At 40.1% G+C, this 126882-nt stretch overlaps 1 protein-coding gene across 1 annotated transcript; it reads right to left on the bottom strand.

Moving 5' to 3' along the window:
• Positions 1-18919: 18919 nt before the first annotated feature.
• On the bottom strand, positions 18920-99395 carry LOC108712220 (BMP-2-inducible protein kinase-like). The gene is given in 15 exon segments (XM_018254202.2): positions 18920-19541; positions 22771-22928; positions 23414-23509; positions 24153-24322; positions 25567-25721; positions 28371-28450; positions 28862-28878; positions 28881-28964; positions 38721-38853; positions 43603-43684; positions 44920-45041; positions 46528-46670; positions 47489-47594; positions 56024-56142; positions 98709-99395. Coding segments are annotated over 15 exon segments (1830 nt in total). The 5' UTR covers positions 98875-99395; the 3' UTR covers positions 18920-19342.
• Positions 99396-126882: the final 27487 nt, after the last annotated feature.

Below are 126882 nucleotides of genomic sequence, written 5' to 3'. Positions count from 1 at the left end.
ACATTGTCATACTAAAAATGTCTTAAATTCTGCATTAAAAGAGGATGTGGTATGAAATGATATATACCGAACAATGGAATAATAAAGTAAAAACGTATACAAGACAAAAATGCAAGTGAAAATGCAGCCAAAGTTGCCATCTGTTAGCAATGTGGAGCTTAGATTTCTCCACTTATAATTATGTCAAGGACAATTGCTCATCCCGTAACCACCAGTCAGTGGAACATCTTTAATCATCCAAGATCATCCCAATCTTCAAGGAAATGTTATGTTTTGATGTTCTTTTTTCCAACATCCGATTAAAGCTGATTAATGCCTCGCAACTAGTAATTACATGCCTTCTGCTGCATCGTCAGTTGGGGGTGGGCGCAACAAGCTTCAAGCAGCCTTTCAATTGGTAACATACTGACACCATCATTTCACAGCAATTTGACACATGTCAGGCCCAAGGATTACTGAGACGTTTCTCCTAAATCTCCACTATTTCTTTGAGGACAGCCAAAGAAGCAGCTGCTCAGAATTGCTAGAGATTTATTGCTCTTATGTTGTTTTCAAAGCACACAAAAATGGAAAATTAAAAATTGTCTCAGAGGTTTATGTCTTCAAAAACAAGTCTTTAATATAGGTCAGCAATGGGGAAATAATAACACTCAATCCTGTCAACATAGTTATTCATTTGGCTTAAGTACAACAATAAAAATAATTTGACTTATTTTATTTTTTTTCCTCTCTCTTTTTCTGTATATATGTGTTATTATATAAAACATGTATAAATAAACCAAAATTCAATTTCAATTTACCACCTGGGTGCATGGTTAAATCTCATACAGCATTTCAAAAAGACCAGCAACTCCAGGATTTTAGTGCAAAAAATCTTGTCTTTATGTGAGTATATATATATATATATATATATATATATATATATATATATATATATATATATATATATATATATATATATATATTTATATTTGCAGGGTTCCCTATGTGCATATTTGTTTGGATTTGAGCAGGAGTTCTGTATTCAGTCGTCTAAAAATTATGCATATGGTGCATCTCTAATAATGCTAGCCCTATGGTAAGCTTAATAAATACAATACACTCAATACAGAGTGAATGGCCTACAACAGTTTACCCTGAGAAAAGGTAATATTTTAATGTATTCACAGAAATGATACATCGTCCTTCAACAAAGGCAGTTTTTGCCATTTTGTTTGCCCCAGTTGGTGTGATGCTTGCCTAGAAGGTGACACACCTTGTCCATCAAAATTCTTTCACTGCTTAAAGGAAATGTATTGTTATTAGAGCCCCATAAACAGTGAATGAGCTGCACAAATGTGCAAGCATGTTTGGCTTTATTGGAGCCCCAAGTACTAGTACTTTGCTACTAGCTGTGAGGCAGGGCTGGAAAAAGGGGTAGGCAGAAGAGGCCTAGAGCGCAGCGGCAAGGAGGTGCCTCTTCTGCTTCTAACTCCGGCCCTGCTTTTAGCTTTGGATCATGAAGGGAACAGAGAAAGTGGAAGAATAAAGGCAGTTAGTGGTGAACAGTGAGCAGGATGGAAAGGGTGACACTGGGGGCTTGTCTAGGGCATCCTTGCACATTGGCCTGACTCTGGTTGTGGGGCTCTTGGTAGTTTCTATACTAAAAAGTTTTGGAAGCTCCAATTAAATACATGGAATGCATGTTTGCTGCAGCTGTCTTTATCATTGCAGTGGTATTTGAGTTGCTTTCTTTATTTACTCTTGAAAATTCCTTAAATACACATTGAAAACAGTTGTGCAAAAACCTGCATAACTGCAGCAATAGGAACAATTAGTGGACAGTTTTCATAATAAGCCCCATCTTAAAAAAAAGTAATGTGTTTGTGTACAAAAGAGAGAGTGCTGAGTTTCTAAAACACAAAAAGTTTTATTTTTTAAAACCTTTCCTCAAGCAAATGTAATAAAAGCTCTAAGTTGTCCTTTTTATCACATACTCAACAGTATTTTAACATTAATCTAGAGAAGCTGCTAGAGGAATATTTTACATTAAACTTCTTTTATAGTTGCAATTTCTCAAACAATCCATTGGTTATTGATTAAAACACTGTGTAGAACTTGCCTGATCCAGAAATAAAAGGCACAGAACCAAACGCATCTTGTGTAAACTGGTCATGTGGAGCAATGACAGGCCCTGTACTGATGCCTGTAGAAGACCTACACTCCTCAAGTTTATCTGTAAAATAATAAATAAAGCACAACAAAAGAATAAAATGAAAATGGTGGCATGCATGCTAGTCTACCAGCTTGTCAACATATTGCAAAACCAATGGTGGGAAGCAAGCAAATAATATACAGCAAAATTAAGCTCATGACCAATACTCTCATTTTAATGAATTGCAAATTCAACATTAAAATATCGTTGTCTGTGCTAGTTTTATATGTGGAAAAAAAAATCTTAAGTTAAAAAAAAAAAACTCAAATATTCTTTTAAAGAGATACATTAGAAATTATTTTTTTCCCATTTATCATAACATTGTCTTTGCATGTTATTTATAATTCTGCCATAAAAGTATCTGCTCAATGCTTTTACCTAGCTGATTCCCCCATGTTTCTCTATGAGGGGGGCTGCCATATTTGTGCAGCAGTAGTCCGTTAGCATTAGAAACTCTAACTGACAGTTTGAGAAGGGACAGTCAGGTTGGCAAAAGTCAGGATTAGGAACTTCTTAAAAGTAATTGTAAGTAACAATTACTTACAAAAACAGACCTATCATCAAAAAACTAGCTTACTCTAAAGTTAGTTATTCCTCGCTTTGGTTATGGTCCAGATATAAAAGACTTTCAAAAGCTCAGAGGGTACTATACATACAGTAATACATTTCCATGTCCCAGTATTCAAAAATTGAAGTACATTACAGCATTTTTCTTGCAACATGTTGCAAGTAAACTACAATATAGTAAATGTTGCCTTTTTTATGCTTAGAAAATTTAAATATCGAATTTGTAATGCTAACAGCTTAAAGGAGAAGCAAACGTAAAGTTATAAAAACCTCTACCCCCTACCCTACATAGACCCCCCTCCCTCTTTCCCCCCCAGCCTAGCTGCTACACAGGGCAAATGCCCTTAAGTCTTTACTTACCATTCGGTGCAGATTCTGTCCAGTGGAGTTCACGGGTGACATCTTCAGCCGCTTTGGTAATCTTTGGGTCTTCTCCTGGCACTTTGCCAATTTCCGTGAGTTTTGGCGCATGCGCAGTTGTCGTGAAACAGAAAATTGCTCCGACTGCGCATGCGCCAATACGGCACTGACTTCCCCAAGATTACCAAAGAGAAGAAGATGTCGCCCGTGAACTCCGCTGGACAGAATCTGCACAGAGGGGTAAGTAAAGACATAGGGGCATTTGCCCGGGGTAGCAGCTAGGCTGGAGGGAAGGAGGGAGGGGGTCTATGTATTGTAGGGTTTGTTTTTCCTTTAATATATATAAATCATAGTCATCCAAATTTATTGCATTTGCAAGTCTATAAGAAAATAATTAAAAAATTTAATAAACCCAATAAGTTAGTTCTGCTTCCAATAAGGATTGATTATATCTTAGTTGGGATCAAGTAAAAGGTTATGTTTTATTATTACAGAGAAAAAGGAATAATTTTTAAAAATTCGGATTATTTGATTATAAATGGAATCTATAGGAGACAGCCTTTCTGTAATTTGGAGCTTTCTGGATAACTGGTTTCTGGATAACAGATCCTATACCTATATAAACTTTATGATTGTTTTGTGTGTTTTTTTCAATAGGCTTTTGTTTATGTTTCTTTCCTTTGATAAAGTCTTTGTTTTATAAAAAAAGGTTTTCTTCAAATAAATTAAAGGGATAAATTAAAGGAATATTCTTCTTGTAAAATTAAACAAAATGTTGCGTTAACAGTATGATTTTACTGACTTTAGAAATACAAGATGCAAATAACATCACCAGCTTGCCTTTGCCAAACTGCTGCAGGATGATTTAGGCTTTCTGCCTTTATTACTTTACATTAGGTTTCTACACATTGTACTGGGCCTTCAACTAATACAAACTTTAGGAGAAAATTGGTTCAGTGATGGTTTTTTTACCTATGCTTTTGTTAAAAATATGCCTAGTTGGTATATCATTTAATATTGAAATGTATGTTTGTTCAAACACTCCAGCATATTAAATGCTCAGTCAGAAAAACTAATTATAATGCTTTCTGAAAAGCGAGGCAATAAACAGTGCCTTGTTTTTTACTATATGTTGTTTACATTTTGTCTTTACTTCACTGTATTACTGCAGGTGCCATTTTGCTTAAATATTCTATTCTATTGTTGTTTTTTCCTTCCTACCTAACTTATTTATTAAAAATAAAAAATGGGGAAAAAAACCCGAACATTTTGGAGACTGTCTACTAAAAAAAACAAATTTAGAATTTACATTTTTATCTATTATGAAAACTATATACAACCATGTTTCTAAGTTTAACCAACTATGGACTGGGAAGATGTTGCAGACATTTTTCTCAGCAATGTTCTAAAACACAATGCAGTAATACAAGTTAATGATCTTATTTCATAATCACTCAGATTTTTTTAATGGAGAGAATTGACAGGGTCACCTGCTTGAGGTCCTAAACCTTAAAAACAACATACATGGTTACATTCTGTGCCAATGTAATCAGATTCATGGCAGAAATCTTGACCTGCTACAAGTATGCTCATGTCTTATTTTGAATATCCAGACCAAAGCCATCATAACAGAGATCTGTAGGACTATAGGGTAACCTATCAGAGCAGAGGAGTTACTGTATTTTTAAAAAAATCTCCCTCAAAGTATGTAGTTTCATAATTAAACCTCCTATGCATTAATCTTCTATATATAGCTAGAGGCATTTTATTGCCAATAGATTAGCTGTAATAGTGCAAGCTAGAATGCTATATTTATTCTGTAGAATGTTTTACCATACCTGAGTAAAAAGCTCTAGAACAGTGATCCCCAACCAGTAGCTCGCGAGCAACATGTTGCTTACCAACCCCTTGGCTGTTTCTCTCAGTGGCCTCAAAGCAGGTGCTTATTTTTGAATTCCAGACTTGAAGACACGTTTTGGTTGCATAAAAACCAGATGTACTGCCAAACAGTTTGTTGGTTAGGCTCAGCCGTTACTTATTTTGTGTATATTTTTATCCTGTTACAGATATACTTACTAGTGAGGGTAGGGGCACACAGGCAGATTCGGGGAGGATAGTCGCCTTCCCGCCAGCTATAATGAAAAATCACCAGTGGGATGGCACTGGCGGCACTTCGTTTTCCAAAGTTGCCCGAAGTTTCCACGTGAGACAACGGAAGGTAGGGGAAGGCAGTTTGGGGAGATTGTCTCCCCAAAAAAGAGGCGATTTGTCACGGAGGCGACTAATCTCCCTGAATCTGCCCGTGTGCCCTTACCCTGATGGTGGGAAAGATATCATCTATGGTGTGTCCTTTTGCTGTTAATTATTAAAGACTTGCAGTACACGTTTTAAGATATGTCTGGTGACTGCCCAGTGTCTTCTTTAAATAACCAGCAAACGAAGGCGCAGTTATTGTCATTATCTGTTCCTGTATCTAAGTACAAAATTAAGGCATTCAAATATATTTTTGGAATATTGGAATATTATTGGAATAAAATTCAAACTTTCAAATATAGAATAGTGTCTCTATTAACTTGCCATTGCAGTATATTTGTTTCTAACTAATGTTCCGGCAGTGTTTTGCTGATATAATTAAATTAATAATAATAAATTAAATCTGTTTTAAAATCCATTGTTTTATAATGAATAATGTTTATTACTGAATTGCATTGTGTTCTGGTAATGTAACACAAATTAGTTTTGCGATGTCAATGATGTATTCAAATTCTTTTATCTGGGAAAATATAACTGTGGTACAAAGCATGGAACCTACGCAGTCTAAAAGCTCTTCAGAATAGAAGGAAACAACAGTCCATTAAAAATTCATGTATTTACATTTACAAATGTAACAAAAGAATTTACAGTTGAACGCTGACACCTAGGGGAAATGTTTGTTAGCAGCAAGAGTAACACTGACATTTGATTTTCAACTGGTTAAATAATAAAGTATACATGTAGAGGGTTATTTATTAAAGTAGTGTTTTCCCCAAATTTTTCAAGGTTAGTCTCAGAAAAAAAAAAAACCCAGATTTTTCGAGATTTATTTTGCCCCAAAGCTGCTAATAGCCTGTATCTGAAAATACTCCAGCTAAAATATGGCAAGGTCATATAGAAGTCAATGACAGAAGCCTCTTGAACCATTTGAAGATGTTTTTTGCCTTCATGATTTTCAGGTTTTTTGAAGTGGTTTGCACTAAAAAATTCGAAAAATTCAAGTTATTCAAGGTTTTTTAGCCTATAACTCTATAAAAATCGAGGTATTTAAGTTTTTTCCCTCGATTGCGTTCAATTGAGTTAATTTAAATTTTCATGAACAAGCAAACATTCGACTTTTGACCAATAAACCCCATAAAGTTCCAGAATGTTAAGCAGTGGGTTTAGTAACAAAAACAATTCTGCTTCATTAACTAATTACAGACAAAATCTGTATTATGTTTCGCAGCATTATCATTTCTTTAATATGAAAAAATATAAAAAAATTAAAAGAGTCGCTAAATTTTAGGTCAATGGCACACTTTGTGATATTCAGTCTGAAAAGAGCCAGTTACCACATTCCATGGAAAGATCTAGGGCCCAAAACTGAACTGTAACTTAAAGAAACAGTAACACCAAAAAGTGAAAATTTTTAAAGTAAATAAAATATAATGTAGTATTCCTTTAGAAACACTGCTATAATTATATAGTAGTATATAAATAAGCTGATGTATAGCCTTGGCAGCAACCATTCAAAGGCTCAGGTTACATAGCAGATAGCAGACAAGCTCTGTGGAATATAATGATGTGTTACAGAGTTTATCTTTTATTGATTATTTAATCTGTGCCATTTAGTTTTATTTTGATTGCCTCCATTGCTACACAGCAGCTTGTTCATATAAACTATAGTAGTGTTTCTAAAGCAAACACCAGTTTTACCAGTGCAGGGAAACAGTACATTATATTTTATTTAATTTAAAAATTTTCAGTAGCCCTGTTACTGTTCCTTTAAGCTGAGAGGTCTTACCAGGGATCTGTAAACAAACATATTTATGTTATCATTCTTCAAGTCAATGCTTTTTTTTTTGTAGAAGAGTGTACTTTATTAGTGGGATGTTTATACAAATGGCCTGCGGGTGTCACTGTGCATACACAGGACTTTCTATACAGCTTAAAAGTGAAAGTTACTGCATAATGCATAATGCCTGCATGACTCTGCTAATAAAGCACTGTTATACTCTACTCATACTCGGCTACCCTAAACATAACAAATGGCGACAAGGATGGCTCTTCTACCTCTGCAGCAGCCTGCACCTTTTCTTCCAAACCCTGGTGAGCCTACAATACCTTTTACTGCTTGGATCCGTATGTTTGAAAACTACATCATTACTGCTGACCAAGGGGAGATTTCTGCTGCTAGAAAGCGTGCTTTACTTATTCACTGCCTGGGAGCAGAGGGACAGCGTATATTCTATACATTACCATTAGCTGATGATACTTATGAAACTGCTCTTACTGCTATAAAGAACTTTTTCGTACCATGAGTAAATGTGGTTGCTGAAAGATATAAATTCCGCCAACGTGGACAACGTAATGGCAAATCCACAGAACAATTTGTAGCAGCTTTGAGAGATCTGGTTGTTACCTGTAAGTTTGGGAATCTAACAGATGAAATGCTAAGAGACCAAATAGTGGAAAAAAAAAAACTCACCTCGCATTAGAGAGAGACTGCTCCTACAGCAGGATTTAACCCTTGCAAAGGCTATTACAGTTGCTAGCCAAATTGAAACAGCAGTAGCAGAGGCTAAAACTCTCAGTCAGGGAACTGCTGGGGATGTACAGATTGTGAATTCAACACTGTGGCCTTATAATGCACAGTCACAGGTAAAATACAGTGTTAAGGAAAGGGGTTCACCTACACTGCAAAACCATACAGCAAATACAAATAGAAAATATTGCTTTCGCTGTGGTTCAACACAACACACTGCAAATCATGCTACATGTCCTGCAAAAGCTAAACGGTGCCGCAACTGCACAAAAGTAGGACATTTTGCTAAGATCTGACGTAGTTCTGCTAAAGATGTTCATAAAGTCACTACTACAAATGTCACAGTATTAAGTGTGGATAAAGCTGGTACATTTATTCCAGACAAGTTTATATGCACTGTCAATGTCAGTACTGCTTCGTCTGACAAAGGGCACTCCATTAACCTGATGCTTGATACAGGTTCAGTTGTTTTTATACTACCAAAGGATATTTTCTTGAAATACTTTGCAAAAAGATCTGCTTGTTGCACCTGCCCTGAAACTGGTCAGTTACTTAAAGGATCCAATCCCTGTGCTTGGTCGCTTGCCAGTGACTGTACAATTTGAATCAAATACTGCAAAATGTGACATTTACATTGTGAATAAGGGTATTGCTGTACTTTGAAGGGATCTCTTTGCTGCATTAAACCTCCAATTAGTTGATGGTCTCATTACTACAGCACCAGTGCCTGCCACACAGCCAGTGTCTACAATTTAACCACAAAGCAACACTTCACTGGGCTGTGCAAAGAACTTTGTACATAAAGTTAAGTTGAGACTGATTCAGCATGGGAAAAACTTGCTATTGATATTGTCGGTCTTTTGCATATGCTCCTATGGACTGCAGATTTGCTATAACCTTGATAGACTATTGCAGTAAATGGACAGAAATTGCATTTGTTTCTCATATTATATCAGCTACAGTGATAAAATTTCTGTCTACAGTTTTCAGCAGAGAAGGTAATCCAAAGGACTTAATATCCGAAATATCCTTTCTGAGAGAGAGGAATATTGTGCATAGGAAATCTTCAGTGTATTACCCACAAGCAAATGGAGAAATCGAGCGATTCAACAGAAGTGTGAAAGAAGCACTACAGACAGAAAATCTTACTGGAAAATCTTGGAAAGTATTTACAACAGAGTTCTTACATAACTACAGAGCAACGCGCCATGCAACAACCCAATCATCTCCAGCTGAATTATTACATGGCAGACAGATGCGCACTAAGTAACATGTTGCAGACATCAAACTTCCACAAAATACTGTGCCTACAAAATCATCTACTGCTGACATTGTGAAACGTCAACAAGCCAAATGCAAGGCTTATACTGACAGAAAACGTGGTGCCAGAGAAGAACACTTTCAGCCTGGATCTTTAGTCAGAATTAAGAAACCAGGAATACTGAAACAAGGACAATCTAAATTTACTACACCACTTGAACTGAGACGCCAGAGGGGACCATACACATATGAACTGTCTGATGGACGCATATGGAATGCAAGTCGTCTTGCTCCTGTTAGATATGACTTTGGAGAAGCTCCATTTGATGAAGGACATTTTCCTACTCCTGATGTCAACTGCAATAGGCCTGAAGAAAGTGAACCTATAAGGCGTACTGAGAGAAACAGAAAACTACCTGCATGGACCAAGGACTTTGTGATGTGAAGAATGTATAATATTGCTTTAATATGTATACTGTTCTTATTGCTGTTATTATAGTTGTCCAAATGCTTTCCTACTATAGGGGGGATAATTGGTGTTTATAAAAATGGCCTGCGGGTGTCACTGTGCATACACAGGACTTTCTGTACAGCTTAAAACTGAAAGTTACTGTTGTATAATGCCTGCATGACTCTGCTAATAAAGCACTGGTATACTCTACTCATCCTCGGCTACCCAAAACATAACAATTAGCTTTCGTAGCACTAACTGACACTGCCTAACATTGCAGATAGAATTGTTATCTACATCGACACCCAAATCCTTCTAAAATAAAGTTTGTTTAGAACTTGTGTCATGTTATTTTTAACTATGTGCGTAGTACATAGTTAATCATTTCATCTACATTAAACCTCATTTGACAGCTTACTGCCAAATTCTCATTTTTTGTATTGTTCTGCAAAGTTGAAACATCCTGCTGAAGTTTCTGCTGTATTTTTGCTGATATTATCATAAACACCACACACAGTATTTACAATGCTGACCGGTAATTTAAAAATAATGTAAAAAATAACCTACCAAGGACAGACAACACCTCTTTGTAATCTATAATTCAGACAAAATAAATAGTACTGCATGTTCCAATAAATATTCCTTAATTCCTAATTTAATCAGTAACACTCTGTGTGTTACTGTATTAAACGTTTTATTGCTGTCTTAGTTATGGGAGCTGTTTAAAGCCTTAAAAGACATGTAAAGCCTACATTTTCCTACCATGTATATAAGTTGGGCATATCTTCCCCACCCTAGCCACATCATTTCTACTGCATATACCCCTACATTTGCCAGCGCAATCACATTTTCACCCAGGGGTGTCAGTAACATTCACATCTGCAAACAGGACATATATGCTGTAAAGTTCATGCAATACAGAATGCAGGTTTACACAGGCACAACTCACTTAGATAAATGTTCTGCTGGAAATGAGCACTGTAATTTGTAATGTAAGTGATTAAGAGGATGCTGCAGCTTTACTGTTAACCTTTTAACAACCAGAGTGGCAGGTATCTAAAGATTTTAAAGAGGCTGTTTAATGATTACATTTTTGTGGGGGGGTACTTGTCCTTTAAAAAACAAGGAAAGCTAAAGTCACTTAAGATTCAAAATTGTTAGCCACCCTCTTGTGACTCTAATCACTTGAAAAACGCACTGGCAGCAGGATAGTTTTCAGCATTGCAGACTACTGATAACTTCCTCTATCTTCCTATGCATTCCTTGCACTGAACAGTTCTTTAAAGGAAAACTATACCCCCCAAACAATGTAGGTCTCTATAAAAAGATATTGCATAAAACAGCTCATATGTAAAATCCTGCTTCATGTAAATAAACCATTTTCATAATAATATACTTTTCTAGTAGTATGTGCCATTGGGTAATCATAAATAGAAAATTGCCATTTTAAAAAATAAGGGCCGCCCCCTGGGATCGTAGGATTCACTGTACTCATAAACATACCAACAAACCATACATGTTAGGTCACATGAGCCAATTAACAGACAGAGTTGTGTCTTTTGCTTCCACATTTCTTCCTGTTACAGTTAGTGTTGTAGTATTTCTGGTCAGGTGATCTCTGAGGCAGCACAGAGACCATCACGAAATGGTGGCTCAAGGCAAGAGATGTAAAAGGGCAATATTTACTTAAGTATATATTCCAGTTTGGTAAGATTCTTTAATATGACACTTAATATGATATTGAACTATCTGTTGCTTAAGTGTTCATTTTGGGGGTATAGTTTTCCTTTAATGAATATGTGCCAAGTCTAGAGGTGCAGGGGATGTCTGGATAGCAAGGGAATTGAAGGAAGCTTGTCCGGGTGAAAAATACAAACCTGGGCCATGGATTAAGAGATAAGCAAATTAAATTCTTTAAAAAACTGGCACCCACTAGTGACATTAGCATTGCTTGTTTTTAAACAAGTCTGTGTAAAGTCAAAGTCTATAGTAACATGTCAAATCAACTGGACTTGATGTATTGTCTAAAGCAGATGTCCCCAACCTTTTTTACCTGTGAGCTACAAATGTAAAAGAGTTGGGGAGCAACACAAGCATGAAAATAGTCCCAGAGGAGGCCAAATAATGGCTATGATTTGCTTGGTAGCCCCTATGTGAACTGACAGCCTATTGGAGGCTCTGTATGGCAGTTTTTAGGCAACTTGCCTCTTAGTCTGGAATTCAAAAATAAGCACCTGTATTGAGGCCACTGGGTGCAATATCCAAGGTGTTAGTGAGCAACATATTGCTCACGAGCCACTGGGGATCACAGGTCTAAAGGGTCAAACACTTTAATATAAGCAAATGACTCTGCTTCATTAATCCCCATTAAAATCAGTGTCTCAAAAACAATTACGCAAACCAGCTGGTACTACTACCCCAACAATATTTTGCTTTATTTTTTTTAAGAATTATGATATTCCCCAAAATATTTCCTTAGCCTTAAAATTCTTCACATCACTCTCTAATCTATTGCATCTAATACAGATATTCTTTCATTTATTATATATAGGATGATAATAGTAAATAGCATTAATTAGCATCTTATAACCCTGTTTTAACACCAAGACAGTACTGTGAAAATTGCTAAATAACCCGGGGGCGTGGCTTGCCGAGGAGACGCATGGCTGCTTGAGAGCAGAGCTCTGCGATCAGACTCACCGTTCCAGACGTTTGCACGGTCGGATCATGGGCAAAATACAGAAAATGAAAGCGGATAGGGAGAGGACACCAGCCAAAAAGTCCTCCGCCGGTTCCAGCGATATTGCACCACTTTTTTTGAAAAGGAAAACGGAGCGCTCCCATTCCAAGATGGCGCCCGCAGCTGCAGACTGTGAGGAAGAAGCTGACTCCTATGCTGAACCTTCAGAGCAAGGCAGCGATATTGAAGGTGAGGCAGACCTACGCTCTTATATTGCACATTTACCCTCCAAAAACGATATTAAAGAGATGTTAAGGGAGGTTACCTCTAATATTAAAGAGGAGTTGCAGGACATTAAAAGAGATATATCTGCCTTAGCCTCACGAACGGAGGATATTGAAGCTAATGTCTGTAAACAATCCTCTAATCAGAAAGCAATTTTCTCACACATTGAGCTCCAGCGACAACTTGAAGATCAAGAAAATAGGAGCAGGAGGAACAATATTAGAGTGAGAGGGATCCCTGAGGAAGTGCAGTCAGAGGGAATTCGCCATGCTTTAATACAGATTTTCAATGGCATCTTAGACAGAGACGCCGTCACTGACACAAAAATTGAGCGAGCCCACAGAGTGCAAAAACCCAAGGCCGCCCCACTTAATGCTCCGAGAGACATTCTCTGCTGCCTCCACAGCTTCTATATTAAAGAAGAAATTTTGGCAAAGGCAAGGGAGAGTAACAATCTCACCTATGAGGACAAAAGCATTAAATTGTTTCAAGACCTCTCCAGAACAACCCTGTTTAAGCGGAAATCACTTAAACCCCTCACCGACATGCTCCGAGAGAGAAATATCCCTTACAGATGGGGTTACCCCTTCTCACTCACCGCTAGCAAAGATGGGAATATGGCCTCCATTCGATACCCAGTTGATATCGACCTGTTTTTCAAAAAGTTCCATTTGCCTACGGTGGATTTACCTGGATGGTTTCCTGATCCTGTTCACATCCCCGAACTGGACTTCAACTTACAAGGGGAATGGTCGGAAACTGCGAATCCTAAGAGAACGCCAAGAACACCGAGAACCCCTAAAGAGAGAAGAAGATTTACTCAGGATTGAGAGCTGCACTTCTGTTCAGGCAATGGCCGAAGAACACAGCTAAGTTCTGCACTACCAGCTGGGCACTACACTGCTATCCTTTTTGGACTCATTCCTGGACTGTTTCCTGGACTGAATTACCCTTTGCTAAGTATGAAACACTTTTTTCAAATTTGGGTTACCACTAAGTACCCTATTTATTGCTCAAGGATATAGATTTCCTGATCTGTATAAAGTCCCAAATGTTCTAGGTTTACTATGTTCCACTTATGTTTGTGTGAATTATATATCTCCTTTTGTCTACATTTCCCTCCTCTCCCCACTCTCTTCACTCATCAGATATTTCTATCGTAAAAGATTAAGGTTCGAACCTGTTCCACCATATCTTATAACTTACCTTTTCTTTTAGCTGGATCGGCAAAAACGGAGTCGGTCACCTATAGGGTACTATCTTTTGCCGTTATGGTTCTCCACCCCAGGCCAACTACCCCCCAGATACAGGTGTCTTACACCCTAGCCGCTCTGATTCCAACCCAGCATCGGGGCCTCTACCCCTTTAAGTCTGCGGCGGCTTATTCTTCCCCCCACAAATATTTGTACTTCCCCAGTTCTACCTACAACTACTCCCCCCACTTTGTCCCCAAACCCCCTGTTGTTTCCCCATGCAAGCTGACAACGAGTGTAAACATTTTATCACTGGACTTACTATCTGTACTACAAAATGTCTATGCAAGATAGTTTAAATATAGAATGTACTGTATTATCATTTAATGTTAACGGTATGAACGAACCGGTGAAGAGGGCACAAGTTCTTAGGGAATGTAAACGAAGCAATGCCAGAATTGTTATGTTGCAAGAATCTCACTTTAAGGAAGGCCATCTTCCTAAATTAAACATTAGCTTATACCCTCATATATATCTTAGTAATAATCCAATCAAAAAAGCACTTGGAGTGATTACTCTAATCCACAAAGACTTGCCTTTTCAATATATTGACTCTGTGGTGGATAATGAAGGTAGATATATTATCCTAAAATGCAAACTAGCTAGTCAGACCTGTACCCTAGCCAACGTATATGTTCCCAATTCAGGTCAGGCCCAATACATTAGAAGTTTTTTGAAGGTATTAGAGGATTTCAGTGATGGCATGATTATCTTGGGAGGTGATTTCAATCTGACTCTCAATCCTCACACTGACTCATCATCTAAAAAGAGTAATGCTTCACATGTATGCCTTAAAGAAGTGAAGCAACAACTAAGGGATTTGTCCCTCATTGATATTTGGAAAGTATTGAACCCTTCAAAAAGAGACTTCACTCATTTCTCTAAAACACATAATGTTTATTCAAGAATAGACTATATTTTTATTTCACATCATTGGATTCAGTTTTTTACCCATGCATATATCAGTACAGCTTTATTATCCGATCATGCACCAGTTATCACAAAATTCTTTATTCCACACACCGTAAAACGAGAGTTTAATTGGAAATTTAATGACTCGATCATTCACAACGCAGATAGGAAGGAAGTTGTTAGCGGTTGGATCAAAGAGATAACCGGTCTGAACAAATCCTCTGAGTCAAACCCATCCTTAGTCTGGGAAACCTTGAAGTGCGTTCTCCGGGGTAGGCTTATTTCCTTCGGGAGTAAACTAAAAAAAGAAAGAAATAGGGAGATTAATAGCCTAATTCAAGAAATAACGGATCTAGAACAGCAGCATAAAGCTACAGTAGAGATAGAAACCCTAGATAACTTAGACAGAAAAAGGTTGCAACTCAAAACTTTACTGGATTCGAGAGTGAATAAGGCCTACTTATGCTGTAAACAAAAGTTTCACGAGTTTAATGATAAATGCAATAAGCACTTTGCAGGAATACTTAAAAAATTACAACCTCAGTCCCATATTTTTTCGATAAAAGACAAGAATAATACTATTCTGCACAGCACAGAAAGTATTGCGGAAGCGTTCCAACATTATTACCAATCCCTTTACAAATTAAAGAACCTTCCCCCATCTGAGGCTCTTATGGAGAAAATGGATCAATTTATATCACAAGCAAAACTGCCAACTTTATCACAAGAGCAGGCCACCTCCCTAGACGGCCCGTTCACTATTAAAGAAATTGAAGATGGCATTATGTCCTTAAAGAATGGGAAGAGCCCGGGGCCGGATGGCTTCACCGCCCTTTATTATAAAGCCTTTAAAGAGGACCTAGCCCCTCTACACTTAGAATATTATAATTACATTTCTAATGAGAATTTGTTTTACCCTCAGGCACAAGAAGCCCACATTACTGTAATCCAAAAACCAGGGAAGGACCCCCAACAATGTTCTAGTTACAGACCCATCTCATTGATCAACATTGATATGAAAATATATGCTAAAATACTGGGTAATAGAATTAAAAAGTATTTACCAAACTTGATACATCCAGACCAAGCGGGGTTTGTGCCTGGGAGAGAGGGGAAGGACAATACGGCCAAAATTGTTTCCATAGTTAAACATGTACAAGATAAAGGCATTCCTAGCTTACTACTCACTACAGACGCTGAGAAAGACTTCGATAGAGTGTCTTGGAACTTCTTAGATAAGACCTTGGAGGGGTTTGGATTCGGGGAAAAAATAAGGTATAGAATCATGGCACTTTACAACTGTCCTTCTGCCAGAATAAAGATTAATGGAACCCTCTCTCCTAAGGTACAAATCCTTAATGGTACACGACAGGGCTGCCCACTTTCCCCGATTCTGTTTGTATTGGTTATGGAGACTCTTTTGGCACACATAAGACTATGCCCAGATATATCAGGCCCGTTGATTTCTGGGACTGAATATAAATGTGTGGCATTCGCTGACGATTTGCTTCTATGTGTGACTAAACCTACCATATCTCTTCCTAACATCCTTAGCCTAATGAACAATTTTGGTGAACTTTCAAACTTTAAAGTTAACCTTAATAAGTCGGAGATTCTTAACATAAATATTAGAACCCACTTAATCAAAGGACTAAAGGACAGTTTTCCTTTTAAGTGGGCCAATCCTTATATTAATTACCTCGGTGTGAATATTCAAGCCAATTTAGACAAAGCATATGAGGATAACTATTTACCTTTGATGAGATCTCTCAAGACTTTGCTGGATAATTGGGGTAAGCTTCAACTTTCAATGTTGGGAAGGATACAGGCCGTAAAAATGATTTTCCTCCCTAAACTTCTTTACCTATTCCAGGTACTCCCTATACACCTCCCTAGATCCTTCTTCACCTCACTCAAATCATTGATCATAAAATTTGTATGGAAAGGGAAAAATCCAAGGCTCAAATATAATCTACTTCTTTTACCCAAAGATAAAGGTGGACTGAATTTACCAGACCCTTATCTTTATTACTTAGCAACACACCTAACTCGTATATATTCTTGGACCAGGGATAAGAGCAAGAAGGCCTGGTGCACTTTGGAACAATCCACGACCCCTATCCCCCTAGTAAATCTCCTCTGGTTAGCTGATAGGGAAGCTCCTAGAGATGTCCTCAATCATCCCTTGATTTCAGCCACCCTTAAAACGTGGCACAGGAATAGGGAGAAATATTGCTTAATTGCATCTCCCTATCTGTTGGCCCCTCTACAAAACAACCCTATGTTTACCCCTGGGATGGAAAAAGGCGCTTTTAGCAGGTGGGGTCATAAAGATGGCAGGGAAACAAGGTTAAGTGACTTCATCAAAAGGAACAAATTAATTTCGCTGGCTGACATACAAAAGTGCTGGGGATCCCACCCTAGGGATATATGGAACTATAATCAACTGTATGGGTTCATGAAACCTTTACTCTCGGGGGACTGGACTAGACAGTTTACTCCCTGGGAAAAGGTACTTACAACCAATTTGGATAAACCTAGAATGATCTCCCTAACTTATAAGCTTTTACTTAATGCATTCCCTAGGACTGCCCAAGCCTTCCACTCTGGCTGGGAAAGAGAATTACAGGTGAAAATTTCAGAACACCAATGGACTCAAATTTTTAATACCGTACATAATTCGTCAAGAGCCTCAAAAGCCACCGAAGCTTTGTACAAATTGATAACTCGGTGGCATTATACACCAGTACGTCTTAAAAAAATGTTTCCATCAAGTTCAGATTTGTGCTGGAGATGTAACTCCGAAGTAGGGTCACACTCTCACATTTGGCTATCTTGCCCAATTTTGAAAAGGTTCTGGAAGGCTATACTGGAAGCTGTTAATAGAGTAACAGGAGAGGAAATTTTACTGGAAAATCGCTCACTGATCCTCCTGAATCTACCAGAGAATCAGGCGGCTAAACCTCTCAGCCCCCTAACATTGCACCTTCTTCAAGCGGCAAAAGCCCTCATACCAGTGAAATGGAAGGACGCCACTCCCCCCACTTTTAAAGAATGGGTCTCTAGGGTTGAGGAGATTAGGAAGTTAGAGGAACTGACATATATTATACAGAATAATAGCTCTAAATATTGGAAAGTCTGGTCATCCTGGATAATAGATCTCAACCAACTAGCCAAATCAAGTTAGTTCCACTTTCCCTTTCCTCTGTAACCTTGCATTTACAGTCTGGTTCCCTTTCTATTGCTAAACTCTACTAGACAAGGCTCCTGATCTTGGTTCACGGTTCACGGTTTACGAACTCTCACATCCATGATGAAGGAATGACCATGCCTTTATTCCTGTTCCATAGACAACTCACGTAACGGGTATTATTGTTCTAGATATGACTCGTTTTCTATGCTTGCTTGATGATTCTGTATGTGACATGACCATATATGCTTGCATTTCCCTCCTCCCCTCCCCTCTTCTTTCTGTACCCCTACCTTCCTCCCCTTTGTTTGAAAATCAATAAACAGAGAATTTACAAAAAAAAAAAATTGCTAAATAACCCACCCTCAAAAATGTCTAAATTTATTGTTCATAAAGAGTGCAAATTAACCAATTCTTAGTAGCCTTGCTTTTATTTGGTATTACATCATTTTAAAGCATACAGCATACACATGTGGGATCTATTATCCAATGTGCATGGGACCAGAGATTTTGCTATTATTATGGAATTATGCTAGATTTGTCAACAATAAGTACAAGATAAGTCTTAATATTAGAAAAAAAAATATGAAAATATAGACTTGTTTGTTTAAACAGGACACATTTCAGTGCTTTCAAGAGAATAGGATCCTGGATAACAGATACCATAACCTGCACCTCTGTTTAGGTAACTAAGTTTCAGCACAAGTTGATTTATTTTTCAAGGCATGTTATGTGTTAATATAGAGAGTGTTTTCAGTATGTTAATCTGGACAAAGTGCAAATTACAGCAACTGGTTTTACAACAATTAAAGCAATTCTGCAAAAATGTATTGTAGCTGGGTTCAATGGAAGTATTGATTTTACTAGTTACGGCATGGCAATCTCTGGAAAAACTAAATATGTTGTGCTGTTATTATTTATTATAATTACTAAATCTAAGCATTATGAGGCTCCCCATCAGGTTCAATCAAAACAAACAAAAGAGGATAGGATAAATGGTTTATTCAGCTATCACTGTGTTAGAGGACAAGAAAGTGACTCTTACAGGCAGCAGCTTCTCAGATGAACATTACAAACATTAACATAATGTGAAAAGGACCAACTCTTCTTTCAAGCACTGTCAAAGGGCATCACTGGTTAGACACAATGCACAAAATGAAATGAAGCAGAGAGGATATATAGAGTTTTCTTGTGCTTGCAGCAGAAGTTCAGTATAACAGTGTATGAATAGGGGATTGCTTCATAGCGGAGTATTTTGTTTGTAGCTCGAGTATATAATGTGTTCCTGATGAACACAGAACTCAGTGTTGCCCTAAGACACTTAGAAAGAGAAGTTTTGTTTATTTTTTTTTATGCAAAGTTTGTGGTCCATGTGCCAGTGCAGTCTCTGGCCGTTAACGATTGGTCCACTTATTGTGATGCAAAATAGGCCTTCAATCGCCCCTTACTTGATCTCAGAAGGTCAAATTCTCTGTCCAGTAATTCTTCTTCTGTTAACTTAGAGAAATTGTCATCTCCAAACGGGTTCCACCCAGACATATCCGGTGGGTTGCTGCTGTTGTGTTTTGGAACACTAGAACCAGTTTGCATCCCTGAAATGGTCGCAGATCTTAAAAAGAGTATACATACACAAATACATTAGTTTCCGGTTATAAACCATATTCACTAGTATCTGTCTCAAATTAAATTGATGTCTTTTAAAGACTGAGAGGTTTAGGTGTTCATTGACATCAGTAGAAGCAAACATTTTCTAGATAAACTGGTACAATTTAGCACCCATGTTACTAAAACTATCCCTGAGCTCAAACTCTTAGGATATGTAGGAAGAAACTGTAACTTTACAATCTGTATTTCTGAGCTATTTGTCTTTCTATTCTGTCTCTCTACCCTAGAACTCTGCAAACTTAGACTTTAAGCTTGCACTAGGGATTTCTGAGAAAAGAAAAATGGTGGAGCATCATTCCGCCACTTTTTTTAAAATTTTTTTAGGCAGTCCACTTTTGTCCTTGTGCAACCTGCCCTGGGGAAAAAACCTTGCCATTAAATTCACTGGGGAATTTCCTTGTCCTAGGCATGCCCTAGGCATGAAAGTGTCCATGACCAGGGCAAACTGGAAAGCAAATTTCAATTATATATTTTCTTAAAAATCATAAAAAATATTCTATAATTGAATTCAGAACACATTGTTTCTAAATTATGCACTACAGGTACAGGAACCGTTATCCAGAATGCTTTGGACTGGAGATTTTCTAGATAACAGATCTTTCCTTACGTCTACTAGAAAATCATGTAAACATTAAATAAACCCAATAGGGTACTTTTGCTTCTAATAAAGATCAATTTTATCTTAGATTGTATCAAGTACAAGTTACTGCTTTATTGTTAGAGAGAAAAAGTAAATTGTTTTTAAAAATTTGGATTATTTGAATAAACCGGAGTCTATGGGAGACGGCCTTTCCATAATTCAGAGCAATCTGGATAACTGGTTTCCAGATAATGGAACCTATACCTGTACTTGCAATCTGTATCATGAATGGGTATGGGGGACGAAAGTAAATTGGGCACTCTATTGGAACCTATGAGATTTTATGATGTAAGCTGAATTTGCTTCATAGTAGCAGCTGTGGTGAGCCTAGCAAACTAGCAGACAAAGTTTTATGGGTAAATAGGTTTTCTAACACACCTGTTTCTAAAGTGGTTCCAATTAAGGTACAAATTGTTAGCCTGAATGCAGCATCTAATGAAGAAACTTTTATATACCTGCGGCCAGCATTTATGCCACCCCCAACATTTTTGGCATGGATTTTTGACCAGTGATGTTTTAACTATACATAAAGGTTACATATATATTTTTTTGTAATCCTAATGGAGGAGGACTTAGGGGTACCTTAGGGGTGCCTTTAGCAAGCAATGCCAGTCAGCAGCTGCAATTACAAACAAGGTATTACATGGGTATAGATTTGGGAACAGATCTATAGAAAGTCTCAGTTATAAAAGTGTGTCCAAGTTGGGGTTGTCTATGCTGGAGAGGAAATATTAAAGGGGAGATCTTTATATGCTATTAATAAATATATAAGGGAACTGTATTATAAACTGTCTGATGCTTTATTTACAAGAGCATCTACTCCGATTAGAGGAAAGAAAGTTCCATCTTAATATTCAAAAAGGGGTTGTAAATTTGTGGAATTCTCTCACTGAAGTGGTTGTACTGGCAGGTGCATTAGCCAACTTCAAGAAGGGGTTGGGTGGCTTTATAGCAAGTGAGAAAATACAAGGTTACTGAAATGAGCTCTTAGAACAAAGTTGGTCCAGGGACTGGTCCGAGGTCAAGAAGAATTTTTTTTCCGATGGGTTTTTGTAATAGCTACTCACCCTGGTGGTCTAACGGTTCGGTGGGGACGCCCACCGCGCCATCAGCGGGGACGCCTGCCACACTGTGCTTCATCTTCCTGTGCGCCGGTTCCTTAGGAAGCGAGCGGCACGCATCCTCTTGATTTATAGGCGCAATGGCGTGAAGTCCAAAGATATTTAAAGGGGCCTTTTGTATTTTTTTTCATTGCCCGTTATAGGTTCTTCTCTAAGAGTTTCTGAGTGCTTTACCTGTTTGTATCTTGAATCCGATTCCTGGTTTGACCCTGCCTGCCTGATTAATCTGTCTTCTGTGATTCTAACCCATGCCTTATAATTGACTATTCTGAAATCTGTATTCTGACCCGAGCCTGTCTGACTCTTCTTGATTGATACCCTGGTTTTGACCCTTGCCTGTCTGACTTAGATTGTATTCCGCCTGCACTGACCCGGCCTGGTTTTGACTACACTTTCTGCCTGCTCCTTGAACGGAAAAGTTGGACTTGATGGAAATGTGCCATTTTCAGTCTAAATTCCTATGTTACTATGTATTTAACTAACCTTTTAATAACTGTGATAAAATTTGAACAGCTATGAATCCCATGTTCTAATATCTTTAAATGGCTTGTTTGTGTTATTATTCTGCCTGTAAATTACCAAAAGACTGTGAGGCTTCATCTGTATTGTTATTAATCATTCTTATTGCTTATATTTCTAATCTGGCTTTCTTCTATTCATCTCTAATTTACACTTAGAGGCACACTAAGAGCCTGCTGTTTGAAAGAGCAACTGGGAAGCATTGAAATTCCAAGTCTGTAAGCTGTAGAACAATCACATGTAAATAACAAGAAGACTATAACATGAAGCCCATTTGCAAACTGTTTTAGAATACTGCTATCTACACTAACTAAAGGTCAAATGTAAAGTGAGATAGCCCTTTAAACACTCCATAACTAAGTCGCCATCATATATCTACCTGTACAGTTAAGGTGGCCATACAAGGATGAATAACGTACAATGAGCCATATATGTGCATTGCTATTTTACTATTGTTCCGTTTGTTGGGGTCCACCTCCCCAACAATCACAACAACAGGATGTTAAAAGGAAACACAGAGATGCAGCTCCTCCCTTTCTTTTACCTCAAACAAGGCAAACTTTCCATCAGAGTTGATAATTCTGGATCTATCTGGATCACAGCATCATTGGTCTGAGGGTCCCCATGATTGGCCATACATGTATAACTGGTCAGATATTATGGTGAAAATCAGCTAAACTGCCTAAGCAAATCTGTATGGTCAGCTTTACATTCATGCTATTGCATTTCTTATCCTACTACCCTAAGATTTAAACAGCCATAAGTCTAAGGCTCCTCACTGTCTACTATTTTAGTTGTCTCTACATCAAAATTGCTGTTCATCGTGAAAATACCTAGCTTTCTTGAGTTTTTCTGTACCCTAGGTGGTTTTACTATACCACATTTCTGCTTACTTGGTACTGGATGAGTTTCCTGGTCCTCCCACTTGTTCAGGTAGTGATGAAACATATGAAACTGGTGTAAGCTCTTGTGGGGATCTTAGGTGCTGAACATGCGGCTGATGCTGAACAAGGACTTGTGGTTGAATATGTGTCTGTTGATATTGATGAACCTTTGAAAACATGATATCAAATTTACGTAAAAAGAATTGTACTGTTGTTGCCAGTGGCATAAATAATGTAGGACTCATGCCCCTCACTCTGCACATGCATAAAATGTCCCCTGCCATCCCGTCTGTGATTTACCCAGGTTCTATCGTACCCCCTTCACCTTATGCCAGTGATTGTTGCACAGCCAATTTCAATTTCAAGTAGACCATTTGGTATAATTACATAACATGTTAAGGCTCTGCTAATCCCACAAAAAGCACATACGAATTATGTGAGAAAATTTGATATAGCACACTATCTATTAACATAGGCTTTGCCACCAATATCAAGCCAAAGACTGCTACACCGATTTAGTTTTTTTTGATGAGAAACTTTCTAACATCCACAGGATAAAACTGAAAACGACTACTCTAAGCAGTAAACTAGTCTCTAAAGAACAGACACGATCTGTTTTTAGCAACTCGGCTCCTTAGTGTTTTTTATTTACCATGGTTGGAAATGTAAGTGGAGGTTGTTGCTGCTGGTAAAAGGAATGCATCAGGAATTGCTGCTGCAGAATCTGCTGTTGAAGAGCTTGCTGATACTATTAAAAAAAATACAGGCTTAATTACTGCTTTTTTTCCCTTAGCCCTATGGCTAAACCAAACGTGCTAAAATTTAGTTCAGAAGTTTTTTTTATTATTTAACCACGCATCTTTCTTGCCAGATGGAAAATATAAATACATAATAAATTTGTATGAAAATGTTTTCTAATCCTTTCTTTTACTTTTTCAGTTCCTCCACACGGTGAATTGTGCCCTACTTTGCATCTTGACTTCGTAAATTTCTGACATATCTTGAATACAAGAATACACTATAATTATGAATGCCATGGAAAATGTGTATTTCCCAAACTATATGGCACAGAGACCCATAATATGAACAATACACATGAATATTCACAAAATGGAACAGCCCCTTTTATGGAATAGAACAGCTTGTGGAAAAACATATGCACCTTGAAGTTGTCTCGTGAGTCAACTTAGGGCTACAACAGGCAGCATAGATTATGCATACATTTTGCCACCTGCTATCTACATTAATATCAGAGGAAAGGGAATATCTGATTTTTTGTTGACTGTGCTGGAGGATAGAAGCGTGGGCTACAAAACTTTCTGTGACTTTGCCCTAATACTGAAATGAAGAAGCTAATGTAAATGTGCTTTATGGAAGGAATAGGTTTTTACCTGCTGCATGTAGGCTTCCTGGAGCAGTTGCTGCTGCTTTAACTGATGCTGCTGTTGTAACCTCCAGTCAACCTGTTGCAGCTGCTGCAAAACTCTGTGCTGTTGTGGAGGCTGTTGGTTGCCTCCCTGTGCCAGCATGGTTTCACAACCATTATCAGACCGTACTGCTGCTATTGGTAAAAGGAATGAAATGAATTTAAACATGTACCAGCAACTTCAGTGAAGCGCTTTTAAAACATATCACTGATACAAACAAATTAGTGTATGCACTGGTAAATCATGTTTTTTTATGCCAGTTAAACTATGCAATGTTGGCTGTTTGGCTATCTGGGAACATAGGAGTGTGTATACAAGTCACCTTGCACACATTAAAGGACATGTAAACCCCCTCCACAAAAATTTAATCAGTGAACAGTCTCTTTGAAATCTTTAGATAACTGCCACTCTGGTTGTTAAAAGGTTAACAGTAAGGCTGCAGCATCCTCTTAATCACTTAGAAATCCTTCTCCTCCTCTAACCCGCTTGGCTCCCTCCTTCAGGACTTTGCTTTGGCTGTTGACTTATGAACATGCTCAGATTTTCCATGCTCACATACTAAACACACCCTCCAGTCTAACAGCCAATAAAGAGATAGCAATACTGGTTCACATAGACACTCTGCTCTAGCTGTCTGATCCTATTTTTTTCTCCTAACCACCTCTCCTGAGCTCAGCTTAACCATTTCAGTGCTCAACCCCAGCAGATGTTTTTATCAAAAAATGTTGTGTCTGTGCAAACCTACATTCTGCATTACATGAACTTTACAGCATACATGTCCTGTTTGCAAATGTCAATTTTACTCATGATGCGTCAGAGAGAAAATGGCCACCTGGTGAAAGCTGCTATTTGTTTCAGGAAAATGTGATGGTGCTGGCAAATGGAGGGGGTATATGCAGTACAAATGATGTGGCTTGGGTGTGGAAGATATGCCCAACTTATATACATGGTAGGAAAATGTAGGCTTTACATGTCCTTTAAGGGCCAGATTTATCAGGGTGGAATAGTAAATTCGAATTGTATTTTTGGTCAAAACTCACAAATTAGAATTGGGAATAATCCAAACTCGATTCGAATTTGAGATTTATCAAACCTTGACCCTGAGAACAATTTGAATTGAAGATGTTATTAGCCTTCCTGACATTCGACTTTTTTTTGGAGAAAAAAACGAAATTCAAGTTTAGTCAAATTTCGCTCGGTAATATTCGCTCGAGTTTTAGACATTCAAATTTTTTCTTAAATAACCTCCCATTTGAATTTCGGGTACACTGACATTTATTAGAGTAAAAACAAATTCACATCTTTGATAAATGTGCCTCTAGCAGTGTTTTTTGTTTTTTTCAAAGAGATTCTAAATATGTAATTTAGAGTGCATTACAGTTTGGGCTGTGATGAGCCTGAACACCATGACCAGGCATCTTTGCTGGGGTTGCTGAACTATGAATCGTAAGCACGTTTGTTGAAGCTGCATTGGCCTTAGGTCTCTGTCTCGGCGCAATTGAAGTTTCTGTCGGCCCAAGTGCATCTGTTATTCTGTAAAAAGAAGAAATCTATTTAGTCTCTAATTACACTTTTTGTCTAGTATGCTGCAAAGCAAGGAACTTCAGCTTCCTCAATTGTTGAAAACCTCTTGTGCTCTAATGTTCTAAATTCTCAAGCCATCACTCAGTCATATGTATGTACTGTATATTTTAAAGTATATAGTGTGCACTACATAAAACAATAATAAAACAAACATGAATAAATACAATAGAATATTTTTTTAAGAAAATGCAAAATACATTTACATTTCGGATCAAGTGCCTAGAGGCAGATTTATCAAAATATAATTATAAGTTTCTTTTTAATTAAAAAAACTTGAATGTGCAATTATTTAAGAAAATGGTTGAAAAAATAACCATAATAATGACAATTGAATCACAATCAAATCACATTAATTTTTAATGAGTCTGTCAAATTTTGAACAAATCTCTAAAAAGCATGAATTGAAAAATAATTCGAATTTGGAAACTACAACTCTTTCGGATTTCTACATGAACTTGCCAGATCTTACATGCTGTTTTTTTGTTTTTTCTTGAATGATTATACAGACCTTTGTTAAGAAAGAAAAAGTTTATGTGCACTGTAACTATGGGGCCTATTTACAAACATTTTGATTTCCTTTTTATTTCACAAATTAAAAATTTTTCTCTAAAAATTTGTTTTTTTTAAAAAAAATGTTTTTAAAGTAAAGGTAGGTGAGGTCCCATAGAGGTCAATGGGACCTGCAATGATCCCGCTGGACTTTTTTTAGCCATTCAGACTTCTAGAGGTTTTCTGATTTTTTCCCACTAGAACTTTTAGAGGTTGTAGAGACATTCAAATTATATTCTTCACTTTTTCTGTTCATATTCGGATCTTTTAATAACTTTCATGGCATTCCTGATTTTGTAAAAGTAGAGTTTAATTGTGATATCAAAAAACTCTAATTCCACTAAAATCTAACCTTCAATAATAAATGGGCCTCCACATCATCGAAAAATATATTAAAGGACCAGTAACATAAAAAAAATGGTTAAAAATTTGTTCGTGCACAACGAAAAATAAACACCAAGACAAATGAAACTTTAAAAAAGCTTTAAAAATGGCGAAAAGGCAACCATCCATCCTGCAGCAATCGATTTCTCCTCCCTGGCTATTCATCCTCCCCCCGGTGTTCCAGCAGCAGCAGTGTCACAGGCTCTCCTTCACTGTGCATCGGCTTCCCTCCTCCTCGCTGCTCCCCCCAGCCAGATCCCCTGACCGGAATGATGGATGATCGGCCCACTTCACATTTCACAGCCTCTCTCTCCCAGCTCACTGGGGGCTGTAGCTTCAGAGCAAGACTGCCCAGAATGGTTCATTTATGCGGGGCATGGGTTGGACAAGGGGTGCTGGAATAAGGAGCCTGTGTGGGGAGAATAACAAACAGACTAACTTCTACAGTATAAGGGATTCTAAGCAGGAAAGTGGTTAACTGAGCTGTTGGTTCCTTTACATTATTACATTATTGTTTTACGGAGTGGGGAGTCAAGGAGTGGTTAGGAATATACTGTGAGCCGGGAGATAGAGAGAGAGAGGCTGTGAAATGTGAAGCGGGCCGATCATCCATCATTCTGGTCAGGGGATCTGGCTGGGGGGGAGCAGTGAGGAGGAGGGAAGCCTATGCACAGTGAAGGAGAGCCTGTGACACTGCTGCTGCTGGGAGGAGGATGAAGGCAATGCCTGTCAGTGAATAGTTGCTCCTTCACACGCTGTCAGTAGAGTAGCCAGGAGGAGAAATCGAGCCCAGCAGGATCGATGGTCGCCCTTTCGCCTTTTCTGTACAGGACAGGAAGTGCAGTTTCTGTAAGTTATTTCTTAATAAAGGCTTTGTGATTTTAAAGTATAATTTGTGTTGGTGGTTTTTTTTGATGTGTACTAATGAATTTTTTTTTAAAATTTTTTTATGTTACTGGTCCTTTAAGATTGCATCCACTGTAACTATTGCAATGCCTCTTCATAAAAAACGAGTATATTAATCGGACATAATCTATGTTTAACATAACCTAGCAAACTACTCCATGTGTGAGCTCTATTATCCTGAAATTAAAATAAATTCCATTTATGAAGTCATATATAAACAATTTTTTGTTTTTTTACAGATTCTGTCCTTCACCTAGTTTGTGATATGTATACAGCAGTTTCCTATATCTTTATATGTGCAGGTCCTCTTATATTTTGCTGTGCTAGCTTAGGCTAGTGGGGGGTGATAAGCATTGCTATCCTCACCCATGTGAAAAAAATATGCATGGATTTTACAAGACAGAAATGGAGAAAAAAAACAAAACACAAGTGAATGATCATAAATATGCCCCTGAGACAGCTTACATGATGATGTGACAAAGAAGACCTAGCTGCTGGTTTAAAGACAACCAGAAATCCATTATTTTGGATTTGATCAAATATTGAATCCCCCACAAAACATTCAGCAGTATACTGAACCAAATCTGAACTCCAACTTACATATACAAATATGAGGAACAAGTGGTTACTTCAGTTGTCCAGGGTTTCACAAATACAAGTCTTTAACAATTTGGATTCTGTTCAAAAGGATATTGATTTGGCCAAATCCTGCATATACTGCTGAGATTAAGCTGCATCCCTAACAGAAAATAAACCTACCTTGCTTTTACTTGGAACTTTTTTGAAGCTGCTTGACTAGCTGTCATGGGTTCCGGAAGCACGTGTGGAATTGTAGAGTTCTATAAAATAATACAAAAAATATAGTTGACAGATTCTATATTGTTTAAATGAAACATGTAGGCAGATCAGTATTGCAGAGAATAACAAAGTACAGACAGATGAGATGGTTCAAACCATTTATATTAAATGTATATTGAAAAGTTGTTTAGAATTATTTTTGCTATCATTTGGCAAAAACATTTATTTTCTTCTATGTGGACATTTTCATGAATTTTTTGTAAACATAAAAGTTACAACAACTTTCAGTTCTTAAATCAAAATATTTCAAAGAACATATTTGAGTGTAGGATTTGTTGTTCAGTAACAAACATTTACTAAACATCGCATAAGGGTACTATATATATATATATATATATAAATATATATTTACATACACACGTTTCACAGAAAATAAATGGTAAAATACTAACATATATGTTTGGTAATAGCAATCTCTTTTGGCTAACTTGAAGGCAAAATAAGATACTTGATATATGTCAGGTCTTTTCTCCTGATCAGGTTCCAGCATGTATCCTGGAGAGAAAAAAAAAATAATTATAGTTAATGGCAAACAATTTTAAATCTTGTACACTTTTAAAGAACTGTATTATGAAAATATACAAAGTTGTTTTTAACTTTTAAGTTTGTTTTAACTTGAGACAAGCTGCAAATCACTGGATAGTTAGTAGCTCACTCTTTCAGTAGAGTGCTGGGGATCCAAATTAACAGTGCTCCCTCTTAGTTTTAATCCTCCAACAAGGAAAGTAGCTGCTCTATAACTGAACCTGGTGATTGCTGGTGAATAAAAGACTCTATACACATTCATATTTACATTTTTAATCAAATGGGAGGCTCTATAACCTCAAACAATAGAAGGTATGTAGTTCCACTTGAATACATCTAATGATTTGCTTTGATAAAATGTAGATTTCCTAAATTTTCATAAATCAGCCCATAGTGTAGCCATTTTATTCAAAACTATCTACTAGACCATTAGATATCACCATCAGTGCATTAGTCTGCAGCCTTGTGCCTCATGGATGGGCCAACAAAACAGGCACCCAAGGTAACCACCCCAACACACACACAAGATGGACGGCGGTACTTAACGTCACAAAATAAACTTCCCACTCCACTCGTCAACATGTGGCGTCATACATCAACACTTCCTCAGCAGAAGAGATACATGCCTTACATTTCCCCCCCCCGCCTTTGCACCCCAAACACATGCCTTATTAGCCTACCCCTACTTTCGGCTCTATATATATATTTTTATAACATTATGGAATCGCATTCATTTGTATAACATTAATCCCATTGACAACCAGTAGGATTAATGTTATGTAAATGCATGAGGAGCCAGTGCATGCTGTGTAATGCTACTTGGCAATCTCGCCACTGTGATTTCCTTTTTTACTGCTGTCAATCTCTGCATAAATGCTGTACCCAAGGATTGGATAATGTTTATCTATAATTTCAATAGCAAATAGCATTTTTTTCAACAGCACTGGGAAAAGGTTTTTTTAGCAATCTTGTAGGACTTTGGGGGGAAAAAAAAAAGTGACCAACCCCTTAATTTATTTGATCAACCCACCTTCACACCAAATATCTTCAGGGTCATTTACAAATGCAGACAATAGTGCAGTTGTGCTAAAATGCAAACAAATTGCGGCAAAATGCAAACAAATAATGACAGCATTCCATAAAGGTACCTGAATCCAAATACATTCCTTGCACCTCTGTACAGTTTAGCATCCTGAATGATGAAGTAATCCAGGTCAGGGTCAAAACCGTAACATAGTATACAACATAGAGTTGGGATGCAGAAGAGTGGTAATTAACAGGCAAGGGTCGGTTCAGGCAGCGATACAGAGGTAGTCAATAACAGACAAGGGTCAATGAACAGAGTAACAGACTAGAAAACTTACCCAGGAACTATCAGAAATAGACCTACATTGGGCAATGAGAATAGGGACATGGTGCCTTTAAATATTTGAAATGATGTCAGACTCGGCACACACATCAAAACCCTGAAGTGGCACGAGTCACTACAAACAGACCGCAGAAGAGGACACAGTGAGCCCGCTGCCCCACCAGACCTCCAGGTACTTTCACACTTGTACCAAAAGAAAAACACACTAATGGTTAGGGATGTAGCGAACGTCGGAAAAAAAGTTCGCGAACATATTCGCGAACTTGCGCAAAAATGCGAGCGGTTCGCGAACGGTTCGCGAACCCCATAGACTTCAATGGGAAGGCGAACTTTAACATCTACAAAAGACATTTCTGGCCAGAAAAATGATTTTAAAGTTGTTTAAAGGGTGCAACGACCTGGACAGTGGCATGCCAGAGGGGGATCAAGGGCAAAAATGTATCTGAAAAATCTGCCTGTGTGTGCTTGGAAGAGATAGTGTAGGGGGAGAGCTGTTAGTGATTTCAGGGACAGATGATAGTAAGTTTGCTGGCTAGTAATCTGCTTGATACTGCTCTGTATTGGAGGGACAGAAGTCTGCAGGGATTTGAGGGACATTTTAGCTTAGGTAGCTTTGCTGGCTAGTAATCTACTGTTCTCTTTAAACAACTGCCATACGTTGACCTTGTAGGCATTGTTTGCCCAGTTTTTTTGGACGCAGCCACTGAAGCACAGTTGCCAGAAAAAATATGCCATATAAATGCTGAAAATAGTCATTTTTCGCCATACGTTGACCTTGTAGACATTGTTTGCCCAGTTTTTTTGGACGCAGCCACTGAAGCACAGTTGCCAGAAAAAATATGCCATATAAATGCTGAAAATAGTAATTTTTCGCCATACGTTGACCTTGTAGACATTGTTTGCCCAGTTTTTTTGGTTGCAGCCACTGAAGCACAGTTGCCAGAAAAAATATGTCACGTAAATGCTGAAAATAGTCATTTTTTGCCATATACGTTGAGTCAACGTATGGCAAAAAATGACTATTTTCAGCATTTATATGGCATATTTTTTCTGGCCTCTGTGCTTCAGTGGCTGTGGCCAAAAAAACTGGGCAAACAATGCCTACAAGGTCAACGTCGTTGACCTTGTAGGCATTGTTTGCCCAGTTTTTTTGGCCACAGCCACTGAAGCACAGAGGCCAGAAAAAATATGCCATATAAATGCTGAAAATAGTCATTTTTTTGGTCGCAGCCACTGAAGCACAGTTGCCAGAAAAATTATGCCATATAAATGCTGAAAATATAAATTTTTTTGGTTGCAGCCACTGAAGCACAGAGGCCAGAAAAATTATGCCATATAAATGCAGAAAATATGCATTTTTTTGGTCGCAGCCACTGAAGCACAGTTGACAGAAAAATTATGCCATATAAATGCTGAAAATATAAATTTTTTTGGTTGCAGCCACTGAAGCACAGAGGCCAGAAAAATTATGCCATATAAATGCAGAAAATATGCATTTTTTTGGTTGCAGCCACTGAAGCACAGAGGCCAGAAAAAATTAAACCAGTAGGGTTTGCACCCTAGTTTGTAACGGTGGCGGAGGGAGGAGGAGGACGCTAAAGGACAGCTGTGTGTGGAGTCATGAGGCTTGAAGAGAAGGACAGCTGCATAGAAGTCAGAACAAGTCTTCCGGCGTGCAGTAACCCTCCGAGATCCACCCCTCATTCATTTTAATAAAGGTCAGGTAATCGACACTTTTGTGACCTAGGCGAGTTCTCTTCTCAGTTACAATCCCTCCTGCTGCACTGAAGGTCCTTTCTGAGAGCACACTTGAGGCTGGGCAAGACAAGAGGTTCATGGCAAATTGTGACAGCTCTGGCCACAGATCAAGCCTGCGCACCCAGTAGTCCAGGGGTTCATCGCTCCTCAGAGTGTCGATATCTGCAGTTAATGCCAGGTAGTCCGCTACCTGCCGGTCGAGGCGTTCTTTGAGGGTGGATCCAGAAGGGTTGTGGCGCTGCCTTGGACAGAAAAACATTTGCATGTCTGACGTTACAGACTGGCCAAAGGGCTTTGTCCTTGCAGGTGTGCTCGTGGCAGGATTACTGGCACCTCTGCCCCTGGAATGTTGATGAGTTCCTGAAGTGACATCACCCTTAAAAGCATTGTACAACATGTTTTGCAGGCTGGTTTGTAAATGCCGCATCTTTTCGGACTTGTGGTATGTTGGTAACATTTCTGACACTTTATGCTTGTACCGAGGGTCTAGTAGCGTTGCGACCCAGTACAGGTCCTTCTCCTTAAGCCTCTTGATACGGGGGTCCTTCAACAGGCATGACAGCATGAAAGACCCCATTCTCACAAGGTTGGATGCAGAGCTATCCATCTCCGCTTCCTCATTATCAAGGACTGCATCATCCACGGTCTCCTCCCCCCAGCCACGTACAAGACCAGGGGTCCCCAAAAGGTCACCACTAGCCCCCTGGGAAGCCTGCTCCTGTTGGTCCTCCTCCTCCTCCTCCACAAAGCCACCTTCCTCCTCTGACTCCACTTCTGGCACCTCTCCCTGCGTTGCAGCAGGTGCCTGGGTTCGTTCTGGTGATTCCGACCAGAAATCGTGCGCTTCCAGCTCCTCGTCACGCTGGTCTACAGCCTCATCTGTCACTCGTCGCACGGCACGCTCCAGGAAGAAAGCGAAGGGTATTAGGTCGCTGATGGTGCCTTCGGTGCGACTGACCATATTTGTCACCTCTTCAAAAGGTCGCATGAGCCTGCAGGCATCGCGCATAAGCACCCAGTAACGGGGGAAAAAAATCCCCAGCTGTGCAGATCCAGTCCTACCACCCAGTTCAAAAAGGTACTCGTTGACGGCCCTTTGTTGTTGCAGCAGACGTTCCAACATAAGGAGCGTTGAATTCCAGCGAGTCTGGCTGTCAGAAATCAAACGCCTGACTGGCATGTTGTAGCGCTGCTGAATGTCAGCAAGGCGTGCCATGGCTGTGTAGGAACGTCTGAAATGGGCCGACACCTTTCTGGACTGGGTGAGAACGTCCTGGAATCCTGGGTACTTGGAGACAAAACGTTGGACTATTAAATTTAACACATGTGCCATGCAGGGCACATGTGTTAAATTGCCTAGTCTCAACGCTGCCAACAGATTGCTTCCATTGTCACACACCACTTTTCCGATCTGCAGTTGGTGTGGGGTCAGCCACCGATCGGCCTGTGACTGCAGAGATGACAGGAGTACAGATCCGGTATGGTTTTTGCTTTCCAGGCACGTCATCCCCAAGACAGCGTGACAACGGCGTACCTGGCACGTCGAATAGCCTAGGGGGAGCTGGGGGTGCACAGGTGTGGAGGAGGAGAAGGAGGACCCAGCAGCAGAGTAAGAAGAAGAAGAAGACGAGGTAGAGAGCGATGGAGGAGTAGAGGTGGTGGCAGAACCGCGTGCAATCCGTGGCGGTGACACCAACTCCACTGTTGTTGTTGAGCTACCCATTCCCTGCTTCCCAGCCATTACCAAGTTCACCCAGTGGGCAGTGTAGGTGACATACCTGCCCTGACCATGCTTGGAGGACCATGCGTCAGTAGTCATATGGACCTTTGGCCCAACACTAAGTGACAGAGATGCGGTAACTTGGCTCTGCACATGTTGGTACAGGTGTGGTATTCCCTTTTTAGAAAAAAAATTGCGGCTGGGTACCTTCCACTGCGGTGTCCCAATTGCTACAAATTTGCGGAAGGCCTCAGAGTCCACCAGCTGGTATGGTAAAAGCTGGCGGGCTAAGAGTGCAGACAAGCCAGCTGTCAGACGCCGGGCAAGGGGGTGACAGTCAGACATTGGCTTCTTATGCTCAAACATGGCCTTCACAGAAACTTGGCTGGTGGCAGATGACTGGGAATGGGAACAGGTGGTCAAGGTGGAAGGCGGAGTGGAGGGTGGTTCAGACGGGTCAAGGAGAGCAGAGGTAGAGCAGTAAGATGCTGGACCAGAAGGAGTGTGGCTTTTAGTTTGCCTGTTGCCTTTGAGGTGTTGCTCCCAAAGTGCTTTGTGCTTGCCGCTCATGTGCCTTCGCATAGAAGTTGTACCTATGTGGCTGTTGGGCTTACCAAGGCTCAGTTTCTGACTGCACTCATTGCAAATTACAATGCTTTTGTCAGAGGCACACACATTAAAAAAATCCCACACTGCTGACTTTTTGGAAGTGTGCGATCTGGCGGTAACAGTAGAAGTTGGCGGAGTTGGCGGTATTGGCGGCAATGGCGGGTGCGTTGGCCGGCTGAACACAGGTGCCGATACATGTTGTTGCCCTACTGATCCCTGCGGGCTGTCCTCCCTGCTTCTTCTAAGTCTTATTCTCCTACTGCCTCTCTGACTCTCCGTCTCTCCATCTGAACTACCCTCCTCTTGCTCTCTTCTACTAGGCACCCACAAAACATCAATCTCCTCATCATCATTCTCCTCAGATGCATCAATTTCTTCTGACACATCACAGAAGGAAGCAGCAGCGGGGACCTCCTCCTCATCACTCATTATGTCCATCTCTATCGTGTTCTCTGCCAGAATTAAATCTGGTGTAAGGTCCTCATCTCCTTCATCTTCTTCTGGCAATAATGGTTGCGCATTACTCAGTTCAAGAAACTCATTGGAAAATAACTCCTCTGACCCCAGTGAAGAAGGGGCACCGGTGGTGGAGGAAGTGTTACGTGGGGTGGCCATAGCAGTGGAGGATGAGGAGGATGTTGTGGTAAAGTTAGAAACGTTAGAGGATGGGGTGTGCTGTGTAAGCCAGTCAACTACCTCTTCAGCATTTTGGGAGTTCAGGGTCATTGGCTTTTTAAAACTGGGCAATTTGCTAGGGCCACAGGATTGCATAGCAGCACGGCCCCTAGCACGGCCTCTGCGTGGCGGCCTGCCTTTGCCTGGCATTATTTTTAAAAAAACAACAACAACAACAAAAACTCAGTTGGTTTTTCTGGAAACGATAATACACACAGCTAGATGGCGGGTTGAAGAAAACACTGTGCAAATAATGCCTACAAAGTCAACGTATACACTACTACAGCGGTGGATACGGATTACGTAAAATATATGAATGCTGCTTGAAAAAAAGTAACTCAAGTGGTTTTTCTAGAGACGATAATATTATCAATATTTAGACAAAATGTGAACAAGGTCACACAGCTCGATGGCGGGTTGAAGAAAACAGTGTGCAAATAATGCCTACAAGGTCAACGTATACACTACTACAGCGGTGGATACGGATTACGTAAAATATATGAATGCTGCTTGAAAAAAAGTAACTCAAGTGGTTTTTCTAGAGACGATAATATTATCAATATTTAGACAAAATGTGAACAAGCTCACACAGCTCGATGGCGGGTTGAAGAAAACAGTGTGCAAATAATGCCTACAAGGCCAACGTATACACTACTACAGCGGTGGATACGGATTACGTAAAATATATGAATGCTGCTTGAAAAAAGTGACTCCGGTGTTTTTTTCTGGAGACGGTAATATTATGGATATTTAGACAGAATGGGAACAAGGTCACACAGCTCGATGGCGGGTTGAAGAAAACAGTGTGCAAATAATGCCTACAAGGCCAACGTATACACTACTACAGCGGTGGATACGGATTACGTAAAATATATGAATGCTGCTTGAAAAAAGTGACTCCGGTGTTTTTTCTGGAGACGGTAATATTATGGATATTTAGACAGAATGGGAACAAGGTCACACAGCTCGATGGCGGGTTGAAGAAAACAGTGTGCAAATAATGCCTACAAGGCCAACGTATACACTACTACAGCGGTGGATACGGATTACGTAAAATATATGAATGCTGCTTGAAAAAAGTGACTCCGGTGTTTTTTCTGGAGACGGTAATATTATGGATATTTAGACAGAATGGGAACAAGGTCACACAGCTCGATGGCGGGTTGAAGAAAACAGTGTGCAAATAATGCCTACAAGGCCAACGTATACACTACTACAGCGGTGGATACGGATTACGTAAAATATATGAATGCTGCTTGAAAAAAGTGACTCCGGTGTTTTTTCTGGAGACGGTAATATTATGGATATTTAGACAGAATGGGAACAAGGTCACACAGCTCGATGGCGGGTTGAAGAAAACAGTGTGCAAATAATGCCTACAAGGCCAACGTATACACTACTACAGCGGTGGATACGGATTACGTAAAATATATTATGGCTGCTTGAAAAAAGTGACTCCGGTGTTTTTTCTGGAGACGGTAATATTATGGATATTTAGACAGAATGGGAACAAGGTCACACAGCTCGATGGCGGGTTGAAGAAAACAGTGTGCAAATAATGCCTACAAGGCCAACGTATACACTACTACAGCGGTGGATACGGATTACGTAAAATATATTATGGCTGCTTGAAAAAAGTGACTCCGGTGTTTTTTCTGGAGACGGTAATATTATGGATATTTAGACAGAATGGGAACAAGGTCACACAGCTCGATGGCGGGTTGAAGAAAACAGTGTGCAAATAATGCCTACAAGGCCAACGTATACACTACTACAGCGGTGGATACGGATTACGTAAAATATGTGAATGCTGCTTGAAAAAAGTGACTCCGGTGTTTTTTCTGGAGACGGTAATATTATGGATATTTAGACAGAATGGGAACAAGGTCACACAGCTCGATGGCGGGTTGAAGAAAACAGTGTGCAAATAATGCCTACAAGGCCAACGTATACACTACTACAGCGGTGGATACGGATTACGTAAAATATATGAATGCTGCTTGAAAAAAGTGACTCCGGTGTTTTTTCTGGAGACGGTAATATTATGGATATTTAGACAGAATGGGAACAAGGTCACACAGCTCGATGGCGGGTTGAAGAAAACAGTGTGCAAATAATGCCTACAGGGCAAATAATGCCTAAAAGGTCAACTTATACACTACTACAGCGGTAGTAAAATAAAAAAAAGTAAAATAAAAAAAAAATGAATATTAAAAAAAAAAAATTAAAGTTGGTGCTGCTGAACTACTAGGAGCAGCAGATTAGCACACCAGTCCCACTCCCCAACACTGCTAGACTAATAGCACTGGGCTCTTATAGTAGTAGTAGTAGTAGTAAAACAACAAAAAAATAAATAAAAGCAGTCCTTACAAGGACTACTGTTATTGCAGCAGTCAGCAGATGAGATCAGAAGCAGGACAGCTGCCCACTGCAGCTACATACAGAGCACTGCAGTAGAAGGTAGATTACTAGCCAGCAAAGCTACCTAAGCTAAAATGTCCCTCAAACCCCTGCAGACTTCTGTCCCTCCAATAACAGAGCAGTATCAAAACGATTACTAGCCAGCAAACTTTCAACTGTCCCTGAAATCACTAACAGGCAGCAGCTCTCTCCCTACACTATCTCTTCAGCACACACAGGCAGAGTGAAAAAACGCTGCAGGGCTTCGGTTTTTATAGGGAAGGGGAGTGGTCCAGGGGAGAGCTTCCTGATTGGCTGCCATGTACCTGCTGGTCTGGGGTGAGAGGGCAAAAAAAAGCGCCAACAATGGCGAACCCAAAATGGCGAACGTCGCGCGACGTTCGCGAACTTCCGGCGAGCGCGAACACCCGATGTTCGCGCGAACAAGTTCGCCGGCGAACAGTTCGCGACATCTCTACTAATGGTGTGATGACATATAGTTGTGGTGAAATAAGTGAGTTGGGCAGATAAAGGTGGAGGGACAGAAAAGCAAGCAGGGAAATGGGCGGACTGGATGGGAAAATAGACATGTTAGAGGCAGATCTGGGGTTAGAAGATGAGATCAACAACATAAAGGGAAAGGGAAGAGAGGAGTTCATAGGGCTTGACAGATTTACAGGCAGCTACATTGCTGATAAATTTGTAATACTGGTGCCGGCCTTAGCTGGTGATTTACCAGTTGGGCAAACACCCACCAAGTGGCAACTAAAACTACATTGCATTTGTAAATTACCCTTCTGACTTCATATTGCTTTTATTGTCAGTGAATGACTACAGAATTTGTTGAAGGAGAAGTAAAGGTTTCAGATCACTGCTTGGTACTTTGTGCAAGTCCTGCCTCATGTGTTATCTGAAGAATGCAGCAGCCATCTTTGATTTTATGAATGATTGATTTGGTTTAAGTGCAACTAATGCCTTAGGAATATACTCCAGCTCAGGGTTAATCAGAGTAATTAAAAAGAACCTTTGCACTGACCCATACATGTATGTGTGGTTTTCTTGTCCTTTAAAAGCATAAGGGCCACTAACGACTAATAAAGTCCAGGGCAAAGAAAATAAAATACCAAAAACATTCAAATAAATGTTTAATAAAAGCATACTTTCATAAATACAAAAACTGGACACTAGTACTTACTAATTAAACAGTGCAATTTGTGATTATAGCGTGAATTGTCTGGAACTGTGAAATTTCCATCACAAATTGCAACCTGGCTCTCACCAAAAGGCAAAGTGAAGAAACATAGTTTGTACAGTAAGCAGCCCAGGGCCTAGAAAACAAAATGTATATAACTGGCATACAACAGTCAGACAATATATTTAATACAAAGTCGATTGTGCTTTTATATGTGGAAGTGTTACAATAATTATATATTGCCATAATGAGAGATACAAAAAATAATTCTTTAAAATGAGTCCTCAGCAACATAACATTATATTTATATTATACATATATATTTATATTATACTAATATGAGTAGACATATAAAAAGACTGAAGCTAGTACAGATTGTAATATAGCTTTCAGATTAAATTTCTTCAAAAACCACAATAAAATTATCTCCAGCACCTCCCCTTTCCCTCTCCTAAGATGTCTACCATTGTCAGGAGAGCCACTTGATGTTTCTCATTAACATAATATGTTGAAGACAGTGAGTAATAAGCAGAATTCACTTCCTGTGCCTCTCTACTCCCACAGTCTGAATAAACTGTATCACAGCATTCATGTCAATTAGACAAACTGTAGCTGAAGCTTAACTTCTATTATATTCCATTATCAACTGTTAGATCTCATTCCCAACACTTTCCTTTGTACGTACTTTACAGTGTATAACAATCGCCAACTTGCTCACAGGAAAAAAAAAACATGTAATTGTCCAAGAGTATATATCAGTTGCCCTCCAGCAAGTGGCATAACTATAGAGGCAGCTGCTGCCTCCAGCTATCCCTGAACAACCTCTAGACAAGGGTGCAGGCAGTTCTTCTGCAAAACTGGGAGTCCACATGCTCACATGGAGGAACATATCGAAAACTACCTCCAGCCAACCATGCATTTAGATCTTGTTCTGTAACAGCTGGGAGCCAACCGCTTACAACGAGGAACACAACTATCCAGTACTACATATCAGAAGATAACCCTCTAGCTGTCACTGAATATCTACTTCCAGTCAAGGGTGTAGGAAGCTCTCACAGATGGGTGAAGACTTGCTCACATGGAGGGATATTTTTAGCCATTATCCAATAGCACATATAAAGAGATGGTTTCCCAGCTGTCCCTGAAAAACTACCTACAGGCAAGAGTGCAAGCAGTTCTTGCTGTGGGCCCGATATATATTCTATTGACTTCTATTCAAAGCTGCTGGAGGGCCATCTAGTTACAACAGTACATCAGGTGGTGGCCCTCTAGCTTTGACTGAATTTTCTCAATTTGAGGCTGACTGGAGTTGTTGCTGGCAGCAAGCAGGAACCAGCATAGTATACAAGAGCTACTGCTTTAATTGACACTTAAAATGCTGGGAATTAGATCTTACAGCTGATAATGGGAGATGGCTGCAGCTCTACTATGCACCATGAGAACAATATGATAGCTGGGAACATAGACATGGGGTTGGTCATCAGCTGCTCACTTATAGGTATGACATTTGGGTCCTTTGTGAGAATGAAATTTCACATCCATTTCTCATTTTAGCCTGGACGCTGAGCAAAGAGAGAAATCATACTGTTTTCAACTGAGCTGGATTGTTGAGGGGCAGACTGCGGAATGCATACAAGTGCCCCTCATCCCATTACCAATAGGTGCATGGTACGAAGAAGCCCTGCTCAATAACAAGTGGTAGGTACACATGCTGTGCTCTTTACCTTTAACCAGCAATGCCTCAGAGGCATGGGCAAACACCAGCTTACATGTAGCATTATCCTATCCTACTTATATATTAATTATACAGGTATGGGATCAGTTATATGGAAACCTGTTATGCAGAAAGCTCAGAATTGCGGGAAGGCCATTCTCATACACTGTGTTTTAATGAAAATTAATTTGTAATAATAAAACAGTACCTTGCACTGGATCCCAATACAAATATAACATTAAGTAAACCCAAAAGGATGCCTCTTTACAGGTCCCTGGTAAGGCCTCATCTGGAGTATGCGCTGCAGTTTTGGACTCCAGTCCTTAAGAGGTATATAAATGAGCTGGAGAGAGTGCAGAGACATGCAACTAAACTGGTTAGAGGGATGGAAGACTTCAATTATGAGGGTAGACTGTCAAGGTTGGGGTTGTTTTCTGTGGAAAAAAGACGCTTGCGAGGGGACATGATTACACTTTACAAGTACATTATATAGTGAATAAAGTACCCCCTCTTGTAAAATATAGGGATATTATAAGTTACCGAGGAGTTTCATGACCATATAAAAACACGAGGCCGAAGGCCGAGTGTTTTTATACAGGTCATGGAACTCCGAGGTAACTTCTAATATCCTCATATTTTTCAACTGGGCGTACTTTATTTATTATAATACACAAATTTCAATGAGTCATGTGACAGAAATGACATCAGAACTCACTGTTTATAACTGATGACATCAGTACTCACCGTTTATAAGGATATAATTTACAGGATATTCATGGCTTTTGTGTATTACAGGACATTTTAGACAAATAGCAGGGCACCTTTTTACCCATAAAGAGGATCACCGTACCAGAGGCCACCCCTTCAGACTAGAAGAAAAGAACTTTCATTTGAAGCAACGTAGGGGGTTCTTCACAGTCAGGACAGTGAGGTTGTGCACTGCCGGGTGATGTTGTGATGGATGATTCTGTTAATGCCTTTAAGAGTGGCTTGGATGATTTCTTGGATAGACATAATATCAAAGATTATTGTGATACTAAATTCTATAGTTAGTATAGATATGGGTATATATAATTTATGTGAGAGTAGGGAGGGGTGTGTGTATGGATGCTGGGTTTTCATTTGGAGGGGTTGAACTTGATGAACCCAATTTAACTATGTAACACAGCCAGGGCCAGGTCTACACAATACATCAGTTCCCAACTATGCAGTGGCCCATGGACATCTTGGGTTCAGACCTTTATAGTGCAAAATAAATTAAACCTTTTCGGTACCAGGTGTATTCTTTATTACTTAGCTAATATACCTTCTGGAGTGATTTCACTTAGGAGTTAAAGTTAAGTCCATAAATCTTTGGACAGAGACAACTTTTTTCTAATTTTGGTTCTGTACATTACCACAATGAATTTTAAATAAAACAGCTCAGATGCAGTTGAACTGCCAACTTTCAGCTTTAATTCAGTGGGTTGAACAAAAATATTGCATAATTAAAGCCTTTTTTTTTAACACAATCACTTCATTTCAGGGGCTCAAAAGTAATTGGACAAATTAAAAAACTGAAAATAAAATGTTAATTTCTAATACTTGGTTGAAAACCCGGCAATGACAGCCTGAAGTATTGAACTCATGGACATCACCAGATTCTGGGTTTCCTCCTTTATAATGCTCTACCCTTTACTGCAGTGGCTTTCAGTTGCTGTTTGTTTGTGTGCCTTTCTGTCCGAAGTTAAGTCTTCAACAAGTGAAATGCATGCTTAATTGGGTTCAGATCAGATGACTGACTTGGCTATTCAAGAATATTCCAAAGATTTCTGGACCTATCTGTATATGTCCTACATGGGGCTGGCTTGGTACTAAAACTCACTCATGCAGGTCTAAGAGGGACAAAATGCAGGTCTCTTGTTCAGGGCCAGGAACAGGTCTGCCCATACAGACCTGCAAATTTTTCAACTATTCAACTATGAGACTATGACTATGTTGCCTTTGCAAAACTAGATTTTCAAACCCTGTTAAATATAGTTTCCGACTAAATATCGGTGAGGCAGACCCTCATTTTGTCCCTATACACAGGCAAATGAACTGGCAACTGGCTGTATGTCAGCCTGTGTAGAGCTAGCTTTAATTTGATTATCCCATTACAGTCTTTAATCCCTTTCTATTAAGTGCTCTTCTCACATAATTGCCGATTTTCAAGTGATAGTCTCAGCTCTAAGCACTTTTTCTTTAGGGTCGCTAACCACTCCATTTTTGCTCTTGCCATTTATTTCTCCTTGTTTCCCCCAATTATGGCACAATTGCTGTGAGTCTTTCAGCTGTCAGGAAACTGACCAAACAATTAACTTTGAAACTCCTACCCTGCATTTTGTATGAGCGGTGTTACATTCAGCCAATTGCACCATACACAGTGATAAATGATCCTCAAATATCCTCAATAGCCTAGCAACCTGACTATATGTGTGGCAAGATTTAATTTCTGCATTTTAGACCTTATCTCTTCATCAACATAATTTACCCCCAACATCCGACTCACTATACTGCATTACTTTTTATTTACTTATTTTATTTCTCTTACTCCTTAAGAGATGCAATATATTTAGGTTTCAGAAGAAAATTAGGTATGTAAAAAGGAGCTATGTTGTAGTTGTCAGTCTGTGATTAAAATCATGGTCTTACCATTCCAGGCAAATGGTTAAGTGGCCATTGGGTGTGAACTGATGCATGGTCAAAAGAAGAAGCAACAGCATTAATTACTAAGGCTTACTTTTAGACCTAAAGACTGCATGAAACTCTGCATATATCAAGTATACTTCTCAAAAGCACAATTAAAAAATGGAATGTTGCAGATGATTGGGACTTGCTATATATACACTGTATTATATTACCAGTTAATGGGTCAAGAAGGAACATTTGTCATTCTAGTGTAACTGAAGGTATAAGCGAAAGAAATCTAATTAAATCTAATTGCGATGAATGAAATGGGAGTAACCAGGCACTTTATTAACAATGCTTACCCAGAGCTTTTATGTTCTTCCTTACGTTCAACTACCTCTTCATCCCTTTATTATGCCACAGATTTTTTTTCCTTCAAAATATGCCCTTTGTTGTTGCTAATATTTAGTCTGCAGGCCTCTTCATTTAGATGTTGGAAATGAGCAATAATGCAATTCTTACCCAAATATCAGCCTTTGTGGTAATTGGCTTTCCTCCATAGAGGTTAATCATTTCAGGAGCTCTATAAGAAAGAGTTGTGTACCTGGGAATAGGGAAAAAATATACTGTAAATGAAATAGTTCAGAAAAGGATCCAACATTAAAACAGGTAGAACATTTTGCATCAAAAGGAATATTGACTATGCACTAAATGTTCCCTAGGAATAAAAAGAAAAATTGAACTGGTATTTGCTTTTAATAAGAACTTTTTTCATACTGGCCCAATTAAAAGTGGATATATCCTATATACAGTGTTCAAGTTTAGATTTTTATATGGAGACATCTGAAATTAAAGCCACAACAAATGTGGTCTGTATCATTGAAAACATTCTTAAGTGTTGTATGTGCTTTCCCAGACCATGAAGGAGAACCTGTTTTTTATTCACACACTCTCAGATGGTAAGCTAGTGTTTTAACGCATCTCCTGCTGTGATTAATTGCTTCCACATCAATGTTAATTGACCTGTCCATGTTATAGACTTAAGTTTAAGTCACATCCCTTGAAATGAGGTCTTTCAGATTTTTAAAAAATAACATGGGGAAGGACTATGTTTTAAGAATAAACAGCATATTGTCCTCCTTATTGAAGTTTTGATTAGGCTCCCAGTTTTTCTGTTTACCTGTATCTATGTTGCAGATATAATGTGGAAGCCAATGTATGAGGTACATACGGTACAAATAATTTGTATGTACATTACAAAGACTGCATTCTACTTAAAGTACTTAATTTGTTTTTATATCTTATGCAGCACTAAAGGACTGAATGACATGAAATCTGTATTCGTGACACAGATGTGATAAGGTCAGAATAGGTTATTACATGCAACCACTGCACCATCAAACCTCTGAGAGAAACATTTCCAAAGCAGATATCATTAACAAATATTCCTCTATGGCATGATATCTTAAAGATTATGTTGTCTGATATAAAGAGATGTTGCACTGGTCCATGTAAATTATTCACAGGCCACTAAAAATCTATGAGGAAAATCTGTATTTTAAGGTTTGATCTTATTGAGAACAAACGTAGAATGCTGGACAAACAATATTACTTATGAGAAACCCCATATAATTTAATAATTTGGAAATTATAACATCACTGGTGTGTTCAGGTGAACATTGCATAGCAACAGCTATTGGCAGGTATTTTCATTGCTTTTGGAAATAGATCTGAAGCAAATTGAATAAGATGCATACAGGCTAAATAATAAATATGCAGAATGTGAGTACATATACAGCGCAGTAACTACTTAACAAATCAAATATGTAGAATACATACTTTTTAATTTCTTCTTCCACAATGTTCACACCATCTTTTTGTGGGTGAAGAATTCTGTTTGTAGAGCTTCCGAAGTCACACAAGACGTAATTTCCATTATCATTTAATAAAATATTCTCAACCTTAAAATCAAGCAATAAATAATATATATTTTTTTAGAATTGTTTTTATTGAAAGTCCAGCACATATAAACAATGGATTTCACTTTTGTAAAGGTACAATTATGTTATTGGAAATTGTATATAAGTGCATAACTAATAAAATATTGTTTTACACATATTGAGGTCTTAAATGTTTGTTTTTAAACATATATATTACATGAATATATGCAAAAGAAAAGCACATTAGGTGAAATCTAAAAGTTGTTATGATGTGGTGGAGGTGTTCACACTTCTTTAATTACCACCACACCTACATAGGATAGGTACTGAAGATTCAATTTATATTTTTGAAAAACCTTAAAGGAGAAGGAAACCCCATGGGCGCAAAAATCCCTCCCCTGTGTTGCCCCCCTCCCTCCTCCACCCTGGCCTACCTGTCTCCCCGGGCAAATGCCCCTAACTTGTTACTCACCTCTCTGCGCAGGTCCTGTCCACGGAGCTCACAGGTGCCATCTTCTCCCAAGTGCTCTTCTTCCTGCTTTGACTGGCGTTTTTGGCGCATGCGCAGTAGGAGCATTTACCAGATACGGATCTACTACGCATGCGCCGAATGTCACAAAGTTTTCAGATTTCACTTTGTGACATTCGGCGCATGCGCAGTGAGTAACAAGTTAGGGGCATTTGCCTGGGGGGGCAGGTAGGCCAGGGTGGAGGAGGGAGGGTTTTTGCGCCCAGGGAATTTCCTTCTCCTTTAACAAAAAAATAAACAAGATAGCTGAACTAGAGTCAAACATGCCCATTATTCGTAATAAATAATAGTTTTAACAATATACATATAAGAAGTCACCATTTAAATAGACCTAATTGTTCATCTTAATAATATTAAATTAATCAAAAAAGAAAAATTTATAGACTTGAAGCTATGGCCTAGGCACCAGACACATAAGAAAATAGTGCCCTGTATCAACCCCCTGGCAAATAACTGATCAGTTATTACTTAAATGGTAGAGTTAACTAGTTGAAAGTTACCAAGTCAAAAATTAGGTCCATTAACACTCCGCAACAATTCTACTCAGACTCAATTTTCAGACCCCCAAATTACTACATTTTGCCCTATACGTACATTCAATGGCATGATTTAGAACACTTCCCCCAATATATAATAAAAGGCACAAAGTTTGCCCAGGAGCTGTAACCCATAGAACCAATACAAAGTTTGTTTTTACCAGGTACCCTAGAAATGCTACTTGCTGATTGGTTGTTAAGAAGTGTAAAAAATTTGCACCTTATATGGCGTAATAACTTGGTTAAACAGAAACAGAGTTTGGCAGTAAAAAATAAGCTTTCTCTATTTAAAAGTCCTTATACAGAGAGTATAGGCTTTCTTGTGTATCATGCATTTTTAACAGTAAAGGTCCCAATAAATTTGCAATTCCTTGCATTTACAACTCTTCATTACATTTTGTAAATGAATAGTTTTCCCACTAATATAAAGTTATATTGTTACCTTGAGATCACGGTGCACAATTGGGGTTTTGCACTGGTGAAGTCGCGCTACTGCCTCACAGGTGTCACAGAAAATCCTCAGGTTCTCGTGTTCTGTAAACCCAGACTGAAGTCTCTGATTCATCTGATTCACTACCTGACCAGCTGGCATACAAAACAAAAGCAAGACGTTCTCCATGAAATGATGTAGCACAATCACTTTAAATGAACAAAAATACTTAAAATAATTTAGTCAATAAATAAATATGGAAGTATGGGTTACAGAAGGGTTAGCAGTACATGCTTACAATTTAAAGGGAAGTGAGAATAATCTGCTTCTCAGTACTTCAGTAAGTGTATTACAGTGACCAGAAAGCCACTGGTAGCTGTGCCATATGCACTTGATTGAGCTAAACCATCATTTTGTTTCTAAGCTTCCTGTTGGTACAGCAATACAGTGCACATCTGCATTTTTGAGACTGATTTTTGCATTCAAGGTAGTGTCCCTAGTGATAAGTTTAGCTACCTTACAAGTCATTGCAGCTCTGGTTACACTATTACAGTTTCACTTGCACACCAGTGGGTGTTGATGCCCAACATGTATCTTAAAGGGAACACATACTTACACATACTGATAAAGTCATGCAAAACGTTTTGGTATATGTATGCAGGCTGGAGGATAGAAACGAATATCGATGTATCATGGCTATCGGCTTGCTCTTTGATGGGGCAGACAATGGCAAAATTCATTCTATTTCATCTTAGCATTAATGACAGAATCATGTAATTTTTTTACAGCACATTATTCAATGACAAGGCTACACTAGCAAATGTCTCTTTTCACTATTTAACAAAAGGCCTTATATTAACAGACAATTTAAAATGTTTCACTTAAGCCAGTCACATTCCCCTGCTGTCTTTGTGTTCATATGTGTGGAAGAACCAGCATTTAATTTACACTTGAAGAATAACATATTACTCACCTTTGCAATACTCCATTAGAATAAGGACCTCCCATACATTATTCCCAGCCGAGTTAATGACACAGTCTAAATACCCAACAATGTTCTTATGACCAGATAGTTCTTTCTAAAAAAAGGACATTTAAAAAGCCTTCATTAATTTGAAATCAGAATAAATGTGTTAATAGTATACAATTATTTTAGATATACGTTTAATTAAAAATGGTAAAAATTGCATGGGTATGAGTCACTGCTTGCATACTATTGAAATATTGCTTTTCAAACTATTTCAGTTAAAGCCCGATTTCTGGGCCAACATCTGTTCAGGAACACATTGCTTCATATGGTTGAATATATTGTTATGGGTAAGTGCAGAGGATCTCTTGTCTTTGTCTTAATTACTGTAATTTTGTAACCCTGAATAATGTTTATAATGGTTAGCACAACCTTTCCTATTCTTCACTTCCCCATCAGAAACCTCCCCAATGGCCATACATGCCCAGACATCCAGACAGTATGGTCAAAATTGGACAAACTCTGACAATGTATAGCCAGCTTTAACATTTGTCATTTACAGTAAGCACAGGAGGAGACATCTTAAAATGTTGAATACAGTACTGTGATTGTTGAAAGGAAAATACTTCAATCTAAATTAGAAAAAGCTGAGACCAAATACTTATTTTGTTGGTAATACTGTAGTGTGCAACCGTTAACTAGCCACATTAAGGTTGCCCTAGAAATACATGTTAATAATAATAATAATAATAATAGAAAAGTTAATAGAAGCTCCTATTCCAAAAACTAAGATACATCAACTGCTTTCTTTGGTTTGAAATTTACTATTGTACATTTATACATGGAAGTTGATCAATAGACAGGTAGTCTCAAGAAGAGCATGTCAAGGGGTTTTTAATGCAGTAAAGACAAGTTTGTCATTGCTAGGCTGCAGAAAGAATTTGGGACAGAGCAGACTCCTCCCTGATGGTATTGCATGATAGATAACAAACAAGCTGTACTTCTAAGCAGTGAGTGTGCATCAGTTTTGATAAAATCCCCAATCCATTTGCAGGAATGCATCCCCAAACCTGAAAGGAAATCTCCATTATGCTTCACTGCCATCTACAGACATTCATTCATGTACCATTCTCTAGCCCTTCAAGGGACAATCTGTCTGTTAGAGCCAATTATCTCACATTTTTATTCATCAGTCTAGAGTACCTGCTGCACCCCAGTTCTTGTGCTTTTGTGTTCAGCTAAGTCCTTTGTGCGGCTTTGCTTACAGCTTGGAGGAATAGCTTTTTGCTCGCAACTCATAGATGAACAGTGATCTACATTTCTGACAGTTTTGAGCTGACAGCGGTGCTGGACATTTTCTGATTTCAAATAGTAAGTAAACTTAATGTATTTCTCATCTTCTGTACTGCAAAAGTTCAGTTTGGAACTTTAATACATGAGGTATAATTTATTATGTGTAAGGCAGGATGCAAGGTGTGAAGTGAAAAAAACTCAATTCATAATGTTTTTGGTACTTTGTGTCCTTCATATCTTAAAATTGCATGTGTGTGTATGTCAGCCCACTCCCAATTAAAAAAAATGTATCCAGCACAAGTGCAGCCTAACACCAGACAGAAGTGTGCTTTGATTGAGCACTGACAGGAATGATTTTATGTTACTTACAGCTCTTATAAGAAATACAGAAACATATAATGCCTACCTAAGACAAATATTTTTGTAAATGAAGACATTTGCACTGTACTGTATGCACATGTAAGCAAACAGTTAGCTTCAAGGCCCAAAAATTCTTACACCTTGCAATAATCTGTTGAACACAGACACTATATTGATTCCAAAACACTGGGGGGTCTACTACTATGCTATAATGGGGTAGAAGAAATGGCTTTAGAAATGATTCACAAACAGTCAAACAAATAAGGACTAAAGGGCCATCTGATCCTAATACTTCCATACATACATGCATGGTAAAGTATTGTGTACATTCTGTTGACCCCTGGGCAAACTACTTTCAAAGTAGCATGCCAGTCTGAGGCACTCTACAAAGGTTGAAAGGAGCTACTGCCAACGTATTCAGAACCAAAGGCAAATCCCAGGGAGGTACCCTCAATTGTCTCGCTGGGCACACTCTTTTCAGGGCATTAAATAAGCGTATCACCAGAGGTTCTTCCTGCCCGTCAATGCTGACAGAGCGGACACCTGTCCTCTCAGGGTACTAACAATAAGTTTCCTTTGGTATCCAGCAAATTGAAACTGCTCTACCGCCGTCGCACAAGGACTCCTAGGGTCAAACCCTTGATCTCCTGCAAACTTGGCAAAACATGACCATACACAGTAGTATTGACTCAATGTTGACTTCTTCCTGGATTTCAATAAGAAGTCCACCAACTCCTTCTCAAGACCTACATCTGAAAGCCTCTGCCTCTCAATTTTCATGCCATCAGTGACAGGTGGAAGACATCTTGAAAAAGCACTGGGCCTTGCATCAGAAGATCTTTGACTGCAGGTAGTTTCATTGGAGACTCTACCGCCATTTGTCTCAAGAGAGGAAACCAGGGATGTCTAGGCCAAAATGTAATTATAGCAAACACTCGTGCCCCATCTCTGTCTATCTTTTTCAGCACTCTCCAAATTAAGGGAAAGGGTGGAAAGACATAGCCGAATATCTGACTCCAACTCTGGTTCAGAGCATCCACCCCGCTGGACACTTGTGATTGTGATCCGAGGCCATGAGATCTATCTCTGGACTGTCGTATCTTTGAGTTATGGTATGGAACACAGTGGCATTCAGGCACCACTCTCCTGGGTCTAGTGCATTTCTGCTTAGAAAATCTGCTTGCACATTTAATTTGCCTGGCACATGAAAGGCTACTAAACCCTCTAGGTTTATTTCTGCCTATGCCAAGATTGCCGACAACTCCTCAATCAGCTGCACACTTCTGGTGCCGCCTTGCCTGCGTATGTAAGCCACCGCCGTGGCATTGTCCGGATCTTCACTCATCTGTGGTCTATTTTTTCTGCCATCTTTATGGCTTTCAGCTCCAACACATTGGAAGGAAGAAGAGATAAGTCCCATTGTCCTTGGGCAGACAACTCGTCCAAAATTGCTCCTCAACCTGTTTGTGAAGCATCCGTTGTTATTGTAACATAATCCGGCTCTGTTAACGGCAAAGTTTCTGGAACTAGCCACCAATCTAGATTCAAAATTACCTGCTCCGGAATATGAAGGTGTTTCTTGATATTCAAAGCGTTGGCTGCCCCTGACCTTAGGAAGAAGATTTGGAGAGGCCTCATATTCCACCTCGCCCAACGCACCTGTATGGTTCTGTATGGTGGAAGAGAACAGTCCCAGGAGCGACATGCAATCTCTGACGGGAACACTGGATAACTTCTGGAAGGAATTTACTCGATCTATAATCTGAGATATCTTCCTTTCTGGCAGAGACACTGTCCCCTGAAATACAAATCAAAGATACTTCCTGTGTGGGCTGTACACTAGAACATGGAAGTATGCATCCTTGAGATCCAGGTTTATTAGCCATGCCTGAGGAGGAATTGCTGCAATTATAGAGGCAAGGGACTCCATTTTGAACTTCCTGCAATGAATGAAGCGTTTCAAGGGTCGAAGATCCAGTACTGGTCTGTACATTCCCGAGCCTTTTTTGACTAGGAAAAGCTTGGCGTAGAACCCCTGTCGCTGCCGCACTAGAGGTACGGGTTCTACAGCTCCAATCTCTAACAGCTGATCTACATATTCCTGAAATATTTCATATATTTGAATTCTTGGAAGTGAAGATATCCGAAATACATTGTGTCTTGGGATTCTGGAAAACTCTAAACGATAACCTTCTGTTATAATCTCTAGGGTGTTCCTGGTAATGGGTTTACGGTATAGCTCCGTGTGTACATGATTCCCTTTAACAGTGAAGATTATATCCAAGTATGGGATCGACATTAATTGCAAACAATATTACACCATACATCCAATACGAGGGATTTACAAGTTTTCTATAAGCTCTATCCATTTAGTTTATCGCACATCTCTCATGCTTTTAATTAGCTCACCGTTCAAACGTAGTGGTTCGGGTGCAATGTGCCCCGAACCCTGCTCTTATTGGTGCCCCAAAAGGGGAGAAAAACCTTGTGTCCAAAGTATATTTTTTACATGTAAAATTGTACAGATAGGCTTACCCTTTCAGTAATGTGACCCGGGTGCTGCCGCCCCGAGTCCGTCGCTAAGGAGACAATCCGCCGTGTAGAATCCCAAAGTATGGGGGCGCACTTCCAGGGCCACAGATTGGTCGCTTCAATTTTTCAATAAAATCACTTTTATTTAAACATTGTTTTAAAGACAGACCATAAACTGATGTAATTCTTTTTTAAAACAATGTTTAAATAAAAGTGATTTTATTGAAAAATTTAAGCGACCAATCTGTGGCCCTGGAAGTCCGCCCCCATACTTTGGGATTCGACACGAGGGATCGACATTAAATCCATCTCCATGGTAAAATTGATACCCCAGCCTGTATCGTTACAATAGCTGACAAAGGCCTGCACAGTACTGGGATCTCCATCCTACACCAAGATCAGATCGTCAATATACCTAAAGTATTTGACGATGTGTGTACGAAAGGGATTTTTGACATCATATACATGCATGCGCTCCCATAGGCCCATAAAGAGATTGGCATATGAGGGTGCAAACCGCGCCCCCATAGCCGCACCCCGCTTCTGTAGGTAGGAAATGGAATTGAACATGAAATAGTTGGTGTTTAACAAATATTCCAACACTTGAATCAAAAACTCATTCTGCAAATCGCCATATAGGCGGGATTGTTTAAGCCAGAAAGAGATGGCCGACAACCCCTTATCATGATCAATAGAGGAATATAGTGCGGTTACATCTAAGGTAGCCCAAATATAGGTATTGTGCCAAGTTATCCCCTGGATTTTATTGATACAGTCTATACTATCTCTTAGATAACTAGGTAATGAAGTTACAATAGATAATAGCAAACGGTCCACATATTCAGAGAGGGGTTCATTGAGGGAAGCCGGTTCATCCAGTGCGGATATATACGAAATGCCGTGGTTCCACTCACCATAACCCAAGCGTCCTCGGTGCAATCAGACCAGAAAGTGCGCCGTATGCAAACCAGAAGCAGCGAAAGGAAAATCCTGGGAAAGGGGAGCAGAGATCCTAATGCGGCTAATAGGCAGCCTTTCCACACCGGTCATGTGGTACTCCAAACAACGAATGAAAAGGCACATAAGCAGGCTGCCATAGACACAGGATGCCCCAGCCGAGACAAAAGATTTTTTAAGGTCAAACTCCATGCGTTTTTCCATGGGGATTTTAAATGCTACTGCGTCATCAACCGGTAAAGTAGCCTTCCGAGCCAACCGCACTATGGCTGCATCCACCTTAGGTGGGTTATCCCACAGCTTTGCATTCGCCTCATCCATCGGATATTTCTTTGCGAATTTCCCTTGTATAACAACTCTCTTCTCTGTTTTCTTCCATTCTGAATTAATCAACTCCTTAATAGAGCCATGAACTGGAAAAGTAGACAAACGTTTCCTTACTGACTGAAACTATTTATCAGCCGAAGAACTCTTAGGCAACTCTTCAGTCAAGCTTAGTGTTTTCCTTACTGCTTTAACCAAGTCATCCACAGCTGAAGAATCAAATGTAGACTCCTCCTCAGAAAGAATCTCTCCTTCAGACAGATCAGACTGACCATCCACCGGATCATAGAATTCCTCTTCCGAGATTTCTGATAATGGTTCATAAATCATTTCTCTAGACCTCTTAGGCCTCATGACTGAGAATGATGCTTCCTGCATCCCCTTCAAAACAGCATGCTTTAACAATGACACCAAAGCATCTAGTTGAGGTGAAGGGGGAACTTGAGACTCAGCAGAAGATTGTTCAGTCACTGACTGTTTTCTTGATTGCTGACCTTCCCCTTTCTGCGTTTCTGTAGAGGCAGAGAGGCTATGATGGAAAATAAACACCATAAGCCTTCAATTCTCTCTCCCATATTAGAATAAAAACTCTTCAGCATACCTAGGCTGCACTCCCTTCCCAGAGCCGGACTGATCCATCTTTGTCTGTAACCTATTATTCCAAAATATTAATAATTATAAGCACCGCACTTGAAGAACGAAAATTTCCTCTTATATCCGCTCACCAGCAAAATCCACCGCTCCTCGTTCAAACCTGAGATGCGCGTTATTACGTCAGTGCGACCTTCACATCGTCGCATGTAAATAGGGGGAGCTGAAAGAACATCCTGTTGCTGGAACGCAACGTATGTGTCCGTCTTCTGGCTCTTGGAGGGGAACTACCTGCGACGCACTTCCGGGTATTGAAACGCATCTGCGCCATTATCCCCATGCTGCAGCCCATTCGGAAGCTAGCGGTAAAACTAGGAGCCGCATACTACCACCAACCAACGGCAAGCTTAGCTATGTGCCAAACAGGTGGAATAATCGACCCAGTCTCCTCAGTTATCCACTCCGGGGAGCATTCGGGAGGCATCAGGGAATAGAGGGAGATTACTACTCCTGGAAACTCGGTAAGCCATCCTGCAGTGACCTGGACAGGAAAAAGACAAGGAGGGAGCGGTGGAGGGTGGATGTTATAGGGGGTTGAATTAACCCTTTCCTGTCCAGTGAGGGGCGGGGAATACTCTTGATGGTGAAGCGCTGCCATGGGTGGCTTGGGAAATTACAATATATTTTTCATCTAGACTGGGTAGAAACCCTGACAAATAAAGAAAAAAACACAAAAACATTTTTTGACACCTGGCTAACCTACATAAATACTCTACCACCAACTACTAGACTGTTAACTATACAAACTTTCCAACATGCCACTTGGTACAAACTACTAAGAGGTACCGAACCTGTCCAGGAGGCGGAACAACTACTTATAAGTGCAGAAAATCTACAACATGAACTACAGTGGACCCCTCCAGGAGTCAGGTCCGGACTGAGAATTTAAATAGGCCCTGGCATTTCAGGTACACAGAGGCCCAATCAGCCCACATAGAGGCCCAAACAGCCCCCACCAGCCCACTAAATACTGACTTTCTATGGGACCTTATAGCAGCCCCTCTGGCATTTGCCAGAACCCACAGATTGCCAGTCCGGGCCTGCCAGGAGTCATTACCTCAACAGACTGTTAACAAGTTCTTTATTGTAACTATAAAAACACTAGTAACTAGCTTCACTACCTACATGAAGTAAATCAATAAAGTTGTTTCTATTTTTAAAAGTTAGAGGTACACCTGAACTGTCTAGATGGTCACTTCGGCAAGATCTAGAGATGTTAATCACCAATTCTGTTCTTCAAAACTTGATTAGTACTTGACATTTGTTTTGTTTATTTTACTTTATTTCATTTGTTATATCATTTAATTTGTAAAGCATAAGGAAATAAAAACATTATGGGGGAAAAAAAGTGTGCCCAAAAGAAAGGGGAAACATTGGTGAACAGTATCTAGTATAGGTAAATCTAAAAACAACTGGACTTGCTGAGTAATCAATGAAGACGTTTCACTACTCATCCGAGCAGCTTCTTCAGTTCAACTGACTGGTGTGGGAAGTTCTCCGCATATAAACTCTTCCACTAATCCAATCACAATGGCACATTGTAACTCTTCAAAGAGGTGACATCTGAAGAAATTCACAGAGGTGTAGATTCTGTGTAGTTACTGTGATAGCATTAATGTGTCATGCAACTCCTAGAAAGAGGTGTTACTTGGAGAGTTGCATGAATGGACATGTGAAGTGATTGGATTAGTGGAAGAGTTTATATTCCGAGAACTTCCCACACCAGTCAGTTGAACTGAAGAAGCTGCTCGGATGAGTAGTGAAACGTCTTCAGCAAGTCCAGTTGTTTTTAGATTTACCTAAACTAGATATACCATGACCTGGATGAATGAAAATCTTCATAGTCATATTGGTGAACAGTACAAAAAAATTGCAACGCTAAGGGGAAGATTTATTAAGGTTCTATTTGTGTTTTTCACAAAAAAGTTTTCAAGGTTATTTTGGAGTCAAAAATCGATTTTTCTTTATTAAAAAAAAAACCCTTTTTCAAGATTTATTATACCCCGACCCTGGAAATAGATGCCTTCATGTGGGTAGATTTATCAAAGAGTGAAGTTAGAGATCTCCACAGTTCGCAGAGTGTAATACCGCCTTTCTCCATTCATTTCTATGGCATTTTAAAGGCGTATTTTTAAAGGCATCTTTGATCTTTCCGATGATGTTCGAGTTTTTTTCGGAGGGTTCTGGGCGAAAAATCTATTTGATCGATGCAAGTTTTTTTTTTTTTTTGCTAAAAACTCAATCAATTAGAGGTTTGGGTTGTTGCTGATTCAAGTTTTTTTCCATTCAAGGTTTTTCTTAAATTAGAAACCATTCGAGTTGTGAGTTCATTCAAGGTAAAAAAAAACCTCTAAAACTCGACTAAACAACCCCCTAAGTGTCCTCTAGGGGTCAACTAGCAAGACATATAATATATCTACTTACCATAATTGTTATTTCTCTCTTGCAAATGTTAAGGTCAGGGACATTATTAACATACATTCTCTTCAATGCACAACATATTCCTCCATGAGTTCTCACAAGGAAAACAGTCGAGAAGCCCCCTGGGGGGGAAAAAAAGCAATTGTGTAAAGCAATGTCTTCAAATTTTATAACATAATGATGTTAAAAACGTCTTAGAGCAAACCATCTTAAAATTAAAATTTTACTTAAAGGCAGTACCATTCTAATGTATCTGCAGTTTTTAATATCTATGTAGATTACAAATAAACATAGTAATAATGTATCACATCTTTTTTCTTTTTCATCCTGTCTTTTAAGTTTCCTGTTAGAATCTCCTTATGTAAAATGTATGATTCCTATTCTATAATTGGGTTGTTAGCTGTGTTATCATTGTTACTATTTTAAACTTGTGCTGTTGTACAGATGTAACTCTGCTGCATGCTACAAAAATGTACTTTATGTAATGTATATTGATTTACACACACTAGATATTTTTCTCTAGATGCTCACTATACATATTCTATCAATCATTATAGAGTGTAAAAACCATAAAGACATATTGACAAACCAAACTAAAAATGGGGATGAAAGCAGTTTTCAAAGCAATTTTTCTGCCCCATGCTTCTTAGACAAAGTATTTATTGGTCAAGTAATCGTCATGATGTAAACAAGAAGATGGTATTCACACAATGCCAAAAATAGTTAATATAAATCAGTATATAAACAGTAAAAAGTCATTACATAAACTTTTCTAATCATAAGAATTTTTTTTTATAAACGCAGTCACAATATTTATTAGTATTTATTGTTACAAAATTAATCAGGTAGTGGACATAGATGAGTCCCTTGCCCATGCCAAGACATACCTTTCAATTCATTTAATACTACAATGTGTAATAGTGGGGATAGCCATTATAAATTCAGTGAAAGAAGTGGTGAAGTTATGACAGACTGCCTCTTTTTTGTTTTGTTTTGCAGGGCCAGGGCATACTTGATTCATTTAAAGTGCATAAAAGTGTTATATTTTTAACCAAAAGGAGAACGAAAGCTTGACAAAGAAGTAATATTGCACATTATGGTTTGGGGTTCTTTATCAGCCCAAGACAACTGCAGCCCTCTAGCTGAGAAGATGTGTGCCTCATTTAATTCCCCGTTCACAATACAAGGCCCCTTCCTTTAGGTGCACTAGTTGAATATCCCAAAGGCCAGGCAAGTGTGAACAATGCAGGGGGGGATTACATGTGATGAATTAGCATTAAGTAAAATGTTGTCTGTGTATTCAATATTTTTATGGTAGCCAAAATACATAATAAAAAGAAAACAGCAAAAAAGCTGGTCTTGGCAAGGCAAACTAACAATATACAACTGTGAATACTCCGAAAATGTTTTATCCCAAAATCTCAATTATTTAATATTCTCTGAGATATGATGTAGTAACAGGCAGCCATTTGCAAGGACGGGCAGTTCCGACACAGATAAAGCCTGCAGTAACTGATCTAAACTAGACATACATTTTCCATCTCCTCTCCTGTTCAGACACAGGAAACTTACAATATAGAGCACAAACAGCTTAAGAAAGAGAATACTTTACAGCCCATCATTTATCGAACAGTTTCAGGCTTCCTGTAAAATAAAAAGCATGCTGGCAAACGGACTATAGAAGAAGCAAATTAACACTTGCGTTGGCCTTGTATACACAAAACTAAAAAAAAAAAATATATATTTGAAAGAGGAAACCAGACAGATACTAGGCAAGGATTAATGTAATAAAAGAGGAACACGTAGAAAAATATTAGAAAAGCCTGGGTGAACTAACATAAAGGGAAGTGGGCACAGTGGGTGGATATTGAGCTCACAATCCTCCAGCTATTGGAAATGATAAATTTAAAATAGTGTCTGGCAGAAGAGGGTGCTTATTTAGCTTTGCTATTAATTAGTGTGCTTCACCATGCCGAATGTACTATGTTATACTATTTCTCATCAGTTACATTTCTGTCAACCTCCCATTTTTAAAAGAATAGTTCAATGTGAAAATAAAAACTGGGTAAATAGATAGACTGTGCAAAATAAAAAATGTTTCTAATATAGTTACTTAGCCAAAAATGTAATATATAAAGGCTGGAGTGAACAGATACCTAATAAAACAGCCAGAATCCAACTTCCTGCTTTTCAGCTCTATAACTCTGAGCTAGTCAGCAACTTAAAGGGGGGCCACATGGTACATTTCTGTTCAGTGAGTCTGTAATTGATCCTCAGCATTCAGCTCAGATTCAAAAGCAACAGATATGACCCATGTGGCCCCCCTCAAGTCTCTGACTGGTTACTGCCTGGTAACCAGGGTAACCAGTCACTGTAAACCAAGAGAGCTGAAAAGCAGGAAGTAGTGTTCTGACTGACATGTTATACATCAAATCACTCCAGCCTTTATACATTGCATTTTTGGCTAACAAACTATATTAGAAACATTTTTTATTTTGTACAGCCTATCTATTTATTCAGTTTTTATTTTTACACTGAACAATTCCTTTAAAGCTCAAGCTAACTGTCGTTAGGGATGATAATAGAGAAACAGAAAGGTTTTGTTTTAAAAGATTTGGAAGAAGGTTTAATAATCTCTTCTCTGTATAAAATGCAGCATCTGTTTGCAACACATCTTTACTGTAATCATGATCAGCTCAAATATGGCAGCACTGAGGCTCTGTATTTTATCTCTGGACAAATTCATGGCACAATTGACCGTGAAGCATTAGACACTACTGTTACAAAACTATGAAGTTTTCATTCAAACTAGAAATTTCAAATGCTTCTTTAAAACTATCACAATTCAAAATACTACTGCCAACAGAGCATTCCATTTACAGACATATTGCAGTACTAGTCATTCTGGTTCCCTGAAAACTATCAAAGTCTATGACTTGGGTTTGTCCAGCAGTCTATAGCCCTGGCCCTCTCCTTGGATGTCAAAAAAAGAGCTTTTAATTATGTAAACCTTATTTTCTTAGAAAAACTCCTGATCGTTCCAGTTTCAGCTACCAACCCCCAGCACAACTGAATCACATGCCTATTGTCTAAGCCATTCACTGTAATGACACTGGTTAGGAATAGCCCCTTTCTCCACTATTGTTTCATTTATTAATTGAGATCCTAAAAAATTATAAAATATAACTACAAGATAAGAACCGCAAGTTAAGTTACTGTAACCAAGAAAATTAAGAAGCTTGGAAGATGCCCAATGAATTCATGGCTGGGCTGAATGAAACTTGCTCATAATATTACCACCATACAAGCTAAAAGAACAACAAACTCATCAACCATAATTTTACAATAATTCATTTTGTGATCCAAGAAACCTAGAATGCTGGGAAAATGTACTTAGTGCATAAAAAAAACATGATTGTTTTCACAAGTTAAAGGAAAACTACATCTTCAGAACGAATGCTTAACCAACCAATAAATTATTTCATAATACGGTAACTGAACTATAAAAGAAAATTTCCAAAGTGGCATATACAGTACATATGATTACAGTTGTGTATCAACAACAATGGGCAGTGCTGACACTGGGAGGAATTAACAGCGTATGTGCACAAAGCATCCTCATCCAAGAAGGCCACCACAAGCATGTATATTACAACAAACAAAAGGTGATCCGAATTAATTAAACTAATTAAACACAGTATACAGGTATGGGACCTGTTATCCATAATGCTCTGGACCTGGGTTTTTCCAGATAACTTTCCATAATTTGGATCTCCATCCTTAAATTGACTAAAAACCAATTAAACCCAATAGGCTTATTTTGCATCTGAAATAAATGATAATGGAATTAGCGAGAATTTCATGGTAACACAACATAGAGAGCTAACATACCTTTCGCCTCAACAACCCTCACAAAAAAATTATGAAATTAAACATTACATTAATTGTCATACATCTGCATACCTGTGAAAAATGCAAAAAACAATACGTGGGCCAAACGAGTCGACAGTTAAAAGACAGAATTAGAGAACACATTCTTAACATTAATAATAAGGAATCCCGAACACCAGTTGCTAGACACTGACACTGGAGTTACTGAGAGTAGAAACCAAATGGATATTTTACTTCGGTACAAGGCAGCCTCTTGGTCAAAATTTTTTTTTTAATTCAACTCTGCTTTTATTAAAATAAATAAATTCAGGGTACAAAGTGCAAGAATATTTTCACACCTTACAGGTTATGCATGACAGAATCTTATTTGGTTTAAATTTTGATGTCTCCTGTTATGTAAATTAGTCATTGTCATGGATACGGTACTTTCAGACGCACTTGACTTTAGGTGTGGCTATCAGGGGTCTCTCACACACAGGGTCGGACTGGGGGGCCCGGGGCCCACCGGGACCATTATCCAGGGCCCCCTCCAACCTCCCCGTCCCCTACCGTGACGTGGCACTCTGTGCGCACACTTGTAGGAGCGATCGGCGTGCACGAATGAAGACACACGCAACGCATGCGCAGGCGTCATAGCGTTGAATTTTTTTTTTTTTCGGTGGAATCCCAATTTGGGGAGAGGGGGCCTGGCCCGGCAGGGGCCCACCGGGTTTTTTCCTGGTTTCCCGCCGGGCCAGTCCGACACTGCTCACACACCTTGCACACAGGTTAGACTAGCATAACAGAACCCGAAAATACCAACCAACACCAACAAAACTGATTTGCTGCCCCATCTATCACTAACAGGTGGTAGAAACCTAATGTGACTATTCCCCTGTTCTCTCTAACAAGGTAATAACCTAAACACTCTCTCACTATAGTCAGTTAGTTCCTTCTGATTCAACAAGTACTCCAGTACACCAAGGGTTAATCAGCATACAGACAGACTAGTGTTTCCATTCAGTATGCAGAGGGTTAATGCTCATAGTTACACTATTTCAGGCTAGGTTCGTTAAGAGCAACAAAGACAAACTTATTCAATCATCTTTAATAATATAAAAGTATAACAGTGCAATTAACAAAAAGATGTTACAAAAAGAGACATACATTCAATAATACAAAGTTTATAAAATAAAAGTGAAAACATGGAAAACCTATACTTAGCTTCAAAGGTATAGAATTCCTGGTCCCGGAGGCAAGGAGAAACAAATGGGAGAACTTCCAATCACAATTGGTCCTCCTAAGTAAATCCATTCTTAGTCAGAAGAGCTGACTATTTATCAGTTATTTCATGGCATCAGGTAACTGCACCCCCCCCAGGAATGCAAGGGGGCGGCCTAGCAAGACACAGATTACGTTTTTATGACCTCCTGTGAGTAGGAACTGGACCAAGAATATAATTACCATAACTCCTTATAGGAACATAGGAGAGAGATTATATTCTCTGGTTATTAATTCTCTCATGGATTCCATAGATACTAAACATCAATACTGTGTGACCTGCCCCTGCCCAGATATTCACATGTGATATACACAGTACCAAACCTAGTCATGTTTGGACTCATCTGAAACCTGAAATTACCTTGAACCCATCAACAGTTTTTTATACTGTTGGTACAACATTCCACATGGAATGGCTTTCATCAGTCAGGGCTTGGAGAAAGGCAAAATAGGTTGTGACCCTGTTACAAATGACTCCAGACAGCCTGCTATGTGTCCGATTTATGTACTGGCAGAAATATTTCTCATGATACTTTGGCCTGTTTTATTAACTATTACAGGCCTTTATCATGACAGTCATTCTTTTCTCTTTTTTGATATATTTATTTTGTATTCTTTAATTAAGTCAATCAATGTATTCTGCAGCCTTGGGGGGGGGGGGTGTTTAATGTATTCCATTGGATTCTAATGTCTTTCATTTGATTCTAATGGCTCTTTTCTGATTGGCACACCTGGTATTTCCACTTACTTATTATTATTATTATTATTATTATTATTATTATTATTACATTGGCTTCTTCTCTTTTAACCCTTTCCTTGCCAGCTGTTTTGTCCTAGATGCGAACATCTACTGCCAAGTCGTTTTTAGATATTTTGCACTCTTTCACTTTAAGGGCCTTTCCTGGAGTGGTCTTTTAGTTTACCCAGGAAAACAATATATTGAACTTGAACTTTCAAAATATGCAAGAATTTTGGTGTAATTCTACTTCTGTAAAAAAATATAGGCTTCTAAGTGTCTAATAAAATAAAAAAAAATCATGTTTCACAAAGAACAATCACATATATCAGAAACATCATTTATTTTATGTACGAGAACACAGCCGATTTGGAAAGGTCTATGTCTCCTGAATGCGGCAATACCAAATATATATAGTTTTATGGCGATTTCTCACTTGTATAGCTCAAAATCTACAAGCAGTACACTACCAAATTTCAAAAGCACCACTCCCCAAACGGCATACTTCTGATTTCAAGGCCAAACATTCTGCTAACAGTAGGTTTACGCTAGAAAACTACCCATTATTAGAAAGAACAGATTCTGGTGAATCAAAAATGGGTAAATATATCTTTGTACTCCAAACTACCAAGTTGCAATTGTTTCCTAAAGTTATAATGTTTTATAGAAATTGGTGAATTTTTTGAAAAATGACCTCAAAGCTTCCATTCTACAGCATCATATCTCCCACACATCATTAGGTATCAATGTAAAACACCCCAAATATGAAAGCATTGGGTCCACTGAACAGTTTGATGCCAATATGTATAGGTGTACCTAAGCATGTGGTACAGTATATAGGGGCCCTAAAATATAGACACCTCATTTGAGCTATCAGTTTTTTAATTCCAGATACTGCAAAATCAAAACATTTACATAGTTTGGGGGGTGGGGGCAAAGTTATAAAAAAGTACATTTACCCAAGAAAACCATATATTTTCAGAAAGTACCCATTCCCCCGAATCCAAATTGGGTATGCATGTCTTTCTACTCTAAAACGCTAAGCCGCAAACCCTTCCTAAATTTGGCAATTTTGGTGCCATTTTAAAAAATCACCTCAAAACTTCCAACCTGCAACATCGTATTTCCAACATACTATTATGTATCAATATAAATCACCCCAAATATGAAAGCCTGGGGTCCCCTGAACAGTTTGATGCCCGATATGTATAGGTGTACCCAAGCACGTGGCATATAGGGGCCCCAAAATGAAGACACCCCATATGGTCTGCCATTTCAGGTACTACAAAATCAACACATTTACATTGTTTTGGGAGGCGGCAAAGGTATAAAAAAGTACGTTCACCCCAGAAAACCATATATTTTCGGAAAGTGCACATTCCCCCGAATCCAAATTGGGTATGCATGTCTTTATACTCCAAAGCACCAAGCTGCAAAACGTTTCTAAATTTGGCAATTTTAGTGACATTTCCAAAAATCACCTCAAAGCTTCCACCCTGCCACATTGTATGTCCCACATACTATTGAGTAGCAAGATAAATCACCCCACAAATGAAAGCCTGGGGTCCTCTGAACAGTTTGATGCACAATATGTATAGGTGTACCTAAGCACATGTCATATAGGGGCCCCAAAATGAAGACCCCATATGGTCTGTCATTTCAGGTGCTGCAAAATCAACACATGTACATAGTTTTGGGGGACGGCAAAGGTAGAAAAAATTAAGTTCACCCCAGAAAACCATATATTTTTGTAAAGTACACATTCCCACAAATCTAAATTGGGTATGCATGTCTTTGTACTCCAAAGTACCCAGCCGCAAACCATACCTAAATTTGGTGATTTTGGTGACATTTCCAAAAATCACCTCAAGATTTCCACCCTGCAGCATCTTATTTGCCACATACTTTTAGGTATCAAGATAATTCACCTCAAATATGAAAGCCTAGGGTCCTCTGAACAGTTTGATGCCCAATATGTATCGGTGTACCCAAGCATGTGGCATATAGGGGCCCCAAAAGGAAGACCCCCATATGGTCTGTCATTTCAGGTACTGCAAAATCAATACATTTACATGGTTTTGGGGGGGCAAAAGTAGAAAAAAAGTAAGTTCACCCCAGAAAACCATATATTTTCGGAAAGTACACATTCCCGCAAATCCAAATTGGGTATGCATGTCTTTGTACTCCAAAGTACCAAGTTGCAAGCCTTTCCTAAATTTGGCGATAAAAGCAACAGTTTTTACATTTCAGAAAATTGCTTAAAATATTGCAATTGGCCGCATTTATCTCACCCAATTTCTTACAAATGTAGCGCTATAGTAAACTGACTTGTGCTAGGGCAGTTTTAGCTACTTTCCTTGGTGGGCTAAGACCACCGATGAGCTCTCTTTCTCAGGGGTAAGCCCTCGCAGCGGGGTGGAGGCAAGGGTGTAGTGTGACTGTAAACTGATGCGATAGCACAATGATGGGCGCCAGTAGTTCTTTAACAGTTGAACAAAGAACAGTATTTATTGAACAATAGCACAGAGATCATTTAGCACATTGATCCACAATGGAGTATAGAACATACACAGCAGCATAAAGGAAGCATATACTCACAGTACGTATAGGCTGAATCCCCACAGGCTAGGGAATATACAGCAGAGAGTAAGTTGACAGCATGTGATGGGTATTGCCCAGTTTTCAGGATATCTTCCAATGGCAGACTAGGGGAACTCCTGACATCCCTATCTCAACACTTGGTTCCTTACTCTGGGTCAGTATTACCCTGGGATCTTAATCCCTCTAATCTCCTCAGCGGAGCCTTGAGCTGCTCAACTAATTAACCTCTCTATCACTCCTAGAGCGATCTATAAAACGAGTATAGCTGTCTAATTACTAGGGCCAAGGCGCCTAGGGTCAGCACTACCCATTCCCTTCCAGCCTGCTTGGTTGGGCTAAAGCAATGGACCCAGAGCACATGGTTCCTAAACCTTTTATACTCTGGCACAGTGCCATCTGGTGTACACTGTGTGAACTGCAGGGGTTACATAAGCACCAGGTCCCCATAAGGACCCACTAAGGTGTCCATATTACTAGGGATGTGCCTGTCTGTAAAGTGTAAGGGTGTCTAAGATTTTCACATCCCTACACAAACAATTGTAAAATAACATAAATACTGATGCCAAGGGTCTACTGAACAGTTTGATGTCCAATATGCATTGATATACGAAGGCAGCTGGCATGTGCGGACCTCAAATGAAAATACTGCATATGATTTTTCTCCGCTGCCGATTCGCCTTCTGTGAACATAGACTCTTGACTTCATATTATGTGCCTCAAGACCCTCTTAACAGCAAAGACCCCCCAAAACCATATATTTTTGCAAAGTACACATTCTGACGAATCCAACAAAGATAAAGACATCCTTCTACACCAAACTACCAAACTGCAAAGCTTTTCTAAACGTAGAGGTTTTTACAACATTTCTGAAAATCGCCTAAAATTGTTGCAGTTTGCCGCATTTATCGCACACAATGTTTTACGTAAAAAGAAAAATCACCCTAAATATGGACGTCAGAGGTCTACTGAATAGTTTGATACCCAATATGCATAGATTTACCAAAGTATGTGGCGTGTACGGACCCCAAATGAAAAACATGCATATGAATTTTCATGCTAGCCAACTAAGCTGCAGAAAAGAGAGCCCCAACTGTGCGTTATGTGCCTTAAGACCCCCAAACTGTAAAAAGATCCTCAGAAAATTATATATTTTTGGAAAGCATATATTCTGGCGAATCAAACTAAGTAAAATAAATCTTTCTATACCAAAGCACCAAACAGCAAAACTATACTAAAGATACATAAGGAACAATAATGCAGGGATAAAATTGCAATAAAACCACAAGAATAGCGTAAATCAATGAAATAAAATAATTGATCCGACAGCGTAATCAGTGGCCGAAATCGATTATCCAATAGTCACACTGTCAAAATAACATGTTTTTAAGCAAAACAAACGGTACAATGAGTTTTTGTGTATACATATTTGTGCACATCTAAAAGTTGTCAAAAAGTTGTGTAAATACATGTAAATAAGTGTAAATAAGTGTACAAAAGGGACCAAGGGGGTTATGTAATAAAAGGCACTAAGTTTGCCCAGGTGCAGTAACCCATAGCAACCAATCAGCAGGAAGCATTTACTCGTCACCTGTTCAAAAGCAAACGTCTTATAGGTTGCTTTGGGTTACTGCTCCTGGGCAAGCTTAGTGCCTTTTATTACATGTGGGGGCAAGTGTGCTAAAATAAAAAAAAATACCAATCTTTACTAAAATGTGTGTGTAAGTGTATAAATTTACTGTAAGTATGTGTAAGTGCAGGAAGTGTGTAAAAAAACATGCACTTACCATCTTTGTAGCAGGAGAATCACTGGAAACACTAGAGGCAGCCAGGACAGCATGTCTGCAGAGTCACTGCACAGCAGGAAGTGAGAGGGCGGAAGTGCGACAGAGATCAGGTCACCTCTTCTGATGTTTCATAGACAGCAGAGAACCTTGTTAGCTTTGTATATTGCAATATAAAAGGTGGCTAACTGTGCCAAAAGCCTCCTTGGTCTGGCTATTACAATGTTTATTTACATTTGATCCCTGTGAATTCCCAATAATGGCCCAGAAGGGACATTTATGCTTCTGTACATTATTAAATAATAGACCCAATATAACAGAAATGTGGTTTAGAAGTTTTGTTTTGAACAGAATCTTATATGTACTTGCTGTGCTTGTATTAAACATTACAATTGGATCCATTTTTCTAAAATTACCCTGAAGAAGCTCATCAACATCTATAACTGTATTCAAATAGCAAAAGTTTGTAGCAAACATATAGTGGTTAAGTATTGTCATTATTCATTCTAGAACGGTAACCATAGGTTAACACAAAACGTGATAGAGTGGCTTTTGTGTAGTCACAAAGGTCTGTTCTTAATTACAGGTTTACAGATGCAGAGGAAGCATTGATGCCTGTTGGTCAGAGTGCAACCATTCATTAAGACAGAGCAAAACAGGCATTTTTAATTTCAGTATAAGAGTCTAAACTGCAAGCAAACAAGCAAGCTGTTCACACAGATATATTTGTCAGTGCAGTGTTATTGCAATTTACAGTACAGTACATAATTAAGATTGTAAGCTTCCTGTTTAGATTGTAAACTCTTTGAAACTGGGACCTCCATCCTCTAGTCTCTTTGACACAAAGCTCTTGATTGTACTTTGTATTCATTTGTATTATTGTAATTTGTACTTTTTCGTAATCATTATTGTATTGAACCCGTTTGTTCTATTAATTTATTGTTCTGCCATACAGTGCTGCGAACTCAAGTAGCAATATATAAATAAAAATATATTAACAATTAGAGAGTTATTGCAGTTGAATAGTCATTTACAATGGCAGTGCCAAGTGTCCCTACCAGATTTCTGTAGCTTTTCATGAAACGCATTTACTTCTAATTTAAAGTGGAGCAGTCATTGAGATAAACAGGCAACTATTATTATTTTAAACACATTTTATAAGCATTTTCTTTGTTTTTAATAAACAATTGGCTAATTAATTTATGTTAGCCAATTTATATTAATTAATTAATTTAAGTAAAATGAATAGGTAAATGTATTCATTTACTGTTGATTTTGCCATTATAAAGAATTCATAGATTTGCTCAATGTGTTAACTTAATCACAAAACAAAAGCTAGCAGTTGAGATTACTGCAGCAGGACTATGAAAACCCTATTATAAACATTTCAGTACAAGTAATGACATATGATAAAAATGTGGAAGTAGTACTGAATTACTGTATAAATCACTGAACATTCCTCTCAAACTTAAGGCTCTTTTTCTGTTATAGATGGGAGTCAGCGCTAAGATAAGCTTAGGGAGATAAGTACACAGCACCAAAATGATAATATAGTGTAGTACGTTCTATTTTGCAATGACCCACTATTTCCAATCATCAATTATTGTTGTTTCATTAAATTAATTCATATTTCCACAATCCTGAAACACCACTTGTATTTATTCTCAGTTTTGCGTTTCATCTTATCTTAGCGCTGACTCCCATCTATCAAAAGAAATTTCCATTTGCGTTTACTCGAGGGAGAACGAGTCTGTGAGTCGGAAGAACAAGGGGGACCCCAGGGACATTGGATAATTTATTCAAGTACTTTCTTTTTTTGTTATACTACCAGAGTGATCTTCTAATAAGGTATAAGTCATATTAACCATCTGTTAAATTGTTCAAATTTAAACTTTAATTCTTCAAACCAGTGCATCTATTTGTTTTATTATTCATTTTCCAAAATTCTAACTAGTTTAATTTATATTTATGGAACTTAACCTTACTAAAAACCTTATTTTGGAAATTCAAAGCAGTTGTTTAGGTCTGATTGAGCTTCAGATTATGCATGACAGGGACAAATGCCACTAGCCACTGCACCCACAGAAAGAACCCCACTGAAGGAAGCTGTGTTCATGATGAAGTCTGTTGTAACAGGTATATAGTTGTCTGACAAGAAGTGTATCACCAATAACTCAAATTCATCCCATAACAAATCCATACCAAAAGCAGAACAGTGAACATGTTTTCTAACAATTAAAAATATTTCTGAATCCAATTTTGGCAGTAATATGATTTAAAGGTTCATTAGATACAATATTCAATTGTCAGCTATCAGTTTCATTTTATAATGGACGAACAACAATCTAGGTTAAAAGAAATAGCACTACAAAAAAGAACTTTTCTCAGTGAGATAATTTCCTTTCAAACATGTGTATACTGATATACCACATCCTCAGGAAATAGTTGTCAAGTTAAATGTTTCAGAAAATCTATGGGAAGCACCATCACATCCCCCTAATACCTGACTAGCATGGAAAATATAAACTGAAAAGTATATATTGTAGCTTTATAATGTAGATTTGTTTTATATGTTATAAATGCTAATCATCTGATGGATTAAAGTGCATTTATTACATACAAAAAGCCATGAATTTAAAGGATATCCTTATAAATGTTGCTGTTATAATCTGTGGTTACAGATGTAATTTGTGTCATATGATTTACTGAAATTTATGTATTATAACAAATAATGTACCCCCTGTTCTTAAAGGAGTTGTTCACCTTACAAAACTTTTTTCACCACTTTTTCAGTCACTTTCTATTTGTGATTGTTTTTCTTATATTGATGCTTAAAGTTTCATTTTTAACCTTGTGTATTTCTGAAATCAGTTGGGGGGGTCACCGACTCTGTAAACTATCCTAAATGATACATAAATTGATACATTCTTTATCCTGTGTCCTGCAGAATCCCCGAGTTTAAAGGGGTTTAAATTTAGTATAATGTAGAGAGTTTTTTTTTTTCTGTGGTTTGAATTATTTGGCTTTTTAATCCGCAGCTCTTCAGCTTCAATCAGGTTGCTAGGGTACAAATTATCCTAGCTACCATGCATTGATTTGAATATGAGAATGGAATATTAATTGGAGAGGAATAGAATAGAAAAATGAATAACAAAAAGTAGCAATTACAATACATTTGTAGCCTTAAAGAGCATTTGTTTTTTAGAAAGGGTCAGAGATCTCAATTTGAAAGCTGGAAAGAGGCGAAAAGGCAAAAGCACAAGGAAATAACTTAAAAATTACAAATAATGAAGACCAATTGCTAAGTTGTTTGGAATTATATAACATACTAAAAGTTAACTTAAAGGTGAACCCCTTAAAAGACAGCTGTTATAATTGATAGAATAGTTGCAAATATTCCAGGGGTGCTGCTGAAAAATGTATCAATGTCATGTATCATGTAATGGTTCAGAATGTGCACTTGGATTACTGAGCCGCCGAACTGAAATACCAGAGACAGGAACATTACATTTTAAAAGTCCCCAGAAAAAGTCTTTATTTCTAATGATAATAATCTGAACTGAAAAAGTGTTTGGAAGTTGAACAAGCCCTTTAATACTGTTTATAAGTCACCTCAGAGTTCCATGACCAAGATACTGTATGCCTTTATATGGAACTCCTATGTTTCTGTCAAGAGGACCATCATTTGTTGCCTTGTGAATTTGTGTTGAAATTCTTGGTTTTCAACAACTATACTTAAAGCCACACTAGAACTTCACATGGAGTTCTGTTTTGCCAAGCAAAAAAATATTGGACTGTTGAACCACATAAAAATGCAAGCATCAATATTATCTACTCCTTGTGTTCCACATCAGTTATATGTCGGAGCCTGCTCCAGTCATAGTCCTGTCTAAGGCATTGTCCAGGTGCTGTGTTTGGAAGAAATTAGCAACATGAGAGCCTTTTGCTTTCTATAAAAAACTGTGTAGCATAGTGGAAAGGAGAGTCTGTGACACAATGGAATCCTGCAGGGAGGGACCATATATATATAAATAAATAAATATATATATATATATATATATATATGCTGAAGGCTATTGTTTCCTCATTCTGATTCAGAACACTGTTCATTTGAGATTCAATAAACATGCATAAATCAACTCTACCAGTGAGCTACAACTAGGGAGTTAAGGAACAAAAGGGATTTTCCATACGAGGTCTGTTAATTGTACTTATGTTGCAGCCAGGGGAAGGGGCAATCACACATGTGGCGTTTTGTCTCCCGTATTTTGCTGTGGTGACAAAATCCAGAAAATTCCCTGGCATAGTGGCTGCAAAGAATGGCTGCAGAAAAAACACCCAAATAAAGTAATATGAAAATTCCATTGTACATATTATCATGTGATTTGAGTGTTTTTCCTGCAGCGTTTTATCTATAATCACTATTGAAAAGACTTATCTGGTGTTACTGCTGCAACACAATGTAGGAGACAAAACAACACGTGCCACTTTGCCTTTAAGTGTACATATCTGCATCACCTAACGTTATTTTTATTTTTTTTTCAGTTTATTACATGAAAAGCCGTCTTCTTATACCTAGGGTTGGACAGAGAAAGATAGACATCCACCCAAAAAAATCCTTTTGTTTCTATGCAGCTGCAAAACAGCTGTATATCCCAAATCTGCTTCCTGAAAACGGACTCCTCTGAAAATTCAATTGTGCTAGGATCATGCACAGCAGAAGAAGGGTCACACAAAAATATCTGAGCAGTAAGCTGCCTGATCTAAATAATACAGATTAATATTATTTTTTTAACCATGGCAGAAAGTAAAATGCATAAATAAAAGTTTTAAGCATGCACATACAGGTTTAATACACATATCATTCTGCCTATTGCACATTTAGTATTTGAGTCAAACGGTTAGTGTTTTGCAACATTTTACACAATATGTTTACTTTTAACTTCAACATTTTGTTCAGTTCCTAAACTCAGGTAACGGAGTGGAGCCTAAAGGATGCACTGTGAATCAGCAGAAATGGACACAAGGAGCTAAAGGAATCTTCAACGGCACCCATCAACAACAAGGCAATTGCAGCATTAAGCTGGCACAGAACAGACAGTTCTAAAACCAGCAACTACAAATTTACCATAGGAAGGTCACAAGATTCATATATGTCCCAGGCGCAATGGGCAACTTGCTTTTTTAAACAAATACAACATTTCGACAGTTCAGAATTAGCTTCCTCAGAAGCAGCTCAGTAATCCAGGTGCAGATAGGCAGTAAAACACATTAGATGAGGACATCACTTCCCGGGGCAAGTGGAGCAGGGACACAAAAAAGAGTCTAGCCAATGTGAACAAACATCCGAGTACCCCACTCTTAGGGGCAGATTTACTAAAGGGTGAAGTGGCTGTCACTACCGAAAAAACTTTATATCCTGTATGCTGAAAGGTTATAAAAGTTCTAAAAAATGCTGGAGTTTTTTCATATTTTAAAGCGGGATTGCCTACAAAAGTTGTAATTAGTAAAGTTGTTTGTGTTAACATTTTTTTCATACCATTTGAGGGAAATGCCACAACTTCGCATTTTTTTTTTTTTTTTAAAGGTAATGCTTTATTCGTTTAAACATATAAAACATTTACAAACATTAAACAGTTTTATTACAATCTTGTGTCGATGTCGTTATTGTAGCGTAATTGGTACATATTCGTTCTCTCTTTTGGATCATACCACTGCCTTAATTGTGTCAGAGTCATCAGAGGGCCTTTTATTCCCTTGCATCCCTTGATCGCAAGCCCGGCCCCGACTCCCACCATGGGCTCCATATCTTATCAAGTTTACGGGTTGTGCCTCTAGTTTCATGCGTAAGCTTAATCATGGTAATAGCCTCGTCGACTAATTTTATCCAGGAGTCCACGGTGGGAGGGGTGGGCCCCATCCAATGCATAATAACACATTTTTTAGCATAGTATAACAAAACTCGAAACCTAGTTCTTGCAGGGACAGTAGGTACTAATTGGTCCACTATCCCCAGTAGGCATACCTGAGGTGAGTTCACCTGTGGAAAATCTAGGGTAGTTGCTAGGGCAGTCATTACCAGAGACCAATAGGCTTTTATTATCGGGCAGGCCCAGATCATGTGTAAGAAGTTTGCTGCCATTTCACCACATCTAGGGCAATTGTCGTTATTTCCTTTACCCATAGCCGTAAGTTTCATTGGGGTTGTATATACCTGATGGAATGTTTTGTATTGAATCAGTTTATCTCTCACGGATATTAAGCCGATATATATTGACTCTGTCGCTTCCTCCCAGTCCTCCTGGGTGAGCTCTGGTACAAGTAATTGCCATTTACTTTGTGCCTTGTGGAATGGAGGGGGGATACTTGCTAATAAGTTGTGGTAGAGTTTAGATATCAGTTTGGTGGGTTGCCCTACCGCCAGGGACTCTTCCATTGCCAATGTAGTCAACACCGGGGAAAGAGTTCCAAACTGTGCCCTGAATAGTTGACGGATTTGGAAGTATCTAAACAAGGGAGTGTGAAGTGGAGCACATTTGTCCTGGAGCTCTTGAAACGACAGGAATGTGTTATTTATTAGAAGGTCTCCCAGAAATTTGATACCCCGTTGTGGCCAATATAGAAAGTCGTCTAGATTCCGAAAATGTGGAAGATTGGCATTGCCCCATAATGGGAGGGAGGAAATCAGACGCAAGGGTTGTTTTTTAAGCTGTTTCAGTCCTTGACACCAAGCTTTATGGGGTGTAGTGATAGAGGAGGGTAGGTTGCCCACGTCTGTGAGCTTGCGATACGGTAGATTCTTAAGGCTTTCTAGTGACCCCGCTATGTTGGCTTGCAAAGCCATGTTGGGGTTGTATGGGTCAGGATGAAGCCACCAGTGTAGGTAATAGATTTGGGATGCAAGGTAATATAGGTGGAAGTTGGGCAGGGCCATGCCTCCCCCTTCTTTATCAGCTGTCAACTTTTCCCAGGCCAGTCGTGGTACTTTTTGGTTCCATATAAAGGGGAGAATGAGATGATTGATTTTTTTAAACACCGAGTTGGGAATATGGATTGGAGCGTTGTGTAAATGGTATAGGATTTTGGGGAGGTATACCATTTTGATAAGATTTATTCTCCCCCACATTGTAAGTGGGAGATTTGCCCAGCCTCGAAGGTCGGCCTCTAGTTTTGTAAGTATTGGATTGAGGTTGATCTGTACGAAGGTGGACAGGTCCCTTTGTATATTCAGACCCAGGTACTTAAATTCCTGCGCCCACGTGAGCTCTACATTGGGGGGGAGAAGGGGAGTAGGTTGTTTGTCGATTGGAAAGAGTATGGATTTATTCCAGTTGACTTTAAGGCCCGAAAATACGCCAAACTGCCCTACCAACGTGAGCAGAGCCAAAAGGGAACCTTGGGTGTCGGCGAGATATATTAACATGTCGTCCGCATACAAGGAGATTTTTTCGGTAATTGGGCCGAGGGCTAAGCCAGAAATTTGTTGAGATTCCCGGATGGCAATAGCCAAGGGTTCAATGGCTAAGGCAAATAGAAATGGTGACAGGGGACATCCCTGCCTAGTACCTCGATGCAATTGAAATGGAGCAGATAGAAGACCGTTAACCCTTACCCTTGCCGTTGGCCGATGGTATAGTAGTTGAATCCATTTAATAAATTGATCTCCCAGATTAAATCTGCGTAGCGTTTCCCATAGATAGGGCCATTCAATGGAATCAAATGCTTTGGCCGAATCAAGGGAGGCCACTGCTCTTGTACCCGGCTTATCATGTAAAATCTCAATATTGGTATATAATCTCCTCAGGTTGATGTTAGTGGACCTGCCTGGCATAAACCCTGATTGGTCTGGGTGGATTAGGTCTATGATGTATCTTTGAAGTCTTTTTGCAAGTATTTTTGCAAGGATTTTAGCATCCGTGTTAATGAGAGAGATAGGGCGGTACGAGCTGCAGTGTGACGGGTCTTTGCCAGGTTTGGGGATCACTACAATGAGGGCTTCACTGAATGAGGGGGGTAATGAGCCTGCCACAAAGGAGGACTGTAGAGTACTAAGTAGCTGTGGGGCTAGTTGCTCCTGTAAAGACTTATACCAAGTCGAGGGGAGGCCGTCAGTGCCTGGGGTTTTGCTAGGTGGGAGAGAGGCAATGGCCTCTTTAACCTCTTCTAACTTAATAGGTTCATTTAAAGCCGTCCTGTCATCAGTGCAGAGGGATGGGATGGAAATACTGTCTAAAAAGGGTATGTGAAGGTCGTTGGAGTGGGTTAGTGTTGTATCATATAGGTCCCGATAGTACGAAGCAAACTCCTCTACTAATAGTTTTGGGTCGGTGACTATTACATTACCTGCCCCCTTTATGACCGGTATCGCTGTATAAGGACACATAGTCTTGGCGAAATATGCTAACATTTTACCATTTTTATCACCCATTTCAAAGTACCTTTGTGATTGGTACAGAAGAGCTTTCTTTGTTAACAATGTGTGTTGTCGCTCTAGGGCATTGCGTCTGTCTATCAGAAGTGCGTAAGACTCCGGAGAGGGGTTAGAGATGTGATCTGTCTCTGCCTGCAAGACCTCCGCTTCTGCTAGATCAACACAATGTTTCGCTTGATTTCGTGCTTGCCGTATTGCTCTAGCTAGGACCCCCCGCATTACCGCCTAGGAGGCGTCCCACAGGACCTCCTGGGAGGCCGAGTCAGCATTGGTTTCCCAATAATTGACATAGCCCTCTAAGTTGGCTGTTTGCACTGTCTCATTGTTTAACCAGAGAGGACTCAGTCTCCATATTCTAGAATTTGTTGGGGTTGACCATCTGAGGGATAAAAGAAGCGGGGAGTGATCAGAAAGTATTCTGGGGAGAAATCGCACCTTGTCGATAAGGGGCAGTATATCATTAGTTACTAGTGCCAAGTCGATCCTAGAAAAGGACTGGTGAGTAGTTGAGTGGCATGAATACTCCTTTAAGTCAGGGTGTTTCCATCTCCAAGCATCTAGCAATTGAAATGCACTCGCCCATTGAGCTAGTGTGGTAGGGCCTACTTCTTGAGATTTGAGACGGTCTAACTGAGGGTCCATTGTGGAATTGAAGTCCCCTAGTATGCACATAGGGCCGGGGGGTAGGTTTGCTAATTTGTTAGCATACTAGGGGACTTCAATTCTAGGGGACTTCAATTCCACAATGTGATCTAACAATGCTCCTGAATATGGTGGGGGCATGTAAAGGTTGATCATTGTAAGAGGCTTATTGTCGATAGTGCAGTTTAGAATAATAAAACGACCATAGTGGTCTGTAATGATCTGTGACAGTGAAAACGCTATGGATTTCTTAACCAGGATGGAAACACCTCTAGCGTGGGTAGAAAATGTGGAATGGTATGACCAGCCTACCCAAGGTTTTTTCAAGGAGAGGACTTTTTGCCCAGTTAGGTGCGTTTCTTGTAGCAATAGGATAGAAGGGGAATGTTTTTTAATATAGTTATGCATGATGCTGCGTTTGAACTTAGAATTAAGCCCCCTGATATTCCATGAGATAATGTTATAGACAGACATAGTGAGTATAGTACAGATGACTGAGCAAAATGGGTCGTGGAACCTGTATCTTGAGAGAACGCATTGACACAACACTCGTTGAAAAGATAGTAATAGACACATACAATAGACACCCCAACATTTCCCATTTTCCCTCCCTACCCACCCCCCCAACTTGGGTGGGTCTAAAACCCATAACTGAAGACACTTAAATGGTCAGTGACTGTGGGCGTGGCCCTTTATCAACCAACCAGTAGACTTTAGAAATATAAACTGATACAGTTCCCTTCCGTTCCAGATGTGCCATGGACTAGTGGTCTGTTTGTATATATAGCCGGTCCTGGTTTATAGGCACATCACCCTTGGCTTTGGGGACCACCTGACTATTTCAACGTAGTGACATACATCCTTACCATAGTCTCAGGAAACACTGGCCTCAACAGGAGGTCAGCAACAGGGAGTGACAAGTAGACCATGGCTCGTGGACCAAACCGTGTGAAGAAGAAGTACAATGTTCAACAGCCCTTTCACATAGATAGATGACAGACTGGCAGGAAAGTACCTTAGTGAACGGTCATGGTGTTAGGCCCGTCTGGGACCATCGTTTGCCGCTGGTCTTTGTGGGCCCCTTGCGTCTAGCCAAGTTGTTACATCCACAGGTGCTGTAAAAAAATGTGACTGGCCACCTTCAATAATCCGCAGCTTGGCAGGGAAAAGCATGCTGTATTGTAGCTGCGCGTCACGCAGTCGTCTTTTAACTCCCTGGAAGCTTGCTCTTTGTTTCTGTATGGCAGCAGAGAAGTCCGGGTAGAATGAGATCTTAGCTCCATTGTGTTGAATGTCTCCCTTTTGCCGCGCTGCTCTGAGGATAGCATCACGATCCCTGTAGTTAAGAAGTTTGAACAGGAAGGCCCTTGGAGGAGCCCCCGGAGGGGGTGCCCTATTTGGAACTCTGTGGGCCCTTTCTATTACAAAATTGGAGGAGAAAGTATCAGCCCCAAATAAGTCTCGTAGCCAGGTTTCGGTAAATTGCTCAGGCTGCTGACCCTCCGTCTTCTCCAGGAGTCCGACAACTCGGACATTGTTTCTCCTGTGCCTGTTTTCAAGGTCGTCTATTTTTTCCCAGGCTGACCGAAGTTGTTGTTGAACTTCCTGCATGGAGTTTTGCAGCGGATGCACTTGGTCCTCAAGCGCGGAGACTCTGTTTTCTACTTCGGTTGTTCTCTCTCTCACATTTTGTAAATCCTGTCTGAGCAAAGATATATCAATTTTAAGGGCCTCAAGTTGGGCCGTGGCAGATGTGCGATTTTCCAAGATTGCGCCCATGAGCTCAGATAGTGATGGTTCAGGGGAGACCATGACTGGTTGTGAGAGGGGTGGTGGAGCCTCTTGGCTACTATCAGTGTCATTTGCCTGTTGTGAGCAATGAGCGTAGCGCTCCAAACGAGCGGCGGCATCGGTCTTTGGTTTAGGGCCGTATTTACCCATTGGCAAGGAAAATCACTCACAGTCTCGGTTATGGTGGAAGTTACAGCTGTATGTTGCTGCGGATTGTATCAGTGGCCGCAGGTTTTGCAAGGCTGTATGACTGTACAGGCACACTGGAACTGTCTACTGGGATTTATGGGGATTCATTGCACCATTATCGGGTATCCTGCCCAGAGCACCTTTGCCCCTGATGGAAGATAACAGCCAGGGTGCCGTTCAACCAGGTACTGGGGCCTCCCAGCCCGTTTGAGGAGAGTACTGTCCCAAGCAGGTAGCACAGTGTGCACTTGTGGATGGGCGAAGTTATGTGGAGCGGGTTGCAAGAAATGATTCCCACCCTTAGCCTGAATTAGGGAGTTAGCACTTCCTTAATATATGTCCCACTGTCAGGCCCAGGACATTGCAGGCCTCTGTCCCAGTGCTGTCAATAGAGGGGCGCCCCCGGGGTTTAACACTCATGCACCTCCCGACTGCAAGTACCTTCAGATCCCCTGCAGACTTATTTGTGGGCCTGCTATAGCGCCTCGGCGCTTCCGGTGCAGGGCCCTGTATTGGTCCCGCTGTGTAGCCACCTGCGCGAGTCCGCGGTCCGTCACGTGACTGTAGGCCGCAAGACGCGCACCTCCGTCGGCGCTCCGAATTTGCCCGCTGTCCTACTGGGCTGTAGCTGGCGGCCTCCGGAGGTGAGCCGGGAGGGAGTTTGGCGTTTGGGGAGGACTGCAGGCGGGGAAGGAGGTCAATTTTGCAGGCACCCCGGGAGCGCCGAGAAAACACGTCCTGCGTGCTGAGCTGCTGGCCACGCCCCCCACAACTTCGCATTTTAGTGAATTAGGGTAGTGGTATCAAATTTGCACCAGCCGAAGTAGCATGAAGTGTGGCGAACACTTCGCAGATGAAAATTCCCCCTTTAGTGAGTTTGGCCCTTAGTTGTGACGCTCATGGTCGGACTAGAATATTGGAGGTGCACCAGGGCTGCGACATAAAGGGCCCTACTCGCAGTCACTGGTGGCTCTCTTCCTACTTCTAAACACCTGCCCCATGTGCATGCGCGAAGGCTACCTCTCCGCGGCAGAAGATTTTTTTTTTTAGGGGGCAGCTGAACGGGGGAGCAGGTATTGGCCGATGGGGGCTCATGAGGGTTGAGGCCTACCGGGTATTTTTCTGGTGTTCAATCTTTCATTCATGCCGCTGCTTAGCTGCTAGCGTGATTTGGTTCCTAGCAACCAGAAAACTTTTGACATTCCAAACTGGTAAGCTGCTAAATAAAGGGCAAAGAAAATTAAAAAAAAAAAATACAAAATAAACACCAATTGCAAACCTCTGTCTAAAAGTGAGTGCATTTAAAAGTGAACTACCCTTTTCATCTTTGTGTATTCATAAGATAAAAAACTCAAATAATCAAAACTGTAACTAGGGTTTTTTTCAGCAATTGTGGGGTTTTTCTGTGGGGGGAAAAAATCAATCATGTTTTTTTGCGGCATTTAACAGCAAAATCACAACCTTGAGTATCAAGAAATATGCCCCTAGGAGTTATGGCACGTTGTCTGAAATTTAGCTTCTCAATAAGTACTATTAGCATATTTAATTTTAAGTGCCCTGGATACTTGAATTTGTGCACACAAAAAACATTATATTGCTTAATTTCTCACCAAGATGCAGATGTTATTGTATGAGTGATAGCAGAGTTTGAAAAGCTAAATCTTCATTTGTTCGTAAATCTCATGTGGTGTATTCTTCAAAAAACACATTTACATTTTTTTGTGTGTAATGTACGTATTTTCTATTTAAAATGGGCTGGACTTCTAAGCCCTTCATGAACCTTCAGACCATGTTGATTGGACTTCTGGATATTTTCTAGTTTTGAGTTTTACTTACTGGCTAATCTATTCACCTGACAAATTTCTATGCTGGAGTTTGACAGAATAAGCCACAGGAGGATTACTTAAGAGCACTCACAATGTGTGCTGGTTCCTTTGTTCCAAATACTTGTTCTCCATACATGATGATTACAAAGATAACATGAATCTGATCCACTGAAAAAGTAAATAAGACTTTTTTAGCAGTTAATCTGAATTGTTCTGGTTATGAGTTTTTCTGAGAGGGCTTTGAAAAACAGGATAAATGATTAAGTTGTCTGTAATTATAGTTTGGTCATTTGTGACAAAATGTTTTAGAGACAGTAAATGATGGATAAGATCACCAAATGAACGGAGAACCAAGCATTTTATAGTTCAAAATGTGATTTCACAATTTATATATACGAATAAATAGCAGTGATTAGCACTTTCAACAGCCCAAATGACCAGATCCACCTCACTTTAGGATATACTAATACATCATTCACAGCTAGAGACAGATTTATCAAATTTTGAGAGTATAGTTTACCACAGAAAAACTCACTTTAGAAGAGTATTTATCGATGGTTAAAAGTTAGAGTTTACAATTTGATAAATCTGATTCTAAAAATCTTATAAGAATGAATAGCAAGAGGGTGCATTTTTCTGTAGTAAACTCTAATCTAACATTTTGATAAATCTGGCCCTAGAGTGGAGTCATTACAGTCTATTGTACTTTGAAAATGAAAGCAATGGTGGGGAAATTATACTACTGTGAATATAGCAGCACAAACTATTTAGACAATCAGGATTTTTAATTTTAAATATTAATTGTTATGTTTTATAACCTTTATCTGATTTCTTTATGAGCACTTTTTATTCCAGCTCGTTCAAGAAACTACTAGGAATAACTCTCTTTTGGACCTTGTAATAACTAATAATACTAAACTCATCTCTAACATTTGTGTGGGTGAGCATTTAGGGAATAGTGATCATAACATGGTCTCCTTTGAGATTCTGTTGCAGAAGCAATTCTATAAGGGAGTAACTAAAACACTAAATTTCAGAAGTGCAAACTTTGACAGTATAAGGGCATCTCTGCAACATATTAAGTGGGAAATGCGTTTCACAGGATTAAACACAGAACAAAAATGGGAAGTCTTTAAAATGCTGCTTAATAAATATACTTGTCAGTATATTCCACTTGTAAGCAAGGAACGTCGTTGCAAAGCGAAACCTTTTTGGTTCAATAGAAGCGTTGGTGTTGAGGTGGGTAAGAAAAGACGTGCTTTTAAGGCTTTCAAGTTAGCTGGGACAGCCGAATCATTTATAAGGTACAAGGAGGCAAAGAAGCTATAAGGCAAGCTAAAATTGATATAGAAAACGATATTGCAGCAAGCAGTAAAAAATTTTTTTAATTATTTTTTAAATATGTTAATAGTAAAAAAATGAAGCAGGAAGTGTGGGACCCTTACTATCAGAGGGAGGTCAGTTGGTTGATGAAAACAAAATAAAAGCGCAGATTCTGAACTCTTATTTTTCATCTGTCTACACAAATGAGGAACAAATAAGTGAAGGTTTCCTTCTTAATAGTCCCAATTCTAGTAATACAACTAATGATGCATGGTTCACACATGATGAAATTCAAAAGAGACTAGAACATGTTAAGAGTAACAAAGGTCCGGGCCAGATGGTATTCATCCCAGGGTACTTAGCGAGCTTTGCTCTGTGATTGCCAAACCTCTTTACTTAATTTTTCAGGATTCATTGAGATCTGGCATAGTGCAGAGAGACTGGCGTATTGCTAATGTGGTGCCTCTATTCAAAAAAGGATCCAGTTCTCAGCCTCAAAACTATAGGCCAGTTAGTCTGACGTCAGTGGTAGGAAAGCTTTTCGAAGGGTTAATAAAGGATAAGATACTGGACTTCATAGCAAATCATAATACTATGAGTTTGTGCCAGCATGGTTTTATGCGTAATAGATCTTGCCAGACTAACTTAATTTCTTTTTATGAGAAGGTAAGTAGAGACCTCGATTCTGGGATGGCAGTGATTTACTTAGATTTTGCTAAAGCATTTGATACAGTGCCACACAAAAGGTTACTGGTTAAATTAAGGAATGTTGGCCTGGAACATAGTATTTGTACCTGGATAGAGAACTGGCTAAAAGATAGACTACAAAGAGTGGTGGTAAATGGAACATTTTCTAATTGGACCAGTGTTGCTAGTGGAGTACCGCAGGGCTCTGTACTAGGTTCCTTGCTTTTCAACTTGTTTATTTATGACCTGGAGGTGGGCATTGAAAGTACTGTTTCTATTTTTGCAGATGATACTAAATTGTGCAGAACTATAGGTTCCATGCAGGATGCTACCATTTTGCAGAGTGATTTGTCTAAGTTTGAAAACAGGGCAGCAAACTGGAAAATGAGGTTCAATGTTGATAAATGCAAGGTTATGCACTTTGGCAAAAATAATATAAATGCAAGCTATACACTAAATGGCAGTGTGTTGGGAGTTTCCTTAAATGAGAAGGATCTAGGGGTTTTTGTAGATAACAAGTTGTCTAATTCTGGGCAGTGTCATTCTGTCGCTACTAAAGCAAATAAAGTTCTGTCTTGCATAAAAAAGGGCATTAACTCAAGGGATGAAAACATAATTATGCCTCTTTAAAGGTCCCTGGTAAGGCTTCATCTGGAGTATGCAGTGCAGTTTTGAACTCCAGTCCTTAAGATAGATATAAATGAGCTGGAGAGAGTGCAGAGATGTGCAACTAAACTGGTTAGAGGGATGAAAGACATATTATGAGGGTAGACTGTCAAGGTTGGGGTTGTTTTCTCTGAAAAAAAAGGCGCTTGCGAGGGGACATGATTACACTTTACAAGTACATTAGAGGACATGATAGAAAAATAGCAGGGGACCTTTTTACAACCTAGGGGGTTCTTCACAGTCAGGACAGTGAGGTTGTGGAATGCACTGCCGGGTGATGTTGTGATGGCTGATTCAGTTAATGCCTTTAAGAATGGCTTGGATGATTTTTTGGACAGACATAATATCAAAGGCTATTGTGATACTATGCTCTATAGTTAGTATAGGTATGGGTATATAGAATTTAATTAAAAGTAGAGAGGGGTGTGTGTGTGTGTGGATGCTTGGTTTTCATTTGGAGGGGTTGAACTTGATGCACTGTTTTACTCTTTTGGGGGGTTTCTTTCCTAACACACTAACTGAGATTATGTCCATATTCAGTTTCCCTATTAGAAACAATATATAGTTGGTGCAGTGTTCCCTAGACACCTGGCTGAATAGGTGTTGCTCTCAAACCATGTTCTTTGGCACTTTGACTTTAATTCGTAGCACAGATGTGACAAAGTGATTCAACATTAGGGGGGGTAAAAAAAGATGAAGGGATGTTTTATGCTCCTAAATGTTGAATAACTTTGTTATTTCTGTGGCTGCTAATAAAAGGCTAAGAGCCAAAGAATATGGTTTAATTGCAAGTTTCTATTATCTAAAAATTATGTCCATATTGCCTCTTGAAGTTTCCTAAAATGTAATAATGGTTGGCAGTATGGTAGATAACACATTATAAGTTTTATATGTTTTTATAGGTTGACAGCATTTTTGTATGCATATTGTTTCCTGCTGTGCCTTAACACTGCCAATAGAGAGTATCCTAAACAGTACAAATAGTAATAAATATTTGTAATTCATTCAAAGGTTATTCTATTTCCAAACTGGTTGTTTTGTTACAATCACAAAACTTAATTTGTGGTAATCTTGACTGCTAAAGAGTACAAAAAGGATTTGCAACACAACAAAACAGATCAAGTTACAAGCCATAAATACTATACTGCAATATATTTTTACTTTTCATAAATCAGAAACCTCTAGTTTTATATATCTAAAACTAAATGACCTTCCAGTTGATTTAAAACCATTAAAGGCTATTTTCACAAGAGGCCCTGTGCTTAAAATGTTCTATATCCGAGTTAACAATATGTGACATTATACAAGAAATATACATATACATGTATGTCTGCATGAGTTACTCTTTATTTTTTAAAATATTAGTATTTCATGCCTCACCCAATTTGAAAAGAGTGATTAGGACAGTTTCAACAGAGATCGGAAGTTTCATAACATGCAAGCTGTGACTTGCACATTTAGTCTAGCTGTTAGTGCCATTTTATAGTACACTGCATTTACCTGTGTAGTTCAAAACTAAAGAAAAGTTATAGGGGTCCTCCAACCAGAAGTATTTTTTTTTTAAAGTATTTTAAACAACTTTCAATTATACATTGAGTAATCTGTTGCTATGCCAGTAATAAAAAAACAAAATGCCAAGGAATTTCTTTGCCTCTCACTAGTGGCAAGATGGGCATGTGTAGTGCTTATTCCTACTGCATAATAAACTGCTGCTTTGAAAACAGCGACAACAAAGGAGAAACTGGGAATCTATTTATCCAATGTGCAAGGACCAGACATTGAGTAGTATTAATTTCCACTGGAAGTAGCTGCAGTTCAGGGTTTGGGTTGGATCTAGTGCAGCGGTTCTCAACCTGTGGGTCGCAATCCCTTTGGGGGTCAAACAACCCTTTCACAGGGGTCGCATGGGCGTCTGCAAATAGGGGCAAGGCGGTTGGGTGGGTGTGACCCTTCCCCCCGGAATTTTGTGACCCCCCCCCCGGGAATTTTGCCGTAAAACAGGACCAGCTGTCCTACTGTGTGACACCTTTTGGGCTTTTTGGGCGGGACTGCTGCATGCTGGGTTTGGGCTCTGCAAGGTGGAAAGAAAGGGTAGCTGTGCAGAGTGGGACTGGCTCCAGTGAGCCCCATCAGGCCAGATCCGCACCCTGATTACCCTCCTGTCGTGACCGTGTGGTTGCGGCAAAAATGAAGTGCGTGTCTGCAACTGCGCAGACGCGCGCAGGGGGAATGTTGCTCGAGACTGGAGGCAGCAGCCCCAGTGGGCTGAGAGCTGTGTGCAATATACAAGCAAAAAGGAAACCGGCTTGTAGACTGGATAAGATAGATCTGTCGGCGCTGAGGGTGAGTGATGCCTCTGGGGTTTCATTGTGGGAAGCTGCTGCTACCGGAAATCCATCGCTTTTATTGTGCCAGTGCTAGAAGAGACACGAAGAGCTGTCTATTAAACCCCACACTGTGCTGCTCACAAGCATATACTAGTGCATACTCATGTCATTTGCTGCTGTCACTGCACTCCTGTTGTGAATGGAAGGACCCAGCATAATCGTGGGTGACAAATTGCACAAAGCCACTCGCCATTTTATATATCCCCTTTAATCAGCCAATTACACTTGAAGAGACCCAGAAGATTCATTGTAGAAATCCAATCCAGGAATTATGTATTAATATGCTCCTCTCAGGAGGGGGGGGTTGAACTGGGGGCCAATTTCCATGTATATTTGCTGAATGTGCAAATCACTTCATGGCTGGATTGTATGGTTGATGGCTAAACATCACAAAATGCTTGTCTGTTAAAAATAAATAAATACATAAGCATTAATCATTTTAAAAATATCAATACAATTTTAAAATTAGGGTACGTAAAATGGAGTTGTCACTGTAGGTATTCAGTTGTAACTAGAACTCTAGACTAGGGAACAACAAACTGCTGGCTAGTAATTTTGAAAGTAGAAAATACCAAGTGCTGTCCTGGCAAACAATGAGTTTGTGTCACTAACAGAATGGAAATGCTATACATGTGCAACAGTCACTACTTTATATATTTATAGAAAAGCTGTTGTTAGGTTTGTGTGGAAACCAACATATGGGTGCAAGTCATTTGTGTAATATGTACATTATAAATTCAAATTGTACTTTGGTTTTAAAGTTATTTGTAAATGCAATTGAAAATAATTTTATGGTTGGGGGTCACCACAACATGAGGAACTGTATTAAAGGACAAGGAAAGTCTAAATTAGAATAAGGCTAGAAATGCTGTATTTTGTATATGCATGAATAAGCATGAACTTACTGCACCACAAAGCCTAATCAAACAAATGATTTATGCTTTCAAAGTTGGCCAAAGGGGGCTGTCATCTAGTAACTTTGTTATACATCTTTGCCTGACCCTGCACATGCTCAGTGTGGTCTGGGCTGCTTAGGAATCATCATAAACAAAGCTGCTTGAATTCTGCATGGCTGGTAAGTAAGGCGGGGCCTCCCCCTGCTGTTCATAAGTATGATTGTTTCCCTGCTCAGCAGTTAGGGACCGTCTGACAATTCCTATCCACAGCAGTAAATGAAGGGAGAATTTCACTGCATACAGTCAGGTTTCTTATAAAAACTGTACACATTTTTTAATTAAAGTATATTGGAGATAGGTTTCTTTTTCATTAAAGAAAGTAAAAGTGGGATTTTATTTTTTTGCCTTTCCTTGTCCTTTAAAGGGTCACGGCATTAGGAAGGATGAGAACCACTGATCTAGAGCATGCCAAGTTGAATGAGTAAAGGCACATCATCTCCACAATTTAATAATGTGAGATAAGCTAGCACACTGTTCAACAAAACTGGTTATAGGCACCCCAAACACAGGGTAGATACTGACACCACAGCACATCATATAATTAGAGACATTGGCAAGAGGCACCAGAAGCACATAGTAAACAGTGAATGGTTGTGGGTACAGCATAGTGTTTAATGAACAGGGGAGGTGGATTTGACACTTGGGGAAAAAACACAAGCATTGGTTAAGGTAAGAAAGGTTTATTACACACTATTTATCAAGCTGTGTAAAAAGTGGAATGAAGCATTTTCGTTGATGTTGCTTATAGCAACCAATCAGATCTTTGCTTTTATTTTCCAACTGTTGGAAATTGAATTGCTGATTGGTTGCTCTGTGCAACATCACAGACAATACTTCACTTTTTACACAGCGTGATAAATAGGCCCCCATGGTCATCCTTTTTGCTTGTGAGATATCATGCACAGCACAGATACTTCCACTTTTTCAAGATGCACCCTCCTAGTCTTGAGTCCCAGGTACCCTCATATTTTTATCCTTTTGCTTGCTTACAAACTACTCCATTCCTGCTTTCCCCCATAGGGTTGCCACCTGTCCAGTTTTGACCCAGACGGTATTTTAAAGGGCTGTCCGGGTCAAAACTGCCTGCACGGTTTTCCAAATCAGGAAAACATATTCCCCGAGATTGACATGGCCATCAGCCAATTGCTGATTGCCACGTCATAGCCCCACCCCCGAACTTCACCTCCTGCCCCGTTACATCAGGGTCCCGCCTCCCAGCCCGGAGTTAGTCGGGAGCTAAGGTAGCAATATAATGCAGTGTTGCCCTGCACTGGTAAAACTGTTGTGTTTGCTTCAGAAACACTACTATTGTTTATATAAATAAGCTGCTGTGTAGCAATGGGGGCAGCCATTCAATGGAGAAGAGGCTCAGGTTACACAGCAGATAAACATAATGGTTTTATCTATTGTGCCACATAGCCTTTTTTACATTTCTGCCATTGCTACACAGCTGCTTGTTTATAGGAACTATAGTAGTTTCTGAAGCAAACAGATCAGTTTTACCAGTACATGATTTTTTAAACTTTTTTTTACTATAAAACACTTTCATTTTTTGGTGTTACTGTTCCGTTAATCAAGGCAGACCACACACACTAAACTTCTGCTTTTTTTTCTCAAAGTGAAAGTCCCAGTCCTGCCATTAGAGGATTGGCTAGTCTGAAGGAAGCTTCAAATTTCTTAATTCAGCCTATCCAGTCCTCTTGAGGCTATACCGGGGGGGGGGGGGGGGAAGTAAGTAAAGCTTTTTTTTGTTTTTTTTTCTTCTCTTGATTCTTTATTATCAATCAGGTTTGGAAAGGTTTAGCCTTTCCTAGCTTTAATGAAAATCCACCCATGTTGAAACTCTAGCTATAACTGCTACATGTATGGGACTGGTTATCCAGAATGATCGGGATCTGGGGTTTTCTGGATAAGGGATCTTTCTGTAATTCGTACGCCATACCTCAAGTCTACTAAAAATCTTTTAAACATTAATTAAACCAAACAGGATTGCTCCATTACATTTGCTTGGATTCCTTTATGTATTACTGAGAAAAAGTAAATCATTTTTAAAAATTGTAAATTATTTGATTAAAATTAAATCTATGTGAGATGGCATCCCTGTAATTCTGGATACTTGGTTTCTGGATAACAGATCCCATACCTATGCTACTATAGCACGTAAGATCAATAAGTGAAGCAAATACATGCATGCTCAAAACAGATTTGGTAGTGACAAGGATGATGTTGATCAGTATGGCTGCAGGGATAAATGACCAATTTCTAATTGAAGCACACTTACAATACACATTTGGTCCAAATGACCCCCTGTGAGTATACACAAACTGTAAGAAAACTACCTGTGCGGCGGTGACGCCCGCCGCATGGTACTTAGCTCTGGTGCCATGTTGGTTCTAGGGCACGCGCGGCGCGCCTGCGCACCTCTTAAAGGTGCAGGCGCGCTGGCGTGTTTGCGCCATCGCGTTTTTGCGCACGTTTTGGCACGAATTTTGAAAGCTATTTAAGGCCCATTCAGTGTACAGCCCCTTGTCCGTGATAGAACTTGTTTCTAGTGGTTTCCTGAGCCTTGTGCATCTGATCTGTATCTTGTCTGTCTGATTACCCGTGTTTGACCCAGCCTGTTCCTGACTATTCTGCATTCTGTATCCTGACCCTTGCCTGCCTACGACAACTCTTCCTGCTTAACCCCTTGATTGACAACCCGGTTTGACCCTTCCCTGCCTGACGATTCTTGATATCTGCCTGCCTTGACCAGCCTGTCTGACGATTCTCTTGCCTGCTCCATTTGTACCGTGACCTTCGGCCCAAAAGACTCTGCTAACAGCCGTGCTCCTTTGCCAGCCAGAACATCTCGCCTTGCACCTCTCGTTAAGTCCAGGTGGCACCCAAGTAAGCTGAGGGCTCCTCCCGAAGCCCAACGGTGGTCACACTACTGGTGAAGGCGAGCCGAGACCAGGGTGCTTGGCACTTGTTCTGGTATTGGGTGCCGGTCGTGACATTATCACGGGCCATGGATGACGAAAGTCACGATGATGCTGCTGCTCCTCCTGCTTCATCTCTTTCAATTACCACCGAAGCGCTTTTTACCACCTTGCTACAGCGCTTGGAGGACCAAGAGCAGGAGCAGAACAATCTCCTACAGGGTTTTCACAACCTAACCCGTCAGCTGGAGAATCCGCAAGTTCCACAGCAGCTGCCTGTTCCTGTTCTTCCTGTGGGTTCTTCTGCTATGTGAGGTAATACTATCAGGCCCCATGAACCCAAAATTGTGTTCCCCGAAAAGTTTAGTGGGGATCGCACCAAATTTTTTGTGTTTAAGGAGGCATGCAAACTGTACCTTGGTTTCTTCCCTCACTCATTTTCATCTGGTGAGGAGAAAGTTATGACCCTGCTTTTGGGCGACCCCCAAACTTTGGGCCCTAAGGCTGCCTATTTCTGACCCTGCACGCTATTCCCTTGAGTCATTTTTTAACAGCATGGCAATTCTTTACGATGACCCGGACCGCGCATCTTCTGCCGATTCCGCGATTTGTAAGTTGCGCCAGGGGAGAAGGGATGCGGACGTGTATTGCACAGAGTTCACCGGTGGGCAGTACAAACTGGGTGGAACGATATGGCTCTATGGAGTCAGTTCTGTTTGGGGTTAGCTGATCCTGTCAAGGACAGCCTTGTTAACTACCCCCTATCTTCCAACCTGGATGACCTTATGTCTCTCGCCATCCAGGTAGATAGGAGACAAAGGGAGAGAAGGGGTGAGAGGGGTGTTTCTACTTATTCTGGGGTTACTAATGTCAAGTCTAATATGGTGACCAATGTTAAGTTTTCAAACCCCTCTGTGCCTCTGCCTCAGGAGGAACCGATACAGTTAGGCATTTTTCATCTAACTCCAGAGGAAAAGGCACGCAGGCGTTCCCAAGGTTTATGTATTTATTGTGGGGAAAAAGGGTAATTTCAAGAACCTATGTCCAAGAAGGAAAGGGAGACTCCCTGACCTAAATGGAGAAGGGGAGCTCCATTTGGGGCAGGAGTTTCCTCTCCCCAATCTTCCTCTAAGGTTTTGTTACCGGTTAAACTAATCTGGCCTACAGGCTCTGTCAAGGTGTCCGCATTTGTGGACTCAGGGGCGGAGGGTAATTTTCTGTTTACTGCTTTTGCAGCTAAATTCTGTATCCCTGTAGTTCCTCTAAGTGCCCCCATGAGAATAATGGCAGTGGACAGAAGACCCTTAGGGTCAGGTGTAATTTCTAAGGAGACTGTAACTCTTTCCATGTGTATTAATAATTTGCATTGTGAGGAGATAGCTTTTTACCTCATAGAGGGTGCTTCCTCTTCTCTTATTTTGGGGTTACCGTGGCTCCAGAGGCATAACCCTCTGATTGACTGGGTCTCAAGGGAGGTGGTTCAATGGGGTACTATGTGTGGTGGGGTATGTTTTCCCTCTGTAGTAGCAACTACATCGCTTGAAGGGTTACCTGCTGCATATGCAGAATTCGCTGATGTCTTCTCTAAAAAGGCAGCAGAAACCTTACCCCCACAACGGCAGTATGACTGCCCAATAGATCTTGTCCCTGGGTCAACTCCTCCTTGTGGTAGAACCTACCCTCTTTCATTGCCCGAAGCCCAGGCAATGAAAGAGTATATAAAGGAAAATCTAGAAAGGGGTTTCATCAGACCTTCTAGTTCCCCTGCGGGGGCGGGCTTCTTTTTTGTTGGGAAAAAAGATTGTGGTCTTCGCCCCTGTATTGATCACCATAAAAAACCACTATCCTCTCCCTTTAATTTCTGAACTCTTTGATCAGGTCAAAGATGCTAAAATCTTTTCCAAGCTTGATCTTAGGGGGGCTTATAACCTGATCCGTATTAGGGAGGGTGATGAGTGGAAGACTGCATTTAACACCAGGGATGGCCACTACGAGTATCTCATTATGCCTTTTGGCCTCTGTAATGCCCCCGCAGTGTTTCAGGAGTTTGTTAATGACATTTTCCGGGACCTGCTGGGGATCTTCGTTGTGGTCTACCTAGACGAAATTCTGATTTTTTCCTCTAACATGAAGGAACATCAAAATCATGTTCGTGAAGTCTTACGAAGGCTAAGGGGAAATAATCTTTATGCGAAACTAGAGAAATGTACTTTTGGGGTTTCTTCTGTTCAGTTTTTGGGGTTTAACATTTCCAGCAAGGGTCTAGAAATGGATCCAGGCAAGGTGAGAGCAGTCCTGGATTGGACCCAACCCCTTTCGTTATGTGCAACCCAAAGGTTTCTTGGTTTTGCTAATTATTACCGTCAATTTATCAAAAAATTTTCCCTCATTGTGGCCCCCATCACTAATCTGACTAAAAAGGGCGCTGACCCCAGCATGTGGCCCCCTGAGGCCGTTCAAGCGTTTGAATTCCTCAAGAAGGAATTCAGTTCTGCCCCAATCCTTCATCACCCCGACACTGCGGTTCCTTTTATTGTGGAGGTTGACGACTCTGAGGTGGGAGCTGGGGCAGTCCTTTCTCCTGACTACCAACACGTTACATCCCTGTGCTTTCTTCTCCAGGAAGTTTTCACCCGCAGAGGTGAATTATGATATAGGTAACAGGGAATTGTTGGCAGTCAAATGGGCCTTTGAGGAATGGCGGCATCTCCTGGACCAGTGGTCCCCAACCAGTAGCTCGTGAGCAACATGTTGCTCACCAACCCCTTGGATGTTGCTCCCAGTGGCCTCAAGGCAGGTGCTTATTTTTGAATTCCAGACTTGGAGTAAATTTTTGGTTGTATAAAAACCAGGTGAAATGCCAAATGGAGCCTCCTGTAGGCTGCCAGTCCACATAGGGGCCACCAAATTGCCAATCACAGCCTGTATTTGGCACCCAAGGACCATTTGCATGCTTGTGTTGCTCCCCAACTGTTTTAATTTTTGAATGTGGCTCATGGGTAAAAAAGGTTGGGGACCCCTGTCCTGGACGGTGCAAAACATCTGGTGACGGTCTATACTGACCACAAGAATCTATTATATATAGAGTCTGCTAAACGCCTTAATCCAAGGCAGGCTAGGTGGGCTCTATTTTTCACAAGGTTTAATTTTTCTTTGACTTTCAGGCCTGGGACTAAAAACACCAAGGCAGATGCACTCTCTAGGAGTTTTGAATCCATCTCTTCTGACTCTAGTGAGTGTAGTCCCATTATTCCCAGAGAAATGATCATAGCAACCCTTGAATCTGACCTTTCTTCTTTATTGCTCCCTCTTCAAACATCTGCTCCTACAGATACCCCTTCGGGGAGATGGTTTGTACCGCAGGAGTTAAGGGAGCAAGTATTGAGGGAGGTGCATGATTCTAAAATGGCAGGGCATCCAGGTGTCCCTGTTATCCCGTCATGTTTGGTGGCCATCATTCAAACAGGATGCTAAAGCCTTCGTTAATTCCTGCCCAGTCTGCCAAAGATCAAAGTCTTCTCAAAATTCTTCCCAGGGTCTGTTAATCCCCTTACCCATTCCAGTAAAACCTTGGTCCCATTTGTCAATGGACTTCATTGTTGATTTACCCCCTTCTCATGGGAAAACGGTGATCTGGGTGGTGGTGGATAGGTTTAGCAAGATGAGCCATTTTGTTCCCCTTCCACACCTCCCTTCTGCTAAGACTTTGGCTGACCTATTTGTTACCCACATTTTTAAGTTTCATGGTTTTCCTGAAAATATTGTTTCTGACAGGGGGGTTCAATTTTTTTCTAAGTTTTGGCGTGCCTTCTGTTCTTTGATTGGGATTGAGTTATCCTTTTCCTCTGCTTATCACCCCCAAACCAACGCTCAAACAGAGAGGGTAAACCAGTCCCTGTAACAGTACCTCAGGTGTTATGTGTCTGACAACCAGTCCACGTGGGCGGAACTGTTACCCTGGGCAGAATTTGCATACAATAATGCTACCCATTCTTCCGCTGGGGAGTCCCCTTTCTTTATTGTAAAATCCCAAAGCTTTTTCTTTTTCTGGGTCTGGTTCCCCTGTACCTTCTGCCAATTCTAATAATTTGAATAATTCTCTAAGGTTTGGTCTCAAGTGCATGAATCTCTGTCAACAGCTACTTCTGCTCAAAAAAAAGCTGCTGACAGATCACGTAGAGAGGCACCCCAGTATAAAGAGGGGGATCAGGTCTGGTTGTCTACCAAAAATATCAAGTTAAAGGTGCCCTCTCTCAAACTAGGACCCAGGTTTATTGGCCCATATCCCATTTTCGAAATCATTAACCCATCTTCAGTTCGCCTTCAATTACCTGTTAATTTTAATTTTAAGATTTCCAATTCATTTCATGTATCCCTCCTGAAACCTGCGTCTGATATTCGTTCTTTGTCTGTTCCTCCCCCAGTGTTGGTTGAAGGTCAGCCTGAGTTTGAGATCCAAGAGTTCCTCGATTCCCGCCTCGTACGAGGTAAGCTACAATACCTTATTAAGTCGAAGGGCTATGGCCCTGAGAAGAACTCTTGGGTCTCAGTAGAGGACATCAAGGCTGACAAACTCAGGAAGAAATTCCACCTAAAATTTCCTGGTAAACCTGGGGGTCCAGTGGCCCCCCCTGGAGAGGGGGGTAATGTAAGAAAACTACCTGTGCGGCGGGGTCGCCCACCACGCCATCGGCGGGGACGCCTGCCACATGGTACTTAGCTCTGGCGCCATGTTGGTTCTAGGACATGCGCGGCACGCCTGCACACCTCTTAAAGGTGTTTTTGCGCACGTTTTGGCGCGAATTTTGAAAGCTATTTAAGGCCCATTCAGTGTACAGCCCCTTGCCCGTGATAGAACTTGTTTCTAGTGGTTTCCTGAGCCTTGTGCATCTGATCTGTATCTTGTCTGTCTGATTACCCGTGTTTGACCCAGCCTGTTCCTGACTATTCTGCATTCTGTATCCTGGCCCTTGCCTGCCTACGACAACTCTTCCTGCTTAACCCCTTGATTGACAACCCGGTTTGACCCTTGCCTGCCTGACGATTCTTGATATCTGCCTGCCTCGACCCAGCCTGTCTGCGATTCTCTTGCCTGCTCCATTTGTACTGTGACCTTCGGCCCAAAAGACTCTGCTAACAGCCGTGCCCCTTTGCCAGCCAGAACATCTCGCTTTGCACCTCTCGTTACGTCCAGGTGGCACCCAAGTAAGCTGAGGGCTCCTCCCGAATCCCAACGGTGGTCACACTACTGGTGAAGCCGAGCCGAGACCAGGGTGCTTGGCACTTGTTCTGGTATTGGGTGCCGGTCGTTACACAAACATACCTATACAGCGCATACTAAGCACTACTATTGCGTCTCAATACAGGAATATGTTCTCTTTCATAAGGTATAGTTTGAACAACAGGCTTTCCTTGTTCTTTAATCAGCTGGCTTGCAACATTGTAATACATAGATAATGGAAATGCTTAGAATAACATTTCAATGTGCTAAAGAAGGGTAATTTAAAGCTTAAATATTGAACCTCATAATCAGACAAACTGAAGCTGCTGACTGGAAATACTTGCTACAGCCAAGTTTATTATCTACAAAAACGCCATGGTACTTTTCCATTATGGATTTGCCTAGTGCAGTCCTATTAAGGGTATAAGTGGCTTGGCATAGCTGCCCAGATTGCCAGTTTGTCAAGATGAAATCAATTGGGATGCACAGTTTTGTGTCATCTGCAAACATTGCTAAATTACTTACAATACCTTCCCCAAAGTCATTAATAAACAAGTGGGCCCAATACAGAGACCTGAGGAACCCCGCTAAGAACCTTACTCCAAGTAGAGAATGTACCAGTAACAACCACCCTCTGTACCCGATCCTGTAGCCAGTTTCATATCCATGTGCAAACAACTTCATTAAGCCCAACAGACCTTAGTTTAGAAAGCAGTCGTTTGTGGGGCACGGTATCAAACGCTTTGGCAAAATCCAAATCACATCTACTGCCCCCCCCCCCCACTGTCCAGCATCTTACTTACCTCATCATAAAAGCAATCAAATTTATCTAACGTGACCTATCCTTCATAAAGCCAGGTTGTTTGCTGCTCATAATGCCACTCACTAGGACAAAATTTTGAAAGTGTTCCCTCAGCAAGCCTTCAAATAATTTGCCCACCACAGCTGTCAAACTTACTGGCCGATTGCACCCCCTTGGGGCCTGCAGGAGCCTCGATAATAGTTATCACAGGCGGCTGGACAGGGGAAGGTTTAGCAGCGTGCATGCCAGCAGCAATTCATAGGGGGGCCCACCCTGTACCAGGGCCCGCTGGAGAGTAGTTACGCCACTGCAGAGAGGATTGGTGCAGGTGGTTTATTCAAGCTAAATGCTAATAAAGGTCATGCAAACCACAGTACATTACTGTAATAGCCTCTGTATATAAGTATGAGTTGTATGTAAGTTGGGTGTATGTAACGCGAGGACTCCCTTGTAATCCAAATTTTTAAAAATGGTTTCCTTTTTCTGTATAATAATAAAACAGTATTTTGTAATCGATCCAAACTAAGATATAATTAATCCCTATTGGAAACAAAACCAGCATATTTGGTTTATTTAATGTTTTATGATTTTAAGTACACTTAAAGGAGAACTAAAACGTTAATTATAAAAATCCCTACCCCCATACCTGCTCCCCCCCAGCTTAGCTGTTTAACTCTTTACTTAAGTCTCTTTGCAGATTCAGAGCATTGGAGCTCATGGACGCCATCTTCCAGCTCTTTGGTAATCTTGGGGTCTTCTTCCGGCACTTCGGCAATTTCCGTCAATTTCACCACATGCACAGTTGTCAAAAACCCGAAGACTGCTCCAACTGCGCATGCGCCGATAAGGCACTTACTTCCCAAAGATGACCGAAGAGAAGAAGATGGCGCCTGTGAGCTCCGCTGAATCTGCAAAAGAGAGGTAAGTAAAGAGTTAGTGCATTTACACAAGGTAACAGCTAGGCTGGGGGGGAGCAGGGAGGGGGTCTATGTAGGGTAGAGGGGTAGGGGTTTTTATAATTAAGAGTTTGGTTCTCTTTTAAGGTATCAAGATCCAAGTAACGAAAAGATCCGTTATCCATAAAACTCCTGGTCCCGAGCATTATGGATAACAGGTCCCATACCTGTACTTGCACATTCGCTATACATTCGGGTCATTACTGATCACTAGATCCAGCATAGTATTTTTCTTGTTGGCTGCTCAACAACTTGTGTCATAAAATTGTCATGCAACAAGTTTATAAACTTGTTTCCATTGACTGTCCTGGCAGTAATATTGTTCCAGTCAATATGTGGGTAATTAAAATCCTCCATTATCATTAATTTCTCCTCTTAACTTACATTAGGGCGTCTATAGCATACTCCTACAATCAATTTACTGGATTCTTTACAATCAGCAAAGAGCTCTACCCATAAGGCTTCAGCCCCATCATTTCCTAACATCACCTCCTCCTTTATATTAGTTTTTAAATCTGGCCTAACAAATAGACATACCCCTCTTCCTTTTCTATTGCCTCTGTTCCTCCGAAACAAAGTATAGCCGCTGATATTAACTGCCCAGACATGTGATTCTTTCACCCATGTTTCAGTAACACCAATCCCATACCAGTCAGACTTGAAAACATACATTTAATAATAGAACCAGGGTGAGAATTTTGTAAAATATGTGGTCCTCCCAGTCCTTAACAGCACCCCCAACCAAATCTCCCCCATTTTCCCTTCTTATGCCAACTACCTCATCTAACCAAAAGTTAGGAAAAGTAAAGAAAAAACAAAAACAAAGTATAAAGAAGTAAAGAAAAACAATAACAACTCTAAGCAAAACTGCCTGTGATGGCAGATTGTCTGCATTCTGCCAATTGTAACAATTACTAGTATTGCTCTGGATCCTTGGATTAAGTCCATAGCCACTCATACAGTATCATAACAATAGTCTCAAGGTTCAACAATAACATGCAAGCGCAGCACAGATTACATAAGCAAGTGACAATTTTCTCTGCATACGCACTGCACCTTGACACTGTTGCCATAATATTTTACATGTGAATAAGGAACTTAATCCTGGATCCAGGGCTCGCTCCAGACCTATATTATAAATATCTATAGCAGAGAGTTTTACACTGATTAGTGTTTGCGCCTTACTTTTAGTGATGGTTCCCTGGATCCCCCGTCTCTGGCACCCTGTAGATATCCAATGTATTGTGAAATATGGGAATCACTCACGACAGCAGATTAACTGCAAATATGCTGTTTATTGTGTCACCACACGACATGTTTCGGACCTATTGGCCCTTTTTCACACTTGAAAAAGGGCCAATAGGTCCGAAACATGTCGTGTGGTGACACAATAAACAGCATATTTGCAGTTAATCTGCTGTCGTGAGTGATTCCCATATTTCACAATACATTGTATATTATAAATATAACATTTTTTGATTTTGATTTTTGATACTGTTATTTGTTTTTTAAATATGTAAACTGCAAATAAGAGTTCACCCTGACGTTTTTGAAGTATCTACCCAAATCTGAACCTGACATAGCCAGGCAAAGCCCACCCAGTACCCACAAAGAGCTGCCCAGGCCACAGTCTGGGGACCACTGGCATACATGAACAAATCAAACTTTGACTTTCATGCTTCCTTACAGCCTTCAGGCCTTTCACTTTCCATTTTAATTGCACAAACATAGTAGCAATAACATTATAACATATTAAATAACTCGCTTTGCTTTTTTAATTACAATTATTTATAATATGCAAAGAGCAGAATTACCCCCTCCAATTGCACAAAGACCAGTGTACACCTTACAGCACTGCCCTCTTGATCTGGAGGGTGAACAACCCCTTTAAGAAGTGGTGGGTTGCTCCAGGGCTGCCTGGTGTTCAAAAAGAAAATGGCATTTACATATTCTATAAACAGTTGATATTCTCGCACTTGATACTGCTGAGGAGTTTTCACTGTAAACATTTACTCACATGGTTTACATATTTACACAATGACTTCATTATAAGACACAAGCACAATGCACAGTGATACAGTAAAGCTGGCCATAGACGCAAAGATCCGATCGTACGAATCAACGTACGATCGGACTTTCCCATCTCCCGACCCTCCACTAACCATTCAGATCAAAGTCTTTACCATTCCGATCAAATAAGAACAGATCACCCAATGTTCTGCCCCTGACAGCAATCGTACGATACTTATGTCTGACAACACTAGTGACAGTCTCCCTCTGAAAATCGTACGATCGGCAATACACGCAGAGATATTATCGGGAGGCGACAGAAATTTTCTAACCTGTCCAATCGACCAAACGACCGATCTCCGACGGACGAAAAATGTCGGGACTCTCCACACATGGTCCGAAAATCGTACGAATCCACGATTCGTACGATCGGATCTTTGCGTCTATGGCCAGCTTAACGCTCTGAGTTCCACAGATCATTTCTAAAATGTTTCAACTATACATTAGAAGCAAAGTAGGTATATCAGCAGACAGTTGCAAAGCAGCGTGTGACAATTTGAAATAATATGTGTGTGTTTCCTTCACATGCAGTATTCACAGTTAATTTGCTAACAATTGTTGCCCTGAGTTGTTTGTGCTTACATAGCCAAGTGAAAGGTGCTGAATTGCTTGTTTTATCTCAGTTTAAGGAAGTCACGTGACCATTCTACAATCAGTTTGTTATCATCTACTCTACTTCCCATTTCTCAGTTGCTTCTACCCCACTAAAGTAAATGTTTAAATGACTCATTCCAGACCAGTGTGGGTATTTATCTAGTTTGATAAACCCCAAAATGTAGGTTAAAGTATTAAGCCTATAGAAAATCTTCAATGCACTTGAGCAGCAGACTGTGATTTTTCATATTGATCTTATCTTTGCCATGAATTGGGTTGATTTGTCAGCATACCCCATATTTGTAGGCCAAAATATATATAAAAAAAATTTTGTCATGCAAAGTTCTGTAGAGCCTTAGAACAATTTGGGGTCCATAAAAATCTCTAAAAGGGCCACACCTTTTTTAAAGACCACCAGTTAGTCACTTCCCTCTCTTCCTTGAAGGCATGGCTGTCTATTTTACACCAATATTACAATAGGCATTGTATGTAGGAATCGGCGAATTTTTTCGCCTTGTTTCATCGAAAAAATTACTTTAATGGGCATCGGCGACATTTCGCCTGCGGCAAATTTTTGGCGAAACTAACGGGTCAAATTCTACCATCCCTAATTGTATGATCTAAAAATGATTTTTGCAATGGCAATATCATAGGTAATATCATAGGTACAATTTTTTAACAAATTATTTGACCTGTAGCAATGCCTATCTGCATTGTGACACAACACAAATCATAAGATTTCTATGTATCGAAAAAAAAAACCAGTTGACTGTACTGCTTCGTGTCTAGCTAAATACAGGGCCTATGTACCGAGCAGCATTGGCTATGTGAAGTTTTATAGACACATTCATATTAGTCATTAGTTAACACATTATTACCATATGCCTTTTTGTCACAATACAACTCAGGCCAAATAGCTTGCAATTAAAGTCATTGTTAGCTTTACTGCTATATTACCTTCAGCCAAAAGCTCTTCTACAGTGACCTGGTAGCGCCCAATACAAAAGCATCTTCCAACATTCACACCTCCAATGCTTGAGGTGCCCGAGGAGCCCGCACCTAGGCTGGACCCACTGCCCCCGCTACCACCCTCCGACTTCGGCATCCGAGAAAACTTTTTCATGATGTTGTCACCTACTCAACATCCACAGAAAAAAGCGAGACCTTAGTCATAGCGCCCAACAACCCCGCTTCCCGCGGGACAGTTCCGATTTTCTTAATAACACCCGTAGTCCTGGATCGCTGCTCAAACGTCCCGCAACAAACATCCAGCTCCCTGGCTCCTGACTGACAGCTAATGCCAAAGTCACAAGCCTCATCTCGCGATGACGGTGGCTTCACGACTAAGCGTATATAAGCGCCACCTTAGGGTAGTGAAGAGAACAACTTTATTGTAGTGCGGTATAGTGTTCCAGTAGGGAGCAGGGAGTTAATACCCCCTGCGATCCCATGGAGTTGGTGTGAGCTGGTCGGGTCCGGTGCAACCCCCCCTCCAATGGGCTGGCTGCCTGCGTCGCCACTTAAGGAAGATTATCATTGGTGGTTCAGTGGTGGCGCACTGAGGGGTTAAAAGCAGGAGCGGGCTTACCCCCCTTCCTTTTCCAGCGACTAGCCAAGCAGGCAGGGCAGGCTGTGCTTGCTGGAGTATAGGAGCTGCGTCACAAGATGGCAGGGAGGAGACTTTCCATTAGTGAAGTGAGAGACTGGCTGCAGCAGGAGGCGTGTCAGGACGAGCTAAGAGAGCTATCCTCACTGATCCGGTTTCAAACACGCCTTCAGAGGAGGCAGCAGTTCCAGCAGCTACCAAGGGAAAGGGAAAAAAGAAAGTAACTGTTGCTAGACGTTCAGCACTTAAAGTGACAGAAGCAATTAAAAAAGCATAGAAAAGGAAAATATCCTCAGAAAGTGCCACACAGTAATTCTTTAGCAGGCTACTCAATTCCTAACACTTTTGGGCCAGTACACCTGACCAAATTGATTTAGGAAGCTGTATTCAAAATGTGGTAAAGGCTATGCTAGACACAACACAGGTGTGCCAGAAGCGTGCCATAGGGATATAATTACATGTAAGGGCACAACCTTAGGCCTTCATTTACCAACTTCTGTTAAGGAAAAAATATACAGAGGTGAATATGTAGATATACTATCTCTTTTACCTTCCGCAAAAGAGTTTGTTAGGCATAAGGGTGATCCTGAAGAGGACAGAAGAAGACCAGTGGCCAGAACCTTTTCAAACTGGCTGCAGGCCTTCTGCATTTTCTCCAATTTGTTATCTTACAATAATCCACAAATAGCCCCACAATTGTTTAAGCACATTGACATAGTGCTAGAAGCTTATAAAAGCTTTGGTGGCCTGGGTTGGTTCATTTATGGGGAGAAGTTCAGACAAAAAATGGCAGTACATAAAGACTTAGAATGGGGTACAAAAGACATTGATTTATGGCTAGGAATGATGTCTTACAGAGTCCAGAACCCCAACCCGGTCACTGTCCAGAAGCAAGCAGGCACTAAGCCTAATACGTGCTGGGCATTTAACGAATCGCTCTGTAAGTGGTAGGGAAATTGCAGGTACAAGCATGAATGCTCTGGTTGCGGTGGCAATCACCCGGCCTTTCGGTGCCTTAAAAAATTCATGTCTAACTCCCACACTAAAGGTGCAGAAAAGGAGCAATTTCCAAAAAGCGATCATTCCAGTGAAGCTAACAAACATGGAGCCTTACTTAAAACTGTACCCAAGCCAGGAGAAGGCAGCATTAGTTAGATTTGGTTTTGGTCAAGGTTTTTGGATTCCCCATTCTGAAGATTCAGGCCCCCATCCAATTTTTGATAATCTAAAATCCGTTAACTCTGATCTAGATATAGTGAGAGCTAAAATTTACAAAGAGCTTCATTTAGGGAGAGTGGAAGGCCCTTTTAAAAAAGTACCATTGGAAGGTTTTAGGGTATCACCATTAGGATTAATCCCTAAAAAGGAAAAAGGATAAATTTAGACATATTTATCACCTTTCTTATCCAAAAGTTGAATCTATAAATGATGGTATTGACCCAATATTATGTTCAGTTAAATACGCATCTTTTTACAAAGCACTGGCATTTCTAAACCAGTGTGGTAAAGGGGCTATGCTAGCCAAAAGTGACATCCAATCAGCTTTCAGACTATTACCCATCCATCCTAATTGCTTCAAATTATTAGGTTTTCATTTTGAGGGTCAATATTACTTTGATAAATGCCTTCCTATGGGTTGCTCCCTATCTTGTTTTTATTTTGAACTTTTTGCATCATTTTTGGAATGGACGGTTACTGTGGAAGCAGGTTCTAAGCTGTTACTTCACAAAATCTAGATGATTTTCTTTTTGTAGGTCCAGCTAACTCTTAAGTATGTGCTTCTAACCTGGAACATTTTACTTGGTTATGTAACAAATTTGGTATCCCCTTGGCAGAGGAAAAAACTGTCTCCCCATGCAATGTGATTCAATTTCTAGGCATAGAAATTGATTCTCAAAAAATGGAATTTAGATTACCAGAAGAAAAAGTCAAAAAGCTGAGGGAGTTGGTTCTGTTTGGGTTGCAATGTAAGAAAATCAAACTGAGGCAATTTCAATCCCTCATTGGCCACCTAAATTTTGCACCAAGGTAATCCCAGTAGGAAGAGTCTTTAATAGGAAGCTGTCGGCTTTAACTGCAGGGGTTGATAACCCCGAATGGCATTTAAGAATCCCAAAGTCCATAAAAGAGGATTTGGCCATATGGAATGACTTTCTCTCTACTTACAATGGAAAGTCAGTTTGGCAATCAGATTTCAAGGACAATGAAACTATTAATTTATTTACTGATGCTGCAGCTTCTTGTGGTTATGGAGCATTCCTCCAGGGTCAGTGGAGCGAACAGAGATGGCCTGAACAATGGCAGGGTACAGAGTTGCTCAAGAACTTAGTATTTCTAGAGTTTTTCCCTATTGTAGTAGCAATTGAATTATGGGGTGAACAGCTAGCAAATAAAAGAATCATCCTCAACTGCGATAACCAGGGAGTAGTACACGTGATTAATAATTTAAGTACTAGTTCCCCGCCAGTCTGGAAACTGTTACGATATTTTGTATTGAGAACCCTTAAATTGAACATTTGGTTCAAGGCAAAACATTTACCAGGTTATACTAACAAAACTGTGGATGCTCTCTCCCGATTGCAGATAGAGGTTTTTCGGCGTTTACAAGAGCGAGCAGATCCCCTGAATACTCCTTGCCCTCAGCACATCTGGAACATCGTTTGGATGATGTAATGGAATTGGTTTGTGCCTCATTAGCTAAAAAAAACATGGGCATCTTATTGCGGCGCATGGAGAGAATGGGAACAATTTCAGACCAATCACCCCATTGATGTGGTAGCAGTTGAATTACTAGCTGAATTTGTTTTAAACTTATACAGAGCAGAGCAAACTGTGGCTAGTATTAGGAGAACGCTTATGGGTATTGCATTTTTTCTTAAATTGAAGGGACAAGAGGACTTCACAAAAGCACACCTTATCAGGCAAATGATAAAAGTATGGGCAGAAAGAAACAAACAGACCAAAGAAATCCCATAACGTTAGATCTCCTTGAAAAATTATTACACTCTTTACAAGTTGTATGTTTTAATGATTATGAAGTTAAGCTGTTTCAGTGCCTATTTTCAATTACATACTTTGGAGCGTTCAGGATCAGTGAGATTGTTGCATCCAGCAAGACGGCAGTCAATGGGCTACACACAAATGAAATTTCCCTGTTCAAGCATAGGCTTAAAATAATTCTCAGAAGTCTAAAACTGACCAATTGGGTAAGAGAAATATTATTTGGCTGGGTCCCATTCAGAACATTTTCCGAGGGGTTAAAAGCAGGAGTGGGCTTAACCCCCTTCCTTTTCCAGCAACGAGCCGAGCAGGCATGGCGGGCTGTGCTTGTAAATTTAATATTTACATAAAAAAAAAATAATAAAATTTTTTTTTTAAAAAAACCCTGTGGTTGTCGCAGCTTGCATGGAGGAGAAATTATATTTACAAGTTACAATTTAAATTCTGGCCTGGTAATGGCAATTCTTATGTTAATACATTTGGTAAGGCAGTCTGCTGAGGCAAGCATAGGCTGGCCAGTCTGATTGAAATAATTCAAAGCTATCAAATGCTTATGTATATAGAAAGTGGAAGTGTTATAATATGTGTTGGAATAAAATAAGCTGCAGCCTTTCACCACCTCACCTCGTGTCCAGAGTCTTTATATATTACTGGGGTCAACATGTGCATTGTGAGTTACCAACCCCATGGCATAGTGGTTCTTTGGCTGGCAGGGCTGTGAGTGTCCCTTAAAAATTCTTCCCCTCTGCTCGCAGCTTCTACTTATGTTATGGAAAGAATATATTTTTGTTCTGGCTTGTCAGTCGTACTTGTTGCAACAAGAGCCTTATCTCTCCATATTGGTCACAATTTATTATTATTTTATTATTAACATGTATTTATATAGCGCCAACATATTGAGTAGCAATTTAGCAATCAATCGATTACTCTACGTGCTAGATTTAAAAGGGTGGTGCACCTTTCAGTAAACTTTTTGTACGTTACAGAATGGCCAATTCTAAGCAACTTTGAATTGGTCTTCGATATTTATTTTTATAGTTTAAAGGAAAAGACAACCCTTTAAGAAAAAAGCCATACCCCCGCCCCACGGAGACCCCCCCTGTCTCCTCCACCCAGCCTAACTGCCCACCCTGGGGAAATGCCCCATACTTTATACTTACCCCTCTGCGAACATTCTGGCATCTGAGTTCCATGCAGCCATCTTCCGGGTCTTCGGCAAGCTGAGTGGGAGATCGGCATGTTGGTGCATGCGCAGTTGGAGAAATTTGCCGGTTTACGACAACTGGGCATGCGCTGAAACTCACGAAAATTGCCAAATCGCTCTAAGAAGACACATAAGATGGATGCGTGGAACTCCAATGCCAGACTGAATTAGAATTTAGAATCTATCAGAATTATAGATAAAATGCAAAGAAAAGGTTATGATGGATAGAGATGTCGCGAACTGTTCGCCGGCGAACTTGTTCGCGCGAACATCGGGTGTTCGCGCTCGCCGGAAGTTCGCGAACGTCGCGCGACGTTCGCCATTTTGGGTTCGCCATTGTTGGCGCTTTTTTTTGCCCTCTCACCCCAGACCAGCAGGTACATGGCAGCCAATCAGGAAGCTCTCCCCTGGACCACTCCCCTTCCCTATAAAAACCGAAGCCCTGCAGCGTTTTTTCACTCTGCCTGTGTGTGCTGAAGAGATAGTGTAGGGAGAGAGCTGCTGCCTGTTAGTGATTTCAGGGACAGTTGAAAGTTTGCTGGCTAGTAATCGTTTTGATACTGCTCTGTTATTGGAGGGACAGAAGTCTGCAGGGGTTTGAGGGACATTTAAGCTTAGGTAGCTTTGCTGGCTAGTAATCTACCTTCTACTGCAGTGCTCTGTATGTAGCTGCAGTGGGCAGCTGTCCTGCTTCTGATCTCATCTGCTGACTGCTGCAATAACAGTAGTCCTTGTAAGGACTGCTTTTATTTATTTTTTTGTTGTTTTACTACTACTACTACTACTACTATAAGAGCCCAGTGCTATTAGTCTAGCAGTGTTGGGGAGTGGGACTGGTGTGCTAATCTGCTGCTCCTAGTAGTTCAGCAGCACCAACTTTAATTTTTTTTTTTTAATATTCATTTTTTTTTATTTTACTTTTTTTTATTTTACTACCGCTGTAGTAGTGTATAAGTTGACCTTTTAGGCATTATTTGCCCTGTAGGCATTATTTGCACACTGTTTTCTTCAACCCGCCATCTAGCTGTGTGACCTTGTTCACATTCTGTCTAAATATCCATAATATTACCGTCTCCAGAAAAAACACCGGAGTGACTTTTTTCAAGCAGCCATAATATATTTTACGTAATCCGTATCCACCGCTGTAGTAGTGTATACGTTGACCTTGTAGGCATTATTTGCACACTGTTTTCTTCAACCCGCCATCTAGCTGTGTGACCTTGTTCACATTCTGTCTAAATATCCATAATATTACCGTCTCCAGAAAAAACACCGGAGTGACTTTTTTCAAGCAGCCATAATATATTTTACGTAATCCGTATCCACCGCTGTAGTAGTGTATACGTTGACCTTGTAGGCATTATTTGCACACTGTTTTCTTCAACCCGCCATCTAGCTGTGTGACCTTGTTCACATTCTGTCTAAATATCCATAATATTATCGTCTCTAGAAAAACCACTTGAGTTACTTTTTTTCAAGCAGCATTCATATATTTTACGTAATCCGTATCCACCGCTGTAGTAGTGTATACGTTGACCTTGTAGGCATTATTTGCACACTGTTTTCTTCAACCCGCCATCTAGCTGTGTGACATTGTTCACATTCTGTCTAAATATCCATAATATTACCGTCTCTAGAAAAACCACTTGAGTTACTTTTTTCAAGCAGCATTCATATATTTTACGTAATCCGTATCCACCGCTGTAGTAGTGTATACGTTGACCTTGTAGGCATTATTTGCACACTGTTTTCTTCAACCCGCCATCTAGCTGTGTGACCTTGTTCACATTCTGTCTAAATGTCCATAATATTATCGTCTCTAGAAAAACCACTTGAGTTACTTTTTTTCAAGCAGCATTCATATATTTTACGTAATCCGTATCCACCGCTGTAGTAGTGTATACGTTGACCTTGTAGGCATTGTTTGCCCAGTTTTTTTGGCCGCAGCCACTGAAGCACAGAGGCCAGAAAAAATATGCCATATAAATGCTGAAAATAGTAATTTTTTGCCATACGTTGACTCAACGTATATGGCAAAAAATGACTATTTTCAGCATTTATATGGCATATTTTTTCTGGCAACTGTGCTTCAGTGGCTGCGACCAAAAAATGCATATTTTCTGCATTTATATGGCATAATTTTTCTGGCCTCTGTGCTTCAGTGGCTGCAACCAAAAAAATTTATATTTTCAGCATTTATATGGCATAATTTTTCTGGCAACTGTGCTTCAGTGGCTGCGACCAAAAAAATGCATATTTTCTGCATTTATATGGCATAATTTTTCTGGCCTCTGTGCTTCAGTGGCTGCAACCAAAAAAATTTATATTTTCAGCATTTATATGGCATAATTTTTCTGGCAACTGTGCTTCAGTGGCTGCGTCCAAAAAAACTGGGCAAACAATGTCTACAAGGTCAACGTATGGCGAAAAATTACTATTTTCAGCATTTATATGGCATATTTTTTCTGGCAACTGTGCTTCAGTGGCTGCGTCCAAAAAAACTGGGCAAACAATGCCTACAAGGTCAACGTATGGCAGTTGTTTAAAGAGAACAGTAGATTACTAGCCAGCAAAGCTACCTAAGCTAAAATGTCCCTCAAATCCCTGCAGACTTCTGTCCCTCCAATACAGAGCAGTATCAAGCAGATTACTAGCCAGCAAGCTTACTATCATCTGTCCCTGAAATCACTAACAGCTCTCCCCCTACACTATCTCTTCCAAGCACACACAGGCAGATTTTTCAGATACATTTTTGCCCTTGATCCCCCTCTGGCATGCCACTGTCCAGGTCGTTGCACCCTTTAAACAACTTTAAAATCATTTTTCTGGCCAGAAATGTCTTTTCTAGATGTTAAAGTTCGCCTTCCCATTGAAGTCTATGGGGTTCGCGAACCGTTCGCGAACCGCTCGCATTTTTGCGCAAGTTCGCGAATATGTTCGCAAACTTTTTTTCCGACGTTCGCTACATCCCTAATGATGGATGTAAAAAAGGTTTAATTTCTGGTGTCTGGTGCTCAGCAAGTGTTATGCTCCCTTTTCCACCAGCAGGTAACAAGATATCACTTTCCTAACACCTCTGCTAAATGATTCAGCTGCCTGAACTATAAGGAACTCTATCTTTCTATGTTGCTGCTAGCACGTACTGTCAGGGCCCAGTGCAAGTTATTTATATGGGGCCCACATTAACACAAGCACTCAGTACCAAATTTTTGGCCACCCCCCTTGTGCGTCAAATAGCAGTTAGGTAGGTTTTGCTAAAACAAAAGCTTGAACTTGTTAAATGATTTTGTTTTCAATTACTATGATACAAACCAACCTATCATTATACTGAAAAGTAGGGGTGTAACTATAGAGAAAACAGACCCTGCTGGGTGGGGGAGGAGCTATAGGGGGTCCAGTGGGACTGAAAAGTAGCTGTAATATATGTTCACAAAGTTTAGGGGGCCAATGACCTCACTGTGGGGTCCAATAATAGTCTGTAATAGTTCATATAAGTAGTACAAATAATTTATGTGCTAATAAGTCAGTTTAGCGGGGGAGTGGAATTTATTTTAAAGGAGAACTAAACCCCCTTGCTAATAAAAACCCCTACCCTCCATAGTCCCCCCTCCCTGCTCTCCCCCCACACAGGTGTTTACACAAGTAAATACCCCTAAGATGGAAATTACCCCTCATTTTGGAGTCAGCAGACCTCATGGGGGCAATCTTCAGCGCTTTGGGAATCCTCAGTAAGTAAATACCATATCGGTGCATGCCCAGTTGTAGCAATATTCTGGTCCCGAACAACTGCGCATGCACGAAAAGCCACGGAAATTGCTGAAGGGACCCGAAGATTACCGAAGCGCTGCACGATGGCGCCCATGTGCTCCACTGCGCTGACTCTGCAACGAGGGGTAATTACCAACTTAGGGGCATTTACTTGTGTGAATACATGTGCGGGGGGAGCAGGGAGTGGGTAGTATGGGGGGTAGGGGTTTTTATTAGCAAGGGGGATTTATTTTCTCTTTTTTAATTTATTGGGGGTCAGTGGAGTGTCCTAAATTAAACCCTCCCCACCTATCTGTTGCCCCTGTCCAGCAGCTCTGTGCTCTCATTGCTGAATACATAAGTTACATAGGTTTCTTACATGAAGTACATTTTTGCATATGTTAAGTAAATTGTGTAAGTCTTGAGGGTCCAATGATCTCACTGTGGAGTCTAATAACTAATCATTCTACTGATGAAAAGTTCATGTAGGAGATAATTATATAATTGAGTAAATAGTTTTTTTTGTTTTATTGGGGGGCCCTGACCACCAAAGTTTTTTTAACTTGTAGAGGGGGGGCTGGCTTCCAATGTAGCACATTTATATGCGATCTGCTTTGATTTTTTTGCCAGGGCCGCTTTTTACTCCCATTACGGCCCTGCCCCAGACCCACTTGACCCTCTTAAGCTGGCCATAGATGTAAAGATTTTTAAAAGATCTGATCCTCATCGTGAGACCACCATTATCTTGAAACGATCGTACGATCGTACAAATTGTCCATCAACTAAAAAGACCATTTCAGGTCCATTGCCAGGAAAACAAAGGGTAGCTGCCTGCTTGTCCTAGCAAACATAGATAGATTGCACTGGGACATATGTCGGCTGAAAAATAGTAAGATGTATGATTGTTTGAATCCCACTAACCGCACAATAATTTCAAAGGATTGGTCGGACTTCGCTAAAATCGGTCGTTCGGCAAGAGAAATCTTTGCATCTATGGGGACCTTTACTCTTCTTAAAAAGCAGGTTACCTGAAGGATGGAGAATATTTTAGCACTGCATAGATCAAAATGTATTCAGAAATCACCTCAATCTATCCATCTAATGGTGGATGTGAGAATAACACACAAGCAGGAGAAACCCAAGTCAGTTTTACTGCAACTGAATAACAATAGCTTATCTGAAAGTAGTTTTATTGTGCACTGCTGGCTCCTTCTGAAAGCTCAAAACCAGACACAATGCACTAATGGCTACCTACACCCCGATATTACAGCTAAAAAAAAGTTAATGGTAAAGTGAAATATTTGCAATGTAAACTCATTTTATGTTTTCCTTCATTTTACAGCCTTTGTTTTTTTGTAGTTCCACACAATTTATATTGCATTTTACAGGGTACTTTTCCTAGATTTAACACAATGGAGTTTTTTTCATCAACATTTTGTCCTCTTTTTCCTAAATATGCATGCTTGTTTTCTTTGAATGTAATTTTTAGTGAAATAAAGCTTTTTAAAATACATTAGTAACCATATGCATATAGTGAGTCTTTGTGTAAATAGCAAATACCAGTTTGGCCATCCACAGATCACTTATGGGGTTAGATTGTCAGAGTTTTCTGGAATCACACATATTAAACCCCCGCTCACCCGTAGTAGCAGATTTTAAATTTTACTAGATTTTACACTTTAGTAACACTATTCTGGGCTATCCAGAACACAAATGTTTAAAGTGTCCAGCTATTGGTATGAGCATGGGTAACACTGCGACTTACACAACAGGGTCAAGGCCTTCGCCAAGTGGAAGCTAGAGGTAGTAAAACTACACCACACAGGCTATTATATGCAAAAGACAGATAAATTGGTTCTTTGATGAAATAACAGATGGATTTATTTACAAGAGCAACAATAGTGACCACAGGTTTACTGACGTATGAGGCAATGCAGGTGTTACAAGTCACAGAGGAGGGTAGATAGTGGAGGATGATACAGCAATCACATATGTTACCCCCATAAGTCAAATAGTCAATCGTACATCAATTCCCTCAGGCAATACACCTTTAAATGGTCCGGATCCCATCCAGTGGAGTGGTTAAGGAGAAGAAGTGTAGCCTAACACCCTATCCGCTGTGGTCCCTTCACTAAAGGCATACAAGGAAGCCTTGTGGGAAGCTACTTCCACAACTGCTCTTTCTATATAATCTGTCTATCTAACTCTCCTAGAGAGTTTATTAAAAGTATAACATGTGCTTGCTAACCTCGTTCACAGGATTTCCTGGTTCCCGATTTAGTCGCTAAAGGTACAGGTCCCTTTAGGGCAGTGGCTTTACTGGGCCTTGGTGTACCCAGGTTCAATGAGCACAACCAGTTGGACACAAGCAGCCAAAGAGGAAGAGGCCACTCCTTTCAAACACTATATGGAAGTGTGGCAGGAAGTGGTCATACACCCTTTGGCCAATAACTGAAAAAAGTGAAATACTTAAACTAGATACATAGACTTTTGCCTAGTAACTAGGAAATAAGGAAGGGTAGGGATTTAAAGCTATAGGAGCATAGCAGATCCTATAGGTCCCTACACAATGTTTTCCAGTCCCCTAAAAAAATGAGTGTTCTATTCTAATGATTTAGAAGAAATAATCCTACTTGAAAAATATTACTACCACTGAAAATATGATTGCTGTCTGTCCACTGGGTAGCAAGTAGTACATTGGAAAATGTAAAAGTTTAAAAAGTAGCATGAATAAATAAAGTAGCATGCAAAAATAATATTAAGGATGGTATACAAATACAGTAGTATTGCAATGAATTGGGTGTAACTTCTGAGAGAACCTGCATGGTGAATAGGCATACTTGTGCACTATTCACCAGAGCTGCTGGGCAGGTGCAATAGCGCTCAACACAAGTACAAAGAAGGTCTGGGGTCTGCTACTTGTTGTACCTGTATTATGTATAAAGCATGGCATCCTAAAGAGGAAGGGGGCTGCAACTTGCAGAGTCTGACACTGTATCTGTCATGAAATGTTTGGGGGCCACATTATGTCTGGGGGCACAAGTATTACTTGAAATAAAAAGGCTATTTAAAGGAGAACGAAAGGATAAAACAAAATTAATCTCATTTAAAAGAAATATTTTGCAAGCACTCACAGTCCATAGTAATTCCTGTGTCTGTGCTGTCATTTGAGAGGAATGGCACTCTGAGCGGAAAGCAAGAACAGGACTCGATCAACGTCATAGAAATCTGACTGCACTTCCTGCTGGCTGCCACCGGCAGCCTTGAATCGCAATAGGAGAAATTTCTTCTCTCTGCGCATGCTTGAAATACGAACCTTTCCTCCGTGTTACTTTAGCGCTGTCCCTACTATATTTGCATGCACATAATTGTTATTGGGGCATGCGCACTATCGGACAGTGAGGGAACTGTAGCGGGCATACCATACGCAGGATGGCGGCAGCATTCTGCAAAGCAGGCTGTAAACCGGAGATATAAATAAGTACTCACATTTACAAATAGGTGAGCTAAAAATATAGCTATCAAACACTACTATAGTAGGACTATTCAGGGGTGTAGTGTGTAATATTTGCCTTTGGTTCTCCTTTAAACCCACAACAACCAATGGCATTGCTTGGAAAATGGACCAATCACTGTCAACCAATTGCAACACATTTATAAAACAATATCTGCATTTGCTATACATGGTCAATAGTGTTCTGCATAGTACAGGATGTGAAGATGAAGCAATCAATATAGTATTTGCAGCACAGTTTTTTACAGAGCATAGTGACTTTGGTCATAAATTTTTTCACAGCTAAAGTGTCTAAATAAATTGTAAATTTGGGAATGTATTATCACTATAACCAATGAAGTTCTGAAAATCATGACAAGTGTCTGACCATATAAGTAACATAATCTGTGTAGTGGGCATACTATTGTATAAAGGGTATAAATGGGTTTCTTTTATTAATTATGTACTACAACCCCCCTAACCCATATGCAAATTTGCAATGAGTAAAGTGATACAACATCAGCGGTTGTCCAACTATATTGTTCTTTCAATTCAAATGCCTCAAGAGTGCATAGGACATGTCCACTGTCTCTCAAGTAAGATGATAGTCTCAAAACTAGTGGTTTCAAAAGATGGTTCGTAACTTCAGCAGGGGTTTCCCTAAAAAGGGCAATTCCATATGCAATCTTATGTCAGTCTCTCTTTTTTATGTACCTTAGGAAGATTGGGCAAATTGGTGTACTATCTGAAAACAAATGAAATTAAAAAAAAAACTTCAGCTGCAACACCACCATGTTAAACCTTCTGTACTACTACAATGTTGCATTATTTTACAAATTGAACATAATTTGCATTATTGGCAGTATGTGTATCATGCAGAGGTGGGGCAGTATTCTTTTATATGACCTTCCATTTCATAGAATCCAAGGCAATAAGTACAAGATGTGCAGGAGTTGTGTTCAAGCCCATGGCCACAATGAACACACGCCTTCCATTGAAATGTTTAAGAACAATGCAATATAAAGCGGTATATCCACACCTATATGCACTGAGGTTAAGACATATGAGTTAATTAAGGGCATAGAGTTATAAAGTTTGAAGTTTGGGACAACAAATAAGTGGCCTGTTGACAAAGGTGAATCTCGTAAGCTATCAAAAAAAATGTATACTACAATAGACCCTGATTTATATGTGTCAGGCCCGAAGGCTCAGTTTGAAGTAACGGACCAAGGAGGAAGCTTGCAGGTTTCCAAACACAGTTCGCAGTACAAGATGGGGTGAAGAGAAAGAGTAGTCAGACGGGCAGAAGATCAGGCAGCAAGTAGTCGTAAACAGGAACAGGCAGAGGTCGATATCAAGAATCCAAAACACAATAGTAGCACCCAGGAACACAACGAAGTAGAACCTATTCACGGGCAAAGGCAGTGGGTCTCAAACGTCCTTTCAAACTGATTTTTGGCGCCAAAACGTGCGTAGTGACGTCATGCGCTGACGCTGCACGTTTTGGCGCTGTCGCAAATTCGCTGCGTCCAGACGAGGCGCCATTGCCGACTTCCCACGTGGCCTGCCCTGGGCGCCGCCATTTTGGACGGAACGCCGGCGGGAATGGATGCGCTGGACCGCGCTCCTTACAGTACCCCCTCCCCCACGGGGGGCCTCCGGACCACCAGGACTGGGTTTAAAAGGAAATTTCTTATGGAACTTTTTTAGAAGAAATGGAGCGTGGATATCAGAATGTCTGATCCAGGAGCATTCCTCAGGTCTGAAACCTCTCCAATCCACCAAATATTGAAGAGTTCCTCTGGACATGCGAGAATCTAAGATTTTCTCCACCTCGAATTCAAGATGACCTTCCACGGAAATTGGAGCAGGAAAAGACGAAGAATGGTCAATCAATGCAGGTTTAAGAAGGGACACATGGAATCCGCATCTCGGATGGAAGTTGAACACGAACCGCTACAGGATTAATAAGTTCGATTATGGGGAAAGGACCGATGAACTTGGGACCCAATTTAGCGGAAGGAATCTTGAGGTGGATGTTCTTGGTGGAAAGCCATACTTTGTCCCCAATAGCATATGGAGGGGGAGGAGTCTGCTTTTTATCTGCAAAAGTTTTTTGAGCAATAGAACTCAGATTGGTCTTAGTAGCTTGCCAAATTGCCGACATATGAGCCACTTGATCATTGGCTGCAGGTACACTGGAGAGAAGAAAGTCTTGTGGAAAAGCCAAAGGGTGCTGACCATACACAGAAAAAAAAGGAGATCTCTCGGAAGAAGCATGCAGAGAGTTATTGGGAGCAAATTCGGCCCAAGGAAGTAAGTCAGCCCAATCATCCTGACACAAAGAAATATGGTATCTTAAGAATTGTTCTAGTGCTTGATTGACACGTTCAGAGGCACCGTTAGGCTGAGGGTGATACACAGACGAAAACTGTAGAGAGATGTTGAGGGATTTGCATAAGGATCTCCAAAACTTCGAAATAAATTGTGAGCCTCTGTCAGAAATAATTTCAACGGGAAAACCATGGAGACGAAAAATATGCTGGATAAATAATTTTGAGAGTTCAATAGCAGAAGAAAATTTGTGGAGAGGAATGAAATGGGCCATTTTACTGAATCTGTCGACTACAACCCAGATGACCGTGTAACCACGGGATGGTGGAAGTTACACAATAAAATCCATGGCAAGATGTGTCCAGGGTTGAGCGGGAATAGGCAGTGGTAGTAGTAACCCCATAGGAGAAGAATGACTGGACTTCGAAGCGGCACACACAGAACAGGAAGATACAAAATCTTTGACATCTCTCCGTAGAGAAGGCCACCAAACCAGACGAGACAATAATTCAGTCATTTTCTTGATTCTGGGATGACCGGCTTGCTTAGAATTGTGTGACTGACGAAGAATAGTCTGGCGAAGATCCGGGGGTACAAAGGCCACGCCAAATGGTGTATCAGAAGGTGCAGAGGATTGTGTCGACAGGATCTGTGATGCCATGGAAGGAAATAAAGCAGCTACAATCTTTGCTGAAGGAACGATGGGATCATCGTCCTTTAGACATGAATCCACCGGGAAAAAACTTCTAGACAAGGCATCCGCTTTTTTATTCCTGGAACCGGGGTGGAAAGTGATGATAAAATTAAAGTGAGAAAAGAAAGGAGCCCATCGAGCCTGTCTGGGATTAAGACGTTTAAGAGCTTGAATATATTCTAAGTTCATATGATCTGTGAATATCGGGATAGTTGAGCCTTCCAAAAGATGTCTCCATTCCTCAAGTGCCAATTTTACTGCCAAAAGTTCTCTATTGCCCACATCGTAATTTCGTTCAGGCGGGGAGAATTTTTTTGAAAAGAAGGCGCACGGGTGAAGCTTTCCATCACTGAGGTGCCTTTGTGAAAGTACCGCCCCAGCACCCATATCGGAGGCATTGACTTCAATGAAGAAAGGAAGCTGAGGATCAGGATATTTCAGAACAGGAGCAGAAGAAAAGGATTTTTTCAAAGATTCAAATGCTTCCTTGGCTTGTGAAGACCAGCAGTCCGGTTTCCCACCTTTGCGGATGAGAGCCAAAATAGGAGAAATTCTGGAAGAGAAGCCTTTGATGAACTGCCTATAATAATTGGCAAAGCCGATGAACCGCTGTATGGCTTTGGTGCTTGTAGGAAGCGGCCACTCTTGAATGGCGGAAATCTTGACCGGATGCATTTCAAAGCCCAGTGGAGAAATGATATAACCAAGGAACGGAATTTTGGAGGTTTCAAATGAACATTTCTCAAGCTTGGTATAAAGTGTGTTCTTCCTTAAACGAGAGAGAACCTCCCGAACATGTGCTCTGTGTTCAACCAGATTTTTGGAAAAGATGAGTATATCATCTAAATAAACGACTACATTAACACCAAGCAGATCTCTAAAAATGTCAGTAACAAACTCCTGGAAGACCGCGGGCGTGTTGCAGAGCCCGAACGGCATGACAAGATATTCATAATGACCGTCTCGGGTATTGAAAGCGGTCTTCCATTCGTCGCCCTCCCGGATTCTGATCAAATTGTATGCACCTCTGAGATCCAGCATGGTGAAGATACGTGCCCCTTTGAGTTGGTCGAAGAGCTCAGTGATAAGGGGTAGCATATACCGGTTCTTCAAAGTGATTTTATTGAGACCCCAGTAGTCGATGCAAGGTCGAAGAGTGCCGTCTTTTTTCTCTACAAAGAAGAATCCGGCCCTGGCTGGGGAGGAAGAAGGACGAATAAAACCGCGCTGCAGGTTTTCTTGAATGTAGTCCTTCATGGCTCTGGTTTCAGATGGAGACAGTGGTTAAGTACGGCCACGAGGAGGCATGGTACCAGGGAGAAGGTCAATGGGGCAATCATAGGGTCGATGAGGAGGAAGGGTTTCGGCAGATTTTTTAGAAAACACAAAAGTCTTGGTATGCTGGAGGAAGAGAGTGAAGATTTAATTAAGACAGAGGATAATTTCTGTACTGTATTAGAGCTTAAACAGTTCTGCTGGCAATAAAGGCTCCAATGAGAAATCTGGCTTTCAACCCAATTGATGGTAGGATTGTGGCGCTAAAGCCAAGGCAACCAGGACTATAGGTGTGGAAGGACAGTTAATAATAAGAAAAGAAAGTCTCTCAACATGCATGGCTCCAACTGTAACAGAAAGTTCTTGTGTGGCAGGAGAGATGAACGCTGTGGAGAGTGGTCTGTCGTCAATTGCCAGGACCAGGAGAGGGGTTGTCAAGGAGTGGAGAGGGATGCTGTGATGAATGGCGAAAGAGTGGTCAAGGAAGTTCCCAGCAGCGGCGGAATCCAGAGAAGCTTGAGTCGAGATTCTCTTGGACGAGACTTGAAGCTGCACAGGAAGCAAAAAGCCATGAGAAGATTGATGGGGAGAAGGAACAATTCCGCCCAGGTGAGTCTCCCCAAACTTACCTAGGCGTGGAAGTTTCCCTGCTTCACTGGACAGTTAAAGGCGAAATGGGCCTTGCCTCCACAATACAGGCACAAACCGGCTGTGCGTCTGCGCAGTTTCTCCTCTTCGGATAAGCGGGCTCCGCCAATTTGCATGGGCTCCTCAGTGGAGGTAGAAGGAACCGCGGCAGGTATACAAGGAAGCAACGGTCTCTGAAATCGTGGAACCAGCTGTGGCTGGAATTTCTTGCTTCTCTCCCTGTCAGATTGGTGTTCCCGCATTTGAGAATCGATCTTAATGGCCAGAGCGATGAGATCTTCCAACAGCTCCGGGATATCGCGGGAGACCAAATCATCTTTGAGACGAATGGAGAGCCCCTGGTAGAAAGCCGCATGATAAGCATCATTGTTCCAGTTTGTTTCGGCCACTATGGTACGGAAGTCAATTGCATAGTCACTGACAGAACGACTTCCTTGGCGAATTTGCAGCAGACGGGAAGAGGCTGTAGTAACTCGGCCAGGAGCATCAAAGATGGTCCGAAAAGACTGGAGAAAGGAGTTACAGTCCTGAATGAGCGGAGAATTCTTCTCCCATATGGGCGATGCCCATTCCAATGCTTTCCCTTGGAGACGGGAAAGGACGAACCCCACTTTAGCTCGCTCAGATACATACAGTGAAGGTTGTATCAGGCACTGATTAATGAAGCCCTGACAAGCCTGGGGGTCTCCGCTGTAGAGAGGTGGAGCAGGTACCTTAGGCTCAGGATTTGAAGCAGAAAATGGCACAGCAGGTGGAGCAGCCACAGCAGCGGACACTGGAGGGTTAATCGACAGCTTGTCCAAAATGGCCTCCAAGGCTTGTCCAAAATGAGTCTGCTGGGCCTCATAAGACTCCATGCGAGAAGCCAGCCCACGGAAAGCTCTTCCGAAGTCGGGTAGAGGTTGAGCTTCCTCGGAAGGGTCCATGCCCGTGAATACTGTCAGGCCCGAAGGCTCAGTTTGAAGTAACGGACCAAGGAGGAAGCTTGCAGGTTTCCAAACACAGTGTGCAGTACAAGATGGGGTCAAGAGAAAGAGTAGTCAGATGGGCAGAAGATCAGTTCAGGCAGCAAGTAGTCGTAAACAGGAACAGGCAGAGGCCGATATCAAGAATCCAAAACACAATAGTAGCACCCAGGAACACAATGAAGTAGAACCTATTCACGGGCAAAGAAACGTGCGTAGTGACGTCATGCGTAACGCGCTGACGCTGCACGCTTTGGCACTGGCGCAAATTTGCTGCGTCCAGACGAGGCACCATTGCCGACTTCCCACGTGGCCTGCCCTGGGCGCCGCCATTTTGGACGGAACGCCGGCGGGAATGGATGCGCTGGACCACGCTCCTTACAATATGATCTATATACAGCAACAATGCATTGATTTAAATAAGAGACTAAAGGATGAATAGTAATAAATAAAGTAACAATAAAAATGTAGCCTTGCTGGGGTCAGTGACCTCTATTTCATAACTGTAGAGGAAGAAAATGATTAATCATTTAATATAAAAAATACAGAGGTTATTGTATAAGATACACTGTGCACTCAAGGCAGTAATGCTGTATAGTGGCTGTTGTGTCAATGCATTTGCTTTCACTAAGGCTTATAAACAAGGGGCCAGATGTATCTAAAATAGGTAAAATTCTCAAATGTTTTAACTTTTTTCATGAAAGAGGAAAAAGTCTAAGGGCTCATTTATAATATTTTGCTGGTGCATATGTAAGAGTCTAATTGGCACAAGAACTCTTATTTGCAGATCAAAAAGAGCTCTGCTTTTGAGTGCAATTTGTGGGGCATGCTGTAAAGTGCAAAAACGAGGATACCTTGTCCCTTGTTTTTTTCAGTTACATATGTCATGTATTTATCTGTTGCTTGATTTTGCAATGATATTTTTGCAGCATTTACAAACTTTATTTATATGAAATTTTCACATAATGATATTAGAGTCATAGATGATATGACTGTACTATTAATATCTAAGTATTTAAGCATTTAGATAATTTAGCAAAATGTGCAGGTGATTTTAGTTTTAAGAAATAATCAGTATGTAATAATATACTGTATTTATTGCCATAAAATGGCCATGTGTGAATAAATAATGTACCTTTTAAAAAAATATTATAGTCCATGTAATTTAGATGGAAAGCTAAAAACACTGTATCAGTAGGACTGGCATTTGCAGTGGGGTTTGAGGTATTGTGAAAAGAAATATAACCCCCTTTGACCCTATTTATGATGTTATATTGCAGTTGTTTACTGTAATAACTGTTGGAAAACAACAGACAGAGATTGTTCCAGTGGATCTTACTTAACCCTTTAAGTGCCACAGAACGTAGAATCTACGTTCTGTGGATCAAAGGACCAAAGTGCCACAGATCGTAGATTCTACGTTCTGCAGCACTTCCGGGTTTGCGAGCGGAGGAGTGGCTGTTAGAGCCGCTCGCTCCGTTCCTTCACGATCCCCTGCCCCTAGACAACGAGCAGAGCAGGGGATCGTGTGGCCCCTGGGGCGCGATCTCCCAGGGGCCCAAAAGCAGCAGCAGGGACGCGTTTCCTATGCCTCCTGCTGTTGCCTGCACTTCACTTCCGCCCAGCTTCGCCCCCCCATGACTGCTGACAGTTGGAGCTGGAGATCTGCTGCGTGGGACCCTTTATCAACGATCTGAAGCATCTACCTCAGGTAAGTGTAACATTTACACACAAAAACACACAAACACACACTTATTACAGTAATATACACTTACATTCACCCTTACACACACTCACACATAGATTTTTGGGGATTGGGGGGTCACACACACTCACAGCACCCATGTACACTTGCACACGCGCACACGCGCAAATAACATGCAATTTACCCGTTGTGCACACGCATATGTACATATATGGCTTTGTGGCTTTTTTTTTTTTTTCTTATCGCATCGTCTCTTTTTGGGCTAAAATTTTTTTTTATTGCCGTTCCGAATAGCGTATTCGCTAACCGTACTGTGCAATAGCCTTTGTATGTTATTTTGGTGGTTATATTGCAATTTTGGGTATTTTGGTGCATTTTTAGCCATTTTATTGAATTTTTAGCCATTTTATTGCATTTTCAGCTCTGCATTTGTGTTGTTCACTTGTTTCTGTCCGTATAATCGATTTGGCCCAGCTAAAATATTCAAACAGTAATTCTGGTGGCTGATTACACTAGTGTGAAAAAAAAAAGCATTGATTTTTGTGGTTTTATTAGTTTTTGGTGATTTATTTGCATTTCACACTGTTCTGTGTTATTTTGTTTTGCCTATGTAAATTTTATCTACTATATATCCATTTGTGGGTCTCTGTGCGCCACATAGTTTGGTATGTCTATGCATATTGGGCATCAAAGTGTTCAGTAGACCCCTGTCGTTCATATTTAGGATGTTTTATGCTGATACGTTACGAAATGTGGGGCACATAATGGGGTAAAATAAAGCTTTGTGACGATTTTCAGAAATTTTATAAAAACCGCTACGTTCAGCATAGCTTTGCAGTTTGGTAGTTTGCAGTAGAAAGATGTAATTACCTGTTTTAGATTCGTCAGAATGTGTACTTTCTAAAAAATATATGGTTTTCTAGGGTCTCCATACTGTTAGGGGGTCTTATGGTGCAAATACACATACTGGGTGCTTATATTGCAGCAGCCAGAGCGTCAGCCATGAAAATTTATATACACTACTGTCATTTGGGCGCCTCTGTACACCGCATAGTTTGGTAAATCTATGCATATTGGGCATCAAAGTGTTCAGTAGACCCCTGTCGTTCATATTTAGGATGTTTTATGCTGATAAGTTATGAAATGTGGGGCATATAATGGGGTAAAATTCAAGCTTTGTGACGATTTTCAGAAATTTGATAAAAACCGTTATGTTCAGCATTGCTTTGCAGTTTGGCAGTTTGCAGTAGAAACACTTATTTACCCATATTGGATTCGTCAGAATGTGTACTTTCTGAAAATATATGGTTTTCTGGGGTCTCTGTACTGTTAGGGGGGTCTAGTGTCGCATAATATACACACCAGGTGCTTATATTGCAGCAGCCAGCATGTCAGCCGTGAAAATGTATATACACTATTGTCATTTGGGGGTCTCTGTGCGCCACATAGTTTGGTATATCTATGCATATTGGGCATCAAAGTGTTCAGTAGACCCCTGGCGTTCATATTTAGGATGTTTTATGCTGATAAGTTACGAAATGTGGGGCATATAATGGGGTAAAATTCAAGCTTTGTGACGATTTTCAGAAATTTGATAAAAACCGTTATGTTCAGCATTGCTTTGCAGTTTGGCAGTTTGCAGTAGAAACACTTATTTATCCATTTTGGATTCGTCTGAATGTGTACTTTCTGAAAATATATGGTTTTCTGGGGTCTCTGCACTGTTAGGGGGGGTCTAATGTCGCATAATACACACACCAGGTGCTTATATTGCAGCAGCCAGCGCGTCAGCTGTGAAAATGTATATACACTATTGTCATTTGGGGGTCTCTGTGCGCCACATACTTTGGTATATCTATGCATATTGGGCATAAAAGTGTTCAGTAGACCCCTGGCGATCATATTTAGGATGTTTTATGCTGATAAGTTACGAAATGTGGGGCATATAATGGGGTAAAATTCAAGCTTTGTGACGATTTTCAGAAATTTGATAAAAACCGTTATGTTCAGCATTGCTTTGCAGTTTGGCAGTTTGCAGTAGAAACACTTATTTACCCATATTGGATTCGTCAAAATGTGTACTTTCTGAAAATATATGGTTTTCTGGGGTCTCTGTACTGTTAGGTGGTCTAATGTCGCATAATACACACACCGGGTGGTTATATTGCAGCAGCCAGCGCGTCAGCTGTGAAAATGTATATACACTATTGTCATTTGGGGGTCTCTGTGCGCCACATAGTTTGGTATATCTATGCATATTGGGCATCAAAGTGTTCAGTAGACCCCATGCGCTCATATTTAGGATGTTTTATGCTGATAAGTTACGAAATGTGGGGCATATAATGGGGTAAAATTCAAGCTTTGTGACGATTTTCAGAAATTTGATAAAAACCGTTACGTTCAGCATTGCTTTGCAGTTTGACAGTTTGCAGTAGGAACACATATTTACCCATATTGGATTCGTCAGAATGTGTACTTTCTGAAAATATATGGTTTTCTGGGGTCTCTGTACTGTTAGGTGGTCTAATGTCGCATAATACACACACCGGGTGGTTATATTGCAGCAGCCAGCGCGTCAGCTGTGAAAATGTATATACACTATTGTCATTTGGGGGTCTCTGTGCGCCACATAGTTTGGTATATCTATGCATATTGGGCATCAAAGTGTTCAGTAGACCCCATGCGCTCATATTTAGGATGTTTTATGCTGATAAGTTACGAAATGTGGGGCATATAATGGGGTAAAATTCAAGCTTTGTGACGATTTTCAGAAATTTGATAAAAACCGTTACGTTCAGCATTGCTTTGCAGTTTGACAGTTTGCAGTAGGAACACATATTTACCCATATTGGATTCGTCAGAATGTGTACTTTCTGAAAATATATGGTTTTCTGGGGTCTCTGTACTGTTAGGGGGGGTCTAATGTCGCATATTACACACACCGGGTGCTTATATTGCAGCAGCCAGCGTGCGTCAGCCGTGAAAATGTATATACACTATTGTCATTTGGGGGTCTCTGTGCGCCACATAGTTTGGTATATCTATGCATATTGGGCATCAAATTGTTTAGTAGACCCCTGGCGTTCATATTCAGGATGTTTTATGCTGATAAGTTACGAAATGTGGGGCATATAATGGGGTAAAATTCAAGCTTTGTGACGATTTTCAGAAATTTGATAAAAACCGTTATGTTCAGCATTGCTTTGCAGTTTGGCAGTTTGCAGTAGAAACACTTATTTACCCATATTGGATTCGTCAGAATGTGTACTTTCTGAAAATATATGGTTTTCTGGGGTCTCTGTACTGTTAGGTGGTCTAATGTTGCATAATACACACACCGGGTGGTTATATTGCTGCAGCCAGCGCGTCAGCCGTGAAAATGTCTATACATATTGTCATTTGGGGGTCTCTGTGCGCCACATAGTTTGGTATATCTATGCATATTGGGCATCAAAGTGTTCAGTAGACCCCTGGCGCTCATATTTAGGATGTTTTATGCTGATAAGTTACGAAATGTGGGGCATATAATGGGGTAAAATTCAAGCTTTGTGACGATTTTCAGAAATTTGATAAAAACCGTTACGTTCAGCATTGCTTTGCAGTTTGGCAGTTTGCAGTAGGAACACATATTTACCCATATTGGATTCGTCAGAATGTGTACTTTCTGAAAATATATGGTTTTCTGGGGTCTCTGTACTGTTAGGGGGGTCTAATGTCGCATATTACACACACCGGGTGCTTATATTGCAGCAGCCAGCGCGCGTCAGCCGTGAAAATGTATATACACTGTTGTCATTTGGGGGTCTCTGTGCGCCACATAGTTTGGTATATCTATGCATATTGGGCATCAAAGTGTTCAGTAGACCCCTGGCGCTCATATTTAGGATGTTTTATGCTGATAAGTTACGAAATGTGGGGCATATAATGGGGTAAAATTCAAGCTTTGTGACGATTTTCAGAAATTTGATAAAAACCGTTACGTTCAGCATTGCTTTGCAGTTTGGCAGTTTGCAGTAGGAACACATATTTACCCATATTGGATTCGTCAGAATGTGTACTTTCTGAAAATATATGGTTTTCTGGGGTCTCTGTACTGTTAGGGGGGTCTAATGTCGCATATTACACACACCGGGTGCTTATATTGCAGCAGCCAGCGCGCGTCAGCCGTGAAAATGTCTATACATATTGTCATTTGGGGGTCTCTGTGCGCCACATAGTTTGGTATATCTATGCACATTGGGCATCAAACTGTTTAGTAGACCCCTATGTTTATATTTAGGATGCTTTATGCTGGTAATGATACATGGACAATACGATGCTGGAAAGTTGAAGCTTTGAGGCAATTTTCAGAATATTTTACCAAAACCGCCAAATTTGGCAAAGCCTTGCGACTCAGTAGTTTGGGGCAGAAAGGCATGGGTACCCATTTTAGATTCTGTATAATGTGTACTTTCCAAAAATATATGGGTTTGGGGGGTAAACATATATTTCTGTGTTTTTACCCCACAAAAATGCAGTCAATGTGTTGATTTTTCATTAGCTGAAGTTACCCACAGGACAATTTGTATGCGCTAACTTCATTTTAGGGCCTCTAAATGCCAGATACTTTGGTAAACCTATGCACAGTGGGCACCAAACTGTTTGGAGGACCCCTGGCAATCACAATTTGGGTGCTTTTTTGTGATAGGTAATGATACATGGGTGATATGGTGCTGGGAAGTTGAAGCTTTGAGGCAATTTTCAGATATTTCACCAAAACCGACAATTGTGGGAAAGCCTTGCGACTCAGTAGTTTGGACCAGAAAGGCATGGGTACCCATTTTAGATTCGGTAGAATGTGTACTTTCCAAAAATATATGGGTTTTGGGGGGTAAACATATATTTCTGTGTTTTTACCCCACAAAAATGAAGTCAATGTGTTGATTTTTCATTAGCTGAAGTTACCCACGGGACTGTTTGTATGCGCTAACTTCATTTTGGGGCCTCTAAATGCCAGATACTTTGGTAAACTTATGAACAATGGCCACAAAAATGTTCAGAGGAACACTGGCAATCATATTTAGGGTGCTTTTTCTTAGTACGTAATGATACATGGGTGATATGGTGCTGGGAAGTTGAAGGTTTGAGGCAATTTTCAGATATTTCACCAAAACCGACAATTTTGGGAAAGCCTTGCGACTCAGTAGTTTGGAGCAGAAAGGCATGGGTACCCATTTTAGATTCTGTAGAATGTGTACTTTCCAAAAATATATGGGTTTGGGGGGTAAACATATATTTCTGTGTTTTTACCCCACAAAAAATGCAGTCAATGTGTTGATTTCTCAGTAGCTGATGTAAAGTCCTGAACAATTTGGATGTGCTAACTTCATATTGGTGTCTCTAAATGCCAGATACTTTGGTAAACCTATGCATAATGGGTATCAAACTGTTCAGTGGACCCCTGGCAATCATATTTCAGGTGATTTTTCTTGGTACGTAATATAGTTTGGGATATGCGGAGCAGCAAAATAAAACCTTTGAAATGATTTTTCAAAATTTTGAATTTTATTTTGAAAAACCGCTATGTTCAGACAAGCTTTTCTGTTTGGTAGTTGGGAGTAGAGAGACATAGTTACCCATTTTGTAATCGGCAGAATGTGTACTTTTCAAAAATGTATGGTTTTCTGGGGTAAACCTATGGTTTCAGGATTTTTTGCCTTGGAATCTAAAGCATGCCGTTTTCTGCCTTAGTGCTCTCAAAATTCAGTAATATACTGCCGGGAGTTTTTGCTGTACAGAAATCCTAAATCTCCCTAAAACTATACATATCTGGTATTGGCACGTTCGAGAGACATAAGGCTTTCCAAATCAGTTGGATTTTCATCTGTAAAATGAAATATTTTTCTGGTATAAATTGATATACGATGAAAAATGGTAATTTTTCATTTTTTTTTTGGTATTTAGCACTATAAATTTTTTTGCACAGGTGGAAATACATGAAAACTCAGGCAGATTTAGAAAGCTCAGTTTCTACCGAAAAAAACAATGTATAGTTTTCCTAGGTAAACTATAGGTTTCCCCTCAGAAAATGCCCCTAAAGTGAGAGAGCACAAAATGCTTAAAAACGGCTGGCATTTCGCGTAACCAAAATGTGAAATTCTGCTGGCACTTAAAGGGTTAATGCAGGGAGGGTCTATTGTTGCTTAGCAATGTGATGTCATGTTTAACCTGTAACCCTGTGTGTTTTTCTTCTTCCTCTTCCTGTGTATGCTCTCTATGAAAAGTTTCTGTTGCACACATGTTATGCTGAGTTCTATAAAGCAACCAAGTTACTGTTCACACAGAAGTTGGTGTGTCTGTCCTCACTTACACAGAAGCTGCACATGTAGTTCAGATCAGCTTTCTGCTAACAATAACAACCTTGGTTCAAAGGAGGAACTGCTGGGATTTCCTGTAGAATATTGATTTTATCTGCAGTATTCCTAGTTTGCATAGCATAGACCATGAGAAAATAGGCTAGAAAGCTTCCGATAGTGTGAGAAATGAACACTAAGAAAATTATTCAGCAAATAATGCATGAAGAGATGAAAATGATGCAAACCATGACAGTCAGACTGGCCTTTCTGTTGTGAAAAATCAAATGTATAAAATGCAAGGCTTTGCATTTATATATCAATCGTTTTATTTCTTTCTCTCTGTTCCTTTGCTTCTATGCTGATGGAATGCTAGTATGTGTCATGCTTTTCCCTATAATGCTTGTTTTGGAGCAACGGTGCCCAAATGACCTGTATATTCTTTTTGTGCCTTAGTCACATATCAACCGCAGTATACACAGTATATTATTACATTATAATTGTTGTATTTTACTTGTTGGTATGCACTCTGTATAAAAATTGCATATATTCTCACATGGCCACACTACAGATTGACAAGGACACCAACAATCTATATTATCACAATGGTAGATATATACAAGGTGGAGAGTATCGCCAGTCCTGTAACTGTGTGGAAAATAAAAGAGCATATCAGCAGTAATTCTGCTTCAGCGTCCTGTCTGTTCTCAACTTTGGTGAAGTTGCAATCTATATTATCAGTGGTGTAACTACAGGGGGAGCAGGGGGGGGGCAATCAGGGTCAGACTGGGGGGGGGCTTGGGGCCCATTCTTATTAAATTAGATTAGCAATGCACTTTCCCAGTGCTGAACTAGATCATGCACAATTCATTTCTAAAGCAAGAGAGCTTTGGGCCTTATTCAGCTGAGGGAATACAATATTTTGCAACATTTGACCAAACAAGTGGTTATTCCATGCAGTTCTTATGTGTGTGTTTTGTTGGTCTTACCAACAAATCATTCAGTAATTATGGTTTCGCCTAATAATTCAAGAAAAAAATGAAAAGGGGTCCTTCACCTTATGAAATACAGTATGTAAGAAAAAGCACTAAGTTTGCCTGGGAGCAGTAACCCTTAGCAGCAGTTTGCATTTGCTGATCACTTGTTTAAAAGCAAATATTACCTCACAAGGGGCCTAGTTACTAACATTCTAATTCCTATTTCTTTCACAAATCTCTCTCTAAAACTCAAACTAGTCGAGATTCATAAAGTGTAAATATCACAAAAAAATTTTTTCTTTTGTGCTTTTTATATTTGGATATTTTAATAAATTACATAGTTTTTCATGGTTTCAGAGAAAATGAGTTATTCGTAAAACACTAAAATGAGAGTGTTGATAAATGGGCCTCCCTGTCTCCCAAAAAATATTGCCCAGGTGGACAGACCACGCAAAATACTTTAGATTTCAAAGGCATTGAAAAAATGGATAGTTATCACACAGTCCAAATAAGGATGATTATCTAAAATATTTCCATGTAGCATACTTTCTTTTGAATATTTGCTAGTTAAAAATATTTTTTTTCAAACTAATTTGTAATTTCTCATAGTTCATCTTATTGTACAAATAAATAAAGTGCTGAGTAAAGCAGTCAGCATTGTTATTAGTGTTTATTGCAGCACTAGAGAAAACGCCAATTAAAAAACACTCTTTATTATCTATATTAAAAGCATTTGTTATTTAATTAATGTTGGGCTATCCACTGTACTTGTTTCATGTTAACAAAGTGATCACTTTTGTGTGCACTAATGCTTTTAATATGGATACATATTCATGGTCTTTATGAATTTTGTCATTGTTTGGGATTTCAGCAAAAGTACAGGACAGAGTGAGACAGATAAGCCAGTAGGTGCTCCCTTAGTAGTATTGGTTTATTTGTCACCAACATTTTGCACAGAGAACTGCAGCTTTTTAGAAACTAGATTTTATCTGTTACCATTAATCTCATATACTTTTCTTACACTCTTCCATATTTTGAATATCTATTCTCTCTCTCTTTTTACAACACTGCAAGCAAGAATCAGCCTCAATTATAGCATTAGCTTTATTCTTAACCTTCACTCAGCACCATTGTGTGGGCCCGGGTACAGG

This window comes from Xenopus laevis, chromosome 1L (assembly GCF_017654675.1).
Source record: "Xenopus laevis strain J_2021 chromosome 1L, Xenopus_laevis_v10.1, whole genome shotgun sequence".
Lineage (NCBI taxonomy): Eukaryota > Metazoa > Chordata > Amphibia > Anura > Pipidae > Xenopus > Xenopus laevis.
This window is presented reverse-complemented; position numbering and strand designations above follow the sequence as displayed.